General features: G+C 33.4%; 1 protein-coding gene and 1 non-coding gene across 2 annotated transcripts; one reads left to right on the forward strand and one right to left on the reverse strand.

Annotated features, from left to right (window-relative positions):
* Positions 1 to 538: 538 nt before the first annotated feature.
* On the reverse strand, positions 539 to 63,406 carry LOC129218377 (phospholipase A-2-activating protein-like). Its single transcript, XM_054852618.1, has 9 exons — positions 63,164 to 63,406; positions 47,646 to 47,836; positions 42,328 to 42,549; positions 31,822 to 32,125; positions 24,370 to 24,497; positions 15,554 to 15,714; positions 14,221 to 14,383; positions 7,563 to 7,796; positions 539 to 2,103 (listed from the first exon to the last, which is right to left on the reverse strand). Exons 1-9 carry the CDS (start codon positions 63,322 to 63,324, stop codon positions 1,502 to 1,504), a joined length of 2,166 nt encoding a protein of 721 aa, XP_054708593.1. The 5' UTR covers positions 63,325 to 63,406; the 3' UTR covers positions 539 to 1,501.
* Positions 63,407 to 103,279: 39,873 nt separating this feature from the next.
* Trnag-ccc (transfer RNA glycine (anticodon CCC)) lies at positions 103,280 to 103,358 on the forward strand. The gene has a single exon. It is a non-coding gene; the product is annotated as a tRNA-Gly (tRNA).
* Positions 103,359 to 144,179: the final 40,821 nt, after the last annotated feature.

Below are 144,179 nucleotides of genomic sequence, written 5' to 3' on the forward strand. Positions count from 1 at the left end.
CAATACAAAAACAGATTTTAATTTTTTTTTTCCAGGTATCATGCCAATAACTGCATTATATTTTCTTGTTTAATGTTATGTAAAACTTTTTAAACCAAAAAAGAAAGAAAGAAATGCAAGAATTTTGGTCCTACTGAGTTGAATTAGACATAGCATTAGCCACAAATAAAAAATTCAGCATCTCTCTCTCTCAGTAACTGGTATAGCTCACCAGGTAAAGTACAGAACATAGACCAAAATGCAGTAGTGTACACATACATGCATTATCCAGTCTCTCTTTATAATTAACATCCCCATAATCCGAACACTTTTGTCCAGTCCCATGAGTGTTCCGAATATAGAGTCCACTATACTCAATAAACAGTAAATAATTTTTAAATAAATGTAAGGAAGTAAAATTTTACAAGATTTTAAAAAATTGAAAAAAAAATAAATAAAAAAATAGTTTAAACAATGTAGATATTTCATGAATATTCTAAAAATAAAGCTGCAAAATATAAAACACCAAGAAAAAAGAAAGCACATTATAATATAGTCAGAAAATTTTATTTGGTTCTTTCAAAAAATACAATTGCAGAATTAAACAGTCATTACAAAATTGAAGAACTTTCAAATATAATAGGTATATAATATAAAAGAGCACTTATACAGACACTCACAGGTGCAATATCACAGATGGCTGTTAACAATTGCTTTCATATACATTTTAAATTTCATAGTTTTTACACTGGCATCAAAAACTTACACATTTGCTGCTTTTATACAAAATTCCAATATATATATACTCAATATGCTCTATACTTGAATTTATTTATTTAGAAACCAAGCGGCCATAAACATTTGTTAAGAACAACTATACTGCAGATTTTTAATATTTTGCAACATGCCTGGAAAGTTTTTCAAGACATTTCAAAAATGGAAAATGATCATACTTAAAATTTATAATTTTAAAATAACAGCATGCTAAACCATAAGAAATCAATTACTTATAAAAATTTAAAATATATATCATTAACAATATTAAATTAATTTCTATATTGTTATGTACCATTAGGTTATGAACTCAGTTTAAAAGTTAAAAGAAGAAAAAAAAGCAAAACAACAGAGAAAATTTTTAATTGAACCAAATTTTTATTTTAAAAAAAGGCGAAATCTATACACATATTTTAACAGTTTAAAAAAATGTATTTAAAAGTTGGCATGAATTTAAAAATAGCTGTAAGTCTTAAATTTTGAATGGTTGTAAAATTCTTAATCGTATTTTTTTTTTTTTTTTTTTTGTTCGTAAGTAACATAAATGACTAGACTTTAGTAATTTAGAATGTATAAAACTTTTGAGAATGTATCAAATTTTATGCAGTCCAACTTTGTTCTTTTTATTTTACGGAATTGATGCATCGTTGCGTGTAGAAAGAAATACTTAAGATGCCATATCTAAAAAAAAAATGGTAAATACAGATGACTGCTAATGGTAAATACACTGAAAAGGTTAATAAAGCACTTATGTTGAAGATGTTGATGGCTTGTCATCGTCAGAATGGTCATCAAAATTCTCAATTCGCATTAATATCACTTTGAGAAGTTCCTGGGTCTTAGGAATTCTCAAGTCTTGGAAATTAAACAGTGCTCCAACGACTATTGGAGCTTCAAATATTTTTATGGTATCTTTATCATAATCCATCATACTTGCAATTACAATCAAAACTCGGTATATGGTTTCAAAATCACTTATTTTAGTTATAAATTCTACTACACTATCACAACATAATTTGACATTACAAGACATTCCAAATTCAGAAAGCAAAGTTGAAAAATTTAAAAACAAAGCAGACCCAGCTTTCTCAGTACGTGTATCACCTTTCTGAAGAACATTTCCAACAGATGACATAATTCTCTCATTAAATTTCTGAACAGTTAGTTTACCCTCACGATATCCAAACATGTTGCAAAATATCTTAATGATCAAATTGCGATTCATCCAAAATTTAGTTTCAGTTAGAACTTGCAAAAGGTGGTTTATAAAAGTAGGATTAGAAACCTTGCTGTACATTCCAGCACATTTTATTGCTACACGTAGTAAATCCAAGACTGGAAAGAGGAATTCTAAAAAATGAGAAAGATCACTTATATTAGTTACTAATTGATGTAAAACAAGGAAAAATAAATCAACAATATCATAAGCATTATAAGATTTAAGTGTAACAGCCCAATTTGTAATGTTCAGGTGAAATCAGGGGTGTTAGTGGATTCAAGTAAAATTTTCTAAAGAAAGTGAAATTTTCTGAAACTATGAGGAAGCTCCCCCCCCCCCTTCATAAAACTCTTCAAATATGCATGCAAAAATCATTGGAATCATTGATAAAAATCATTTTCAAAGGGGTTTTTTTCCAATAATTTTTCAGCTTTAAAATGTATTGTCAGCCCAAAATTTTTGGAAATGGCAACCCAAAATTTTCGGAGCTTGTAGAAATTTCGGATCACGAACATCCCTGGGTGAAATACAAGCATAAAGTTAAATTTCTGGAAAATAGAAACACAAAAGAGATGAAGTCAGCAATGGCTATACCGCACATAATTAAAATCTTAAAGGACTCTGTTGCTATTGTCAAAATAACACTTTATAAACAAGATATTTTCGTAACTATATTAACAATAATGTTACAATGTTTCATAATTCTATTGAATGAAACAATTTTATTAATTCAAGACCATGAACACAATATTGCATTGCAACTGTTTTTGACACCAGATATACATAGCTTTTCTTCCAATGAAATTTAAGTGAGGCAGTAATGAAAGAAAAATTAATAGCCCCAGTAAAAATATTGGGATGAAACCTGCAGAAGAGTATGAACAAATTATTTTTTTTTTTCCAGAATACATTAACAAAATTGCAGGTTAATCATAAAGGGAAGCCCCGACAGAAACCTCAGCTCACAGTGAAATAAGAGAATTTGATTACAATCTTTTCAAGAAGTGTTTTTGCGCAAACAAAATGGTCTTAAAAGAGGTGAGAACAAAATTCCCTAACCTATCTCAATTAGAGAGAAAATACCTTTCAGGACCAAGCACTCAAATGTAGTGAACACTTATGTTCAAAATCTGGTAAATTTTTATTTGAAAAAAAGGGAGAGGGACAGAGAAAGAGACCTAAAAAAAAATCTACAACAAACGCTGAGCCTTTTTTTTTTCTACATCATTATCTGTTTGTGCAGGGGAAAAAAAGAAGAAAAAAATCGCTCTATGATCTACACATCACAAAAAATATTTTGAAAATGTTATGTAAGAAATCCTAATATAAATGAATATTTTTGTAGCATAAATTGTCATATTTAATAAGAAAAATGAATAGATTGAAAAAATTAAGTAAATAAAAAGCATTTACATATTATTCAATTTTTACACACTTAGTTGCGAGAGAAAAAATATTTTCTTCATTGTATGATTAATTATGCTTGTATGTTATCTACTTCAATTCTTCATACATTAAACTTAGTTATATAAGATAAAATAACAATCAACCTTCTTAAAATGCGAGAAAAAGTATTTTGTTTTCCGCCCTTCTGAAAATTTTGTACAGATTCATTAGATGTGTTAGTAATAGTCAAGATTTGTTGTACAAACATTTTTAGTTGCCATTTATTAATGAATACCCTTAAAAATGGCAATGCACAACAAGATTTCATTTCAAACGTCTATTAAACATAAGCACAAATAAAAATGTAAAACTTTCAATTCATGAAAATAAAATACGTTTTTTGCACAGTATTTGGATGATGGGCCACAGAGATAGAATATTTGGCTTTGGTAGAATATTTGCTACATCAGGGTGGCGACAGGAACTGTGAAAAAAAGTTCCCTGACTTTTCCCTGATATCCCTGATTAAGTTCACCAAATTTCCCTGATTTATGTTACCAATGATAATGGTTTTCTTTCTTTGCTCTACTTGAAATCCATTGTATGTTTGTATTAAATGCAGTATTTTAAACGTTTTAAGTTGTGTAAAGTTGTTGAACTAAAGATATATTTTAAAAAGATGCTACTTTTTTAATAAAATGGTTATAAAAAAAAGACAATGTTTTTGGAAGGAAAGAAAAACCAACAAAACAGTATATTAAATTTTTATACATGGAAAGATTATAGAAAATTAAAAAAAAAAAACTTTATTTTCAGAAACCACTTAGCATAAGAAATTTAAGAAACTATTAAAATTACTCTTAAAAATATATGTGTATTTATGACAGAACTAAAAATAAATGAAATTATTTTGAACTAAGTTTTCAAACAGTATAATAATTGTTGCAAGAATAACAAGTAATAGTGAAAGAATAGAAGTAATGTAGTTATTCTTATCTAACTAATTGACATATTTATGCAAAATAGATGGATGAAACCATTTGACATCCATTCATAGGGAGCTTTTCTCTAATCAAGAATATAGGTTTTAATGAATGAATACAGCATTTTAACAATAAAAAAATAAAAATATTTACTTAAGTTCACAAGTTAACTCTATTTCAAATGATTTCAGTATGTAACGAAAAAAAATCTTAGATTGCTTTTGTAACAAACAACTTTGAATGCAAGAAAAAAAAAAGCAATTAGTTAATATCAAAATATATAAAAGAATACAACTTGGTTATAAAATTAAAAAATTACTTAAGTCTGAAGAAAAGAAAACCTTTATAATCTGCGGCGACAACAAATAGTATAACGGCAAAAAACAAAGTTTTTTTATTTGAAAGTTCTATTTTAGCAATTAAATTAAAAACCTAAAGAAGTAATAACTTTTAGGCTTTTATAGTATTAATTCAAAAACCACCAAAGATTTCTTCTTGAAATCGTGATTACAGTACTTAATTACTTCGAGACAATGGAATAAAGGCAACAAGCTAAGGCATTAATGAAGGCTTCCTCTTTGCCTGTATGGTTTTTTATTTTACGTAGCATTGAAAGTGTAAAAAGAAATTTCAAACTAGGTAAAATAAACAAACTAACAGACACAGAAGCAATCTTAGGAAGTTCATTCTGCGGTTAATAAATAAGATTCAATACTTTGACGTTGAGGAAAAAAGATTTAAAATTATGCGGCAGTGTATAATCAATGAATTTTTGTAATTTTCTCTTACGTAGTTTCATATTTCCTTCACTTGAATTCAAAATACAATTTCTTTATGTACCTGGGCTCAATTTACAGGTTTTTTTTGTTTCATCCGTACTTTTATTAACTAGGACAAAGTTGATCCTTACTATTCTGGATCAATGAGGTTTTATCATACTGTGGTACTTGCATATAGATAAGGGAAAATGGGGCTCTTGAATTAACTGCCATTGGTTTTAAAATATGTTCAATTTTAAAAATGAGTTTGTAAGTAAGATTTGGGCCATGCAAGAGCTGCCAACATTGAAGGCTGAAAATAAGGGAGACTTTGCATGAATGAATTCAACAAAAATCCAAATGCAAAAGGGGTTTTTAAAATATAAGTAGGGGATTTCTTAAATTAATCCTATATAGAACCTGAAATTCAAAAATTGAGATTACTATTATTACTTTTTAAACTCAAAAAACTTTAAGGTTTCAAAAAAAAGTTTTAAAATAGACAGTTTGTTTTCTCTTATAAGGGATAATAAATATTCCTTGCAGCAAGTAAAAATTTAGGTAAAAAAGTTCAGAGAAAAATCGAGAACATTGTAATGCAATATCTACAGATGAACTCTCTGGTATCTTATGATGAATTTTTGTTTAATTATCTTGTCAAATGGAAAAATTTTGCTACAATCATGGCAATTTCTTGAACAAAACTTACATACTAAAGACTTGCGCCCCTTTTACCCACAGGCCAAACTCTGCACTGCAGTCAAATTATAACTAACAGACAACATCCCCGAAAATCTCACATCAAATGTACAATATATGGTTAGGTGAAGAAATTCAGTAATAAAAGTTATAATAAACTCATCAGGTTTTCTACAATGACAAATGAATAAGAAACGTTCTACTATTTTTAAAGGTGGTGGCTCAAAATGATTATTAGTGTCTGGTCTGTAGCTGTCTGTACTGTCTGCTGTTGTAGAAATGCCGACAAGGAAAATGAAAATGCACGCCTAAGGTTCTCATCTGCTACTTTATTAGATTAAAAATATTGAATAAATCCCTCAAAATATTCAGAAAAACTATTCCCCACAGTCAAACTCTCCCAGCTATCCAAATACCCCATTTCAAGATATATAGCCGCTAGCACTAATGTCTAACTAGCAAAATACTCTTTAAATTCAACTTCGGTCAGGGTTGTCAAGTTTCTGCCAAGGTGGTTAAAACCACTGGTAGAAACCGGTTAAAACCGGCATGGCAAAAACCACTTTCTGCCACATTTGTGGCAGAAACTGGCAAAAACTCACAAAATAAAAAATTAATTCTTGATATACAACAGAAAATACATGGAAAAAATAATTAATTGTTAACCAAAGCACTGTAATTTTATTACAAAATTATCACAATTCAAAATCAAATGTTACATTGTTGGGACTCTGCAATTGCCTCTTCGAAAAGGTGGTTTTTAAAAATCTAAACAGGTTCTCAACTTAATATGCACAAATGAGAAACTTTAGGATATTCTTGAAACAGAAGAGCTAGCAGACAATGCATCAAGGAGCAAGCAGTGCTCGTGAAACTTTCATCTATTGTATAACTGGTCCACCATATAGTCACTGGGGTTGTGGTAAAAATTTGGCTAGAAAAATAAGTTTTGAGAAATGGGGCCAATTTGTTTTGCAAAGCTGTGACATTAGGTACAAAATTCTAGGCAAGTAAAATTCTGGCACTTTCTTTTTGAAGCATGTGACATGATAATTTCAATCACAAACAATTTAGATGGAGCATATAAGTGAGCAAATTACAATCAGTAACGCCCGTTTAATTCTGGGTGTCACTCCTCTTTCCTAAGCACCCCTGCATGATTTTTTATCCTTTGTTAAATTAATATAAATACTACGAGCCTCTGCAATTGAAAAGTTCCCTTTCTGAACTAAATCAAGGGCACTAGCATTGGATTTTATTTTTTAAAATGATGAAATGATGTTTAATTTTTTAGTTTACTTAAACAAATATCATTTACTAATTACTTGAGCTATTAAAGACACTTTTAAGTTTTTGCCAGTTTCTGCCGGTTTTTACCGGTTATAACCAATTTCTGCCACTGGCACGGCAAAAACTAGTTTCTGCCGGCAGAAAGCCAACCCTGACTTCGGTTCATTGCCACTGAAACATATTTGCAATATTTATAAGCTCTATGGAATTGAAAAGAAAAAACACTTTTATCAACATGAAACATAAAACTATCCTTACAAAGAAATTGACCAAGAATCTTTAAGTTTTTAAAACCTGCTACCAATTATTGTTAACAATTGATTTCAAAAGCTTATATCATCAGTATCTCAATATGCCAAGGTTACTTTAAAATAAATGAAAAAAAAGTAGCTTACAAAATGAGGGACTTAACACAAAAATACATCATTGGCAACAGCAAATCAAAAAACTAATTGAAGTAAAGAAATATTTTACCCTCTTCCCACATAAGAGCAGTTTCCAATGCAGACATTTGCTCCTCAGAAACTTTATTAGGCAAAGTCAATAAAACCAAGAGCTGCTTCAATTGTTCTTCTGAAAGTTGATGTACCTTTTTCACTTTTGAGTTAAATTCAGTCAGTTTTGCAGTAAGACCTTCAACATTTACAATGTCATAGGTAATAAATTTTTCATTTTGCACAATATCAAACTCACTAAATGCACCATCACCTAAAGAAAAATAAATTACAGTTATTTGACCAACTTACTGAGGTGTGACAGTGAACAGAGTTAAATAATATTAAAAATTTCAAAAGAAAAATAACATTGTTACACATATTACAGTGAAATTTTAAAAAGTTGAAGTTGCAGGGAAGGCAAAAAAAAAAATGAGTTATTGAAAATTCGGCTTATTGAAAATGAAAATAAAACTACAGAATAAAATTAAATACTACCACTGAACCTCATTCAATTTATAATACGAGTAAAAATTAATAGAAAAATGCATTAAGGGGAAAATGTATCTACTTGACATAATTCACATGTAATATAATTACAATAAAACTCCTGATTATCCGCGAGTCAATCAACAATCTGGTCCATGTATCTTTGAAGTAAAAAGTAAATGCCAATGGCTGTTTCATTTTTTTTCTTTTTGTCGAAAAATAGTATATTTAGACTAAGTTGCTTTTGTTTTATTTATTCATTTATTGTGCATTCTTCATTGTACATACACTTGTTCTTTATTGATATTCGTTTGTTCTGCAAAAATACAAAACATTTTTACTGTACTGTATATATTTTCACTGTTTGAAGAAAGTATTACGCATCAATAGAACTAAGTTTTTAAGGAAGGACAATTTTCACCTTATTTGTCTCTCATTTTATCATTTTACTGGTTTATTTGCGGCACTTGTGCCACCCAGTTCCGCGGATAATCGGGAGTTTACCGTACTGTATAAATTCAAGAGTTTGTATTAGTTGGAAACCATGCAAATGCGCTCTATGCTGAAATGAAACATTCACCTCATTTACCAAAAAAACCTGCTAATAAAAATGGTTTCAGTTGAGCCATTTTTATTAGCTTTATAAAATTTTAATTTTTGATTTACATTCTGGTTCAAGTATCCCCAAGAGAGAGAAGCATGAACCACGGTGAAGGGATATTTGAGACAACACTGAACAATTCCTACAAAAACTTTTTTTTATTGTTACAGACAATCCTACAAAATGAATTGTGAAAATATACCTAGTAACACACTTTTATTTTTTTATTTCATTTTATTTTTGATTTCATTGGTGGTTGAAGTATAATTGCAACTTATAATAGCAACATTTACAGTCAGCTGTCAAAACACCAATCTTTCGAGCAGTTTCTGTTTTCACGGGAAAAAGTGTTGTTCTAATCATTGGTACAAAGTAAGTAAATTGGAGCTGTGATTTTTGTAGTTTTTTACATTTTTTTGCTGTGTTTCTAGCTCTTCAATTTCGTTTTTCTGGGGTAGAGGTCAAAATAATTGGTCTAACTTTGTTCCAAACTTTTTTCATACATGAGGCGAGGCTATATGATAAGGTCATACAATTTTTGGAGAACTAATGGTTTGACTAGTCGGAAAACAATCATCATACACAAGCGAAAGACTAAGGTAGGTATTCTTCAAAGCAAAAATTGTGAGTGAGAAAAAGAGCTCAAAGTGATAATAGTTTTAGTTGAAAGTCTGCTGTACTCTCTTTACTGTCAAGTTATTTTGATGATTTGGGTACATGAATTTTCAATGTTTTTTTAAGTGCAAAAATTAAATGTTTAGTTCAAAATAAAATATACTTCATCATTAAAATTAATATTTTGATTATCATGCATAAAAATTTTATGTTTTTGTAGCCACTGCATGTTTGCTCAAGGTGGCTGCTACTCAGCGTGACAGTGGGAAAGTTTGCTTCTAGTGGAAAATTGTTTTATAAAAGTTAAAATAAAAACATTATTTTCTAAAAACATAAATAAATAGGAAAATAAAATGCTACACAAGTTGAACATAAATCTCCATCCTTTAAAACCTTCAGTAAATTGTTGCCGTCTATATTGCAAATTAACACTTCCCGGAATAAATAAGGATTTGGCAATCGGGAAGCCGAAATTAATTTCTGTTGATAATAATTCAGGTATAAGAATACAGTGAACTCATAATAATAATAATAATAATAATAATACCTAGAGTAATACTTGGCACGGGTGCAGAATATGTCCGATCCGGCGATCTAGGATCGGGGGAAATTTGAACCATCCGGGGAAAATTTTGCAAATTCGATTTAAAAAAAAGAAAAATCCAATTTTTTTCTGCAAGTGTCTTTTGAATGCATTTTCTTTTGCATCACCACTCTTTATATTTTATCAACTATTTGTTGGATAATAATTTACATTTAAAATAAATGTAGATATGATATTTTAATTAAAACTTACATGCATTTACTTAATTTACTTTTTAGATACCGAGTTCTAAGGTTACTAGTTCATTCTATTAGTTTTAAAGATGCAATTGCTTTTTTTCCCCCAAAAACTATCTCTACCTATAGTAATAGGAATGAATTTTTATCTGAAACATATAGCATATTGTAAAATTTTGGGGAAACTTTCGTACAGATTGGGGGAAATGTTGGTGTTAAAAACATTTTCTGCACCCCTGATACTTGGTAGTGAAATTTTAGAAAACCAGTGCTGTGCTCCAGTTTTTCAGGCACAATAGTTAAAAGGTTAAATTTTCAAACATTCTTTAAACACAACAAAATTTTTAAACGAAACATTGATTTAAAAAAAAAAAAAAAAACACATAATAACATTGACCAGAATGTGTACTTCAGATAAGAAAACCCATCAAGTACTGGTCTTAAAACTTTCGAAATGGGACCAAGAAATGATTTCTTTTGCACATAAATTTGTTGCCAATATTACCAAGAAAAATTAACCTACTGTAGAGAAAATGGGAGTGGCTCAAGTATCCTGCATGATCAAGTATCTTCATTCTCTTCTACTCTAATATAGGCACAGACTGCATCATTGGAAATTTTTAAGGAAGGAGGCATAGCACTTGAGGGCAGGGCCGCCGAGAGCCAAGGAGGGCACCCTTCAGTTTGGTCGTTAGAGTCTCTCCTTCCATAAAATTTATACCACAACAATCCCTCGTTTCCGACTAGGCTGACATGGTCTCTTGTTGGGCCTGCTTGAGGGGGTGTACCATCAGACCCTTCTCTCAAATGGTGATGTGAAGTGTTATCAATTTTATTAAGTACAAATGAAAGACACTTGATGACAACACAGGGTGACAACAGGTAGAGCAAAATATCTTTCCCTGACTTTCTTTTGTCTAGCTATTCATTTTCCCTGATTTTTCTTATGGCCTAATTTCTCGTTCTCTTGTATATCTATCAGTGGCAAGGCCTCAAGCCATCTATGGATGTGGCAATGGCTACAAAAAAAAGCAAGTTTGTTGACCTCTAGCAAAATTTTAATTTATAGCGTTCCCCCCCCCCCCCCCCCCCCCCCGACCTCCACACCAAATAGCATAAAAAGCAATCACTTTTCTAATTCAAGTGCTGCTATCTTTTGAGTAAGAAGAGGCACGTTACAGAAATGCAAAAATTTTGGCGAATCCATTCTTTGTCTCCTCGCCAGCAATCTCACTGGTCCCTGGCAAGTTTTCAGAGCTTTCAGCCAATCAGATTCTTTAACTACTTGTTCATAAAATCCTTGTACTCATGGGCTGAAAGAGCGTCTTGCTGTTCACGATTACGTGATTTTACCCCCTACGAGCAAGGGTGCACCCCCTAAATATCACAAAGCCCTCCAAAATGAGAAAAATAAACTTCAAACCCCCCTTAAAAATTTCAACAGTGCAGCGCTGCCCTCCCCCCCCCCCAGGTGGGCACACCAGAAAAACCATTTTTAAAACTTCAGATTTTAAAAACTGAGGAGTTCAGGGAGAGCTCCTCCTGAAAACCTTCTCCTAAGTTCAACAAAGTTGTCCTAAAATACTGTTTTTAATACTCCAGCCTCAAACGCAGAGGGGAGAATCCCGGAACCCTTTGCTCTAGCTTTGCCAAAGATGGCCTACAAATTTTTAGACTTCAAAATTTGATGATGACCATTCTCAAATTCAAATTCTCTCATTTCAATCAAATGAGAGGAAGACCCCAAACGCCTTCTCTCTAAGTCACCTAAACAGTCTATAGTAGCATTTGTCAAATTCCTTTGAAACATTCTTGGGGGAGAAATCAGTAACTCTTTTCTTTAGGTTCACCAAAGATGGCGTAAATTAGAGACTTTAAGACTACTGTTTCGGAAATTTGTGCATGAAGAGCCCCCATTCACCAACCCACCATTTCATTACTAAAAGAGGGCCAAAAATGTTTTAGATTTCTGTTTCAAAAACATTTTGGGGGGTGGTCTCAAAGTTCCCTTCTTCCTAAAATCCCAAAATGGCTTAAAATAGCGTATTTAATAAATCAGCTTGAAATAAAGTTAATAAAGTTCAGGGTGAAAAACCTAAGTTCACCAAAGACGTCTAAATATGCTTTTTTTTAAAGACTGAAATACCTTCCTTCACATTCTACATCATCAAAGACAGCCTAAAAGTTTTAAAATTTGAGCTTAAAAAGAATTTTTGGGATAGAACACCCAACTTCCCTTTAAGTTACTTAAAGGTAATCTAAGGTAGCATTTTCAATATTTTAGTTTTAAAAATTTTTGTTGGAGAGCCCCCGAGTCCCTTCTTACGTTCACCAAAGATGGCCTAAACTAGAATTTTTATGTATTTTAGTTGAGAAGGGAAGTAATAATTTGAAATGTTACATACATTATAAGAAACCTGAAAAAATGCTCAAATTCTACCAGAAATTCAGCATTTAACATTTTTACTCTCTTAAAAAGCAAGGATATTCATTTAAAACTTTTCAATTTTATGATTTTAATAAAAAACATTAATTTATTTTATTTGTTTGCCTCTAAATAAAACGTAGTAAGATCATCAAAATTACAAAAAAATCAGATTCTCGTAGCAGTTGTAAAGATATCACAATCGGGTGTCCCAAAAAAAACCCAAGTCGATGTTTTAAGTCGTAAACCTTCTAATATTTTTCCTTTTAATAAATGCAAAAAAAGTTTCATATAATTTGAAGAACCGCAACGCCCCTGCCGACTTGTGCCCGAAAGTGTAAACCAGCTGTGTTTACTAGGCCGAATAAAAAAAAATTTTTTGGAAGTTCGAAATTTTTTTTTGATAAAAGGTTGTCCCTATAGCCCCACATATACCATAAAAATGTTTCAAAGTTCTCAATTTTAAAAATATTTAGGTGTCCATCAAGCTAAAAATTTATTCAAAAAATGGATTTTTTTTATTTATCCCCCTTTTGAAAGAATTACATATATATTTTAATAAAATATCAAGTTCAAAAATCATTAGCGAACCCATTTTCAAATCAACATTTGCAAATGAATAAAAAAAAAATAGTATATTTAAAATGAAAAACTTAACTTAAACTTGAAAAAAATCCATATTTTGAGTACTATGTAGGAGACAATTGCAATTAAATATTGCAAGAGAGCAAAAATTTCTATTTAGTGCTAATCACCCCAGTTTACTGTTTATATTTTCCTTCTCAAAATATGTTTCACATTTTTATAAAAATGCATAGAAAAAAATCAATTTTTTGAAGAAAATTACAATTTCTAGGTCTGCTGCTGGACAACTAAATATTTTTTAATTTGGATAGATATTTTTGTGGCACACGTGGGGCTATGGGGTCAACATTTTATAAACATGAAATTTTTTAAACTTAGGAAAGAAAATTGATTTGGTGTAGCACACACACACTTTCAGGCACAAGTTGGCACGGGTTGCCATTATTCAAAATAAATGAAACTTTTTTTACAATTGTTTTGACCTTAAAGAAAAAATATAAAAGGGTGTGTGACTCAAAACAACGACTCTTTTTTTTTTTTTTTGAGGGGGGGACACCCTAATTTTGGAATTTTTAAAATGAAGGCAACAAAAGCATAATAATGGCATATAATATGATTTATTTTAAGTAAAATATGTTGGACATGCATTTTAAAGGTTTAATATAAAGATACTGATAAACTGTAACCAGCCATTGAACACTTAACTTTTTGACATTTTAACACTGCATAGGAAACACATAACTCCGAATTAATTTTTTAATTCATTAGTTTGCCTTCTAACAAATGTACCAAAGCATAAAAAAATGAGGAAAATTCAATTCTCAAATTGGATGCAAAGATAATGCATTTTTCAAAATGACAGCATCAAAACTACAAAAAGGACAAAGAAAAAAATTTATTAAAGTAAAATAATTTTTGAATTGAATTTTGACTTTGCAACAAAACAGGTATTATCAGTATTACCAACACAAATGTAGAAAATTAGAGTGAAGAAAATAATTCTAAGATGGGAAAATCCAATGAAAACAGCGAGGGATTTTCCAATTATTTTTGGAATTCCCTGATTTTTCCTGAATCATTCAAATCCCTGAAAATTCCTGGTTTTCTTATCTGTGGCCACCCTACCACAGTAAACATTTTTAAAATACAAGATTTCCAATACAGATTCTTAAAAGAAAAACTGTAAAAATGTATTAGTATTACCAGTGTTATCTAAGATGAAAGATGCAACCGTTTGAACATGATCTATAGGTAAATTGTGCTCAGCCACAAATCTTTGAGCAACTTCCCAAGGTTCTTCACCCATTTTATATACGATCTGATGCATAACACCTTCAACATCAACATTAAAACTCATGGTCTTCACCTAAAATTACAAACATGAAAAAATAACACTCAGTCCACAAAAGGCATACTGTTTTACTTACAGCAAACTAAAAAAAAAAAAAAACTATGTATCTTAGACCAATGGTGCTCAACCTTTTTCTCCCCAATGGCCGGACCTCATATTAAAATCATTCTAGTGGGACAGAATGCATATGAACTTTCAATTCTAAATGACATGGGAAAAAAATGGTAAAAGAAAGAAAATTACAAACCAATAACTGTTGCCATCAATTGCTTGATGCTTATTTTGTTAAATGCATGCTTTACGGAACCAATTCCTAAATGTTTGGCTTTGAATTTGTGACATTGGCACTAATTTTGCTTTTGTCACTAATTATGCTTTTTGATTCGCAACATAGAACAAAACAACGGGCCACACGGACCAGCTTTGGGGACCATAGGCTGAGCACCACTGTCATAAACAATAACATCAATGCATGCAAATATTAAATCAGCAGAACATAACAATGTAGCTAAGTAAAAACTGTATTTAAAAACTGCAAATAAACTAGCCTATATAAACAAGCCGATTGGCACATTTTAGGGGATTGCGCCAAAAGTTACAGTGAAAAACAAAATGTCCCCATATACGTTGTGTGTGACCAGCCTAATGTATATGATATCAAATAAACTTTACTAAAAGGAAAAGAGAAGGAGTAACTGAGTAGTATGAAATACAATAACTTCTGCACCACCTAACCATACTTATCGCATACGATCAACTTCCTGCAAGTTAGATTTACTAAACTTAAGAATCAATCTTTTAACAGTCATTGGAAAAATTATATCTTTATTATCAGTTTGACGAAGACATTCATCAACAAATCAGCAGACGTTTTTGAAAGTACAGTTGGCTCTCTGTTTAACAACTTTCAAGGGACCACAAAAAAACGTCCTTAAGTAGAAAGCGTCCTTAAATAGACTGTGATTTTAAACACTATAGTGGACCATCAGGGACAGTGAAAAGCCATCGTTAAATAGAGAAAGACATTAAAAAGAGCATCCTTAAACAGAGAGCCAACTGTTATATGACCTCTAGTCTTTAAACTTCCTTTGTATCCCTTCTTATAAATTTAAGTGAAAAACTGAAAACACAGCATATCTAAAGCAAACAACATGCTCTAGTTGAATAAAAAATGTTGAAACATACCCTGTCTGTGTTACTTTCGGGCAATTTACCAATGTCTCCAATCATTCCTTCCGACGCAAAATCCTTCTTTTCCCACTGCTTTGACTGTGCATCCCATGTATACACGACCATACAATTATTACCTTGTTCGAACACAAACCTTGTCTCTCCATCATGCTCACCTTAAAGGATAACAAGGTATGAAGAACAAAAGGTACACAAACATATACTTACATCAATTGATATGTTTTTTATCTAGAGTCCAAAAGATAATCATACAGTCTATTAAGTGCTGAGGTGCTACATGCACACAAAGCCAGACACTGGTGGATGCATGACATATCACATACTTATTACACAAAGATTATTTTAAACAGCATTTTAGTTTTTAAGGAAGAATTAAAGCTGTTGTTGAAATTTGCAGCATACAGCTCTCATATATGCATAGCAGAGAAAACGCAGCAATTTGTGAAATCTTGTCACAGTGAATCATTAGTACGGCGGTCGGTGGGTTGTCGTTGCGACAAGTGTATGACAGCTGAAGGCTGTAAATTTCAACAACTGCCTCATGCCTTTCTTAAAAATTCATATGTTGCATAAAATTGAGATATGTCATTCTGTCCATACTTTCTAATCACCCTGTATTTATATATACAATCGGGTGTACATGGCTGCCAATGAGAACTAACATAGGCCTGAAAAATTTGAGTAATGAAAAGGTGTTTGTATTATAAATAATGTTTTCTTTTCGCATTCGCGTAAGGATTTTACAAAAAGATGGGTTTAATATTTGAGCAAGAATGCCTATTTTACCGTACTCTGAGAAAAGAGTCTTATCAAAACACTTGAAAGTGTTCGACTTACAAAATAATTAATACAAGGAATAATTCAAAACAATTTAGTGATTATACAATAAATTTATGATAATTAGAAATTATATTAATTTGAAGATACCATTATTTATATCTTGGAGTATGTGGTTTTCACCACCTACAGTCTGCCATCAAATTGATGCTCCACCTACCTAGATATCCACACTGCATCTTCTTTTCATATTTCCATAAAACATTTCTATCTGTTCATTACTAACTATTTTCAAGATTTTAGGCACAGTAGTCCAAATAGAATTTAAAAATGCATTTACATACTCATTGAACAACCTAAATCTTTGAAATTCATTTACATATTTACCATGAAAGATTTAACGTTGGTGTTCTGTATGTTCTCACGGAATTTTATGACATCTTCCTTTGAAGGGACTAATATCCTTCTCTAGGTTTGTTAGTTGTTCTCTAGGATAAAAGCATTTTACCTTCCAACACTGCTTCCTCAAAAACTTTCCAAAAAAGTATACATACAAATACAGGGACGTGCCAGTTGAAACCAACTTTTGGAGCAATCTCAGCCGCAGGAAAATACCGACTTTGGAGCAGCTTGGCTCAGGAAAATAGTGAACTAGGAGCAGTTTGGCTTACCAAAAAGTTAGTTTTGTAGAAACTAGGAGCACGAAAATAGTGTAAATAGAGTGGCAAAAAGTATGTTTTGAAGTAAGGAACTACTAGACACACATTATATCGGGGATGTGCCGACCAAAATTCACTGCTGGAGCAATCTTGGGAGCAGGAAAATGGTGAGTTTGGAGCAACTTGGAGCAATAAAACGGCAAATTTGGAGCAGCCTGGAGCAGTAAAACTCAAATTTGGAACAGCTTGCAGCAGCAAAAATTTTAATTTTGCATCAATTTGGAGCAACTATGTACATTTCAGGGCTAGAAAAATCTTTGAAATTTGACATGCCCTGCTGAGCATGTTTGTCTAAAAAATACATACCCGAATAAAATTTTTACATGCTCAGTTTTTTTATTGTAGTATAACAAAAATATTTAAATTTGTCATATAGCATTAATTGGACAAAAAACTAATTTGAAAGTTTAAAATTTGAATCAAGAATTATTTCAATATAAAACATAAAAAAAGTTTAAATAGTACATAATAAGTCATCATTAAAATTACTAATACTTAATTAAAAATTTAATAATTGCATGCCCAGTCAGGCATGTAAGGGTAAAAGATTCATTACTGATCGGAATTTTTACATGCCCCGGGCACGTCGGACAATATAATTTTCGACCTATATATTTCACACACAGAACCATCTGTGACTTATACATCACTACTTTAGTGCACATTTAATGCATAGTGCTTTGATACCTATTATAAAAATTTGTTTGCTTTTATGTTCATAAATACATGTGAATGACATAAGATGTATTTATATATACATGTAACTAATGTATATACATGCAACTCAAAAACATATGCAAAAAGATTTTTTTTTTTTTTTAAAGCAAAAAAGAATGGTTAAATTTAAAAACTTTACTTTAAATAGTTACAAGCGAGTTCAAAGAAATATTAATTAATCTTTTTCTTTCTTTTGATATGTGTAAGTTATTTACTTATGTTTGACCTTATTATTGTTATTATTATTATTATTGGCATATATGTTTATATACTAAACTACTTGATTAACAAATTTGAAGATCAAGCAAAGGCAACATTAATACTTTTTAGTTTTAACTGTTTGATATTTAACCACAAAATTAATAATAAAATTACGATGAAAAAAAATGATTTTGAGAAATAATGTAATAAGAAAAGGAATTTTAAAATACACGTGGAATAAATATGAAAAACCTGAGAAAAGAAAAAAAGAAAACAAATAAAAATTTTAAGACCGACTAAGAATACGAAGAAAGTGCCTGAATTTGAGAAACTTTAAATGTTTGCATATTCATTACCAGAGCATTAGAATTCCCAATTTATGCTATCTTAAGTGTCGCCAACCAAAATTAAAGATCAATTTTCTTTCAACAGAAAGAAACCCAAGATTAAAAACTGGTGAACAATATTAATTTTTACAATTGGCTTTCACTTAAATCAATGGATTGATATTTTCGAGTGAGCGTAACAAGAAGACGAACTTACAAGTCCTTATATTATGAAAACAAAAGATAAGAAAGTTAGAAAATACTGATCAACACATAATTTTTCAAGTCAAAGAAACATAATCACATAAGAAATTAAAACGACCGAGTTTTTCAAAAGCGAATGCAATCGGATTTTGAAATGCACAAAAAATCGGGATCAAGTCAAAAAAATCGTAAAAACAAGCTCTAAATGCAGATGCTTGATGGTAATTTCCAAAAACTGCCAAATATACCAAAGAACTGCAACATTTAATGCAAAATTGAACTTTTGGCGCAAGTTTGTCCAATTTTGGCACAGAAAAGTCCATTTGGAGGTCTTTTGGAGCAGTTTATCTCAGGATTGGCGATTGGCGCAGTTTGGTGCAGCATTCACATCCCTGTAAATACATCTTACTTTATTTGTTGTTCTGTCAGTACTAGATGCTCGTTACCTAGGTATTTAAATAGGACTCGACCGATGCATCGGTCGCGAAACGGATAAAGATGAAGCCAACATTGTTGAGGTGAAAATTCCGACAAGTTTCAAGGACGCTATAGAATACGAAAATGCTCAAGATTGGATCGAATCCATGAACGAGTTAAATATAATGAAAGAAAGAAAAGTTTTTGAGTTAGTTGAGAGACCGCCGAACAAAACTGTACTAGGAAATAAATGGGTGTACAGCATTAAAAAGGATGTAAATAATTAAATTTCAAGATTCAAATCTAGGTTGGTAATTTTAGGTTGTCAACAAAGGAAAGAAGATTTTGACACTATTTTTTGCCCAGTAGTCAATTTTTCAATTATTAGACTATTTTTTTGTAATTTGGTTTGTTTTTACAGTTGGAAAAATAAGACATCAAAAACATCATGTAGACATCAAAAACGCTTATTTATATGCCGAATTAAAAGAAATTATTTACATACACCAACCCGTAGGTTTTTGTAAAGATAAAAGTAAAGTTTGTCTACTGAAAAAGTCAATCTACGGATCACATCAAAGCGGAAAAAACTGGTATATAGAAATCGAGAAAGCACTAAAAAATATTAATTTCATTATAGTAGAATGGTGTAATTGCCTTTTTTAAAGGACGAAATACCATTCTATTACTCTATATAGATGATATCGTAATATTCGGAAAAGAAAATCAGTATATAGATGAGATTATAAAAAGTTCGAAAAATTTTCGATCTGAAAGTCGTCGGAGAAACGAGAAAATTGTTAGGGATCGAATTTAGTCAAGATCATAAAAATTTGTATTTGCATCAACAAAGTTACATAGAAGAAATTTGTGAAAAATTTAAAGAATATAAAATCCCGATAACTTCTTTACCCATAGTAAAAGGAACTGTTATTTCAAAATTAGATTGCCCAATTTCGAAATGTAAAATGGAAGAAATGGAAAGAATTCTCCATCCAAGTTTGCTCGGGAGTTTAGCATTTTTAGCAAACCGCACTCGCCCCAACATAACCTACGCGGTAAATATTTTATCGCAAGTGCAGGAAAATCCCGGAATTAAACACTGGGAAATACTTTACTCAAGCTTCTGGGTTACGTTAGGTCTACCAAAGAATATAAGCTTAACTTGTCCAAGTGCGAAAAATCGAGATGAAAAGTTTTCCAGATGCTGACTACGCTGCAAGTAGGGATGACAGAGTTTCATTGGGAGGAATGATAAATTTTATCGACGAAATTCCTATTGTGTGGAAAACAACAAAGCGAAAATGTGTGAGTCTGTCCTCGATGGAATCCGAATATATCGCACTAGCTGACGCGGGGAAAGAGTCTGTGTGGCTGAAAAATGTACTAGCAGATGAAAATTTGAACTTCAATCTTGGAGATTGTACTTTATTTTGCGACAACAAATCGGCAATTGATTTCACGAAATCAAGTGCAAAAACTGCGCGAACGAAACATATAGACGCTAGGTACCACTTCATTTGCAATTTAGTAAATGATGAAATTTTCAATTTGAAATTTGTTTCTGGGAAAGAAAATGTTGCAGATTTGTTTACGAAGCCACCTACTAGATTGGAGTTAAAGAAATTTTGTGATAAAGTGTTTGTTTGAATGTGTTTTCTCTTGGAAAGAATGACTTTTCTGGACTTTAAGTTTTGACCAGCGAGATGCTGTGTGATTTCGAGTCGCATGCACTGACTTTGAACTTTTTGACTTTATTTCAAAGTGAACTTTTTGAACTTTAGTTATGCTAAACTTTTTGCTTATTAGATTTTCTTCAAATTTCAATTTTTTGATTTAGAACTTGTGATATTTATGTATTGTGTTTTTGAAATGTTAGTTACATTTGCAATAGATGTTGTGAAAGTGATAGTATGTTTGAAGAGTGATTTGCACGGGAAGGGGGCCGATGTTGGCTATTGAAAGAAAAGTTATGATTCCCATGCAAATTCGTTCTTGCACATCGGCTGGGTGCGGGCTGACGCGATTGAGGTCATCGCCAATCGGCACGTGCCGAGTCGATGTGCATTGAAAAGGATTGAGGTGGTGTTTGGAATGAGTGTGGATGACTATCAGATTGATAGATGTGATCGTTTTTGTTTTTAGGGGATTCTGTTTTTATTTTATTATCCTGCAAATAGTTATGATTGTTTGAGTGTTCAAATAAAGGACGAGCTTTTTTTAATTAGATTTTTCTTTCAAAACAACTGTTACATGGGTTTAGAACGTTGGGAAAGTTCAGGAAAGGAATTATTTTTCCAACAATATGTGACGCTGGGACGTCAGGGTTGTTCAGAGAGCGTAGCACGGAAGTGCCGCTGGGCTGATAAAAGAGGAATCGTTGCATAGCGTCCGTGTGACGCAGGGTGTGAACGGGCTATTGGTTTCTAAAGTTTTTTTTTTTCAGGTCTGTGTAATGGAATCATGAGTCATGACCAATTTTGTGTGAAAGGGGAGCTCTTTTACATGGAAGCAATACTAGAACAGCATTCCAGCACCAAATTACACGTTATTTTTTCAGCTAAAACCTTGTTATTGCAACAATTGGATGCACTTCTAATGTCACTTCCTTTTTCAAAGTACTGAATTAGTGGCAAATAATCTTAATTGGTCCTGGATTTCCCGACAGTATTTAATTGTCCAACTCTGGTTACCATGACAACTTTGGCAGTTCAAATATTTTTTTGGGCAATGTTTTTTGGAAGTTGAAGACTATTTTAGGCTATCTTGAGTGACGGGGAGGGGGAGGCTTCTGATATTCTCCTGCGTAAATGTTTTGGAATTGTAGTTTTTAAAATGCCATTTTAGTATACTTTTGTCGTAATTTAGGAAACAGAGAGGAGTTTCCAGGGTGTGTTGCATAATTAAAAAAAAAAAAAAAAGGAGTTTGGACTGTCTCTGGTAAAAAACTCTTCCTGTAAAAAAATCGTAAACTGATGTCTTAAAAACGCAAATTAAAACCATCTTTAGCATACTTAGAGCAAGGGGTTTGGGGTTCTCTCCCAGAAATTTTGCTAAGTTTAAAACATTTTTTAAACGTCTTTTAAAAGGTTATTTCAGGCATCTCTTTTATTGACATAAGGAGGAATGAAAGAGTTTGGAGACTCTTCCAGAATTTTTTTTTCTTTTGCAGGCTCAGCACAGTTTTTGAAAAAAAAAAAAAATAGGAAAATTAGGAGCAAAAATTTCAAAAATAGGAAAATTATGCTTTAAAAAATAGGAAAAAAAAGGAAAATAATGTTCTAAAAAAGGAAGAAAAATGCAACTAAAGTATCTTGATTACAAATGTAACTATGAAAAAAGAGCTACAAAGCTGTTCCACGTTTATGAAACATTTTTTTCAATTAATGTTAAGAATTAGAAATTTTATTCAAGACAAACATAATGGGAAATTGTTTTGCTTAAGAAAATGCTTTATTTATATATTTCAACTAGCTATTAGCAGAAAGCTTGGCTGTTGAAATAGGACGCAGATGATATTTCTTTGGTGCGTTCTCCCAACCTCTTCTCATACCCATCAAAAATGACAATAGCTTACCCATATTTGAATAAATTATTTCAGAAAGGGCATAAGGCACATTTTTTTCAAAATTAAGTTAGCTGTGGTTTTACGATATTTGTATGTAGAGAAATCGATTTGTGTAGCACGGAAGTCAATCCTTGTACAAAAAAGTAATCTACTCAGGGGTGACATTTTTCGTTTAGTTCAAAAAGGGCACAAGTCCCAGACTTTGCACTAAATGCGAATGAAGGAATTGTAATATGCAATGTGAAAAAAAATATATGGCAAGATCATAGAAGAATTAAAATTTTTTAGCGTAATGAAATAAAAACAAATAATTCCTTTGATCTAGCATTATTACGGTAATGGTAGGTTTGTCAGTCAGGAGGGTTGTAGGGGAGGATTCGAAATCACGACCTGGGTAGAGACAAGGCAGAAAAGTATCGGAATGAAATTCGCTAATTTCTCAGGGATTTTATTAACATCACTCTAGGAACTGTGAAAAAAAACTGTATGCTTTCAGTGAGATATACGCTGGTCAAAATAAGACTGCAGGAGACTTTCTAGAAATAACACACTGAAGAAATTTAACAAGATTGATGATGACTTTCCTCTGAGAGGACATTTGTTTGTTCTTTGCGACCAGGATTTTGGGACAGTAAAACAAATGTTAAACAGATCTGACAGATTATTAATTACCATATGAAATATAATCTCTTATAAGTGAAATTCTGTTTTTTTGTTCATTGCTCTCATCAAAACTTGTTCTATTGTTGGGTCACTTCAGGTTCTGAACCACCAAAATTTGTCACTGATTTTTTTATTGCAAAATGTACTCAAAAGTTTTGCAAGTATATGTGCGCATATTTCGCATAATTCACATAACCATCTGCGTAAGAGAGGCAGCTTGGTGTTAGCAAACAACAACCCCCACCGAGATAGAGGGGGAAGAACTGCAGCATTTCTTGTCTCACTAGTGGTGATTTTGGTTTATCCCCCCTTAAGGTGATGACAAAAGGTTGGAAAAATTGGAGTAAATTAATTTAGAAGGACAAAGGAAATTTCAGTGAATTAGGACCTTTATGGGGGCTTCCCAGGGATTTAGTTTTTGATATCATTCCAGCACTCTAAACCTACTACAATAATTAGCTCCTTACGGAATGAATTTCTCGGAAAAAAGGTAAATAGTTGGCAGAAACAGGGTAAAACGATAAAAACATACCCATTTAAAATTGCTTGCAGCAGAGAGAGAATATAAGCTTATAAAACAAGCCCTCTTACGGAAAAACAATAGTTCACCTGGAGTTACCCAATTCTAACTTGTAAACTTCAGTTAATACAGAGAACATACAAAAAAAAAAAAAAAAAAAAAAAATTGGGGCATTTTCTCAAGATTTTTTTTTTTTTTTTTTTTTGAACACCAAGTTCCCATGTTTTGTGGAATTGCCCATATATGTATGTACCACATTGATAAGGCTTATAAACATCTGGCGAATGGCAATGCAACTTCATATGCGTCTTCATGTTAAATTTATGGTTGAAACATTTACAACATATTTTTCAGCAATCGTGTTTTTCTCCACTGTGAGATCACAAATAAGAATTTTCATGTTTTCCTTTCTCATTAAAACATTTCCCACGTGTAGCATATTTAAACGGCTTGTTTCAGACTTCCCCCTCTCTCACTCTAATTTTCAAGTCCTTTTTACAGAAATCTTATTCTCACATAACCATCAGAACATATGTAATTTTTTCTTTAACTTTTTAATTTTAAACACTTTTGTAAAACATTATTTACAAATCTGAAGCAGAGTGATTTATATTAATTTTTAATAAATTTCTTTGTAGTATCCTAAATGTACCTGAATTTATATTAGATAACAATTGAAATTGAAAGGAAAAAAATACCTTCTTTACTTAAGATGCTCTCAGCATCGTCAAACTCATCCGTAATTTCATGTATTGGCCTCTCATAAATTTCTTCGGGAACCTCTTCATCCATAGGTACTTCTCCCAGAATAAACAAAGTTCCATCGCTAAAAAAGACACATCACAAAAAAATGATAAAAATGAATTTAACTTACATATTAAAGTGCAATGCTTTCTTGTGAATTTTTGTAATTCAAAAAACACTAAAAATGAAAATTTTATTCAAAAATATAGCACCTAAAACGCTAAAACATATTGTCTAAAACATGAACAAAATAAGAAAACTAGATAACTTGGCCTGAATTTTATCCCTATGGCAATAATTTAATGTAATGAATGTATGAAAAAGAAGACTGCAAAAAAAAAAAGTATCTAAATTAACCACATCATTATTCAATCTCACCATTATTATTCAAAATTAACACCTATATTTGCCATACTTATTGTATATAGGTGCCTTTTTTTAGAAATTTACTAGTATATTTAGTACTTAATGGGCCTAGTTTAGTAGCAATATATATTCTTCACGAACTTGGGGGTTTGCACACCAAAGAAGGTTAGGAACTGCTGCTCTAGATTCTCTCCAGTTGTTTTTAAGTTCTAGGAGGTAGAACAAAATCAGAGCTGTATACAAGGGGGGGGGGTCTTAGGGTTCAGCTCCATCCTCCCGAGAAGTTCAGTTTGATATTTAAATGTTCGTTTAGATTTTAAAATTTCCAAAAAGTATTGTTCCAAAACTCAAATATCTTTCATATCTATATTAATTGCATAAAACGCTTTCATAATACGAGGCTTGTTTTTAAAGAAAGGTCCGTTTAGAAATAAAAAAGAACGAGTATAGATAGAGCAAAGACATTTATTGCACAAAAATCTACCACCCTTACGCTATATTTTGACATTGCTCCAGTGATTTTCCAAGCATTTGTCATAGCGTGGTACAGGTTTTTGTATACCTATTCGTACAAATTTTCCGCCTGTGTAGACGACCATGAGAACGAACCATGGACGTTTTTGAACATCCTCTGGTCTGCCCCCACCTCGCTTTTTAAAGTAAGTATCGTTTTGAAATTTAAAAAAAGAACAAGTACAGATAGAGCAAAGAAATTTATTGGACAAAAATCTACCACACTTATGCTATTTTTCGACATTGCTCTTGGATTTTCCAAGCCTTTGTCAAAGCGTGGTACAGGTTTTTGCATACCCTATTCGTAGAAAATTGCTGCCTGTGAAGACAACCAAGTTTTTGAACATCCTCCGGAACTGCCCGACCTCGCTCGCAGCAACTTTCATTTGTTTTGGCATGTAAAGTCTTTCCTAGGTGAGCTGTGGCACTACAGCAATAATGAGCTCAGAGAACGTGTTACCCCATGGTTGACTACACAGGCGGCAATTTTCTACGAATAGGTATACAAAAACCTGTACCATGCTATGACAAATGCTCTGAAAACCACGGGAGCAGTCTCGAAATGTAGCTTAAGGGTGGTAGATTTTTTTTGCAATAAATGTCTTTGCTTTATCTGTTCTCGTTCTTTTTTTATTTCAAAACGGACCTTACTTTAAAAACGTCCCTCGTAGATAATCCAATGTCTTGAACATTAGCTATTTTCTGGTTACGGCCCTGAACAAAATGTGGGTTAATATTTAACTAACCTCTCTTCATCGTTTTTTTGTGTTGAAAAACAGAGGCAAAAGTTTTGGAATCAATATACTGGTGAAATATATGAAGTTGCTGTAAGAACACAAAACTGAATATGCTATAAAATCAATTTTATAAAAAGATTTGAATTTTATTTTGCACAAAGGTACCAATATTAAAAACATAAACATAATAAACACTGGCTTTTTTTCTGAAACAAGCAGGTCTTTCCTGATAAAAGGGTCTCATTTTTTACTTTTCCAGTACCAGCTTTTTTGCAGCTTTGCTAACTCAAGTGGATGCAAAATTCAAGTTCACAGCAGCAACTTTAAAAAATTTGAATTAAGTTGTTGATGGCAAGCCTTGTCTATATTAGAATTCTGTATTGAAAGAAGTTGCTCATAGGAGAGCAAGCCTTCAACAGAATGAAAGCAAAATAAGTATCATTCATTTCATTAAAACAGAAGCAAAAGTACCCCTGACTTGACAAAACATTTAAAAGAATTCGCTGACAGAGACCTTCTAGGGGAATATCTAAAAGGAGCTAAAAAATCACCTAAACAGATCAAAATAAAAACTAACATATAGTTCAACATCAATCTTATTTTCTATATAATCCAATAACTCATACTAGTTACTAAAATGTGCTAAGTTTTTGACTAAGAAATAGTTCATCTTCATTGACTTGGCAGTCCACAGCCTAGGCCTTCTTTCCTTCTATTTAACTCGCCTTTAACCCTTAAAACTCCCATTAATCTGGGTCCACCTCTAATATGGATGCCAATTGGCTTGAAATAAACAACTTTGGTTGTTAGGAAGAAGGAATCCAATCCATATGGGTCATTCTTAAAAAAGTGTAACTATTTTATACATGCCTTTTACAGTAAAAACTTTAAGGAACAATTAAGTTAACAATGTTTTTTTTTTAATTTCATCAAAAATATATCTAGTGAAACCTGTGTATAACGATACTGTCTATAACAATTGGAGATGTAAAATTTCCGGAAATTTTGAAGTGGTGGGAAAAAACCCGTTTTGTACCGGGTTTTTTCCGGAAAAATTGGAAAAAATGGAAAAATTGATTTTTTATGAATGAAAATAGGATTTAATAGCTCTGTGTTCCTTGAAACATATAAAAGGTTAAGCATTAAAAACTATATGCAATCTACACATCTTTTTCTGCTTGCAGAAATACACATAAAGGTAAGTTTAATTAGAAAAAAAAAAAACTTTTTGTTTTATAACTGACAGCTTTCTTGGTCAGAAACCGAAAATAAGTCAAGTCGTCGTTCAACCAATAATATTGGAACTAACTTTAACTTGAAATAATAATGGTTGTAATTTTTGACTTTCAAACATAATTGATATTGTTTGAAAGAAAAATAAGTATAATTTCCCTTCTTTCTAATGTGACATCTCTGCAATATCTCTGCTTAAGCTCAACTGCATATCCCACTTTTGTGCTTTGCATGGCAGTATACAAGGCACAGCAAAAAAAAAAAAAAAACGCGGACAAAGATTGCATCATTGAATGGAAGTAAAGTAATTTCATTTTAATGAATGTCTTATTTATTTTTGTTTCTCACTTTATTAGAAAATAATTTACAATATAGCTTCTAGTTTGTGTATTGTTTTTCGGTTTTCTTACAATTTTAAGCAAAAGACCTGCTATTTTAAAACTGTTTAACCAAGTAGAACAACAGTTCAATTGCTTGTTGTGCCTCGGCAAACAGTATTTGATGCGGTATGCAGCTTTAAGTGGCTTGGAAATGATATTTAATGTCCAGAAAGTGTACAAAATTTAACAGTGAACATTTCAGTTAATCCTCAGGTCCTCCAAAAGTGAGTTCTATGAAATCCTTGGGTTTCTACGAGCAGGGTTCATTCTTAATTTGGAAAAAAAATGCCATGACTTTTCCAAGACTTTTTCATGATTTCATAAAAATTTTCATGACCTTGTTATACGAAGACAATAGTACTATTTAATGTCAAACTTGCCAATTTTTTCGGAAATAGGCATTAGAAAAACTTTTACATGAGTGCCGTTACCTCATTGGAGCACTTACTTGTGACTAAAAAAAATATCAGTGCATACTGCTGAAAGTAATATTGTCTTCATCACATAAATTCAAGTAAAATAAAAATATAATAAATGCAATACACTGATGTTTAAATGTCTAATAAATATTTGATAAATAGGACAGAATAGTAATGAATGGGATAAAAATTGAACAAGTTTAAAATAATAAATTTACTTCATAAAATCATTGCCCTTTGATGTCAATAGTTCATCTAATCACTCATGTAACTGGATAGCATATTCGTTCATTAAAGTAAAGCCACTTTTTACAGTAAAATCATTTTTCAAAACCTAAAAGGATCAGTTTTGTGAGCTATATGTTGGGCACTACTGTTTTAGAGTATTAATTTTCCCTATTTCTATGTCTAAATGGAGATATGCCCGACTAAAATCTTCATTTTAAAACCTTCATCATATTTAAGATTAACTCTGAAAAATTTAATAATGAACTTTTTACAAGTAGTTGAAACAAACTCGGATGCAATTGAATTACACTTTTTGAGGGGGCGTGGCAAAATCAAGAAAGTGCGAGTCCACTACTACTGAATATAAAATATAAGAAGTACTGAAAATAATGGTGGGATCAAAATTAGTAATGCCCCAGTAGTAAAATCACATCACAAAAAAAGTTGAGCGGTTGTTACAGAAGCGGATGAAATTGGATTCCAAAACTCGAATTTGTTTTTGAGATCATTCAATTTATATGCAATATTACTAAATCACTCAATATTTCTAGCGCTCTTTTAGCAATTGTTGCTTTCTTACTGCCCAAGACATTTTTCCATGACTTGGAATAAATTTCCATGACTTTTATGAAAATATTAATTTTCCATGAATTTTCCAGATCTGAAATTTGTTTATTTTTTTCCATGACTTTCCAGGATTTCCATGACCCGTACGAACCCTGTACGAGAGAAGTCGTTCGTAAGAGAGGGGGGGGGGATTAGTGACCGATAAACGCGACTAACGGCAAAAACAGATCAAACAGAAATATTTCGAGTTCCAAAAAGTTCAGGCATTCGCATGACTCCAAAGATGCCAAAAACATTTGAGACGGGCCACAAGTCCACACTGGAAGAGATACTTTTCACTGATTTAACCATTCAACCAGCTCATAACCCCCAGAACAATAGGATTCGGTCTGCAGACACTCCAAGCACCTTAGAAAATGTAAAATCTCGCTAAATCATTACCAAAATCCAAACTCAGACTTTGTCTGTGATGGAATTAGCACAAGTGACAAAAAATCTCTGGTTTTTTGTGGATGAGGGCCATGAAATGAATCAAAAAGTGTACCAGAAGGACATTTTAGAAGCTGATGTACTTCTGTGGACCTAATAGCACTTCAGCATAGCAATGCAGACTGGAAATTTAAATTTGACTCCACACCAATTCATACGACCAAAAAGACAAGAGTGGTGTAAAGGCGCATTGTTTTTGACATGATATCATCAGTGCAATGGACGTTCTACTTGCTAGACCTCAATCCCATTTATTACACCATATGACCTACTTTAGTGTCAAAGGTCAACCCTAAACTACACATAAGTTTGGACTCTCTGAAACAATTGCTTTATAGGGAATAGGATTGATTAAAGAACTTGTGGCCCTTGAATGAAAATTTCATTATTTACCTCTGTATTACTTCAAAAGGCGGCCAGTTTGAAACCAATTAATTTATTGGTTACTAAAAGTATTCTCATGATATTGTTTTTGTGTTTTGTTAATTTATTTATTTTTAATGAAGTTCCATGGAAAATTGCTTGCCCCCCCCCCCTTTTTTTTTTCTTTTTATTGCCGCTCCCTGCACATTTGAATCGCACAGTCAGCAGAAACATATTTATGTGATTAAATTTATGCTTGTTTGTTTTATGAAGAAGGAAAATAAATTCTTCTTTAAGTATATTGGTTTAATTTTTTTTTTTGCAGAAAGTATTAAATTTTTTTTTATCTATGTGCAAATTATATTACCATATGACAACTTGCATTATCAAAGTTAGACAGTATTTTAACATACAAGGGGGGGTGGGGGGAGGAAACTGCATCAGAATTTAAGTATGAGAAATTTCTAATCACTTTTTGCTGAAAATTTCAATTAAAACTTGATGAAAAGTTGAAAAAATTCATTTTTCAATTTTTCCGGAGTGGAAATTTACCCCTTCGGAAAAAAAACCGGGTTTTTTCCGTTTTTTTTTCCGAATTTTTCCGGTTTTTTGTCGACTGTTTTCATCTCTAATAATAATAAACCTGTCTATAACGATATTTTCCTTGGTCCCAGCAAAATGTCAGCATGAATAATCACACTGTTTATAACGATAACCTGTCTATAACAATATTTATGTTTAGGCCCCAACAGTATCATTGTAGACAGGTTTTACTATATCTAAATCTGCCAACATTTTTTTAATAATCATTTTTATTTCAATATCTCTTTATTTCACAGCATGGGAATTCTCACCTCCGTGGCATGTCACATACCTAATGTGAATGTTAATGTTGCTTAATAGCTAGTTTAATAATATATATTGATTCATTTATTATTTCTTTTACAAGTGTCCAAAATAATAATTGTTTAAGTACATTAAATTTTTTAATATGGTGTTTTAGTTTGTTTGAGTAAGATAATTGATTACGTACACAATAAATTTTCACCACCATTACCCAAACACAAAATGCCATTTCTCATTAACAGATGGCAGTAATGGCGTTTTATTTTATTTACCATGATACAAGTGAGCCCTTTTGTATATTTTCAGCCATAAAGATGTTGTGAGATTTTCGTTGAAAGATAAGAAGATAGATTTTGTTTTAAAAACCAAGAGTGGTTATTGGGATTTATCATCTCCAAGAACTGGAACTTTAGGTACCTAAATTTATATAAAAAAAGAAGTGTACATTTTTTTCATTTGTTAAACATGTGCAGACAGTAGAAACAAAGAAAAGTTCCTTTTCCTGAAAAATGTATCCATTAGGTCTATATTAACGGAAAATTCCTCACCTCCATGATAAAACTTATCAGTGTCATAATTTCTGAGTTGACTTTAAATAATAGAGGCGAAACTTTTAGACAGCTTACCAAAAATATTAAAATACCAGTATCTTCTCAAATTGAATAATTTGGAAATATATTAATACTAGACAATTTTTTAAGACAAATTTGAACTAGTTTTAATTACGAAAGCTCAATATTAGATTCACACTGATTATAAAAATAGCTTATTGTTTGCACAATTAACAAAATTACTTTGATATAAGGCAATATCAATTAGCCTCTTGTTTTCAAACACTAAAAGTGTTTTCTTTTTTTTTCGTGAACAGGGTATTTTTTAATATTTTTTTTATTTTGTGTAAAATAATTGGAATTTAGCTGTGCCATTGTTTATAATTGCTTCCAGTTGGTAACACTTTCATATAAGAGTAGGAAAAAAAAAGAAAAAAGAAGGCTTTGATTTTGAAAAATATTTTCATTCAAAAGTTACACGTTCTGGAGAATGACCCATATGTGTATTGGCAAATTTGATGCTTAATACAGTTGATTATATCTGACTTACTATATTACTTGTACAGTGCATAATTGAATAACTTCATCATTAAGGTTAATGCATATTATATAAAATAAATAAATATAAGTTTGAGAAAAGAAACTAGGTGCAACAATATTTAAAAAGACATTTAAATGTAACATAATTTATGCTAATTTTGGTTTGAAACTTACCTACATCCAACAGCTAAATTTCCATTTGCTGTGCAAGCTATTGACCACAATGTTTTACCGGTAAAGTACAACGTTTGAATACAATCTCCATCTCTCCAAATTTTTACTTTACTATCTTCACCACATGTTGCAAAATCAGCTCCTGATCGCAAAAGAGTTATTGAATATATGTAAGCGGTATGACTCTCATAAGTTGCTAACAAATCACCAGCTGTGGACCACAATCTTACTGTGCAGTCGTTGCTGCATGACAAAAAATGATCGCGACGTAGAATAGCCAAACCTCTTACACAATCAGTATGACCTAAAAACCAAAGAAAAAAAGTTACATGTTTCAAAATGATAATATTAAAAACTCAAAGCACAAAAGAAAGATTAATATTTTTTAAATATCTTTCTTTAGATATTGGAGTGAAAAAAATCTTTTACTTTTAATTTTAAATTTACATTGGACATTTTTTTCTTTTCAAAAAATGGTTTAAATCAAATTTAGAATGCACTACTATCTAACCTTAACTTAATAAATCATCATAACTAATTTCAAGTAATACTAATAATAATATTCTCATTGTAATTTCATTGCGACTTATTTTATATTTTTATAAATTAATTAATAATTTTAATTAAAAATTTTTTTTGAAGCCTTCTCAATTAAAAAAGGGGGTTCCAAAGCAGCAGATAGAATAAATTATTGCACTCGACAAGCAATGAATTATTTCTATTTTGCCCTTTATTCAACATATTCCTGCACAAAAGTAAAATACATCTAACACTCAACTGCTGTAAACTTTTCTATAAGAGACATAAATTTCCAGAAAAAGGTTCAGTAGTCACAGAAAATTTTTATCAATGCAGCTAAAAATTCATACTTATATTTGTGATTAGCAACTTAATTGCAGATTCTTTTGATTTCATTTTATTTATTTATTTATTTTATTTATTTATTTATTTTTTTATTTATTTATTTATTTTTATTTTTTTTTTTTGGCATATAGGCTAAATCTTGATTGTTTAATTGAAGACTGAACAGAAATGCTGGATTATGAGCAGAAATCAAGACTTGCCCACAAGTTTAGCGCTTTTTATTAAACTACGAATCTTATTAATATCATATTTTTAAAATTTACACAACACAAGAGCAATGCAAATAGGGTAAACATTGCTTCGGGGGGTCATAGGTTTAATAGGATAATAGCATGGTACAACGGGAGCTCAATTGCCCATTGCACTACTGGCTTCATATCCATTGTGTGTGAAATGGCAAATATTCACAAAGCAGTTTGCAAATTTAAGAAGATAGCAATTTCATTTCAGAGGAAGAACTCAGAAGGGAAAAAAATCACAGATGCTGTTCAACTTCATTTCAGCTATTTTTTTAAAAAAAGAGTATACTAGTTGTATCAATTCTTGTGCATATATTTGAGAAACTAACAAAAAAATAAATAAATATTAGTTTTCATAATTGAGATCATTTAGTTTTCCTAGAAGCATGGGCGACCACAAAGGGGGCACTCATGCACCCTCTAGATATTGGCACTGTTAATTTTTAAGAAAAATTGTATACATAAATATCAAAATATTTAAATGAAAGCTTTTCGTGATTAACGGTTATAAAAAAAATCCTTTACTTGAAAATTTTAATATAATTTTATTCCAAACTTGAATCACTTTCAGAATAATAACCATGTATTTTTGATAACAGATTTGTCTTCTAATGAATCAATATAATATGATACGTACTTCTTTACATTGGGGCTGAAATCACACTGCTCTTAAGGCCGCTAATTATTGTAAAACATGTCCAACATCATAAAAAAGACAATAGTTGCCCAAAATTTTCATTAAAATAAGGACAACATTAACTAAAGATACTCATTATAATGAGGGCAACAGATCCCAAAAAATCTTCATTGGATTCAGGTAAGAAAGAAGTAAGAAGTTAGTAGAAAAATGGTTAAAAGCGGGAAAAAAAGATAAAGAAAAAAACCCCTTAAATTAAAGATTTAAACTCTGAAAAATACATTAGCCCACCTCTAAAATTATGCATATGGGCGTCCATACTTCCAATTTCCATTACTCTTTATTTCTTGTATTTGTTGTGTACCTTGCCATAGGATTTTCTTTTAATACAGGGTTCATACATTTGTGGTCAAAAAAAAAATTCCCTGACTTTTCCAGGTTTTCCAGGTTGTTTTTAATAACATTTCAGGTTCATTTAAAATTAAGCTCAAAATACAATATCTTAAAAATGTAATAAAAATTGTTAAAAGTAATGAAATAAAAAACTTCATTTAATCTAAAATACATTTTTAAAACTACACAGAATGAGAGGAAATAAAACAAACAAAATGGTGAATAATAAATGATTATTACTGACCTCATTAATAAACATACAAGATTTCTTCTGACTCAAAAGCTATTACCTAGAGTTTATACTTTGCATACATTGAGTTAATTTAAGTTTATAAATTAACCTTCAAATTAATTTGTTATGCAATAAAAATAGTAATGAATAACTGCTAAATTCAGTTTTCAAAGCAGTTTTGAATATTTTCTTTAATGGCTAGAAATATACATTACAAGTAATTTTATCAATTTTACAATCCTTCCTTACAATTTATGAAGGGTCTTTTTTCTTAAGAGTAAAAGTCAAACTAAGCTGATCAGCACTCGATGATTAATAATAAACTACTATTTAAATACTTTTGATGATACTACTATTTTTCTTCAGTACTTACTTTTTCATAAACTAAACAAACATTCTCTGTTCATAAATGAGCTGGTATTTGTTTGAAATAACAACTTAATTCATTTAGGCTTTTAAAAGCCAGTTTTTGATTGATTCATCTCAAACTTCAAAATGAATTTAGAGAACAAAAGGCTTCAAAACTGCAATTTTTCGACTGCATGCTTAAAATAAAATATTGCACAACACAATTTATGCTTTTCTTTGAGTCAGTTCAAAAAACCCGCAAAATTCCAAAATCCGGAAAAAGTCATTGTCCGAATTTGGGGGTACAAGTTGTAAAGTAAAATATCTCTATGCTGAAAAAAGTCACCAAAAGGTTTTCTACGGTAGTACATTTCAAATAGAACAAATTGCTTCCATTTTAAAAGCAATTTTTCGGGCAGGCGGGGGGGGGGGGGGGGGGGGGTGCTAAAAAGCAAGGGATGCCAAAGATAGCTTTGAATTATAGCTCAATAGGCATTGCACTGAGTACAATTCAGGAAATTATCAGAAAAAGAACAAGCCAGAAGCAGATGCTAAAAGATTGCTGCTCAATCAGCCGAAACTCGCTGAAATTGCTTAAGTTTTTTCTCTCACGTGCATACGATATACTGCACAGAACAATGGTGGCATTGGATCTTCTATTTGGTCGAGAAGCTATGGTAGTGTCCTTCAATCAGGATTAGACGATTTTCCTTTTACAAATGAAAATCACGTTAAATTACGATAGAATGATGATAAAATACAAAAATCTGAAGAAAAACGAGAAAAATTGAGATTTAACAACAAGAAAAATGGGCAAAAAACGGGAGTCTCCTGTGTTGGCAGGTTTGGCATACTATTAAAAATCAACTTCCGCCGATCATGAGCAGATGCCAAAGATCTACTTTTTTTTTTTCTAGCATAGATTCTTTCATTAAGATTAAATAGGAAAATAAGAAATTCGGCGCAAACGATAGTGAAATTTCGAACAACGTTCCAAATATTGCACAAGAAATACAATATCCCATACTGTGTATGTATGAGTACTAATGTCCTTTCTTTTTGTTTGGTTAACGGCAATAACGTTAAAAATAAATCATTAAGTAGTACATTATTTGTAAAACAACATTCGTTTATTTCATTTTTAAAACCGAGTTGGGACACAGAATTTTATTTTAGTGCAAAGAAATTGCATAAAACAAAGATTCCATGCATTTTTTAAAACAAATTTAGTATTTTTCTGCAATTAGGACAATTAATTAAAAATACTTCATTAATACTTTCAAAAAACCAATGTATTTAAAGTTATATTAAAATATGCAAAAAGCAAACGTACATTTTAAATTTTCAATAAAATGTATAATATTCCGTATTTTTGAGCAAAAGTTCAGCGGCAAGATTAATTCAGAAAAAGAGAAAAATAAAAATTGTTATCGTAAAAAGGAACCTTTGATTAAAAACATGAAATTGCGAAAACGAAACTATTCAATCTCTCCAATCATAATAGCAGTAAAAATTCAGCTACTTAGCCAATTAGTTTTTTATTTTATGAAGCCTGAATTTCCCTTTTATGCGATGTAGCGTAAAATTATTACTTATTATTACTTCTTCACGGATTTAATTTAGCAGCTAAAATTTTATGATGATCAATATTAACTACGTTTCTTGCATTATACGCGGATTTATACGATTTTTTTTTCTTTTTTCAGAGCGATTTTAGGACTTGCGGATTATAATATGCCACCGAGGATAATATGAAAGAAATTAAATCTGTAATCCGTCAGTAATCTGTTTTATCATTCAAGAGCATGAATACAATTGTTCTTAGTTAATGAATCTATATGCATTTAAATATGGGGGGGGGGGGAATAATGAACAAGACTTTCATTTTTCTATAGCGCTTTACAGTAAGATTGAAAATTTATATTGTTAATCGCGACAAGATTTTAAAAAAAAATCTTTTTCAAAGTTATAAATTCCGGAAACCACGAAGCTGTAGAAGTTTCTGGGATCCAGCATCCAAATCGTCTTAAACACTTTTGATTCCAATTTGGCGCGATTTGTTGGTGAGTGAAAGCTTCTCATAACGAACAGAATGTTGTGGCAACCCATCTAAAACTTTAGGCAGTAGAAAGAAATGCGTTCCCCTCACTGACTCCATGCAAGAAAATCTTCGCTCTTTTGGCGCATTTTTCGTTGTGAAAAAAACGTTCATTTTTCGATTGCAGTTTTTAAGTGCCAGCGTTGGTTTAGATAAAAATTTACAATTTTTTTTGTGAAATCACAATAAAAACGAAGACTAGATCTCATGGTACTAAATTCCTTGGGGAAAAAATGGAAAAAAAATTTTTGGAGGACAAAATTTGAAAACCCCCCGACTTTTCCCTGACATTTTTGACAGTGTTATTTTCCCGGTTTTCCCGGAATTTCCGGAACGTACGAACCCTGTAATATCACTGAATCCTGTTAGATACTAATGAAAAAATAATTCAAGTTACATTTAACAATGATGTCATTTCATGAAAGTACTGTCATTAACCCTCCCCCCCCCCCAAACCCACGACAATATTTAAATGTTTGCTTGAAAAAATAAAAACCTCGAACGAAACCATAAAAAAGGTAAATTTTTTTTCAATTAAATTTTTTTGGGCATTTCATGAAAGGGTTTACACAAAGAGGGAGGAGGGTCCTGAGGATAATGAGTTCCCCCCTCCCAATCTGCAACAATACATTGTAATCTGTTACAAAGTTTTTGTATTTGAGTCCAGAAAATGACTGCTTGAAAAAAGAAACATATGATAGCTAGAAAGAGTTTTTTGACATATTTATATTTCTGATTTTTTGAATGAAAATATTATGTCAAAAATCACAGATAAGTAGAGAAAAAAAAATAAAAATTCATGGGTCGCAAATAGCTTCTAACAAAAGAAAAGGAAAGAAAGTGAGCGATTTAAAGGCTTGTAATGAAAAGTCACACCAGTACACCATTATTTAAATGTTCACAGGTAAAAATGGAAGTAAAACAAAACTTTAACAAAAGAATTTTTGTGTTTCAACAAATAAAAAAAAATAAGAGAAATCTAAAATGTTACTATTGGATTACTTTTAAATGTTTTTGGAAAAAGAGAACTTTAGGAATTTTTTTCTACAAAATTTTTCTTTAAAATAAATAAAAATAGGGACGTAGCCAAAAATGAAGCGTTCCTTGAAAACGCTATTGTAGGTCATCAACCAACGCCGGCCTGCAATCGCGCTTTCAAGATTTCGAAAAAATACTGGAGCAATTCTCCATAGCCCTCTCAACACTTTCGAAAACTGTCTAAAATTGTGTTTTGGGGATTTTAATTTCTAAAACCTGGCATTGGAGAGTCTCTGCACTCCAATTTTATGCCTAATGCCTACCAGAAGATGGTCTACAATCTCCTTAATAAGATTTCAATTCAAAAAGGATTCCGGGGAACTGCTCCTCTCAACAGCATTAAAGTTCTTCTAAAATTATTTTAGGAGTTCAATCTTGTAAAATTACTGGTGGAGTCCCCCCCCCCCCTTTTAACATCTTTGGATACCATCCATGGTCGGTCACGTCATGCTGCTCCTCTAGCGAAAACCGTCTCCAGGTTGCGTCACTTTCTTGTCTACACTTACACATACACATGCATACATACAGACACCTACACATACACACAACTACCCACACATAAACATACCCCCCACACAAAAACACACAACTACCCATACACACACAAACACACATGCCTACATACACATACCCATCCCCCACACACACACACGAACACTCACGCCTACATACACACGCACACACACGCTCGTGATTGCGAAAAACAATTCAAGATGTTAAACTTCAAATTATTTTTTTCTTTTTGGTTTAAATTTTGTAACATTTCTGGGGATGAGCCTTGAACCTCCACTTCCTCTACGCCTAACATTACTAAAGATCATCTAAAAGAGCGTTTTTAATAGAACTATTTCAGAAAATTTCCTATGTTCAGAAAATCTCCCTATTTCTGAGTAAATATTCCACTTATGTAATTTGGTTAATATTGCTTGTACTTATATCTAGAAATGACTTCCTTCTCCTCCGAAAATAGAAGCTGAAAACACTTTCTAAGTCTCTGCACTTATGCATGCATTTGACAAAATTAAAGAGTTACTGAGCCACCCCCCCCCCCCCCCATACCCATGTATTCCCCAACTTTTTGCTCGATGGCTTTGCCTGAAATAGTCCCAAGTAAAGTTTAACTTTTTACACTTGTTTCAATTTTCAAATCATAATAGAATCTTTGAAATGTAAAAACATTTTCCTTTTTCTTTATTTTTTTTTAATGTGTAAATTATGTTTCTTTTTCCACACATTCTTCTAGTGTTTCTCAACAATAATTTTAAAAATAATTCGCTTTTGAAGAAAAAAATATGTTGCTATAAATAGAACTGAAAAATGTTCCCTATCTTTGTTTCAAAAATGAACACTATTAATATGTCATAATGAATTGATAATACCGGGTGATTATAAAAAAACTTTGCCAACATCTGCACTTCTAGCGTCCGTTCTATTTAACCGATCAAGATGATATTTCAAATATAGTTCTTTTGAGATATGCGCTCGAGATTCTGTGAATGGCAACACAGTGGCCCTCGCGTGTTGGATATAACTTGAGGTTAATAGCCTACAGCTAAGCTGAAAATTAGGCAACTCATTTCCAACTGAAAATTTGAGGGAGTGGTCTGCCCGAAGAAAATAAAACATGAATCATTCTTTACACTGAAAAACATTTATTTAACATATATTAAGAAAATGATTACAATACAATGATTTGGTTCTCCGAAGAAAAATTAAAAAAAGAGATCTTACAATAAGTCCATGCAGGTATCAAAAGTCCTGTCGATGTTCCATAGTGACACCTCACAGGTAGATGGACGGCATAGCAATTTCCACCAGAATTGCAGGCTGGTCAGTTCATACCTTGTGAGCAAAGTTCACCACATCAGGAAAAAAAAATATCGAAGATGGACACGATCCTCTTTCCTCGGAGACCAAACGTCCCACATAGATTCAATTATAACTTTTCACTTTTATAGACGTCATAGCAGCACGCGCTTTCCAAACTGAAGACATCAGCAGTGAATTATTCAGAAAAGATCAGACCTCACCTGAGAGGCCAGTAGAAAAAAAAACTTATGATAACATAGACGAACACATTTACAAACACCAACAACACAAGACGAGGAGACGAGTAAAAGAAAAGTAGCAGTGCAGTAGCGATCGAGCTACGGCCGGTCTGCATATTTATAGCCAGATTCAACCTTGCTCGAAACAATGTGACGTTACATTATTTGCATATTGCAAGAACAACACAACTCGGAAACACTCAGCTTGCATGTTGCACAATTCTTATTTAATTTGACATTCAGCACTTAACACCTCAACATGGTTTCCTCATGTGATCGACATGTGCTCTGTCGGAAGTTTACCAACGTCTGCCGAATGACGGCAACCAATCATAGCGTGCCACATATTTTTCCGAACACTTCCGATTCAAACTCGGACATTTGAGTGTCGGTGGCAGGTGGATGGGATTTCCCGCGCAAGGTTTTTCTCCGGAATGGCAAAAGGTAAGTCACAAAATGTTTTTTTTTTAAACAATATTGGTGAAATCCTTCAAGAAACAAAAATAAAGGCATTTAGCCCAACATCGCGGTTACAGTTAGTGACAGAAACTCGAAGTTTTCGAATGGCAACGCCTACTTTTTACCATCTCAAAATGTTCAGCACATGCAAAAACCCTAAATAGCGTTGAAACGGTACCGATATGTCCGAAAACCGACGTGTTATACACATACAAACAGTTCTTCAAGGCGCACGGAGGAATAATGCATACGACAGAGACAAGACACTGCTCAATGATGAGAACACATAGAGAAAAAAAAATCTTTATTAATTTTAAACATTTTCCACATGAGTGCCATCACAGCCAATTACGTATTGCATGCGGGAGACGGTGGACAATGTCGCTGCACGCAACATGGTATGAGGGATGTTTCCAATCTCACGCCGTATAGAATCCTTTAAGTCCGACAATGTTTGAGGATTGCACAGATAAACTCTGGATTTGAGATAGCCCCAAAACCAGAAATCCATAGGTGTCAGATCTGGGGATCGCGCAGGCCACGCAAAAGGATAATGGCGTGAGATGATGTGATCACCAAAATGCTGATCCAGGAGCCTTTTAACTGACGTCGCTATATGTGGAGGTGCGCCATCTTGCATCCAAACAATGTCATTGAGTGCATTCAGCCGACGCAACTCCGGTAAGACATAATTTTCCAGCATGGCTGCATACCGACGGCCCATTACAGAACATGTTGCAAGGTCAGTCGGGGTCGTTTCTTTAAAGAAGAACGGGCCCAGAACAAATGTAGCTATAATGCCGCACCACGCAGTCACTTTGGCGTCATATAATGGTACTGGCGCCACAGCATGAGGATTCGTCTCTCCCCAGTGCACACAATTCTTTGTGTTAATGCTGCCATTTAAGGTGAAATGTGCCTCGTCCGTCCATAGTATGCGAAGTGGCCAATCGTTATCCGCATCATATCGTAACAAAAATTCATTTGCAAAGTTCAGACGTTGCTGTGGGTCACCCGGCTCCAACATCTGGATGCGCTGGAACCGATAGGAAACATGTGAAGTACCGAGCGCAAGAGCTTGCGGACCGTTGAGTTCGGAATATCCAACACACGCGCTATGCCTCTTGCGGTGTCTGTGTGTCCTGTAGTCACTGTATGGTGTACTTCCATGACAACGTTCTCAGAAACAGTTGGCCGTCCGGAGCGCTGTTTGTCACAGGTGAAGCCTGTATCTTCGAATTTCCGCACTAAATCACGCAGAGCTTGCAGAGTACATGGGCCGCGTCGTTGTCGATGATTGCGGCGATACACACGCAAGGCTTCCGCAGCGTTCATCCCATTTTGGTAATAGAGTTTGATCAATTCACCGCGAACTTTCCTCGGAAGACTCATATCGTCAGCATGTGCGAGTTCCCGAATGACGACTTCGCATACCCGCTTGGTATTTTATAGGTTTCCTACGCTGAACATCTGGCGACCGGCGTTCTGTGATTGGTTTCTTGACTCTGTCACATGCAAATTTATTGCGTGCGCCCAGATCGTGTTTTATTGGCCGGTTTTCAGAACTCTTTTTTGTGTTTGCAGAACACGTCCGTTTTTAGACATATTGGTACCGTTTCAACGCTATTTAGGGTTTTCGCATGCGCTGAACATTTTGCGATGGTAAAAAGTAGGCGTTGCCATTTGAAAACTTCGAGTTTCTGTCACTGTAACTGCGAGGGCCACTGTGTTGCCATTCACAGAATCTCGAGCGCATATCTCAAAAGAACTATATTTGAAATATCATCTTGATCGGTTAAATAGAACGGACGATAGAAGTGCAGATGTTGGCAAAGTTTTTTCATAATCACCCGGTATTATTGACCTTATCGAATTTCTATGAAAAGGGGGGGGGGACACTTCAGGTTTGCCAGGGGAGCAAGACACTAAAGGTATGCTACTGGTCACACCTTATATACACATTTACAGAAATCGTCAAAGAGAAAAAAATATCCCAAAGTAGAAAATTTTTTTTCAAATAAAAGAGTTTATTGAAAATGTAGTTCGGAAAATCAGTATGCATGTTCACAAAAATCTTCCTCACAAGTCTGCTTTGTTTCAATTGTTTATTGTAAACATTTTACAATATAAGAAGAGAAAAAATACAATACCTTTATAAACTTTTTCGCATTTTCCTGAGCGCCACAAACGAATATCAAAGTCTGCTGAAGCAGTAAGTACAAGATTTGGTTCAGGTAGAAATTCAGCTGCCCAAACTGATTCCATATGGCCAGTCAAAACTATATGACACTGCTGGCCAGACCATACTCTTGCTGTTTTATCCCATGATCCACTTACAAAAGTCCCAAAAGGTCCAGCAGACAAGCAACAAACTAATGGAAATGAAATGTGTAAACAACATAAAAATCAGTAAATTTTTTAATTAAATAATTTTAATGACATTAACAATGACATGCTGAAAAATTATTTAACAAAAGTTAAACATCATATCAATCAAGTTAATTAAAATTAAATCAATAAAATTAATTAAAATAAGTTTATAAATAATGAATCTGTTGTGTTGTAAAAATAAGCTGTGGATATTAAAACTGTTAAATCCAAATTTTTAAGTAGTTCTGTTAAATATTTTTTATAACTTAAACAATTAGATACAAGTTCAAGTATTTTATCAATCCCAGTTGATCAATCTAAAAATCCTTCTATGTCAGGATTTATGTATCTTTGTTTCTTTTGAGTGAAAGTAAAACTAAGTTGATCAGTACAGGACTGAATGTTAAGTTATAAGTTATCAAAATATATTTGACACAGGGATGCAAATGGACTCAATTAAAATATTCTGAAGACAGTGTGGAATTTTCGGAAGCTGGATCCCCCTCCCCCTCCCCCCCCCCCCCCCGCAAAAGCTCTTCAAATCTATTCTATGCATACAAAATCTAATTCTATGCATACAAAAATCATTGAAAACAACCATTTTAAAGACGTTTTATGTCTTTTTTTTAAATATAATATTTCAGTTTTAGAATGTTGCCTGATCAAAATTTTCAGATACAGAAAACCCAAAATTTTCGGAAATATCGGAAATTTTGGATCACAAACACCTGATTTGACAACACTGTTTTTTTTCTCTTGAAACTAACATTTTTGTGTAACCTAGTATAACTATTCCTTCTTTAAAAATAAGCTAATACCGTATTTTCATATGCATTATCCGCGGGCGACCTATAATCCGCTGGTCCTAAAATTGGCCTGAAGAAAAAAAAACTTTGTATAATCCGTGGATAATACAATGTAAAAAAATCAAGTTTGAATTTAATATACCATTTGAGCAACTAAACTAAAAACGTGAAGAAGTAATTACTTTGAAGGCAAAATCAAAATTAATCTGAAATCTAATCTAAAATATAATGATTTCTTCTTCAAATCTTGATTATAGAATGCTAATTACTTGAAAAACAAAGAGTCAAGACAAAGGAGCAAACAGTTTAAACTTGTGCAAATTGCTACCTATATCACTGTAATCTTGCTTATTTTACATGACCTGAATCGCCAAGAGGAAAATTCAAGCAACGTAAAATAACCAACATACAGGCAGGCAGCGAGGAAGAACAAGCATGCTTAGTAAAATAAATAACATTCAGTTGGCATGCGGTCTCGATCTGTGAATCCTACTGTAAAAATATTGAAGTTCAATGCGTTGGTGTTAATGGGAAAAAAAATCAGATAATCCACGGCTGCGTATAATCCGCACCTCATAAACTTCGCCTTTTTCAGCAGATAATCCGCGGATTATACGCAGGAAAATACGGTATTTGCTTGAAACGACCAAATTCATTTAAGTTTCTAATGGCAAATGTATTTGGGCACCAATATATAGTTTATTTATTTCAGCATCAATTGAGAGGATTTTTTCCAGTTTCGGATTGATCCTTTTCAAATTTAAAAATGAACTTGGTGTACAAAAGTTTTAAATCTGGTATTTTGTTACTGCATATACTTGAGGGGGAAAAGATGTAAAATGGGACTAAATATAAAACATAAATGCTAAAGATGTCTGTTTTATTTATTTACTTTCTAAATATTTTGCTACTTATATCAATAGCCATTTTATTCTACAGACTTTATATTTTTTATTCTACACACAAGCAACTAGTCGATTCAAAATAATGTTTGGGGTCTTTTATAGCACTTCATGTCAAAAAAGGATTTTTTACATGATGGTAAAAACCGTGGTTAAACCTGATAAAACCACCAACTATCAAAAGGTTGCCAACCCTGGATCCTCAGAAGTAGAGACGTACCGAGTCACACTTTGGCTGAGTAGCCAAGTACCGAGTACACAGCCTCTCACTACTCGGCCGAGTACTGAGTTTCAATTATGTTTTAAGAAGAACCAACGACACATACATGACGAATTTTGAACTCATTGGAGTAATAGAATAGACCTCCATATCACAATAATAGTTTTTAAAACAAAATTCCAGCTGAAATTTAATCACGCATTATTTAAAAAATTTTGTTTGTGTCAATAATTTTACAAATAAGTTATTTTTTCAATTAAAAATAAACAAATAAATAAAAAGTAGGATTAATCAAGTTGGAATAATATAAAACAAATTATATCAATCTATATACTTCTAGTTCGTAAAAGGTAAATAATTTTTGAAGCAAATGAAGCAACATTAAAAGCAGAAATGTGCAGGAGCACTGCAGACACCTGTTTCTGCATTACAAGGAATGACTTTTTCAGTGCATAAAATGTGAGCTAATGAAAGCAAAAAAAAATTCGACTTTAATGTCTTTAAATCTGTCTTTAAATCCATAAGCTCATATTTTGTGCATTGGAAAAAGCATTCCTTGTAATGCCAAAACATGTGTCTGCAGTGTTCCTGCACATTTGTGCTTTTAATGTTGCTTTATTTTTTAAGAAAAGATATTTTTATGCTTCGAACAAAAACAATATAAAAATTTCATATTTTCTGTACTTTCCTTTTTTGCCCCATTTTTAATAAATAAGTTTCATTAACTTTGGGGCATTAAAATAAAAGATTTACTCCATTGAAGCATAACAAACTTCATTATTCTAAAAATTTAAATTCGACTTGTAAAATTGAATTGTAAATGATTGCAGTATATTACACTTCCTTGCACTTTCTTATTAATTGTAAATTCTGCTTTGAACAGTATTCAATCTTTTATAACTACTCGGTATTGGCCGAGTACCGAGTACTCGGCAAATTGGCCAAGTAGGCTGAGTACCGAGTAGTTACCGAATACTCACGTCTCTACTGAGAAGTGAAAAGGTTGAGAACCACTACTCTAACCAATTGAACCAATGGACCACCATTTCTGGGTGCTATACAATAGAGAAATGTGTATATGATACAAAAGATAAGAGATTCTTTGACAAAACAGCAAAAATGTGAATTTTCTGTTCATTTTTTGCTGAAAGTTGTGAAAAAAATTCCTTAAAATGGTACTTTAATTATGAAAATCAAAATTATTAAGAAAATTATGGCATTCCAACTAGAAAAAAAAAAAAAAAAACATTTGAGAAATAATACACATAATAATATTAGCTGTGTCAACTTCAAATCAGTAGGACTCAAAATGTGTTTTAAAATCTTGTTGAAATGCAAGAGCAATATAACAAAACAGTTAAACTATACATTTCAGTTAGAAATAATAATAGCAAACTTGAAAAATAAATAAACGAAAAAATACCCCTAGAAAAAATTCCTTTCTTTATGATCCAAAAATTTTCTTTGCTTTATACTGTCCACTTTTTTACAGCCATTTTGGAAATAAAATGAACAATTATATTAAATCTAGCAATATTTTAAAGTATTCTAAGTAGTAAAAAACAAGTTTTTTACTACTTAGTACTTTAGTAGTACTTAGTACTTTAGTTTCTTTTTTCGCCAAAACTTAATTTCAACAGTTGAGTGTCCACTGCAGTGACTTTTGTATTATTGTCTTTTTAAAGGGTATTTCTTCTTGAAATTGCAGACAGAATAAGTTTTAGAATAATAATATTTTTAGTTTGTTCTGTAATTATAACTTTCCTTTGTAATCAGAGTGTTTGAAATTCCTTAACAAGCAAACTAAACAGGTAAGCACAAAATAAAATTTTTTTATAATGGGCACCTTGCTATGGCTAAAAAGCAAACATACAGTAGCCCCTCGTTATATCGCGGCTCGTTATATCGCTCATTCGGATATATCGCTCTTTTCTTCTGTCTCCCGAAATATTAAAGCCTAAAACAAGAAAAAACTTTGCTTTAAGTTTGAGACCATTTCTGAAAACATATGGTATTGCACAGAGAAGGTCTCTTCCTTCTCTATTTTGTCGATGAACAAAAGGCAGCAATTCTTCTGAATTCGCTGGAAAAGCAGCAGCAATTCCTGTCATCCAAATGTACATACCCGCACAGTATATTTCAGTTTAAGATGGTCTGTAAACTACTTGACATCTTCTTTTGTATTGATACATTGCCTTTACAAGGAGTGAGAGACATCAAGCAAGTGTCATAGTAGCCCATGTAGAAGAGAACATACGCCCTTCTTTTAGTACAGAAAAGATTTGTACTTGGTTGCACAAACCAGGATTTGCATCAAAGAAAGGAATAATGATCTGGACGGATGGAAATAGTTTCCTAGAAACAATCTGGTTTCTTTTACTTTTCACATCCTTTCTACAGCAAGTAAAATGGATAAGAAAACCTACTCGGAATAAGAGGGTATTGCAATGCTCATTCTTATCTCGCGGTAGCTCAGAAAGATCGTCTTCATTCGCCATTTGATGATTTTAACTTTCTGACGGTGAAAATTTACTTAAATTTCAATAGGTGTGATAGTACCCACATCGAAACCATTAGAAACTAATGTCAAAAAGAACGAATGCCAATTTACTTGTGTATTAGACATAACTATTTTTAATGCCCTCCGTTATATCGCGCTTTCGGATATATCGCTCTTTTTCTTTGTCCCCCGAAAAGCGCGATATAAAGAGGGGTTACTGTATATAAATGAGACGAACATTTAACAATGAACAAATGAAGACTAAAAATCTGCAGAAATCAACCATGTCTAGTGTTGTGCTTCATTTTTATTTTTAAATATATATCCCATTACCATTAAATGTCCCACCAAAACTTCAGATATGAAATCCCTCAAGAGTCAAATTAACTGGGTAGCTTTTCGTTATTTTTAAATTCAACCGAAATATAATTTTATGAAGGGATATAATCTTTTAAGGTAATATAAATTTTATATATTTACCTTTAAAAGATATCAGTAAAAGTAACATTATTTAAGATGCATTAGAGCCATGATTTATAAAATCCAGTACAAAAAAAACCCCTCTTCCTTTAGTTAAAGATAACTCTCATATACGCATAATCTAAAGATTAAACATTAACATAAAGTCGTTATATTGACTACCTTTGAGAAAAACCTTAACAAAACTCACCATTATCGGAATGAGCCAGCAATTTCATTACAGGTTCTGAATGATTGACTGCAAATCCATAAATAGCACAGTCACTACTTCCAGCTAAAATTAAACCTTCAGGATATTCATGGCTAGCTGGCAATACACACAAGCAAGATACATATTTAGTTGCTCCACAGAATACATTTGCTTCCTCATAAACACCTTCACTGAAATTTTAATAAAAGAAAAAAAGATCATACATAGAAGAAATTGATGCTTTATTACAAATCTATTGGTAAATTTTGAAGTGTTAGAAAAACTAGCGTTCCATGGCAGTAAAAACATTTTCCTACGTTGACAACAGGATGAAATTAAGCTTATATATGGGGCATTCCAAGGTATTTTTGACATTTATGTAGAGTCCGTAACGTGACCTTTTTTGCCATAACTTTTAAATTTACTGTTTGATTAGCATATTATTTTATTTTTATCTTTTCCTACCAACACACCAGCTCAAAATAAAATAATTTGCAAATCAAACGGTAAATTAAAAAGTTATGGCAAAAAAAGGTCACGTTACGGACTCTACATAATGTCAAAAATACCGTGGAATGCCCCATATAGAAGTAGAGTCAGTATAACTATATTTCTGAGATACAGAAGTACAGTAACAAAATCTGGTGCAACTTCCAAGTAAAATAATTGTTTATGATTTTGTGACTTAAAAGTGTAATACTGCCATGCACAAATGTGGTATAGGCAGTGGAGTTAAAAATGAGAAATTCATGATCGAAATTTCAAAACTCATTTTGAACTGTGGCTTAACATATTGTTCAACTCACTGCAGTCATTTGATCTAACCTATGCAAGTGCCTATTTTTGTAAAAGTTTTTAGTATAAATTAATGAATGTAGTTACACGACAAATTGTCTCATCAACAATGTTATCTTATACTAGGTTAATTTCACTGTCAGTGGCTATTACTAGTCAGTATCTGCACAGATACAACTAAAATAGCTCAGTAAAATATGCTTTATATATTATTAAATAATTCTGAAAACCTTTTCCAAGTATTTGGACTAAGAGACTAAGCTATTGCATTAGTTTGTTGATACAAATCTAACAGCAACTGCCTTCCGAATAATCTTCAAAATTTCACATTTAGAACTGTGTAAATCATAATAATTTTCTGCTCTCTATTCATTAACTAAGCATATTGGTTAGTTTTGACAGTAGACGATACTTAATAATTTTAAAACAAACATGGATAAATAGAAGTTGAATTTATATGATTATATATATTAGACAATAATTTATTTTATGGATTTATTTACTGAAGTAAATTTTGACAGCAGACAATACTTGAATGAAAATATAATTGGCTGTTTGGTTTAAACCAGGTGGTTTTTGTTTTAAAAACTATGTGTTTCTTTTTAACAGTTTTTTTGAAAAACTAAATCATTTTCTCCCAAATGTTTCCATAAATTTTACATATGATTGGAAGATGTAAAATCCAATTAATGCAAAATAACCAGCAAAGCTTTAGAGATAAATTACAGATTAATAAATTCGTAAACTTTTTTTTTAATGTAACACAAACTTGATAAATAGCTTTTCTTTTTTCTTAAATCAATGCAACTTTTCTTATTAGGTACTTGAATATATGGCAGACCAACTATGTTTGTCTAAAATTAGATAGAGAAAAGGTCCAAGTAGTTTGTTGTCTTTATCTATTCATTATGTTTCTTTCTTTTCTCTTTTACATTTCAAAATAGCCCAAAAAGCAGATTTCAGTCAAAACTTCATTTTACTTCCTAATTTGCTGAATTACTTAAGATTCACAGAGGTAAATCATGTATCATTTAAGCAATTTGTAGTACCATATAAATCTAAATGCTATAAAATATTTCAATGACAAGAGGGTGAAAAAACTTTGCTCACTTTTTGGCATCCATGATAGACAACACAATCAGAGCAAGAAAAAAAAAGATGTATAAAATTTTGAGAACAGAAAATATCTGTGTAACTGTGAGCTCTTATAAAAAGTTCAATGTCAAATTTTCATCTTTTAAAGAACTTTTTTAATCCCAATTTAATAAAAGAATGATGTTTGAAGTATTGATGTAATAGTAGAAGAATAAAAAAAAAATGTTGATTTTCAATATTACAATGTCTTTAATATTGAGATGGTTAAAAGAATAGTTTCATTATTTGGATTTTTATTGCAAAAAAATAAGGAATACATTAGGATTGGAAAAAAAAAACCTCAGAACTTGTCTTCTTATTTGAGACTTTTAATTAACAAGATTTTTTTAAAAAAGAAGTTGTACTTCTAAATGCATTAAACCAGGAGAAATTATGTCTACAATGAAAAACATAATGGTTTTCTTAAAGCCCATTTGAGGCAGTGAGAAGCGAAGGGATGTACTAAGTCGCAAAATCAAAAATTTGGAGATAACCAGTATAAATGGTAGGTGATCTCCTCTTCTGTCTTAGGGCAAGAGCAGCGTGATGTGGGAAAAAAAATCAATGAAAGCCTGCCTACCTAGGACCTTATCTTTAAACACGTTTTACTCAAAACTTGAAAATGTCCATCCCTTTGCTTTTCTCACTGCCTCATTTGTTCTATTTGTATAAGTCTTTGCAATGATGCATTACATAAATTATTAGATGATCAGTTTTTTTTTAAATCTTAAAACTAGAGACGTACCGAGTAGAACATTGGCCGAGTACCGAGTAATCGGCCTTTCACTACTTGGCCGAGTACCGAGTTACCGAGTACTCAGCCTTTCACTACTCAACCGAGTTACCAAGTACCAATTATGTTTTAAAAAGAACCATCGACACACATGTGATGAATTTTGAACTTATTGGAATAGTAGTATAGTTCTCCTTGTCCATATAATAGTTTTTAAAACAAAATTCCATCTGAAATTTAATTATGATTATTATTTAAAAGATTTTGTTTGTGTCTAAAATTTTACAAAAAAATTATTTTTAAAATTAAAAATAAATAAAAGGTATGATTAATCAAGTTGGAATTAAAACAAATTACAGTAAAATCCCTCTAATGCGGACACTAACAGGACAGTTTTTTTTTGTTCGCAATAGAGAGGTGTCCGCAGGACAGGGGCTTAAGAATGTTATTTGCATTGGAACTGGGGAATTAAAAATTGTCCGCATAAGAGGGGTGTCTGCCTTTGACGGGTATACGTTGGGAGGGTTTTCACTGTATATACCAATCAATTATAGTTCTAGTCCGCCAAATATAAATAATTTTTAAAAGCAGATAAAACAAATGTGCAGGAACACTGCAGACACGTGTTTCTGCCCCCCCCCCCCATTAGAAGGAACGTCTTTTTCTGTGTATACCACGTGAGCTAAAGAATGTAAAGACATGCGACAAAAAAATTCGAGTTTTGTCGATAAATCCACGAGCTCCCATTCTGTGCATTGAAAAAAGAATTCCTTGTAATGCCAAAACATGTGCCTGCAGTATTCCTGCACAGTACTTTAAACGTTGTTTTATTTCCTTTTATTTTTTAAGCAAAGATAATTTTATATTTTTATAACTAATTCTTGGTTGAAGCAAAAATCCATTTTTTCTATAAAAATTCCATGTTTTCTATACTTACCTTTTCTGCATAATTTTTAATAAATAAGTTTTATTAACTTTAATATATTAAAATAAAGATTTATTCCATTGAAGCATTACAAACTTCATTATTCTTAAAATTTAAATTTGACTTATACATTTTACTTGTAAATGATTGCAGAATATAATGCTTGCTCTTTTTTTATAAATTTTAGTATCTGTCTTGGACAATATTCAATTTTTTGCAACTACTCAGAGTAGGCCGAGTACCGAGTAGTTACCGAGTACTCGGTATGTCTCTATTTAAAACAAAACAAAATATGTGTAACTTAGTAAGCAGACTTAGGATTTAGATTATGATACTATAAGTAATAAGCTTTATAGCTTGGAGCAAAGGAGAGTCTGAGGGGACATGATTCAGTTGTTTAAATTTATCAAAATGAAAGATGTTATTGGATTAAATTTTTGCCCGGAAAGCAGGACGAGGAATCATTGTTTTAAGCTATTTAAATCTCAGGCTAACCTGAAAATCAGGAACAACTACTACCCTAGTAGGATCGTGGAGACTTGGAACAGCTTACCGGAAGAGGCGGTAATGAGCAAGGGGGTGAATAACTTTAAGAGGGCCATTGATCTCCATTGGGGACTAATAATTGACTAGGGCCAGCCTTTGAAACATTGATAAAAATTAAGATAGTAAATTTTCTAGAGACTAATAATCTATTGACTAGTTTTCAGTACGGTTTCAGGAAAGGCAAATCTTTTGCAACTAATTTATTACATTTCTATGACAAAGTTACTATGGCTTTGGACAATAAGAAGTCTGTAGATGTTGTTTACATTGATTTTCAAAAAGCTTTCGATAAGGTACCGCATGTTGCTTTACTTAGCAAATTAGCTGATATAGGAATAGGAGGGAAAACTTTCATTTGGGTAAAAAACTGGCTGATCGGAAGGAAACAAAGGGTAGTTGTAAGGGGAAATTACTCTAATTGGAGTGAGGTTTTAAGCGGGGTTCCTCAAGGATCAGTGTTAGGGCCTGTTTTGTTCATTGTTTTTATAAATGATATTCACAAAAATATTTCTGGGAACATGAATTGTTTTGCTGATGATGTAAAAGTTATAGGGACTGTAGATAATGAAGAACAAGCAAAACAGCTGCAAGAGGATCTAGATCATATTACGGAGTGGGCTGATAAATGGGGTATGGCTGTTAATGTTGGGAAATGTCAAGTGTTACATTTAGGGCATGGAAATAAGCGTACAAGTTATTATTTGCAAGGTTCAGTCATTAGTCAGGCAGACAAAGTTACTGATCTGGGGTTCTTAATAAGTCAGGATTTAAAGTTTAGCCAACAGTGCAGCATTGCTAGTAACAAGGCCAATAAGATGCTTGGGTTTATCAATAGATCTATTTCAAACAAATCTAAAGAAGTTCTTCTGCCCTTATATAGAAGTTTGGTAAGACCTCATTTGGAGTATGAGGTTCAGTTTTGGTCTCCTTATCTTAAGAAAGACATTAATGTATTGGAAAGAGTTCAAAGGCGAGCTACAAGCTAATAAATGGACTCTCTCACTTAGGCTATGATTCCAGGCTTAGAAGGTTAAAAATGTACAGTCTTGAGCAAAGAAGAGACCGAGGGGACATGATTCAGTTGTTTAAATTTATTAAAATGAAAGATGTTACGGGGCTGAAGTTTAGCACTGAAAACAGGACAAGGGGTCATTGTTTTAAGCTATTTAAATCTCAGGCTAACATGGATATTATGAAAAATTAATATTATAGCAGGGTAGTGGAACCTTGGAACAGTTTACCGGAAGAGGTGGTAATGAGCAAGGGAGATAGTTTTAAGAGGGCCATTGATCTTCACTGGGGATTGTAAATTGACTAGGACCAGTCTAGCTGGGCCCAGAGCCTGTTGCTGGTCGTCACTTTTGTATTTGTATTTGTAATTAGTCAATGAATTTAGAAGTTGTGGGAACATAGGCGGATTTAGGACTAAGTTCCTGGGGGGGCATGATTTTTTTTTTTTTTTTTTTTTTTGAGCAACATTTTTATTGCCCCTCCCCCTACTCCCATGTTTTTGTCTGTTTCCTGTGATACATGTCCATGCTTAACTTTTTCATGTGTTGTTTTCATTAATGTGTGTTTTCATGCTATCCTTTTTGAATTGACCTTAAGAGAGGGAGCTGGTATCAAGAGAGTGGTGCAAGGCTCCCTTTTAAGTGGGAAATAGAATATCTCCAATTTTAGGGGACCGGGGGTTTCTCCCTTAGAGGAAATTTTGTAAAATGGATATAAAATTCTACATTTTGAAGCCTTATAAAGGTTAATTGGATAGACATAGAAATTGATAACTAGATTATATAGTTGTACAATATTGTTAAAACTTTGTAAGAAACAGTCATTTTAAGTTTGAAAGAAAACATAAACTATCGATTTCTCATTACAACAACCTTTTTTTTAATTAAAAGTAATGCAGAAAACGAAAAGGAATAGAGGTAGTGTATCATTTTTTTTCCTGGGTAAGCAGATTAACAATATGCAGTAGAAGTAATTAGAGCCCACTTTGCTTAGGATTTTCAAAGACTTATCTAATTATTTTCAAGGACTCTAGAATAAATAAAATTATTTAACACACTTCATTTGTACATTCCAGTCTCTGATATTTTAGTACTTGATTGTAAATTTTTACAGTCCTGTTCTAATCTTTGTAAGAAATAGCTATTTTAAATTTAAAAGAAAAAAGAAACCATAGATTTCTCTTGACAACAACTTTTCTTCAGTTGCAAGTGGGGCAGAAAACGAAAAGAAATAGAAGTAGTGTGTATTTTTTTCCGTGCTAAACAGATAGACAATATGCAGAAGTAAGATAAAAGCAATCAATACAAAAGTATTTCCAAAATAATGCATTCGGGATTGAATAAATAGCAATATATGAAACATGTGAGTCACAAAAATTTATTTCAAATAATATGTTACAAATGTGAGAACCATGATTTTTACATTTTTAATACAGGATGTGGCAAGGAGCCGAATTTGACATACTTTCGCATTCTCCCCCTCTACCATTTGTTAGAAATTTTAAAATTTAAGGTTTGTAGCCACACGTTTCCAAATGTTCAAGGTTTTCAAGCACTTAAAAATTAAATTGGTTTTTTCAAGCAATTTCCATTTTTTAAGGAACGAATCATGATTTTTTTTTTTTTTTTGGAGCTAGGAACCCACTTCAAAGCAGGGGGCCCTAAGCAATAGCTTGTTCATATTACAGGAAAATTCGGCCCTGGTTGTAATTCAGATTTTTGATTGATTTTTTGTAATTTTTGCGAAAATTCGTCAGTTTTTACGATTAAAGGATTTTTACGATTTTACCAATCTTTGTTAGGTTTCTATAAACTTTTATAAAATTTCAGCAAATTTTTCCAAAACTTTTGATGACTCAATTATTTAGATTTCAATAATGACAAGGACTAACTCACTTAGACTTAGATGATTATGACTTACCTTACTTTTTAAACAGTATTTATAAAGTAAGTAAAATTGTACTCTCCCTCTAAGTAAAAAGATTCATTTAATCAGGACATTCAGATAATTGAAATTTATTCAATTTGCGATAGTATTTATTTTCTTTCTCTCTCTCTCTTAAAAAAAAATTAAAAAAGAGAGAGAGAGAAGGTAAAAAAACTATCTTTTTTTAGAATTTCTCAAAAGACCAATTAATCTACTAAGAACATAAATATTATGCACAAATAATACTTTAAATGTGGACACAAATCATAACGAGTAGATTGTTTTATTAGCGCGAATGGGGAGGGGGAGTTTTTTCCCCCTTTGCTTTAGGTTCTAATTTGTTAAATTAATCGTCAATTATTATAAGTGTTGCAGCTTAATGTATAGCTTGTTTAGCCTATATTTTCATTTAGAAACTTGCCCAAATGGTTTTCTGTCCAAAATAGTGAATTTAGACACATTAACAGCAACCCAGTGACAGCTGTACTATTTGTATTTAATGTTCGTTTTTTTTCCTTTTCTTTTCTCCCATCAGAAAAAGACATTTGCTTTTCACTTCATTTTCATTGAACTATTCAAAAAAGAAAAAAATCATGATTTTTTTTATTTAAGATTTTGGAAGATGTGTTGTTACTATATAAAGTCCTCCCAAAACTGGGGGGCCTTGCCCCCTATGCCCCCCCTATAAATCCACCCATGCCCTTCTGAACTATTCAAAAAAGAAAAGAATTTTTTTTTTTAATTTTTGGAAGATGTGTTGTTACTATATAAAGTCCTCCCAAAACTCGGGGGGGGGGGGCATTGCCCCCCCTCTGTCCCCCCATAAATCCGCCCATGTGTGGGAAAAGGATTCCTTGAATAATTTGCAGAAAAGAAATTAATGCATATTTAGCAAAAACATTGTTAAAGTAGGGACTCTTGTTTTCATTCGAAAAGAAAATTTGCCGTCAAGAAAATGGACTGTTAATAGGATAATTGAGACTAATAATGATTGTGATAATTGAGTACAGGTCCGGATCTGCTTACCAGCAGACCTTGCAGTGCATGTGAAAAAAGCTAGCACTAAGATTTATATTAACATTGCAAATATACACTGCAGGACTCAGGGGAGGGCCATACAGATTTTGTTGCATGGGGGGCCCAAAACTTATTGATCCGGGTTCGATAAAGTCTTAGCAAAATTATGGTTGTCAAGTGGAACCACATAAATAAGAAATGTAAGGGGTATTTGTATTCTTTCAACAGAAGGAACAATTAAAATGTTAGTTTTTGTAACTAAAAATAGTGTGAAATTATTGTACTTCAGCAAGTACTTAATTTGTTTCTACATCAAATGTAATTTTTAACACAAATATATTGTTTTGAATGTTGTATTGTATTGATATTGTATAATTTGAATTGCGGGGGAGTATTTAATCCTCTGCCTTAATTAAAGCAGAGGATGCATTGGCAGTGTGCATGAAGAAAGAAATTAACATCTGCCTCAATGTTATAAAAACTGTTCTTGATCACTTTTAACCAGTTAGTTAAATGTTTCAGTTGATCGTTTGTTGAGCTGAAATGATTTTCGTTAATTTTTTATTTTAGACTTTGTGAGGAACAAGTGTTAAAATAGCTAACACATTTTAAACCCATCAGTTACATATACTGCAGAAGAAAGAACTTTCAGCGGTTTCAGTTAGATTCACAAAAAAAAAAATTTTTTTAAAAATCTGACTGAGTGGCTAAGCTAAAATATCTATACTACAATAAGAAGTAGCTACATTACAAAAGGAATAAAAACTAGAAATGAATGAAAGAGACATTACACAAAAAAATTTAGAAATTATTTATAAGTGAAGAATTTTTTAGCGTAAAAATAGATAACTTGTGCATTGTGCAATTCAGGTGACAGCTCAAAATCAAAGCTCAACTCTGAAATGTTTGAATATATCCATAGTTTTCTCTTAAAGTAAGCTAAAACTCGTAATGTGTATTTTTTATTACTTTTAGAAAAATACATTTTAAGTCAAGATGCAATCTTCCTGGCCTTTACTTTATTTGCATTTTTAAATGTTGATTTAAAAATTTTTTAAACTGGATTGTTTCTGCAATGGTTTTAAGGATTTTTGAAATAGCACCGCAATTCCCCCTTTAATTCTTGCAATCATTGATTCTGTGTGGTGTCCACTATCAATTATCTCCTTTCCCTATTTAAAAGCAAAACTTAACATTATTTCCTTTTGAACTGATCATAACTGCTCTTATTTTTAAAGTCAGCAATTAAATTAATACTACAAAAGGCATGGGCTTGTGCAAAAAGAAGAAATTAAATTAAGTAATCTTATTTGAACATCTACTTGTTAGAACATGATGGTGTTATTCTGTTTGAAGGCGACATTTCTGAAGATAGAAAACTCCAGAATGGTTTCTTCCTTAACAAAACCTGAAAGAACAACTACTCCAGCAAAACGCTGCCCAGCAGATGATGTGAATTAAAATTCAAAGAAACATCAAGGTTTAGAAAAGATACTGTCAAATAGTCTGGATGATAAGTAGCAACCAGTGAAAGGCTTGTATATGTCACATGCAAGAAGACAAAAATTACAATATCATTGAATGTAAAAGACCGAAAGTGTAAACCTATGACATGAATGCTGTAATCAAACTTCTGCAGGCTTTTTTTTTTGACATTATTACATAATATGACAACCCCGAAATGCTTATCATTTTAATGTATGTATAAGAAATAGGTTTTTTACAATGTTTCTTACCTAACCAGCCTAATTTCATGCTGATTAAAAATATGAGTCAAAAACAGGGAGTTAATTTTTACTCCATTTTCTTCACAATGAACGTAATTTTAATCACTGCTAGCAACCCCAAAATTTTGATCAAATTATACGAAACTTTTATGTGTGTGTTTTTACATTTAATGAGGCAATTGAAGGGGTGCCCAACAAGAAATTCAATTTAAAAAAAAAAAGGGCATTATAAGATGCAGCCTAATAATACAGTGAAGCACCGTTTATATGTTTTTGAAGGGACTGAATGAAAAAAGCGTACAAATGAAAAAACGCATAATAGATATGGGTTCATGTGTATTAGACTATATTTAAAAAACGTGTAATTCATAAAAACGTATAAAAGAGAAACGTATAAACGGTGCTCCACTGTTTGTACTATAGCTCAGGAATAATGTTGTGATAGTTGTAATTCTTAAAAATTGCAGGAAATTTAATGAATAGAGCGGGGCTCTCCAACGTACGGCACGCGGGCCAAATATGGCTCGCAAGCTGATTTTTCCTGGCCTGCATGAAGCTTACAACTGAAAAATAAAAGTTTTTTTTCTTTAATTTGATAACATAATTTCTTTTAAGCATTTAAAAAGAAAACTAAGCCCAGCAAATCCAAAAATCAATTACTGAGCATGGGTGTAGGCATGGGGAGAAAAAGAAGAGCAACTACCTCTGAGATTTTCATTTTCCTCCTTATGATTACCAAAGAGTTTAAAACTGTATTTCTGGGTCTTTGATAAAAAAAAATAAAATTCTGAAGGAGAGCCACTTAGAGCCCCCCCCCCCCCCCCCCCCCCCCCCAATTGACTAGAAAAATCATATAATTGTGCTTCGGGAATTTTAATTTCCTGAGGAGAGCCATCATTCTCTTCCCGAACGTCTTGATTACCTTAAAATTGTATTTTTGAAAACTTAACTATAAAAAAACTTGTAGAATAGCTTCTGAATTCTGCATTACACAAATCATCAAATGTAATTTTACGACTTTATTCCCAAAATGTTTCCGAAGAGAGCATTAGAAACATCTTCATTTCCTTAACATCACAAATAATCAATGATAGTCTGGAATGGTGTTTTCAAAACTAATTTGTGAGAGGAAAAGCCTTTGACCGTCACCTAAGATAACTTAAAATTAACTTCATTTTTGAAAAATATCCCCTTTTTTCTCTTAATTTTACTTAGATTGCTTAAAAAGGCTAATTTTGAAAATTTCTCTGGATATGAACTCTGAAACTTGTCACTCAACCATCTCTAACACCACCAAATATTGACTAAAACTTAATTTGGAATTCTTTCCGAGGAATATCACTCAATCCCCCCACGTCCTGTTTCCGATTCAGAAACAGCCTAAAACTTTTATAGTCTAATAACTTTTAGCATCTATCTCCTCCTCAAAGCAATCAACTGCACATTTTATAGAATCTCACTTTTTTTATAAATTAAATTTCAATGTAGGAAATTGAAGCAAGATCGTTTATGGTGTCAGAGTCAGGTTTTTTCCATGCCTTGAAATAACGGAGATATGGCCGGGGAGGGGGGGGGGCAGTAGCAGCTAACAACCGCTGACTTTTTGTGCTTTGGTTCGCTGTGTTGTATTCATTGTTGTAGGTGTATAGGAATAGGGGGGAGCTCTAATGAAATTATCAAAATTGAAATACTGCTGAATTGTTGGCCCGCCTCGCTATCAAAAATTTACAATGTGTCCCTGGAATAGGCAAAAAACTTAAAACCTTTTTGTATATTCCACATGCAGCTATGTATAGAAAAATTAATCAGAACAAACGAAACAGATCAAAAAATTTATTAAAATACTATTGTTGTTTAGAAAATGGAATTTTTACCCGACTGCGCTTGCGCAACGCAAAGGAGGGTAATGTGTTTATCAGTCTATGCATGTACGTCCATTTCTATGTGGCGTTCTTCAAGCTAAACGCCTTGGCCAATTTTGGTAATTCTTACATCAATTGATTTGTCTCAACCTTGTTAGTGTCACTAAACACATGACAGTAATCAAAAGTACCATTTCAAAAACCAGTTGCCATTTTATCAGTTTGGATCGGCACACGCTGGGTGTCGCACGCTACCTGCGTGCTACAAATGCAAGTAGTTTTTGCTGCCTGAATTTTTACCCGACTGTGCGTGCGCAATGCAAAGGAGGGTAATGTGTTTATAAGTCTATGTATGTATGTTTGTTCCTATGTGGTGTTCTGCAGGCTAAACGGCCTGGCCAATTTTGGTAATTCTTACGTCAATCGATTTGTCTTAACCTTGAGAGTGTTACTAAACACATGACAGTAATCAAAATTCACCATATCAACAACCAGTTGCCATATTTTGTCAGTTTGGGATCGGTGCACGTTGGGTGCTGCACACTGTGTTGCACGCAGGTAGAGTGCGACACAGGTAGTTTTTGCTGCCTGAAATTTTTTGTTTACTAAGTCTACTAATTAGGGTCTCATTGGCCGAATGGTCTAAGCGACTGCTTCTCCCACTTGAAGCGGTGGGTCAAGACACCCTCGCTCCGGATGTACTTTCCCCTCTTTCTGATGTAAATTCTTTCATGTGTTCTTTATATGTATTCTGTACTGTAATAAAAAAATATATTATGCATAACGAAGGCAAGACACTCAGATTGTAGTCCTCATCAAAATAAACCCGTACAATAAGCACCAAAAGAAAGAGAGTCGACTCATTCGATTTTCATTTCTCATATGTTGCATTTGTTTTTGCCTTGATTTGAGTGACTGAGTTTCCCGACATGTACTTTGAGAGGCTTTTTTAGTTTTGCGAGAAAGACTTGACTGACGACGTTTCCGATTTCACGTCATCTTACAGGCTGTTAACATAGCTGTGCTGTGGTTGACTCAAGTTCGTGCACCAAAACTCTCCCAATGAAATGACAAGGTTGCGAAATGTACCGTCTTACAATAATAATAAGTCAATGAAAATTAAATAAAAAATGTAAAATAAAAAAATTATTAAATAAAAACAAAAAACCCGACTGCATAAAAGCCAAAAAAAAAACTAAAAAGAAAAATGTATAAATCGAGCAGTTTAGACTGGTATTAAGTACTACTGAATAACCACACCGTTGAAATAGTTTTATAACCGTACATAGATAAGACAAATCATAAATTCAAAAGCGGAATAGAAGGGTCAACAGTCGGGGACCATTCAAATTTTACGGGGTTCTTTGAATCAGAAAGGAATGGGCCTCGACTGTTGATCTTTCTATTCTGCTTTTGAATTTATGATTTGCCTTATCTGTGTACGGTTATAAAACTATTTCAACGGTGTAGTCATTCAGAAGTACGTAATAACATTCTAAACTACTGGATTTATACATTTTTCTTTTTAGTTTTTTTTATTTTTACGCAGTCGGGTTTTTTGTTTTTGTTTAATAATTTTTTATTTAGTAAATATCCACCAGTTAATTATCATAGTTAATTCAAATAAAAATTGGTCAAATTAATATTTTCAACAGGGTTCAATTTATTTTCCTGCATTTTATATTTAGCTATGAGCTTAAAGAATGGTCAGAACAAGCGGTGCCCCCCCCCCCCCTAAGAGCAAGGGCACACCCCCTCAATACTGTATGCCCCCCTCTTAAATGAGAAAAACATCCCTCAAAACAACCACCCTACACACTTTAATGGCGCAACCTTTGCCATGAACCCCCTAGGTGGGTATCCCTATTCAAAACAAAACCAAACTTATCCCTACAATATATACTATTACCAGTAACATTTTTTTGATAGCTTATACTTTCATAAATTACAGGAGGTTTAATAAATTCAGGATGAAATTAAAATTTAAATACATTTTGTAGATTATCTTTTTGTAGCTAGGTATAGAAAATTTAGGCAGAACAAAACCAAACTGATCAATAAGTTATAAAAATAATAGTATTGTTTATTCAGTAAATTACGGCCCATTAGCCAGGGTAGTAGTATTGTTGTTTTGAAAATGGAATTATTTAGGCAATTAATATCTAACAGTTGATCTGCATGATAATTTCTCCAAATAAGATTGGCCAGAGAATGAAACCAAACTGAGCCATACAATATGTGCTATTGATCACTAATGATGTCTAAAGTTGACAATAATGATAGGTTTAATACCAATTGAGAATAAAATAATCAAATAGAACCAATTTATTTTCTTGCATTTCATAGTCATGAGCTTAAAAGAATGGTCAGAACAAAACCAAACTAATCCACATGTATTATAGTTCAGGAACAATGTTTTGATTTAATTCTAATAAATTGCAGGGAATTTAATGAATAGAGCATAAAATTGAAAACTTAAAACCTTTTTGTATATTCTATGTGTAGCTATGTATAGAAAAATTAGGCAGAATGAAACTAAACTGATCAAAAGTATAAAAATGGTATTACTATTTAGAAAATGGCACTTTTTAAGACAGCAAATATCTATCAGTTGATCATCATAATAAATACAAATAAAAATTGGTCAAAATAATATTTTTAACAGGATTGAATTTATTTTCCTACTTTCCATATTCAGTTATGAGCTTAAAGATTGGTCAGAACAAAAAAAAATATTTTTACAATATGTACTATTGTCGGTGTACTTTTTTTTTTTTTTTTTTGATAGCTTAAATTTTTTTATAAATTGTAGGCGGTTAGATGAATACATAATAAAATTGAAAACTAAATACATTTTGTGTATTCCATGTTTGTACCTATGAATAGAAATATTAGGCTGAACAAAACCCAAACTGATCCATATGTTATTGGGCTATTAATCACTTTTTTTTTTCTTTTTTAATAGGTTTACTCCCAATAAATTGCAGAAAGATTTAATGGAAAAAAATGCATAAAATGGGCAAAATTTATACATATCATTTGCAGTTATGTACAGAAAAGTTAGTCAGAACAAAACCAAACTGTTCTACATGATATGTGCAATTGGTCACTATTGTCTTAAGATAAATAAATACCTTTGTGCTGAACAGTAAAGTAAGACCAAACAACGTTAGAAGAAGCACAAATTTGTAAATTACAGCAATTGCTGTAATTTACAAATTTGTGCTTCTTCTAACGTTGTTTTGTCTTACTTTACTATTGTCTTAATTTGACAGCTTTAGTTTTAATAAATTGCAGAGAAGTCGACTTAAAAATGAATTAAGCAGTACAAAACTTTCACGATTAGTTGTTCTTTCATCTATAAACTTCGCCATTTGAAAATTTTTCTCGCCACATATTGGTATGTGTCGGAACCAAAGGGCTCAAAAGACGAGGGAGCAATCACTTAAGCCACACAGGCTGAAGTAATTAAAACTGACTGATATTAATACAAAATTTTCTAACTTTACTACTTCTGCCACATATTGGCATGTGTCAGAACAAAACATGGTAAGAACATCAGTAAGCAATCACTTAGCCATACTGGCCGATTTTATCAAAAATAACTAATATTACCCAGCAAAATAGCTAATTTCTTCTTAATATTACTTGTCAACACTGTAGAAATCGATTACGAAAGCAGACACTTACTCAAATTTATTTTACATCACTTTCGGTTTTGGAAACCATGAATACTTCATCACTATTTCTTTCGATAATAATAGAAATCATAGCATGCAGTTAAATAGTCTTACATATGAAAACTGACATAAAGAAATTACATTTTGCATAAAATTACTTACGTGTTTGGAGCCCAAAGCTTAACTAGTGTATCTCGAGAACCAGTTACTATGTAATTTTCTGGATGTTGAATAGCCGCTACAGCTCTAACATCACCAGTATGAGCTGGAATACTGTATTTAATGGCATACTTCACTTTCTGGCCGATCTGATCTACATCCATCGTGATTTAATAAAAGATGGGAAAATGCCGCACGGTAAGAACAGATCGAAACTTTTCAGAACAAAGAGATCTACACAACAAACCTTTCAACTTGACTCGCAAATCGTCACTGATTCCCGAAGATCTCCGAAGCGAACGTAACCGAATGTTAACCTCCCATTTTCCATTTACTGTCCTATGATTGGATAGTTAGGAAGAGAATCTGGTTAGGGTTGCCTAAAAGTAGCATTTAGCGCTCGTTTGAAGAAACGTGAAATAAGTTGAGTTGTACTACTTTTCGAATATTTAATTTTATGGTTATTTTAAATTAGAAAACAATAGGAGAACACATAGATTTATTACATAACCATTGAGAATATAGCTTTGGTTGAATAATGCTATTAAACATTTACTTTTCGCTTCGGACCAAATTATCGAAGCGGTTTGCTCTCCCTGCGAGAAGCTACTTCTACTACTTCTGCCTTCCGCTATTCCGTCTGCTACATTTCCATTGACATACAAATAATTTCTGCTCCAGTACAGAAAAGTTTGATTTTCTTTAATCTAGTGTAATTTTTTTTCTAACAAATAGCCAATTTGCTCTACCTCCGATTGCAATATGAGAGAAAAATGTATTGTCTAAAATAGAAAAGTTTTCAACAGATCCCGTTCGTGGAGCTGGGAGCAAAAGTAGTTTATTCTTCAACAAAAATTTCAAGGGAGGTAGTTATCGGCTCAAAACATTCACGAGATGTTATTAGCCTTGTGTTTGTTGTGTATGTGCACAAGATTTTTAGTCGAATTAGTCCACAAAATTTCTAACATCTCTATAATAACTTCATGTTGCAATGAAACTTTGTTAACTCGACCACCCTTTAAACTGGCCATTTATTTTTCTTATGGTTGGTCCGATGCTAATTTCAATGGTAGAAATCTCTCACTTGACACACATTTGCATGAACCCTAGGGTGATTCAGAAATACATGTAGAAAAAAAGTTTCTTCAAGAAAACAGGACACCCCTCAATATTTTTATACATATGGGTAGTAATATACTGGAAGAATTTTAGCTTCCTATTTTAACTGAAAGAGGGTGCTCAACCCCCTCCCCCAAACTTTATTAGTATGGGGAGGGGAGTGAAAAAAATCCTTTGAACTGAAGAAACAATGCTACATATTATAATATACACTAATAATATGCATATACATTGCAATAAAGTAATTATTTACAAAAAAAAAAAACAGCTTGGAAAATTAAATTTTCCTAAATTTATGACATTTTCTATGGTATGGCTAATATGTTAAATTAAGGAGTCATTGAGCACCATCTTAAAATTTGCTATAGAAGCTAAAACTTTTACAGTGCAATACTATTAGTAAATCTAAAAAAATAGGGAGTGTCCTTGACTCTAGCTGAAAAAAAATTTATTGAACCCCTATAGGTAGGTTTGCCAGACGCCCCGGTTTTCAGACAAAATCCCGGCCTGTTTACTTCACAACCCAGTAAAAGATAAATTTGATCAAAGGTGACCAAAGAATTCTAAAAATAATTAATTGTGAAAGATTATTTAAAATATTAACTTTGTCATTTGGGGAACCTCAGAGCCAGACTGACTTAAGTTCAAAAATTGAAATTTTCTGTTTATTACTGTAGAATCCTAGTCCACATCGAGCCATTCAAAGGTCAATTTAAAAATAAAAAAATCCTCTGAAATAAATTACCAGTGTTAAAAGAGCGAAAGCCGTGGTAGTCTGATTAGCAAGACATTATTGGACTTGTGACCGGAGGGTCACAGGCTTGATCCCAGTCGGTCGAAGATCCACCGTCTTCATTAATGGTGACTGGGGGACATGGAATATGCTTGTGGTCCCAAAGTCCTCCATGTGAAACAATGCCTCTAAGGGAGCTCGATCAAAAAAATCAGAGCTGTCCTCAGGGTTTCATCGAACTGGTTAAGTGACACATAGTGGCAGGCAGTGGCCCACACAGGAATTTTGCAAGGGGAGGGTCCGAGATCAAAAGCCTCATTTTCATATTATACCCCAATACGTCGCACAGTGGTTCAAGGGCGGAAAAAATAGCCATTTTTAAGTTTTAAGATAAAAAATATTTCATGCCGTAATTACTTAGCCCTTGAGTTCTAGTACCTTACTCCATAAGAGTATTTTGAAAAAAAAATTCCTTTTTCACAAAAATAAGCCAAGATTGTTGACCAATTATGTTTTTACTTTTTTCGGACGTACTCCTTATACTTCAGTTTTAATTCATTCGTTCAATAAGGGGGACTAAAATTTAATAAAAGTCATTTCTGATTGGTTTTTCACACTTATAGGATGCATATTACATCGTAGTTAAAAATTAAAAATTCATGAAAATTGAAAACTACCTGAAATAAAAAAAACATTATTTTCTAAAAAATATAATGAAAAATATTGTGGAATATACTTTTATCGGCGGCTTCCGGTGGGCTAAAATTTACATATATCAATAGTTTAATCCTTCCTGTAAATAAACAACAATATTTTAGTTGCGACCACCTGCGACTGCAGTCGTGGCAGATGTTTTGTTTGATTTTCGCTATTTACAAACACCAATATAGTAAGCTAGAAAATTACCCGTAACGTTATGACGGGGCTAAATTGCTTTTTTTATTAAAGAAATTGGTCATCAAACTTGACATGCTCCAGACTAACGTATGTCAATTTCATTACTTTGCAGGAGAGCCTAAAAACGTTTGTTTACTGTTTCTGAAAGTTGAGGCTCTTGAAACATTCATCAATAAATATAGAGGATTTTTTTAAACAGATTTAAGTTGTTATAGCTTAATGCGGAGCATTATTCTACATGCAATGCAAAAGTAACCTAAAAATAACGATTTACGGACCCGTTTCGTATGGCTTTAAAGAAGATACATATGAGAAAGAAATTTTTTAAACTCATACAGAATTCTATATAAAAAGTTGAATAACCATTCTGTTCATAAAACAGTGAAATTAGAAAATCATCAAACGTTTGAAATTTCTGCTGTTGTTGTTTAAGAAAATAAAAAATGTTTGAAATTATAAAGCTGTTCTCAGTTTGTCAACATTGCCAGAAAATATTGTTCGAGGGCATTAATTGCAATTAAATAAACCTTGCGTGTGGCATACAACTGATTTAATTTATATTTTTCTCTAAAAACAGAAATGAATTTGAACTATAGAGAAACCCTGATTTCACGTTTCTCAGTGGCCTGAATCAAACATAAAATATGGGAAAACGTCAGTTCAAATTATAAAAAAGAAAAAAAAAAAAAACCCATAAAATATGGGAAAACGTAAAGTATGAGAAATGTATAGAAAGCAAAAACCAGATAAGGAAACAAAAATAATAATAAAAGCTGCTACGATGACGCTTATAAAAGGTAAAAACGCAATATTTTACGAAAAGAACTATTGTACATACCAATTTAGATCATTCTGACATATTAAGTTACGAATCCGGGCGTTTAGGTTGCGAATAGGTTGAAAGGTCGATAGGTTGCGAATAGGTTGAAAATAGTAATAATGAGTCATTGAATTTATCCAGGATTGAAATACTTTGCAAAGTTTTTTCCTGGTCTTTATAATAAAGAAAATAGTTTTTCACTTTTAGTAAGCTCTTAAATGCAGTATTGAAAGGAGAGACGAGTTGTGTTTCCTCTTCTAGTTCATTTTCATTGGCGGTCGAAGAGTCCACAAGGTTGGCTACGGATGGAGCCGTAGCATTTCTGTTTTCATGGATTAACTTTTAACAGAGTGGATTATGTTTTAAAATGCACAGAAGGAAACACGTTGCTTAATTTAAAACATTTTTTTTTCTTTTTTTTTTAACTGCCAAGGGAAAACGTGAAATGCGGGAAATTCATAACCAATAAACTTTCTATCCGGGTTAAATTAATATTATTAATACACGGAAAAACTGGGACCTGATGATAAAAATCGTAAAACGCGGGGGAAACGTTGATTCGGGGGACGTAAAATCGGGGTTTCGCAGTGAATGCGATCATCCAGCAGGAAGATAAACCATACAACAATTTTAACAATTTTCCATAGCATTTTTTGAGAATATTCAAAGTTATTGAATTTTTTCCGCTTTTTCGTCATTTTGAACCACTGTGCGTCGTCAAACATATTGACTTGATTTTGTCTATTCGCGTGAACGGAAAACAGTAAAAAATAAACTATTGAATAAAGAATCAGCATTTTGTAATGAAATATACTTAAACAAATTACCAGAAAGTAAAATAATTTTACGCTTTTACTTTTCTTATAGTTAAGAAATGGATGCAGAAAAGCAAAATTCATCGTTGTAGAAGCAGCAGAAGTTCATAAAATCTCACTTTAATCTATAAATACAAAACTAAAAACATCGTTATTATAGTGTGTTCATTTATAATCACCATTCTGCTTCTTTTAGGTCATTTGTTATACAAAAAGTGCATAACATTAAAAAAAATCTTTTAGCATAAGGATTTTATTTTTTCCATTTATTAAAACTGAAATTATTGTTCGCTTTGTTTGGAAATATTTTACGTACAAAATACATAGAATCGTAATCGATCGGGGAAAAACAACAAGACTTATGGGAGGGGTCCGGACCCCCTGGACCCCTCCCTTGTGTGCGCCACTGGTGGCAGGTACGGGGGACCCTGGAATGAAAAGAAAAGTTAAAAGGGCGTGCTTCCTATCTTTTGCATGCGCCAGACAAATGTTTTTCCTATTCTTATCAAGCAACAATTATGTGACTTACATTAGTCTGGCTCTAAGGTACAGATTTGTAACATTTACTTGTAAAATTAGTTTTGGATTAACCTTTGAGGATTTTTACAGAAAAATGACTTTCTACAAAAGTCCTAGCCAATGCAAAGGACATGTAAATATTGTTCAAATTTTTATTAATCATTCAAAGTTTTTCTTTTTACTAAAACAACTTTAAAATATAAACGTGTAGGAAAGAAAATGCTTAAATGTATCTGTGTGTGTGTGCTTGCGTCATGTATTATTTATTACCCCTGATTTAGGCTCATAATTAGTATTCATTTATTCATAGCATTGAGAATGAGCTACCCTTCTAAGACATTCTAAAAACCAATCAGACTCAAACAAAATGAAAAGAAAAACCATTCGAAATGAATTCTTTTAAATATAACTTTGGTATAAGAAACGCTTAACAAAGTATGATCATTCGTAACTACAATATCTAAGCCTTTAAATTTTCATAACATTTAAAAATATGGGGGGGGGGGGGCTGTCTTTCCGACGCATCGAAAGGTGTTTTGCATAGTAATCTAACCGCCCATGTCCTGGTTCTGCAGAAGTTAAAAAAAAAAGAACGGGAAGAAAATTAAGTGGGCGATTACGCGCCAATCTTGCACGCGCTTAGCCACAAAGCAACCCCTCTTGGTAAAGTCGCTCTTCGTATTGCGCGACTCTGAAGCGTAGCTTCTATATAGGGTCTCTAATTCAATCTAATCTATTTAAGACGAAACTGTTTGAAATTTAAAACATATTTACTTGCTACCTATCCTATTTTTGTTTGAATAAAAAAAAATTTCGCTTAAAGAGAGGATTGTGTACCATTATCTGCTCTAAAAGTTTTTGTGTTCGAATTTCAAATGCTAGTGAAACAGAAAAAAGCTTGCAAAAGTGCTTATAAACTAAATCACAGAATGCTCGAAAACCTGCATTATTTAAAAATTTTAAAATGGCTCATAAGTCATGAAATGTTTTGGACAAAACTTTAACTTTATGACATTTAGGGACTTTAGGGTGGGGGCACTGGGTTCCGAGCCTCCCCCTCCCGGGAATAATTTAACAATACCATTAACTATTTTTCAATATACTAGGGAGCTCTGCCCCCCGCTCGCTAACGCTGACCAAGCCCCGAAGGTTGCTTCGCAATCTTATTTGATTCGCAACGATTTAAAACGTCAATTATTAAAAAAAAAAAAAAAAAAAAAAAAAAAAAAAAAAAAAAAACAGGTTAAAAATGCATTATGAGCTCTCTTTGGAACAAAAAGCACCCCTTCCCCGGGCTTCAAAATAATTTGTACTAATTTGCAGAGCGATAAGGGTTAGGAGTAGTGATGTTCCACGTTCCAGATATCCAAGGGAAAGTAAAGATCTGTATCCCTATCCGCTACTTTTTGACGGATCTTAAACGAATCTTTTCTATTCTAAAAATTCTTAAATATTTGAATAAAAGACTCTTAAATTCCGTTAAAATTAGGTTTTATTCCCTTTTTAAATTATAAGGTACCATTTCAGAAGCCAATTTGTACCACCCGTTGCAAAACCGGACTTAACTTATTAATAAAAACCGACTTAATGTTTTTCAGAAATATGGTAGTAAAAACTTACCCGTACGTTAAAAATATTGGCCTCAAATTGAAAGAACTAAGTTTTTCTGCATTTGATATTTGTTTGAAACTTCCAAGTTATATACAGTAAAAGCTATAATCTTGTTATGGAAATTTTAAATGCAATTCAAAGCCTTTATACGCGTGATCGGTAGCTATTTCATAGTCGGTAAGGAGAAAAAGTTCAATGATTTAAAATTTCTATCCGCTGTCAGTTCATATTTGTTAACAATGTGTGTTTTGACCCGCAAAATCCATCTCAATATCGGGGGGTCGGCCCTCTAGGAAATGTTTTTTTTTTTTTTTTTTAATTTTTAGTTTAACATTAGTTTCTGTTATTGATTTGAATTTTCTGTTATTCTTCATTTTGGTTTTTCTCGGCATTCTTCAAAAAAAGTGAAACTAAATTCTCTATATGAAATACACCGCCAGCTCAGTCAACTCCAGCCGAGGACTGCAGTTTCGTGCTTATTAGCACTCATCAGCCCGGCATAGGAGTGACTGAGCTGGTGGTGGTTTGTTTGGCACTCTTGACTTTCTTAAGAGGTTTTCCACCTCCAGCTCAGTCACTCCTATGCCGGGCTGATGAGTGCTAATAAGCACGAAACTGCAGTCCTCGGCTGGAGTTGACTGAGCTGGCGGTGTATTTCATATATTTCTGCCTTAGCCCTGGCTATAGGGCGGTAACTTACTGAATATAAATTCTCTATTAACTGTTTGTAAAGGTTTTCTCGGCTCTGTTATTCTGTCGAGATCGGAGTAAGTTGGGTGGAATGGGTCAGTGCTGCATTTATGCTGAAATAAAATGGGAAAAATTATTTCTAGCCTGTCCAGTAGCAGCTTTACACTCTTGCTCCTCTATCCTACATTTACCGAGGAAGCTAGAAATAATTCTTCACATTCTATTTAGGCATTAATGCAGCGCTGACCCGTTCCTTCCAACTCTCCCTCAATTTTAACGGAGATTTCTTTAAAGAGTAAATCATAGTCTTGATTATATTTTCGCCGTTGATGACATTTTTTGAAGAAGCAGTGTTATTATTCTGACGAGAATACCTTCCGTAACAAATTAAGCACTTGGATAGTTGAATTAGGTAAAACAAATTGAGATCCGTATCCGTGGATCTTGACACTAATGATCCGGATCCGCGGATCAACTTTTTTAACGATCCGGCACTTCACTAGTTAGGAGGCTCCTGCGTACTGCAAAACTGCAGTTGTATACGTTTGAAAAATCGCGTTCATAATCATGATGTCTAGTAATATATTTCGCTCCTTAGCTCGGGGCTTGAATTGAGTTGAGTCTAAGATTTTCCGTTAAAATCACAACCTTAAAATTTGGGATTAAGAAAGAAGAAACAAACGAATCGAAAAGACGTAACTGTGGCAACGACAAATAAAGCATCAATAATTCGAATGGAAATGAGATTTTTCGAACTTGATAAAAACTGCTTGTAACTTTTTCTTCTTTGGTGCTAGAAGCTAAGTTTTTCGACCATAGGTCGAGTTATATCTGGAGTAAAAAAAGCCACTAATTCCAATGGTGTCCAAAAAAAAAAAAAAAAATCTGTGCGACAAGTCCTTCACTTTTTACTGATAAATTTAATGAAAAATGTAGTGCCTAAATTTTAGCTTAACCTAAACGAGCTAAAAATAATAACTAGCGCCGTAATTAAGTTAGAGCATTGAAACAAATTGCGTAGAACGCGGAACATTCTACCCTTTCCTACGATATATAATATTTATATATACAAGTAATTTTTTCACCCTTTTAATAGGCAATAATATTCGATTTACGCAAAATTTGAGCTAAAAAAATTAATTACAGAAAAACTAATTAGAATTTTAAAAAACAAAACCGTAGGAGCAAACCACCGGAGCGGGACTCTAAGTAATTTCGTACAAAATTTCAAGGCTGTAGGTGCTATAGGGTCTCCTTGACGCTGTCCCGCCAGACTTCCTTTCAAAATTTTCTTTGACCTTACTTTTTTTTTTTTTAATATAAAGAGATTTATTTCTTCATAACAGTATTCACAATTTTAAATTATTTCTTTTAAAACACACATACCAACGCAAGAAACAAATTTCAATAAAATTACGTTGGTTTGCTATGAGAGTAATATTGCAGTCGGCAGAGACTTACGAATTTCGAAGTCAAGGGTAGATAGTTTCACGATTTGTTTATTAATTCTTCATTAATTCTTTAGTTAATTGAAATAAAAAAGATTATTCTTTTTTATATACATAACCTCTTTTTTAAGCATTATGACAATGATTCTATGTATTACTGAGCATTTTATGTCAGTTAATAGTTAATCAGCTTAAATTGCTTTTAAAAATATTTTACCACTACATCCGAAATGAGTTAGTATGTAATTTTATGTACTTAAAAGTAGTTTAATTCGCTCTAAGAGATCTTTAAAAACATTTTAAAGGGTCCTCGCGGGAATAGACCGCGATCCCGCAACCTTTTCGTTATTCATTACGAACAAGCTAATTTTCCGTTTGTAGCTTCATTTTGTCGAGACGCCCAACATTAGCCAGTACAAAAATTTTGTAAGTGGTAGTTAATAGGGGTAATTAATTACATAGTTTGTTGATTTGGCGGTTATCAAATATTTATAACTAACTGGTTTTTTTTTATAATTCTCATAATAATTATCTAAATTAGCCGAAAAAAAATTGTAGTTAAAGTTAATGAATAACGAAAAAGGGCGAGGGATACCGGTCTAGAACTCTTTTTAATAAAAAAAGTTCCCATGAAAGGGGCACTTTTTATTTTTCGGGGCCCCTCCCAAAAACTGCCTGTATCCGCCCCTGCCTTTTAATTACTGTTTTATTTTAATTGTTACTGCTAATAATTAAAACGCGGAAGTGCTGTTTAACCGAAGCGCCAAACATCGAAGCATCGGCCAAGTGCTGACCGAAGCTTCGGCTGCTTCTTTTCTTGAGTTTTTAGCCATGAATACTTGAATTCATAATAAATACATGCAATATGATACTGTACTACAGATATTTTAATATGCATAGTGTCACAAAACATTTCCTGCTTACTGTCTTATTTTTAAACTAATTTCACTAATTGAAGTACCTTAGATCATTAACGTAACATAACATAATCTTAACATTATACTTAATTTGAAATTTTTGAAGTCAATTTAAAATTGTTCTAGTTATGTACATGTATTTTTTCTTACTTTACTTATCTTTCAGAAAAAATTCTTTTAGTAAGAGAGTTAACGCATTTATTTTGGAATTAGCCCCGCTTAATCGAATATCGTCGATTCCAAGAAATATTATTCGATAAAGCGGGTTATTTGAATATGCGAGAAAATTTTATTTACCTTTCTAATTTGACAACATTTGTCTTAAAACATAATACTAATAATAAATAGATCGCTGCATAAAGAAATGTTATTGCTAAAATGTTTTTTAAATAAGCTAAATTTAACAGCAAAATAGTTCAACAATTAGTACAATACATTACAAGTACGTATGGAAATTATAAAAAGTATCCTACAGCTTGAGTTATGAAATCTTTGTTTTGGCACCTTTTTTCAGTACGTTATTTTTTGAAAAATTCCATAAATTGCTTGTACTCAAGATCTTTTTGGGAACACTTTTCCGACTCCCTTTTTTCCCTTCTCGTCTACCGTATCTTACATTTAATATTTATCAATTCCTCATCATCGCCTAAAGTGCGTATATTTATTTGCGTTACTTAATTTCATTATCGACTGCTTTTTTTTTTTGTAATGACAAAGACAAAAGAAATTTTTAAATTTCTTTCACTGTTCTTTTAAAAACATTGAAAACGTTTTCATGGAATATGGATGTTGTTTTTCACGCCTTCAACGACAATCATTGTTCTTGCTTAATTTCTTTCTAATTTATTCAAGATTTTTCCCCACAAAATTATTTGCTGAAGCTGATTAATATTATTCGATTATCCGGGGAAATTGTTGCATTAAGCGAGGATATTTAACATTGCGTCTACGTGGAAATATTCGATTCCAGGAGATTTTGTTCGTAAACGCGGGGTATTTGCATATCCGCTACCGGATTAAGCGGAGCTGACGTATTTATTTTGAAAAAAAAAAAAGCAAGAAATCACAAATAACTATTTTCTTTAAAGTGATAAAACGAGGAGTCTCTTTCTTCATATTTTGCTTTATAAAATATAAATAATAAAATTCATTTTCGATTAACTTTTTTTGCTTAATTCGTAGGATGTTTTATAATCCAGGACTATTATTAATAATCTTGAACAATCTCTACGGGAAAATATTTAATGGAAGAAGCCGAAAAAAGTCCCCCCCCCCCCTCCCCATTTTTTTACTTAAAAGAAAAAATTCTCTTGAGACTCTTTTTAAAATGTTTTAAAAGATTATCCTTACCTCCCTTTATCCTTACAGCCAAATAATCTATTTTAAAATGAAGAAATGTTACGTACTTATTTACTTCGAATATAGAGGTTAAACTTATTTTTCTTCAAAAACGTTCAAGTTAAAAGAATATGCAATTAATTTCTGGACAATTTCTGGTTCCAAATGTTCAATACTTACAATCAATTTAATTAAATGTACTTATCTACTTTATTTCATTGTATGGAATAATTGCGTAAACTTAAAGGACACAATTTTATGTAATTACAATTGTAAAATGAAACTCACAACATAAATCTTTATTTATTTCAACATAAAATATCTGCTGAAGCGGCAGAATCACTTCTTATGATTCAGCCAGGACGATGCTGTGGTGAAATAGCCGAAACTTCCTACCATGTCTATTTATAGTAATAATTATTTTTTATTGTTTTTGCCAACCGGAATTAGTATGCGAGCATTATGACATAGAAAGTACGCTAAGAAATCGTCTTAAAGTTCTGTATCGGAAAATAATTTTAGCGAGAAAGACTATTGAAAGTTGGGAAAAACGATCACACATGAATGCACCCTATTATTTACGGCTAGCTTCACACTTACAAGACACCTTCCAAGAATTTTCCGGAGAACTGGACGCTTTTTCGAAAGGAGTGCAACAACTTGGCGTGTTATCTTTCCCTTGGCGAATGCTTTCCGCGGAGATTCCGCGGATTCGTGACCAGTAATGGCGGACATACGGATTTGTATTGAACCTACTTTTCAAGTTTCTTTCCTTGCACAAAGGAAGTTCCAGACAATAGTTACTCTGACAGCTCACCTGTCATCCTTATCAGCACGGGGAAGAATTTGGATGTAGCCGTGTTCCCCATTGACTTTCATAGCGAAAGTGCGATTTTTAAACAATCATTAAAGGGGAAGTTGAATTTGATTAACTTTTAAATCAAACCCTTATGCCAAATGCGATCAAACGCTTTTTCAATATCAAGGAAAATCGCGATAGTTCTTTGTTTTAAATGTAAGCCCTTCGTGATGTAATTAACAGTGCGGAGCAATTGGAGTTGATAAGAATGATTATGTCTAAACCCGTATTGCTGGTTTGGAATAATAGAGTTATGTTATCATATTTAATTTTTGAGAGAATTGTTTTCTCGAGAATTTTAGATAAGTTACAAAGGAGGGAAATAGGTCTGTAGTTATATGAGGAAACTTTGGATTAGAATTTGGTTTGTGAATCGGAACAATAATAGCGTGTTTCCATTGGCTGGGGAAATAACCAAGTTGAATGACTCTGTTAATAGTAATAATAAGTGATAGCCGCTCAGGGTTTGTTTTTAATTATATAAGACCAAAACAATATGAAACACAAACTGGTAGCGAATACAAACTATTGGTTTAAAAAAATAATAATAATAAATTACAGCCCATGTTACTCACTAAGAATGCACCTTTTATGCAGTGAAATAATTTTTTTCAAATAGTTGCAGTGTTTCCGGAGATTACCTCGAACATATAAACATACAAAAATCCACTCTTTCTCTTCATAATATTTGTAGCTGCGTTACCCGGCCTTGCCCGGTCTACCTCGAAAATAAACGTTATGCGAAGTGACGCAAGTTCAATAATCCAGCTTAGATAAAATAAAGTGTAACATTTCTCGTGAACAATAGGTGTAACATTGTACATACGCGCTGTTTAGAGGTAAAGCTTGACCACGGAGAGATGGCAGATGACCTTGAAGCAGAAAGTCGTTTGTATCGTTTGTAATTAGTAGAATCAGTTCCAAACTGCCGAGTAGTAAGAGGCGCGTTCTCGCTAATCCTATCCATTACAAAATAGTACCTATACAACCTATTACAAATGATGTTTTGCTTCAAGCACATTCGCCATCTCTCCGTAGTCAAGCTTTAACTATGGCTTGAAGACTTTGTATTGTGCAGGAAGAGATACTTTCTGTTGTATATATGAATGTTGATAATATTCAATGATTTAAAAACATTTTGTATAAACTGAGTGTCGTAGTCAATACACACACATTTATAGCTTTCGCTAAGTAGTTTGGTAGAGCATAGTTAAAAAATACTCGAGAACATTGCTTTAAGCTCCTAAAAAAAGGTGAAAACGGATAGGGGAACGGAGCCCCTATTCCCCAGTCCCCATCTTAAAATTCAAAGTTACATTCTTATGAAACAACATGGAGAAAATCCAATTATTTGGAATCTTTAGTTTATATTCTCTGGAAATAAATCTTAATTCAGTAAAAATTCATCTATCTATCGATTATGAATTTTTAACTCTGAAAAGTGAAGAGGGAAAACCTCTTCTCTTTTGGAAGTGACTGGGCAGTTACCCCTCGTCAAGGGTGCTCATCTAGGGGGGTCATGGCGCAGACTGCGCCGTTGAACTTTCTTTTTGAGGGGGGGGGGTTGTTTTGAGGGGTATTTTTCCCATTTTTTGCGGGGGGGGGGCTCTTGCTTTTCGGGGAGTGTTCGCGATATTTAGGGGGAATGCGCCCATGCCCCTCGAAACAGCCACATATGCTCCCTCCCCTCTCAAGACGTGTTCTCTTACATCCATGGTTCAAATGACAATTCCTCTTCTTCGTGCTTATTGCACAGTTTTGTTTTTTAATGAGGACTACAATCTAAGTGAGTTCTCCCTTACATATGATACATATTTTGTTCCATATTGTACAGAATACATATAAACAACGCATGAAAGAATTTACAGCACAAAGAAGGGAAATACCGTGCCTCTGGTCTGCCATCAATTGCGCAAAAGCCTCGACTTTTAGCAGCTTCTTCAAAGCAACATTTTTTTTTTCTTTTTTATTCTCAGACTTAATTTCTGTATCTCTCTCTTTTTATTTTTCCGAAAAGTAGTTCTGTAGTACTACATTTATGAAACGCCGCCATATTATATGAATTTTCCTCTAAAATTTCCGCTTCTGCACTCTAATTTGCCGAGAGACAGACTTTTTCTCTTCCTTAGATTACTAAAAAAAGAAAAAGATTATATGGAAGTAGATGGCAGAGAGACGCCCCCAGTTCCAAGGACACTCTTGTGGGTTGCATTTATCATGGAGTAACCTGTTGGCCTGATTACTTTATTCTCCCCTTCCGATTTTGGGGGCTCATATATTTAGTGCGTCCTTCTCCGCGTTACGGCGAACATCTCAAAAGGACGTCAGGTCATCAATCATTTTTTCTTTTTGATAGTTTCACCCGACTTCTGACAGAAAAGCGATACGTTTATTTTCCTGCCTAAGTCACAGCGTGGTTTTACCCCATTTGTCACGAATTCTATTCTTTTCCAAGAGCAGTTGAATTATACAGCAGGACTTTCTACATCCACCAAGCATCTAGCTAGAAATTTCTTGGGGGGGGGGGGGTTTCAAGGTTGCGCGAACTTCATCTGAGGAAAAATGCTAAATCAGAAGTATTAGCTGAATTGCAAAAATTAAGATTAATTCAAATGAAACTAATTATTAATATCCACCCCTCCCCCCAAGCAGGGGCGTGCACTGGGGTGGGGAGAAGGTACCAAGGGTGCCCATATGGGGGGGCAAGTGGGGGCTCAAGCCCCCCCCCCCCCCCTTAGAATTTAGAACTTTCTTGCTTTTAATACTTTTTTCTTTGCAAAAATGTAAAAATATTTCTCCTTCAGCCGTTAATAAATAAGTTATTAAAAATGTCAAATTTTAATTACTGATCTGCACTGAAATCAGTTTCCACGGGGAAAATATCCTGCTAAACCATGGTGAAAATATCTGAGCTGACTATACTACCATTATCCGTCCCAAACTTTTATATGCTATAGAAATTTCGGGCTATGCTGCAAAAACCCATATTAAAGCTCTTCAAATTTATCAAAACAAAATGCTACGGCTTATCACCAACAAGGCCGTATCCAGAATTTTTTTTCGGGAGGGGCCCGGATTAGCACATTGCCTTAACACGCACACACATATAGTATATATAGACACACCAAACGCATAAAAATGTTAACATAGAAGACTTTTTGTCTCGATTTTTAATGATTCCACTGTTTGAACTGTTGTTATTTTAATTTCTTATTATTTTTTTATTCACCTTGTAGTGGTAAGGGGGATCCGGACAAAACGTCCAAATCCAAAACGTCCACGGAGATTTTTCCCCCGAGAAATTTTTGAAAAAAAAAATCTGTATTTTGATTCTTTATATTAGGTAATTGAGACTACAAAAATATGAAGAAAAAAAAAGAGGCAAACAAAGTCTTTTAAAAGTTATACATATATTCATCGAATGGGGGTTAGATCATGGGATTTCAGGTCCCTTTATCTTGTCTCATTTATTTTGCAAATCAAGATCAAACAAAATAAAAATTGCTTGCTCGACAAATCATGGAACTTAATGGACAGAGAGGAAAAACGAGAGGAGAAAAGAGAAGCACCCCGCCCCATCTGCTCATATCGGCTTTTAGTGAAGTTTGTTTTTGATCACTCCCCCCTACCCCCATTTTTTTTTTTTTTTTTTTTTCATTAAATGCCCTACAGTATGAAACTTGTACAAAAGAGTTTAAAAGAAATGGTGTAGACATTCAGAAAATAAGAACGGAAGAGTAATATTCTGGCCCTTTGGACAATTCATACTTTATTTTCTTGATAAGATACAAAATTGAAGAACTTTTCAAGGAATTTCAAAAACTTAAATAATTTTCAAAGACTCTCTAACAGTTGAAATTATTTGAAGCTCTTTATTTTCATTTTCAGAAGTTGATTGCACGCAGTCTTACAAAATGACTATAACTTTGTAAGACACACCCGTTTTAAGTTAAAAATAAATGCAAGGAAATGTTTCTCGAAACGACTTTTTTTCAATCACAAGTAGTGCAAGAAATGAAAGAGAGTAGAGTAAGTGTTATTTTTTTCTCTTATACATAAGGTATTAACAGTATGCAGTAGAAGTTAGAAAAAAAAGCAAGCAATAACAAAAGAACTTCCATGATACTGAATTCGGCATTAAATAAATGCAAGACAAGAAACATATCAGTCACAAAAATGATCTTGAAAATTATGCTACAAAAACGCGAGAATCGTGATTTTTGCATTTTTTACTCAGGATGTATCAAGGAGCTGAATTTGGCACATCTTGGTAACAAGATACTAGCCTAATCGGAAACTAGGGGCCCAGCCTTTGGGGAGTCCCCGGCTCGAAATCAGTACAATGTGTTTTATAAGAGTTTTAGGGGGATGAGGGCAGGGTCGTGCACAGAGGGGAGAAGGGACACCTGTTGGCCCGGGCCCGAGCTTAAATGGGGCCCAATATTTTTAAACCTAGGGTTGAAAATATGGGTTAACATTATGGAGGGGGCCCAAAAAAAAAAAAAAAGCAGTTGTGGCAGAACCAAAATTTCTGTGCACGCCTCTGGAAGAGGAAGTGCACAGAAGTCAGTTTGGTAGACTTGAAAAGTCTACCGAACTGACAAAGGGCCTGCCTTGACCCTGGACTGCCCTGAATTGAATTGGGAAAGGGAGCAGGAAGTCCTAATTAAAGGTCTAAATTTCAAGTGTGCCTTGCAGCTAATGAGAACTAGAACTGATTTTTCTGTATTTCTTCAAAATATTATAAATTTTGAATAGTAGCAAAATTAAGAATTAAAAAAAAATTGTTATTTTCTTTTTCTGACAATAGGAATTTAAAAAAAGAAAAAAAAAAACCTTCTTCTGTTTTACGGTACAAAACATTTTGGGTTTCGGGGGGGGCGGGCCCCTCAGGCCCCCCCCCCCTCTGGATACGGCCTTGATCACCAATGTTCCGACTTATGTGAGAAATAGCACTCTACATAAAGACCTTGCTATAGAATCAATTACTAATTACATTAGAAACCACTCAACAAACTTTTTTACAAAGCTACACCCACATGAAAACAAAGAAATTGCTGATCAAATTCACTATATTTCTAATCTCATTGACTACAAAATCCATCAAACACTATGATTCTTGATTATGACACAGTTAAGTCCTTCCAAATAACAACCGCTAGGCGTGGTGGCGCTGCTCTCCCTTTTCAGCCTCATTGAACCAATCAGCACTCTCCTTCCTTCTCTGATCTCCTTGCGTTCTCTGAACGCTCCTCATACGTCGCGTCGATTCAAGTCACATGACTTAAATTCAGCACTGTTTTAAATTTTTATGAATTTTAAAATTGAAGCATGTTTTTTCTCTTCAAAGGCTAGTCTCTAGCGATTAAATCACATTTTGATTAATTTCAAGTTTTTTAACTTTTTAAATTAGTCAAATAATTCTCTCTCTCCTCATTGGATAACAAGATAAAGGGACCACAAAGTCCCAGATCTGATCCCCACATTCGAAGATCTTTTTTCAGTCAGAAGTACTACTTTTAGTCACTGAAATTGATACAATAAGCAAAAAAAAAAAAACATGGAGCGAGGGGGGGGGGAACTTTCATTTTCCCAACGCTTAATTTTTAATTAATTTCTTAAAATGTCCGATTTTGAAAATAAGGCGTGGTCTTTTTGACGTCACAAGTGATGTACTTTGGCACATCTCCACTGGCGTACTGAATGCTTACGCTTGCTGTCTACCGCGTTTCCAGCTTATGATAATTCAATAGCTAATGAAATATTGCGCTCTACGCTTGCTGTCAACCATATCGTTGCCCCTACATGTCAGTAAAGAAGCGAATTAAGTATTGCGCTCTGCGCTAATGGCATCAGTGAATGGCATTTTATCAGTTGTGATTTCATGTGAAGAAGCGTAAAAAAAATGTACCGTTTGAAATAATTGTTAAAAAACATTAAACTTTGTCAAATAATTTAAAAAAATGGTTTAATCTTGTGTTTAAAACATGCTCTTTCAGAAAAAAAATACTTTTAAAATTTCCTAACGAACCCGTTAGTAACCATTTATTCATAGCATTGAGAATAAACTGCTCTATAAAACGCTCGACAAATCAGCCAGGAGTGTGTGCCGACGCTGAAGGGGGGGGGGGGGCGGTATGGCATTCCTGTGTCCCAGTTGAACGTTTCAAAAATCTGGCAAGCCTAAACTTGGAGAACCTTGTGACTGTGACAGATCAGGCCCCCCATACACTGAGACATCTTCGACCCCTCAGTATCGATGCCACGACCCTAATATAAGTCCAGTGCCTAACCAATCAGGCAATCTTGCTCACTGCTTCCCACTCCCCCCATAAATATAGCTCTGTAATCCCCCCCCCCTTAAATCAGACCAGGAACCGAGCAATCCCTGATGCAGCACCCTGAAAGGTATTGATTCACTTGCAGGAAATTTGTGATTACGTACATATTTCCCATGCCTTCGTCACCATCAATGAATACGGAGGATCTTTGACCGCCTGGCATCGAACTCGGAACCCTCCCGTTACGAGTTCAACGCCTTACCGATCAAGCCGCCAAGGCCTGGGGGAAGTGTCTGCGATCCAAGGGGCTAAAGCCCGAGGTAGGTCTCAGAACATCGTCTCTAATAACGATAAGTCTCTAAAATTTACGAACGCAGCTTTAAGAATCGATAATAGAATTTAAATCAAATTTTGATTCTAATTATATACTTATGTTTGTGAAAATTGCACCATCATCAGGGAATTATGCCAATTAACAGAAACTGAAAATACAAAGCTAGGTAAGGACATGCAAATAGTTAGAAATACAGAGCGAGTTTATTTGTAATTGCAATATAACACTACAAGTAAAGGGCGATTCTCGAAAAAATGTCCCGTGAGTTACGCTAAGTTTTTTGTTTTACGCTGTATTTCAAGTAACTATTAAGTAAATATGGGATTAACTGTTGTGCTTTTATAGTATATTAAAGCATATATTATTCCCCAACAGCATTATTTTTTGAAGGCTAACCAATAGCTGGAAAAAATAAAAAACTTAGCGTTACGCACGGGACATTTTTTCGAGAATCGCCCTAAAGTTTCATTCATTTTTGAGAATTCCTGTGTTTTTTACCAACAGAAATATAAAATAGAAGCATATCAAATGATTATCAACTCTTAAATCCAGTGATAATAAAACATAGATATAGGAAGTGTGCACAGAAATTTCGGGGCCCGTCACAAATGACTTTTCCGGGGCCCCCTCCATATTGTTTACCCCAAAATTTCACCCCCTAGTTTTAAAAATATTGGGCCCCCTTCAGGCCCGGGCCAACAGGTGCCCCTTCCTCCCCCCCCCCGTACACGCTCCTGGATATGACACATAAAACTTGATTTGTGGACAATCTTCAACTTTACAATATTCAACTTTAAAGCTTCTCCCACTCCCATTTACCAAAAGTTAAAAGTTCTTTCTGTTGTGTTACTTATAAATAGGGATGCGCCGATTACATGGCAGTACCGATTAATCGGTCACTTTGCGGATTATTTATAATTGGCCAAATTTTGCCAATTGACCGGCGGAAATAATATTTTCCGAAATAAATTTTTTTTTGAGCATGCCTTCAACAAAAACTATGATAAACATGTTTATTAACAAACAAAAATAAAAAATTAATTTAATTTTCTGCAAACATTACTTTTACATATAGTATGAAAGTGTACAGAATAAAAATAAAACAAATAGTTTGGAAAGTGCATCAAATTGTAAGAAATGTTAAAGAACAACCCTCACAGCTGATGTTCACATAACACGGTTATGAATAATTGAATCCCAGGAAAATTTCAAAGACGGAGACAATAAACATGAGAAAAAAATCTCCCCCCCCCCCCTCTCCAACCACATATTTGCAATAAATAAAAAGAACTTTCAACTGCACTACAATCTCAACCTATATCCATATCAAGTCAATATTTATTCCACTCTAAGCCTCCCTGGGAACAGATTCGCTCGAAGTTCGGAGGGGAAAATGATTCTCCCTAGGAGTAGACTCGGCCGTCAATATGAGGGCAAATATATTGGTGGTTGAACAGCACATGCTTCGTTTCTCAGCGTTTTTCAGGTGGATGAAACTCAATCATGACGACTCACAGTGGTTCAAAACGACAAAAAAGCGGAAAAAATTCAATAACTTTGAATATTCTCAAAAAATGCTTTGGAAAATTGTTAAAATTGTGGCATGGTAATATTTATCTTCATGCTTGCTGATCGTATACACTGAGAAACCCCGATTTTACGTCCCTCGAATCTACGTTTTCCCCATATTTTACGTTTTTTATCACCAGGTCCCAGTTTTTCCGTACACTAATAATATTAATTTAACACGGATGGAAAGTTTGTTATTTATGAATTTCCCGCATTTTACGTTTTCCCTCAGTAGTTAAAAAAAAAGAGAAAAAATGTTTTAAAATCAAGAAAATTCCCTCTGTGCATTTTTAAACATAATCCACTCTGTTGAAAGTTAATCCATGAAAACAGAAACGCTTCGGCTCCGTCCGTATCTGACTTAATGGACTGAAGATGAACAACAAGAAGAGGAAACACAACTTGTCTCTTCTTTCAATACTGCATTTAAGAGCTTAATAAGGCAAGGCACTAGTATGCAGACCTCGACATAAATAGAGTTGTAGTCAGTTGTGACTCTTGAATAGAATAGAATAGAAGAGCTTAATAATAGTGAAAGACTATTTTCTTTATCATAAAGACCAGGAAAAAACTTTGCAAAATGTTCCAATCCTGGAAGATGCTGTATTTACTTTGGATTCAATGACTCATAATTACTGACTATTTTCAACCCAAACGCTCGGATTCGTTACTTAATGTGTTAGAATGATCTAAACTGGTGTGTACAAAAATGTTCTTTTCGTAAAAAAAATTATTTTTACATTTTATAAGTGTCATCGTGGCAACCTTTATTACTATTTTTGTTTCCTTATCTGATTTTTGCTTTTTACACATTTACTGTATTTAACGTTTTCCCATGTTTTATGTTTTTGGATTTGAATTGACGTTTTTCCACATTTTATGTATTTTATGTTTGATTCAGGCCTCTGAGAACGTGAAATCGGGGTTTCTCTGTAGTTCAAATTCATTTCTGTGTTTTTAGTGAAAAATATATATTAAATCAGTCGTATACCACATGCAAGGTTTATTTATTGCAATTGATACCCTCGAACCAGATTTTCTGGCAATGTTGACAAACTGAGAACAGCTTTATACTAGAATGATTTCGAAAAAGAAATCAGAAATTTCAAACGTTTAATGATTTTCTAATTTCATTGTTTTATGAACAGAATGGTTATTTAACTTTTTATATAGATTTCTGTATGAGTTTTAAAAATTTCTTTCTCATATGTATCTTCTTTAAAGCCTAACAGTTCCGAAAATTGTTATTTTCAGGTTACTACTGCATTGCATGTAGAATAATGCGCCGCATTAAGCCATAACAACGTAAATCTGTTTAAAAAAATCCTCTATATTTATAGATGAATGTTTCAAAAGCCCCAACTTTCGGAAACAGTAAACAAACGTTTTTAGGCTCTCCTGCAAAGTAGTGAAACTGTGACATACGTTAGTCTGGAGCATGTCAAATTTGATGACCAATTTCGTTGATAAAAAAGCAATTTACCTCCGTCATACCTTTACGGGTTATTTTCTAACTTACTATATTGGTATTCGTAAATAGCGTAGATCGAACAAAAACATCTGCCACGACTGCAGTCGCAGGTGGTCGCAGCTAAAATGTTGTTTTTTATTTGCAGGAAGGATTAAACTATTAATGTATGTAAATTTTAGCCCACCGGAAGCCGCCGATAAAAGTATATTCCACAATACTTTTCATTATACAGTAAAACCTGTAAAGTTGACCACCTTTGTAAGTTGACCACCTGTCTATGTTGACCACTTTTGTCAGGAACGGAATTATTCCTATCTCGTATAATGAAGGAAAACCTCTGTAACTTGACCACCTTTCTATCTTGACCACCTGTCTATCTTGACCACTAATGTACCCCAAATTTGGTTTGGAGTAATGTAAAAAACCCTTTGTAAGTTGACCACTTGGTTTATTTTTTAAAACTTAATTTAGCAAATTATTTTATTATTTTTTTATAGCTTTCCAAGAATATTTTTGATGCCAGACCAGCATTTTACCAACTAAATAAAACAGCAGCATAACTAAATCTCCTTGTAAGTTTAACCACATTGGAAAACTACTAAGAACCAGATTCTCCAAACTTGTTTTTCTTTTGTTGTTCTATTTGAGTTTACCTTTTGTACTCTCTGTTCAATGAAAACATATGTCAGTAGAAAAGTACAAAGTATTTTTTTCCAGTTGCAATATTTTTTGGCAACACTGGAATTGTGCTAGAGTAAAAGTTACTTGTATTGCAGTATTTCTGGTGCAAGGGATTATAGGACATTTTCATTTTCAACTGCCTTATAGAGATGAGAGTCCAGTTTGTTGCTCTTTGTGTTATAATTTTACATAAAATGGCTTCAAAAAGAAAATTAGTTGAACTTGAGATTGATAAAAAGTATGAAATATTTAAATTAATTGAAAAGGGAGAAATCCAGAGAAAATTCGCTGACACATTTCCAAAACTAGTGTCTAATAAGAGCGCCAAACTTCAATAAGGGTTATTTTGTTGAAAAGTAGATCATCATGGTTATAAATGTATTAAATGTATATGAGAAAAAAAATAATCAAAAAATTTGTTATTTTTGATTAGCTATGAATTTTTAGGAACTGTTAATATCAAATAACATTTTATAAACAATGATATTCTTTTTTTTTTTGATCAATTTACTGAAATTTTAAATTTATATGACACATTATACGTCATTCTGAGAAAATAACCTCTAAGAATATTTGAATAACATTTTAAATTATTGCTTCAAAGTAATGTTAAACAATGAAAGTGAGTTGAACGGAAAGAGTAAGTGTCAATTAGTCAAAAAATGAATACATGGTGCAAGAAATGACAAAAAAAGAAAAAATCATTACCCCCTTTATAAGTTGACCACCTGTCTAAGTTGACCACCAAAGTACTGCACCGCAAGTGGTCAACTTACACAGGTTTCACTGTATTTTTAAAAAAATAATGTTTTTTTTTATTTCAGGTAGTTTTTAATTTTGATGAATTTTTAATTTTTAACTACGATGTAATATGCATCCTATAAGTGTGAAAAACCAATCAGAAATGACTTTATTAAATTTTAGTCCTCCTTATTGAACGAATGAATTAAAACTGAAGTATACGTCGTACGTCCGAAAAAAGTAAAAACGCAATTGTTCAACAATCTCTGCTTTTTTTTGTAAAAACGAAAATTTTTTTTTCAAAAAACTCTTTTGGAGTAAGGTACTACAACTCAAGGGCTAAGTAATTACGGCATGAAATATTTTTTATCTTAAAACTTAATTAAAAAAATTTGAAAAAAAAAAAAAGAACCGCCTTTAAAATTGCCCTAAAAAGTGAAAAATAATTTTATTCTTTAAACACCATCGATAATGCTTTTAAACATAATTTTTGAAGTTGGCGCAAAAACAAAACGTAAAATCCAGTGTAACCATGCTTCGTTCATATTTTTTTTCAGAAAAGCATCCAAAGTTACGAACGAAACATTTATATCGTTATTCAAATATGCTGTTATCAATGCATAATGTATGTGATAGTGAAGAAACTGCGCCTGGTTAAATTTATAGTTGTATTTGAGTTATGGCTGCGAATGATTTTATCTATCGTTTTTGCGCCAACTTCAAAATTTTATGTTTAAAAGCATTATCGATGGTGTTTAAAGAATAAAATTATTTTTCACTTTTTAGAGCAATTTTGAAGGCGGTTCTATTTTTTTTTTTTCAAATTTTTTTATTTTATTCTTTTTAGTGTAAATGTAGGTATTTCAGAAATAGTAATAAGTTACCATCACGAAATTTCACATTTTTTTCTTAAAAATGCTCCATACTAAAAAAAAAAAAACTATTAGCACGCGTTAAACTTGAAGCGATTGGCACTAAAAACTTATCTTCGTTCCTCTCTGGAAATCATGCGTAGTTAATTTAATTATAACCATTTAAGTATTGCGTTTTTCCTAACTAATTTACATTCCACAGCATCTAAGTTGCTCATGATGCAATCCTGTATTTTCTTACTTAGCCCCGATCATCTGTTATCGGCAGAGATAATAACGATAAAAATACTACAGAGTAGTTGAGGCAAACCTAATGGTAGCATTGTGAAGGCTAAGCAGATCCTAATCACTACATCACCTCGCTTCCAGGTTAGGTTTACCCCTATTATGGAGCAATAGCACTGAAGAAAGGAAGATTTTGATAATTCACATAGGGTTACTATAAATCAGCAGGGTTACTAAAATAAAATTATTTACGCCAAAAATGAGCCGACAGCGCTATATTCCCCATTATCGAAATATCCCTTGAAGAAATTTGATGCTTGCTTCAGAGAAGCCTTCATTCAAAATTATCATGACAATTACTATTAATGTTACTGTTATATGGCACCAACCTTTTATAACAATGAGTTTCATATTGTCGCGTAGATGAAGATAGCGAAGACAATGTGAAAGCCAAATGAAGCGAATACTCGTTAGGCTCAACTCGAGATCTTTATTCAGAACCACGAATGAACGTTACATCTCCTTATATACAACTTGAGAAAGTGCTGGAACTTTCCAGACTTGGAAAGATACAGAAATTAATAGAACATTCGAGAAAATACGGGAACAGTAGAAACGAAATTTTAGTAAAATTCACCATCTCCTAGTCGGGATTTGAACCCGGGTCGCTCGTGTGGGAGGCGAGAATTCTACCACTGAGCCACCGTTATCCACGGATGAAAAGTGCGAACTTCGCTACAATATCATTTTAATCATTTAATAGGGAAATTGCATGAAATTTACTGTTTTTTGCCCGTAACTTTTTTTTCTAAAGAACAAATATGGTCAAACAAAGTAATGGGACCTAAGTTGAGCCATCCCCTATCCATTAAAAAAAGAATCATCAAAATCGGTTCACTAGGTGAGACGCTATGAGTGGACAAAAAAAAAAAAAAACATACATACGGTATGAACTGATAACCGCCTCCTTTTTGAAGTCGGTTAAAAATGACTATTTTTTCCGCCCTTGAACCACTGTGCGACTTCGTGAGCAGCATTTAAGAGCCATTGTCTGTAAAGATCAGGCAGGTTGTGATTGTTGACATTTTTAATTTTCTTTATTTTTGCAAATGTTGTTCCTTATCATGAATGTAATGTTTGTGCAAAATATGAGTTTTGTCTGCTTTACCATTTTTGGAAAATTAAATTTTTAAATTTAAGGGATACCATGTTTTCCCAAGCTTTAGTGCTACAAAATTACCAGATATCAATAAGAAATGACCGTCTTTCTGAAACTGGGTGATTTGTTTTTTTTTTATGTTTTCTTTGTTTTAGTCTACGTCATCCTCAAATTATGTTTCAGATTCTGAATGCTCGCTATATGATACATTATGTTCATCACTATTTAAGACATTATGTTATAAATAGTTGCATTTTTAATATAAATAACAGATAAAAAATTAGTATGGTTGAAAAAATATGAATATTAGTACGACTATTTTAGCCTATAATGCACATTACACAATACGTCCATCTGTACCTATATCGATTTACTGTGTTTCTAATGCTTTTTATAAAGCTTTTTTTATAACAAGAAGTTCTGTCTAGAACTAGACGAGCCTACTTTCCCGTATACCCATACTACTTTCTAGTACCTGATCAATATTCTCAAAAATAGCTAAAATCGCAAATTTTTTCAAACATATTTTTAAAATACTTTAAGCTGATTTTTAGGAATAAAATATTTTTCACTCACCAAAAAAAAAAAAAAAAAAAAACTTTTAAACAAAGCAGCTAATACGATTTTTCCATTAAAAAAATCTTTAACAGCTTTCAAAACGAAAAAATGATAGTTAAAATTAATAAGCTCATTAAAATAAATACATCATATCAAAAAAAAAAAAGTTTCTTTTTCCCCTGTTGCCAAAAACAATTTTTTAAATGAATTAATGCACTTACCAAAATAAATAAAAACAATAAAATGTCAACTTAAAAAAATGATTTTCATTGTCAAAAAAAAAAAAAAAAAAAAAAAAAATCGTCTGCGCATATCTTTATGTAGAAACATTAATAACTTCGAGTTTATTCGCCGAAAACTGAATACCTAAATTAAAACTTTAGCGTAAAAATAAAAACAAGTCAAATCAGCAATAATAATTTCACAGTCAAAACCATAGCTGCGAAGTCGGAGTCAATCTCATTTTAGGGTTAAGGAGTCGGAGTCGAATATCTAATGATCGGAGTCAGTCATTTGTCTTCCGTGTATAAATTTTTGCCAAAGTTACGAAGTCAGAGTCGAAGTCGAGGAGTCGGAGTCCGATTAATTGTCGGGCACATGAGTCGGAGTCGGAGTCAAGTGTTCCGAAATTCTCGGAGTCGAAGTCTGGAGTTTGGCGTCAAGAGCTATTTCCAACAAAATTTGTTTGAAGTAAATTCGCCTTCAAGTAGGGAATCTACATTGACTTTCAGTTTCCCCGTAGGCGCTAATGTTAAGGGATTTGAACTGTTCAAAATTGAACGGAAAATTGTTCAAATCAAAAAGATATTTTATATACAAGTTTTTCATCAGAAGCTTTTTCCTACAAAGTTTGTTTGAAGCAAATTCGCCTCACAGTTCGGAATTGCCTTGAATTTCCCCGTAGGGGCTTATGTTAAGTTTTTTTGAACTGTTCAAAATTGAACAAAAATAGTTCAAATCAAAAAGTGAAATATGGGAATGAGGTGTCCTCGACGAGATCTTTCGAACAAAAAAAGTTTGTTCGAATCGGACTATTCATTCAAAAGTTATTAGGAGGGGGGGACAGACAGATAGACCGACAGACAGACCGACAGACATTTTCCCCCTTCTCAATACCCTACTTTCCAATTTTTAATATTTCAATATTTATTTAATTATTTTATTTATTTTTGACTTTATTTTTGTTTTTTTGCGATATTTTTAAGATGCATTAAGCCTTTTCTTTCATGCTTTTTTCTCCTTTTTCTGACTTTTACTGGGAAAGTAGGCTAAAAAGCATTAGAAACATATTATTTTAGGTGTCACTACTGTAATTTTATATTAATGTTTAAAACAAACAGTGCAAAAAGCCATTCAAATTAAAAAAGTCTTTTTTTAAATAACTCCATAACATACTAATTTCCAATGATTATATTTCCGAAAGTAATAGGAGTGACACCGATTTTTTTAGTTCATATGTTAGACGAACATGTTGGTTATCAAACTTAATTAGTTTCAGATCTCTGCTTTGAGGGCGAGAGTAGTAGTTAGATTTTAAACATTTGCATTTTTGTGAAATTTATCACACAAAAGTTCCAATATCTTCTGGCGCCCTTATAGTGACACCAATTTTATTACATATTTTTGATGTATGCAAGTGTAGCTAGGAATTTATGTAAAAACGTTGGTGTCACCATGAAGGCGCTTTCAGAAAATTGGCATAGAATATAGCAAAAAAATTCATTTTTGGTCATTTTTAAACGAAGTTTGTGGCCTTCGCCCTCGTAGTGACACCGATTTGACAGCTGTAATAGTATCAAAGAAGACCATATAATAGAATAGAATTTAAAAATCCATGTCATTATAGGGGCACTTAAAGCAACAAAAACTTTAAAATCTGCAATTTTGAAAAACACGCAAAATTGTGCCACGCCCCCTAAATTAAAAAATTTAATTTCACAAAAACGGTAAGGCAGACAAAGCTTATATTTTGCACAAACATTACATTCATGATAAGGAACAAAATATGTGAAAATAAGAAAAATTAAAACTGTCAACAATCACAAATGCCGTAAACTGCCTGATTCTTACAGACAGTGGCTCTTAAGTGTACGAATAGAGCAAAGAAAGGAAGCAATGTATCTTTCTACAGATAAGAGTGAGTTTGTATTGTAGAAGCGTAGAATTTAGTTTGAGTTACTATAATGTTAAATAATCAACAGGAGTAAAAATATTGTAACGCATACTGCTCTATTTGATAGGAAAAATAAAGGAGGGTTGACGAAACCGACTAAGGATAGTGTTAAAATTTGCTCAGAAACAGAAAAGTGTAGACAGAACTAGAGTCGCTGTATTGCGGAGAGTGTTGTACCTTGGGACACTTTTCATATTTTACTTTTTAACGTCAATTATTGGAATCAAATTTAAAATCTAAAGTCAGATTAAAGTACCCCAACATACTTCTATGCAAGATATTTTTTTTTAAATTTAGACAGTTTGAAAATTGAATGTTGCCAGCCATTTAAAGTAAGAGTTCCAAGCTGTCCCAAGGTACAACATCCTATTGTACCTTGGGACACATCCTGTTGTGGGAAAGTCATCATGATTTAGGAAACAGCCATATTCTTAAACAAAATTTGCACCAAAAAAAAAAATATATATATATATATATATATATCGTTTTCATGGCAGTGAATCAAATCATGAATATTGAATAATGAATAATGAATTATTATCTAACGTTAAATGTGTTTAATAGACTACATAACGTTAGAACATTGTTCCATTTTCCTAAACATATCTTCATTATTAAGAACCATGCATATGTTGCACCTTGGAACGTGTCCTAAGCTAGAAAATGTTTGACTGTCCCAAGGTACAATCAACACGTGGTTTAAGAAAAACCAAAATAATGGGCAATCTAGAATCACTATCATTATTTTCTCATAAGCAAATTTTTTAAAGTACTTCTCTTTTACAACAAAATAAAATTCAGTTGATTAAATTTACAAATGCAAAAGACAGAAAATGAAATAAAAGTTGAGAATATATTTTCTTTGGAGTCATAAAATTTTCTTTCTCTCACAAAATCGTCAATTTTACTCATTTGACGCTGATTTTTTTACTATGGCACCATTTAGTGGTGAAGGTTACTATTAGAGATTACAAAAACATGGCTGCTAAAAATATTCTTAGAAATTAGCAGTGTTCCAAGGTACAAACGTCCAAAGGTGCAACACTATCCCCTATATAGGGGCCTTCGACAGAACTAAACCATTTAGACCCTCGTTACCAGTACTCCTCCTTAGCCTAGAGCGGCAGATTTCAAGGGCGGCAAATTTCGAAATTGAAAAAAAAAATTAAGTGTGAATATCTGTTTCAGCGTCATAAGGTTCAATACTAAAAAAAAATAATAATAAATAATTTAGAGTGCGTATCAGTGCAAGGATGCAGTTCGGAATTTAACTAGAAATTCAATTTAATTTTAGAGACGGCAAATTGCTAAAAGTCTTGTAAAAATTTTAACATCCATTTTCAGTGCCATAAGATTTACTATTTTAATGTTAAAAAAAGATAACTTTAAGTGTGGTATCAGTGCGTAAATGTGCAAAGCCCATTTTGGAATTTAACATTAAAATCACTTTAATTTTAAGCACTTTGCTATTATTTTTATTTTATTAATATATTATTATTATTATTATTATTCAATGGGGGGGGGGGGGGCGGGGATGGCACTTGTCAATATCGCCTAGGGCGGCAGAACTACTAGAGCCGGCCCTGATTTGATTGCCATAAATTACGATTTTTGACATCATTGATGTCAAAAATCGTAATTTATGGCAATATTTGGTAATGTTATAGGAGAGGAATTTGGCGTGCTTTCCCGAAACTTTGTTCAACATTGAAGCCACTTTTAAATTATTTTTCTTGATATTAGGGAGTCAATAGCTTCTTCCGAAACTTTTTCAAAATTGAAGATTTTAAAACCTAATTTTTTGTTATCTTTGGAGACATTAGCTGGAAAATAGGCGTTTTGGGATTGATCTCGAAAAAAATTCGAAGTTAAAACCTTAAAGGCACCATTTCATGCTATTTTTGATAATCAAAAATTTACATTATTTTAGTCGAGAAATAAAATTGTTCCCATAGTGGCTATCCCAGATGGTTAATAATGCTTAGATTAGATGCGAAAGTGACAGTAAATATATTTTTGAAAAGGTGTTATTTTTGTCGATTTTTTAAGTGACAAATTTGAAAGGTGTGAAAAGAAAATATACAAATTTCATGGAACCCCCTGAGAGAGCTCCGTGGAACCCTGGGGTTCCGCGGAACACAATTTAAGAAACGCTGCTCTACACACAAGCGACCTTTCAGTTCTTGCAATGTTGTAGGCAATGGTGGTGTATAAATACTATCTTTGACGAAACCCCCATAAAAAATTTTAAAAAAAACACACACACATTGGGTTAGGCTTGGAGATCTGGCCGACCAACGCATAAAGGGTATAAATCATCATCACCTGTACGGCCAATCCACTATTGCGGAACGACATTCGCGCAGCGAAGTGGGGGGCGAAGAATAACCCCCTAGAGGTTTTTGTTTCAACATTGTTGCCATAACTAATTCAGTAGTTAATACACGTGTAAGGACTGTTGTGACCAAAAAACCGCTTCCAAAAGGAATTTCTGGCTGCGCTAGTGCGGAACATGCACGTTTAAGTAGTTACGTACGTTCAAAAAAAACTTTGACAGTTTATCTTAATTTTTATGAATCATTTATAGTGGTAAGTGTAACAGTTTATGAAATATAAAGTTTTAAAACCTTGATACTCTTTATGCTAACCCTGTGTATTATATACACTGTAGGGTCGGGGGGTTGCATAGATGTTCGAACTGTCAAAAACAATATTATTTTTGGGTCACAACATTATCGTTACTGAGAGGTTTTATTCAGGGCTCCCCCCTCCCTCTCAAGAGCAAGAGCCCACGCCCCCCCCCCCTAAATATCGCAAAGATCCCCATAAAAGAGAAAAAATACCCCTCAAAACACTTCCCCTCCCCTAAAAATTGCGCCATGACCCCTCCTTCCACTCCCCAGGTGGGGCACCCCTGTTTTACTGTGTACGTTTCATCAAATCTGTGTCCTTCGCGGTCCGTTGCGGTTTAACCGGGACAGTCCCGGTTTTTAGACAAAATCCTGGTGTCCCGGCCGGTTTCGTCACGTTCCGGTAAAAGATAAATTTGATTACAGATGACCAAAAAAGTCTAAAAATAATTAACCGTGAAAGACTTTTTAAAATTATAACTTTGTCATATCTTTAACTCAGAGCCAGACTGACGTAAGTCCAGGAATTGCGATTTTCTGCTTATTGCATCATTTCATGTAGAATCTTAATCCACATTGAGCCATGCAAGCGTAATTCTGAAGAGAAAAAAAAAAAAAAAAACCTCTTATTATTTACCAGTGTTAAAAAGCGCGCGTCCTACTCTTGGCACATTTGCCAGACAAACGTTTTTCCTAACTTCTGTAAAGTAGCGATCATGTGACTTTCATTAGTCTGGCTCTTAGGTACAAATTTGTAACATGTACCTGTAAAATTAATATCGGATTATCTTGCGAGAATTTTTAGAACAAGATTAAAAACAAAAAAAACTTTCTGAAAAAGTCCTGATCAATGCATAGAACATGCATTTTTTTGTTCCAATTTTAATTCCTCATTCAGTTTTTCTTCTTACTTAAGTAACTTAAAAATAAAAACATGTGGAAACAAAATGTTTAAATGTATCTGTATAAATTATTAGGGGCCATTCATTAATTACGTAAGGGTCCCGAGGGGGAGGGGGGGTGGAAATACATACCCTTACTTTAGGGGGAGGGGTAACCCTTTCTTACGTAATATTTTCCAAGTCGATATTTTGTATGAGAAATCGCTCGGTAAAGTAGTTTGGCAGGAATTCTATTTCATTTGCGTCTGGAAGGTAAAACAGTATTAGGATGAGCTGTTTTTTATTTGTTCTACAAAGAATGAATAGTGTAAAATGTCATAAAAGAATCGCACTATTGTACTGGTATGTTTTATTTTTAATTAGTATCGCATCATATACAAAAAAATGTCGAAAAAACATTCAGTCGAGATTCCAACTTTTTGGTAAATATATCTTTACATAAAAAGGTTTAATTTTATTATAGTGAAGTGAATTTCGATTCCAGTGAGGTAAGAATCGTTATTTTATTATTTTGAAAAACGGAACGGAATCTTACATAAGAATAGAGGGGAGAGGTTTGAAAAATCTTACACACCCTTACATGGATGGGGGGGGGGATCAAAAATTGCTAAAATCATCCTTACGTAATTAATGAATGTCTCCTTACCCCTTATTATGGTTAAGCATTTCAGAAATCTGGCAAACCTGGAATAAAAGAAATGCGAGTAATCTTTTCTTTTTGCAAATCGAGCAAAAAGACTTTTGAAAAAAAAAATCACAATGTGTAGCCAGATGAATTTGGAGTGAGGTTCAAGCGTTCAAGGCCATTGTTGAATGATACCAATTTTTCTTTCTTGTAATAGCTAGAAGCCGGCCGGCGCCGCGGCTTGGTGTCGACAAATCTACAATCGAGAAAAACCCTTTCTACCAACAGAACAAAAAACAAATTGGGAATTCAAAGGATTCTTGAGGTGTAACTGCAGTCAAAACGAATTGTTTTCTTTTATTTCTTTCCGTAAAAATGAGCTTTTTCAAACTGAGGAGATATTTCTGAGGTATACTGTGAGCATCTGTTTTCTTTTTGTGTTATTTTTATCTGGTCATGTGATTTTGATTTCTTCATGATCCCATTTTTTTATTACTGAATTCGATTTCCACTTGAAATCGTTATGTCAAAATAACATTTGAAATATGTTTGGATATCTCATATTAAAGTTTTAACATTCAAAAGAAAAAAAGTAGGGTAGGAAGTGATAGGTGGGTCACTCCCCAAAACTGAAACATGCGTATGGTTTTTACACTGATCATTAGGGTGGATCGAAAAAAAAAAATTTTTTTTCGAAGTTGTCCACTGAGACTAAACAATTTCATGTGAAATTTCAAGTTGGTCAGAAAAAATCTTTATGCTCCGCAAGGCGTTCTAAAATCGCAAATTGAGCCCAAAAATGCATTTTTTCTTCTTTTCGAATAGATCAGTTTTTAATAACTTTTAAAATCGTCCATGGTGAAAGAAGGTTCCCAATGGGGTAAAATACTATGATGTAAAATAACATCACGGTCTTCATGCGACGCAAGGCGGCCGAAATTCGCACGTTGAATAAACAAATAGATTTTTTCGTCACGAAGGTCTTAATTTTTATAACTTTTAAAATCGAGCACGGGCAGAAAAGCTGCCAATAAATACGTTCTTTAAACTAAAACAAAAATGATTTTAAAAAACCTTGTTATTTTAGCATTTTTTTTTTCCTTTTTGGTAGACATAGGCAAAATTTTGAATGTAAGACAAATCACATTCTAAAATACAAGAAACATAACCGTTATAACATGTTATATTTTGATTTCAAATAAATACAAGTAGGGGAATCAAGGGAGATTTGACCCTTTTTTTTGTGTGTGTGTGTAGAATAGTTAGAAGGAAATAAAAAATATGCATAAATTGATTGCCATTATGCACATTATTATGGCTAAAAATAATAGCATAATTCTAAGTAGAAATGGTACACAAAATTTTATTCCTCAAGTCTGCGTATGCATAGGCGGATTTAGGACTGAGTTCCTGGGGGGGGGGGGGGGCAGGATTTTTTTTTTTTTTTTGTGCAACATTTTTATTGCCCCCCATTCTCATGTTTTTGTCTGTTTCCTGTGATGCATAAATCCGTGCTTTACTTTTTTGTGTGTCGATTTCATAAATGTGTGTTTTCATGCTGTCCTTTTTGAATTGACCTTAAGAGAGGGAGACAGGGAGATACAGGGGGGATATCGAGAGTGACGCAGGGCTCCCTTTTAAGTGGGAAATAGAATATCTCCAATTTTAGGGGGCCGGGGGTTTCTCCCCCGAAGGAAATTTTGTAAAATGGATACAAAATTCTGCATTTTGAAGCCTTATAAAAGTTAATTGGATAGACATAGAAATTAATAACTAGATTAACAGTTGTACAGTATTGTTCAAACTTTGTAAGAAACAGCCATTTTAAGTTTGAAAGAAAAATTAAACTATAGATTTCTCATTACAACCTTTTTTTAATTATAAGTAGTGCAGAAAATTAAAAGGAATAGAGGAAGTGTATCATTTTTTTTCCTGGCTAAACAGATTAACAATATGGTGTAGAAGTAATTGGAGCTCACTTTGCTTAGGATTTTCAAAGACTTATCTAATTATTTTCAAGGTCTCTAGAATAAATAAAATTATTCAACGCACTACATTTGTACTTTTCAGTATGATGTTTTAGTACTTGGTTGTAAATTTTTACAGTCCTGTTCTAACTTTGTAAGAAATAGCTATTTAAAATTTAAAAGAAACCATCGATTTCTCATGACAACAACTTTTCTTCAATTGCAAGTAGTGCAGAAAACGAAAAGAAATAGAAGTAGTGTGCATTTTTTTCCGTGCTAAACAGATAGGCAATATGCAGAAGTAAGATAAAAGCAATCAGTACAAAAAAATTTCTAAAATACTGCATTCGGGATTGAATAAATAGCAAAATATGAAACATGTGAGTCACAAAAATTTATTTCAAATAATATGTTACAAACGTGAGAACCATGATTTTTACATTTTTAATATAGGATGTGACAAGGAGCTTAATTTGACATATTTTGGCATTCCTCCCCCTCTACCATTTGTTAGAAAATTTAAAATTTAAGGTTTGTAGCCACACGTTTTCAAATATTCAAGGTTTTCAAGCACTTAAAAATTAAATTAGTTTTTTCAAGCAATTTCCATTTTTTAAGGAATGAATCATGAATTTTTTTTGGGAGTTAGGGACCCACTTCAAAGAAAGGGCCCTAAGCAATAGTTTGTTTATCTTATAGGCAAATTCGGCCCTGTTTGTAATTCACTCTTACCTGCAGATTTTTGCCTGATTTTTTGTAATTTTCACGAAAATTCGTCAGTTTTTACGGTTAAAGGATTTTTACGATTTTACAAATCTTTGTTAGGTATTTATAGACTTCTATAAAATTTCAGCAAATTTTTCCAAAACTTTTGATGACTCAATTATTTAGTTTTCAATAATGACAAGGACTTACTCAATTAGACTTAGATGATTATGACTTACCTTACTTTTTAAACAGTATTTATAAAGTAAGTAAAATTGTACTCTCCCTCTAATTAAAAAGATTCATTTAATCAGAACACTCAGATAACTGAAATTTATTCAGTTTGCGATCGTATTTATTTTCTCTTTCTCTCTCTTTAAAAAGAGAGAGAGAGAGAAGGAAAAAAAAAAAAACTATGTTTTTTAGAATTTCTCAAAAGGCCAATTAATCTACTAACATAAATATTATGCACAAATACTTTAAATGTGAACACAAATCATAACAAGTAGATCGTTCTGTTAGCGCGAATGAGGGGGAGGGAGATTTTTGCCCTTTGCTTTAAGTTCTAATTGGTTAAAATAATAGTCAATTATTATAAGTGTTGCAGCTTAATGTATAGCTCGTTTAGCCTATATTTTCATTCATATACTTGCCCAAATGGTTTTCAGTCCAAAATAGTGAATTTAGACACATTTTCAGCACCCCAGTGACAGCTGTGTTATTTGTATTTAATGTTCGTTTTTCCCCCCCTTTTCTTTCCTCCCATCAGAAAACGACATTCGCTTTTCTCTTCATTTTCATTAAACTATTCAAAAAAGAAAAAGTTATGATTTTTTTGTTTTAAGATTTTGGAAGATGTGTTGTTACTATATAAAGTCGTCCCAAAACTGGGGGAGCACTGCCCCCTATGCCCCCTCCCTATAAATCCACCCATGCCCTTCTGAACTATTTAAAAAAGAAAAAATAATAAAACTTTTTTTTTAATTCTTGGAAGATGTGTTGTTACTACAAAGTCTTCCCAAAACTGGGGGGGCATTGCGCCCCTCTGACCCCCCATAAATCCGCCCATGTGCGTATGAGTCAAATGTCCCTAGAGCTAGGGAGACTTACCTAGCACTTAGGGAGACATGACCCCATTTCATGAATGAATGTTAGAAAACTCATGGGTATTGAAATCAAAACGCAGGTTTTATGGTATTTTTTATTTAAATAAGTGATACTTGAAGTAAATATACAAAATGTTCCCTCTTTAGGTGAAATGTTACATTAAAAAAAAATTAATCTTACTCCGTATCAGCAGGAAGACTCATAGATACGGAAATAAAAAACGCAGGTTTGATGGTGTTTTTTGTTTTAAGTGATACTTGAAGTAAATATACAAAATGTTCACTCTTTAGTTGAAGTGTTACTAGAGATGTAAAATTTCCGTAAATTTTGAAGTGGTGAAAAAAAAAAACGTTTTTTTTTCTGGGGGGTTTTCTGGAAAAAAATGGAAAATTTGATTTTTTATGAATAAAAATATGGTTTCTTAATTTTTCTTGGAACATATTAAGGGTTAAGCATTTATAACATATGCAATCCAGGCATCTTCTTTTTCTGCTTGACAGAAATACAAAGAAAGGTAAGTTTCATTAGAAAAAAATAGCCTTTTTGTTTTATAACCGAGAGCTTTCTTGGTCAAACACGAGAAATAAGTCAAATCGTGATTCAACCAATAATATTGGGTAAGGTGTGTCTACTCATAACAATTAGGTTTTCTATTTTAGATTGCCTTTGAAACTTGAAATAATAATAGCAATCATTGACATTCAAACATGACTGATATCGTTTGAAAGAAAAATAAGTAATGATCCCTCCCTTGCAATGTAACTTTGCTGTCTAAAAAATAAAGCTTTTGAGGTTTGATTTTTTCCAATCCAGTCTAAGTCCAAATCAAAACTAAATTGGTTTTTCTTTATCTTTCCAGCAGAAACCCCAAACCAAAACTGCGTAATGGTTTCTAAAGCTGAACCAATACTCACGCTGGAGTTTCAGTTAACAATACGGTCGTGGTAAGCACAGTAGTAAAAGTAGTCATACCTGCACTTTTGAACAGAATTGAGTTATTGTTACCAAGTTGTTCTCTGTTTCGCATTTTGCTTAATAAATGAAGTGTTTTAGGGTCATTTTATCGGGAACTATTTTTAGAAAAATTCTGAAAAAAAAAAGGACATCTGAATCACACACACACACACACACACACACATACAAATATATGGAAGAACCAAACTTTAAAACGCACTATCTCAGTTTGAGCTCAACTGCAGATTCCACTTCTGTTCTTAGCACGGCAGAGCATGCAATTTTTTTTTTTTTTTTTTAAGTGGTGTTTAATTTACTGCTATGTGAATTTATAATAATTAAATTCTGTATTTTTTCAAAACTTTTTATTTTTAAGTTAAAGTTTTGTTCTGTGTTATGTAAAAGTTGGGTTTTGTTCAATGGAATGTAAAAGTTAATAATAAAATAGATATTAAGGTGTCCTTCCCCTCCCCCCCCCAAAAAAAAAAGAAGAAAGAAAGAAGAAACGAAAGTCGATTTTTCAAGTCGCACACCCTCTGATATTTTCCCTTTCAGGTTAAAAAAAAAGTAAAAAAAGTTCGTACAATTTGAACAATGGCAACCCGTGCCGACATGCGCCTGAAAGTGTGAACCAAAACTATGTTCTACACCAAATCGAAAAAATATTTTTTTGGAAGTTTGAAACTTCATGTTTATAAAACGTTGCCTCTAGCCGCACATGTACCACAAAACTATTTATCCAAATCAGAAAATATTTAGGTGTCGAGCAGGCCTAAAATGTATACTTTTTTTCAAAAAATTGATTTAACTTCTCTCTATATTTTTTTAAATGTAAAGTAAATTTTAAGAAGTTATCAAGATAAAAAATATAAACAATAGATTCGATAATAGCGTTAAATAGCAATTTTTGCTCTCTTCCGATATTTAAGTCTCCCAACTGGTACTCAAAATATGGATCTTTTCAATTTTAAGTTAAATTTTTCATTTTAAATACATTATTTTTTTTTTTTATTATTCATTTGCAAATGTTGATTTGAAAATGTGTTCGCTAATAATTTTTGAACTTGATATTTTATTTTTTAAATGTATGTGTAATTTTTTAAAAGGTAAATTTAAAAAAATCAATTTTTTGAAGAAAATTATAAATTTTAGGTCTCTTAAGGGACACCTAAATATTTTTTAATTTGGATAAATAATTTTGTGGTACATGTGGGGCTGTAGAGGCAGTTTTTATTTTATCGACATGAAATTTCGAACAAAAAAAAAACTTATTCAGCCTAGTACACATGGCTGGTTTACACTTTCAGGCGCTAGTCGGCACGGGTAGCCGTTGCTTAAATTATATGAACCTTTTTTTTTTTTTTTTTTTACAGTTGTTTTGATCTAAAAGGAAAAATATAAGAAGATGTGCGACTTGAAAAACCGACTTTCATTTTTTTAGGACACTCTAATAAATATATAAATAAATATATAATTGATATTTTTGAGATAATTTTGTGGAAAACATTTCATTTTTTGGGCAAAAAGCATTAAATGTTGTTTAATCCATATATGCATTTTTTTTTTTATCATGCAACAACTTGCATTATCAAAGTTACACTGAATTACACAAACAAGCATACCTATAGGACCTAGTGCCCCTGGCGAAGTTAAGAAATTGCGCCCCCCCACCCCCATCAAGGTCGCTCAGATGGGAAGTCACCGGAGGTCACTGTGACCTCCTTTTTTTTTTTTTTGTTGGCGGGTGGGACATTTTGACAGTCTGATTTGGCGAATTAGAATTCTGACTGATTGATTTGATAAATTATATTGTGTTCAAATGAGACTTTTTATGCTTATATTATTTTTATTCTCACGAAAACAAATACTTTTTCGCAAGAAAAACGTTTCGCGACAAAATGTCACATTTCTCCCCGGAGGGGGGGGGAAGAGGTATCATCCAGTATATAGAAAGCCCTCTGCCACCGCTCCCTCGTACATACAAATCGTGTTAGCTAACTCAGTGAATCGTGAATTTAACGCCACACGTAAAATTACCTCTTTTGTTTTTTGAGAATTAAGGCTTATTTAATTTTTCCCTCTAGCTTTTATACTTGCGAGTTTTTTTTTTTTTTTTGTCAAAGTATCTTTCTACATATGTGGCCATTTTTTTAAAAAAAATAATTAAAAAAATAATAATAATATTTTTTTTTTTTCAATCAAAATGCCGCTCCTCTTAATGCTGCGCCCCTGGTGACATCCACTCCTGCCAGCCTCTAGGTACGCCACTGGCCCAATATTTTTGCATCTGTGCCTGCAGAAACTATTTCTTCGCGAATTTCAAAGCAGATACTGATTTGTTTATAAAACCATGATACAGTTGAGGTGACATTTTGATTCTACGTGTCGTTAATATCATGGTTGAGCAAAAAAAATTTCTTTCATTTTGCATTTTTTATAAGTGGAAAAATAAATTTAATATTTATTCCTGGATCGAAATGACTCTTTTAAGCACGTCCACACATTTTTTTAAAAACTGTTAATTATTGATTCCATCAAAGGTGGGAATCATCAGGGTTCCATCATTAATGGACTAATTGCAATTACGTTCCCTTGTATTCAAAACGAGTTAGTTAAATGTATTTCGCAGCTGTGGCCACTGACTGACTGACTCCATTATTACTTCTTTAGCAAACAAAAACGCTTTTATTCAAAACTAGCCGCCTTCGGCGACCAGCTGGTTCGCCTTCTTACGCCATTCGCCTTTCTATGCAAGCAGATACCTACGGTGGCTGTTTGGCTAACTTGTCATTTACCTTTTTTCTTCAAGTTTGCCGCCTTCGGCGGCTGTTTAAATAAATTTGACAGCAGTATTAATCAATCCATCACTATCTTTTTTTGTGCCATTCACATTTTTAAGCCAAGATTGCCGCTTTCGGCGGCTATCTACTCTTATGATCTATCTCTTAATTTTCCATCTCTATTTATTTTAATCTCCCGCCCATTTCCTAATAAAAACAAAGATCACTCAAAAAATCGCTTTTTTTTATTTAAGCAGAGCAAAAAAAAAAAAAAAAAAAGTTATCTCCAAAATTCCCCGTCGTGTGCAAAAAGTAGCGTTTGACAAAGAAAAAAAAATCTCGCTGTTTTTTAAACCGACTTCAAAAAGGAGGCGGTTATCAGCTCATACCGTATGTATGTTTTTTTTTTTTTTTTTTTTGTCCACTCATAGCGTCTCACCTAGTGAACCGATTTTGATGATTCTTTTTTTAATGGATAGGGGATTTCTCAACTTAGGTCCCATTACTTTGTTTGACCATATTTGTTCTTTAGAAAAAAAGTTATGAGCAAAAAACTAAATTTTATGCAATTTCCCTATTAAATGATTAAAATGATATTGTAGCGAAGTTCGCACTTTGCGTCCGTGGATAATGGTGGCTCAGTGGTAGAGTTCTCGCCTCCCACACGAGCGACCCGGGTTCAAATCCCGACTAGGACATAGTGAAATTTACTAAAATTTCGTTTCTACTGTTTCCCGTGTTTTCACGAATGTTCTATTGATTTCTGTATCTTTCCAAGTCTGGAAAGTTCCAGCATTTTCTCAAGTTGTATATAAGGAAATGTAACGTTCATTCGTGGTTCTGAATAAAGATCTCGAGTTGAGACTAACGAGTATTCGCTTCATTTGGCTTTCACATTGTCTTCGCTACCTTCATCTACGCGACAATAATAAACTCATTGTTATAAAAGTTTGGTGCCATATAACAGTAACATTAAAAGTAATTGTAATGATAATTTTGAATAAAGGCTTTTCTAAAGCAATACAGTGATACAGAGCCGAACTTCTTACTAGGTAACTTCTTACTTTTACTGAAATATCTACATTTACACTAAAAAGAATGAAATAAAAAAAAATTTTGAAAAAAAAAAAAAAAAAAAAAATAGAACCGACTTCAAAATTGCTCTAAAAAGGGAAAAATAATTTTATTCTTTAAACACCATCGATAATACTTTTAAACATAATTTTTGAAGTTGGCGCAAAAACAAAAAGTAAAATCCATTGTATCCATGCTTCGTTTATATTTTTATCAAAAAATCATCCAAAGTTAGGAACGAAACATTTATATCATTACTCAAATATGCTGTCATCAATGCGTAATGCATGTGGTAGTGAAGAAACTGGGTCTGGTTAAATTTATAGTTTTAGTTGAATTATGGCTGTGAATGATTTTATCTATCGTTTTTGCGCCAAATTCAAAAATTATGTTTAAAAGTATTATCGATGGTGTTTAAAGAATAAAATTATTTTTCCCTTTTTAGAGCAATTTTGAAGTCGGTTCTATTTTTTTTTTTTTTCAAAAATTTTTTTATTCAAATAAATGCGCAAAAAACTATGAAATGTAACCTAATATAGTAACAGCAAAACGTCCAGCTTGGGCGGGGGGGGGGGGGGAGGGGGAATGGAAATGAAATAAATGCAATCCCTAAATAAAACAAACAAAAAAAAGGGGGGAAAGAAAAAAAGCAAGCGCTGCCGGAAAAACACGTGGTCATCACTTCATAAAATGTAGAAGTAAGCTATATAGGTAAAAAAAAAAAGATTAACATTTGTTTGCGATTAAGATTCCATCCTAAATATCGAATCGAAATCCAAATAGTGACGTCAGAGAAAAAAATGAAGAACGCTTTTCTTCGACCGATGCGTGGAAAGACATAATGTGTTCAGCATTAAAAAAATTGTAAAAAAAAAACTGTTGCGTATTTTTAAGAACTTTTTTCTTTTGAAGAGGGCGAAATGGTTTTACTATTACCAACTTAAATTTTAGAAATGGGGCTTTGATACTTCTCGCAGGATGATATTTAAAAAAAAACAAAACCCAGGAAAAATGCAAATTAAAGGTTTTTTGAAAAATTCATAAAAAATACAAAAATTGCTCTATCTTCAAAATTTTTTCATTCATCATATTTAAAATTAAATCTCCTACTTTATAGTGCAAAAAATATTTGTGTGGTACGATTGGTTCGGGGTCTGTGAGGTAAAAAGTGCAAAAAAAAACACATAAAACATTGAATAACTTTTTTTCTAATTAAAATATCAAAAATCGAAGCCCGAGGTGCACATCTTCAGCAAAAATTGCACCTGTATACCAAATTTCATCTTTCTAGGCCTTACCGTTTTCTCGGGATGCGCGCCACACACACACACACAAACATCTTATTTTATTACTAGCCGCCTTCGGCGACCAGCTGGTCTGCCTTTTTACGCAATTCGCCTTTTGCGTCAGGGTTGCCGCCTTCGGCGGCTGCTTACACAATTTAGCGAAGGTATTTATCAATGTTTTTCTCTATATATCAATATTATCATTCGCCTTTTTACGCCAAGGTTGATCGGCGGCTGCCTAAATAAATTTTGTGTTGAATAAAGTATTTTCTAGATCTACCTCCCGTTATGTCCTTTGGCATATTTTTAAGGGGGGAACGGGAGGCACAAAGGGCATCATACTCTTCATGCAAATTTTGTCGGAAAATAACAAAAAGCATTTCCACATTTATGTGAAACATTGTTTTTTCAAAGTCATTGTGTGTGTTTGTGTGTGGGTTGGGGGAGGTGGGTGTGGGGGGGGGGAGCTATTGATCCCCCGTTGAAGTTACTCTATTTCTTACTGTCCATCTACTGTATCCACCTCTATATTTGTCCACCTTTCGTTCTCTCTAATTATCTATCTATACGATCCATGCATATCTACCTCTGATAGTAATTAACAATCCTTTCTATGTAAAAAAAAAACATTTTTTTGCCCACTTAATATCATCTCTCTATCTATCAAACATAACCACCAATCCCTACAAAAATCATGCAAAAAACCGCGGGCTTTATTTATTTACTTAAAATTACACGCAAAAAAAAGGCTCTATGTTCCCTGTAGTGTGCAAAAAGCAGTGCTTGCAAAAGATAAAAAAAAACCACCGCTTTTATTGAATTAAAATGCGCAAAAATATTTGACCAAAAATAAATATAGCAAACAGTCCAGAAAAAAAAAGTTGGAAAAATAAAGATATGAAATACATGAAAAACACCTCCAGCTCAGTCATTTCCAGCCGAGGACTGCAATTTCGTGCTTATTAGCACTCATCAGCCCGGCATAGGAAAGTGACTGAGCTGGAGATGGAACACCTCTTAAGGAAGCCAAGAGTGCGAAACAAACTGGTAGCTAATATAGAATTAGCAGACCAGACGAGTGACCGAAGCAATGGTTAGGTTCAACTCGAAGATTGAACGCGAGGCAAGGTATATTCAGTAAATTACCGCCCATTAGCCAGGGCTAAAGCAGAGATACATGAAAAACACCTCCAGCTCAGTCATTTCCAGCCGAGGACTGCAATTTCGTGCTTATTAGCACTCATCAGCCCGGCATAGGAAAGTGACTGAGCTGGAGATGGAACACCTCTTAAGGAAGCCAAGAGTGCGAAACAAACTGGTAGCTAATATAGAATTAGCAGACCAGACGAGTGACCGAAGCAATGGTTAGGTTCAACTCGAAGATTGAACGCGAGGCAAGGTATATTCAGTAAATTACCGCCCATTAGCCAGGGCTAAAGCAGAGATACATGAAAAACACCTCCAGCTCAGTCATTTCCAGCCGAGGACTGCAGTTTCGTGCTTATTAGCACTCATCAGCCCGGCATAGGAAAGTGACTGAGCTGGAGATGGAACACCTCTTAAGGAAGCCAAGAGTGCGAAACAAACTGGTAGCTAATATAGAATTAGCAGACCAGACGAGTGACCGAAGCAATGGTTAGGTTCAACTCGAAGATTGAACGCGAGGCAAGGTATATTCAGTAAATTACCGCCCATTAGCCAGAGCTAAAGCAGAGATACATGAAAAACACCTCCAGCTCAGTCATTTCCAGCCGAGGATTTAGCCCTGGCTAATGGGCGGTAATTTACTGAATATACCTTGCCTCGCGTTCAATCTTCGAGTTGAACCTAACCATTGCTTCGGTCACTCGTCTGGTCTGCTAATTCTATATTAGCTACCAGTTTGTTTCGCACTCTTGGCTTCCTTAAGAGGTGTTCCATCTCCAGCTCAGTCACTTTCCTATGCCGGGCTGATGAGTGCTAATAAGCACGAAATTGCAGTCCTCGGCTGGAAATGACTGAGCTGGAGGTGTTTTTCATGTATCTCTGCTTTAGCCCTGGCTAATGGGCGGTAATTTACTGAATATAAAGATATGAAATCTCTGAACGTTAAAAAAAAAAAAAAAAAAAGTGAAGACAAAGCAAACGATTTCAGTTAGGTCACGTGATGAGGAAGTGCGGAACTCAGCCGGCAATGCTTACAGGTCGCGTTGTGTTCTGCATTTAAAAAATTGTAAAAAAAAAACTTTTGGGTATTTTTAAAAACTTTTTTCTTTTGAAGGGGCGAAATGTTTTTACTATTATCAACTAAAATTTTGGAATTGAGGACTCAATACTTTTTGGAGGATGGGTTTCGAAAAGAACTAAACCCAGAAAAAAATGCGAAATAAAGGTTTTTTCAAAAATTTATAAAAATTACAAAAATTGCTCTATCTTCAAAATTTTTTCATTCATCATATTTAAAATTAAATTTCCTACACTATAGTACAAAAAATATTTGTGTGGTGCGATTGGTTCGGGGTCTGTGAGGTAAAAAGTACTAAAAAGTGCAAAAAAACGCATAAAACATTAAATAACTTTTTTTCTATTAAAAATATCAAAATTCGAAGCCCGAGGTGCACAACTTCAGCAAAAACTGCACCTGTATACCAAATTTCATCTTTCTAGGCCTTACCGTTTTCCCGGGATGCGCGCCACACACACACACACACCACAAACATCTTATTTTATTATATGTACTAGCCGCCTGCGGCGACCAGCTGGTCCGCCTTTTTACGCCATTCGCCTTTTTGCGCCAGAGTTGCCGCCTTCGGCGGCAGCTTAGACATTTAGCGACGGTATTAATCAATGTTTTTCTCTTTTATCTCAATATTATCATTCGCCTCTTTACACCGATGTTGCCGCCTTCGGCGGCTGCTTAAACAAATTTCGTGGCGGTATCAATCAATCTATATCTATGTATATCATTAGTAGTTTGAATAAAATATTTTCTAGAGCTATCTCCAGTTCCGTCGTTTGGAATATTTTTAAAGGAGGGGGTACGACGTACTCTTCATGCAAATTTTGTCGAAAAATAACAAAAAGCACTTCCACTTTTATGTGAAAGCATTGTTTTTTCAAAGTCATTGTGTGTGTGGGGAGGGGGGCACTGACACCCCGTTGAAATTCCTTAAATGACGGACATGCCTCTTTCTTGCTGTCCATCTGCTATATCGAACTCTATATTTGTCTATCTATCTATACGATCTGCGCATATCTACCTCCTGACAGTACAATCTTTTTTTATTTATATAAGTATTAATTCGAAAACAAAAACATTTTTTGTCCACTCAACCTCTATCTATCTCTGTATCAACCTAACCTAACCGCCAATTCGTAACAGAAACGAAGATCATGCAAAAAATCGTGGACTTTATTTATTTAATCAAAATAGCCCTCAAAAATAAAAGCTCCTCGTAGTGTTCAAAAAGTAGCGCTTGCAAAAAAAAAAAAAAAAGAGGTGAAGAGAAGGCAAACGATTTCAGTTGGATCACGTGATGAGGTAAACTCGGAACTCAGCCGGCAAGCGAACAGCGCGCGTTGTATTCTGCCATTAAAAAAATTGTAAAAAAAAAAACTATTGCGTATTTTTCAAAACTTTTTTCTTCTGAAGGGGGCGGAATGTTTTTACTATTACCAACTAAAATTTTAGAATTGTGGGTTCAATAGTTGTCGCAGGATGGGTTTCGAAAAAAACTAAACCCAGAAAAAAATGTAAAATAAAGGTTTTTTCAAAAATCAATAAAAAATACAAAAATTGCTCTATCTTCAAAATTTTTTCAATCATCATATTTAAAACTAAATTTCCTACATTATAGTACAAAAAATATTTGTGTGGTGCGATTGGTTCGGGGTCTGTGAGGTAAAAAGTACTAAAAAGTGCAAAAAAACGCATAAAACATTAAATAACTTTTTTCTAATAAAAATATCAAAAATCGAAGCCCGAGGTGCACTTTTTCAGTAAAAACTGCACCTGTATACAAAATTTCATCTTTCTAGGCCTTACCGTTTTCCTGGGATGCGCGCCACAAACACACACACACACACACAAACATCTTATTTTATTATATGTATAGAAGATAGATAGATAGAAGATATGTATAGATTATTTTATTATATGTATAGATAGAAGATAGAAGATATGCTGTGTACGTTTTGTGTTCTTATTGATTAACTGTAAAAGAAAATTATGTTACGGAGAAGTCAATTAAAAATAATAAATGAAATAGGAAATTAATTTATCCTTTGGGGGGAGGGGGGCTTAAAACCCGCTACTGTTAAAAGTTGCGCCAGAAAGTCGGCTTGAGCGTTAAAAAATAAGTTCAACTGCATAATTTCGACGCGTAACGCGTCATAGCTGTTTGGTATATGGTTATATGGATCAGTTTAAATTTAAATCATCAGGAAAGATAAAAAAAAAAAAGCTGGGAAATTCTTTTTCAACGTTTGGCACGAATTTTGAAACATTCAAAATTCGTGCAAAATGAGCAATTGTACGAAGTAAGATCATACGATCGAATCAAAATTCGTAAATTGAATGGAAAAATTGAACAAGTTGTCAACATACAGCAGCTATGCGATGTATAATAAAGCGATGAGCGAAATACCACAGCCGGTATTCCTCCAATTAGCGTGAAGCGAACGGCTTTTTGAGGGGAAGGGGAAGGAGGGGCTTCTGCCGCAATTTTTCAGTGATGGGAAGGTTTTCAGTGATGATTCACGGGGGGGGGGGGGGGTGATCATGTGTAAACGTTTTGTATAAACACACAGAGATCGAAGGCGGAGCACATAAGGAAGGGGGGGGGGGAAGCAAAAAGTTAGGCGTCAATGAAGACTAGGTTTAAAATCGCGGTCGTCAGCTGAACGTTATACGGCTAACGACCATGGACCAAGGCGGGCCCCTGGTCAGTTTGGTCGCCCCCCCTCCCCCCATAAAATATATGTTAATGCGAGTTGGGGTAGTTGAGGTCAGTGCGTTCGCGGGCGGTAGCGTACCAAGGGCAGGAGTGGCTCTCATTTTCAAAAAAAAAAAAAAAATAATAATTAAATTTTTTAAAACTTGATCTAAACTCGCAAGAAAGGAGCTAGAGGGGAAAATTAAACAATCCTTAATTTTCAAAAAAAAAAAAAAGGGGGAGGGGGGATTTTACCCGTGGCGTGAAGTTCTATTCCGATTCATTCAAACTTACACAATGTGAATACCAGGGAGCGGTGGGGGAGGGCGTTCTACACCGGATGATTCCATTTTTTTTTCGGAGAGGGGGCGACATTTTGTCGTGTATAGTTTGAAGTGCATAGCTTTTGTTCAGCCTAAGAGTTCATTCTCTCTATAATAAATAATATTACAGAGCCGTGTCCAAGGGGAGGGTTTTAGGGGTTAAACCCCTCCCATTGGGAGAAAATAATTAAAAACCAAACGAAGAAATGTCCACATTTGACTTAAAATTAACTTGAATGTTGAAGTTTGTACACAGAATTTTTTTTAAACATTCCCTTTGAGGTTTCCCGGCAGTTTGGAAATGCCCTTTCTTTATCGGCTAAAATTATATTTTATAAAAACAGTGATGGAGGAACCGTTGAATAGGCTCCCAGTACAGCATTCACTGCATTTAACATTGCTTCTCATAGGTTTAGGGTCAAAATGTCACCACCGAAATGTCGCGGGACAAAATGTCGCTGCCAAAATGTCGCCGGCCTAAAATGTCGCCAGTTCAAAATGTCGCCGGTCCAAAATGTTGCCAGGCCAAAATGTCGCCGGCCCAAAATGTCGATTGCCCAAAATATCGCTTGCCCAAAATGTCTCTTGCCCAAAATGTCGCCAGGCCCAAATGTCGCCAGTCCAAAATGTCGTCGGGTCAAAATGTCGCCGGACCAAAATATCGCCAGTCCAAAATGTCGTCGGGCCAAAATGTCGCCAGTCCAAAATGTCGTCGTGCCAAAATGTCGCCAGTCCAAAAAGTCACTGGTTCAAAATGTCGCCAGTCTAGGAGGTCGCCGGTTCAAAATTCGCTCATTCAGTCGGTAAGAAAAATAAATGTATAACAATGCTGTTAAACATCAAATTTGCGAATAAATGGTAACTGCCTTAAATGAATGTCTCCATTAAAAATGGAACTGAGAGAAATAAGTTTCTTGATAAATTCTAGAAACTTTCTGCCGTTTTGTTTCGTAACTATTGGCTGTTTTTCAGCAAATAAATATGAACTACAAGTAAACGCACTTTTCATTTTTTACGTTATCTTATTTCTTGTGACTCGCTATCTACCAACTGTAAAAAGTTCTGACGGGGATCAGTTCAGACGTTCGCTGCATTTTTTTGAACTTTTCTTTAAGAATAGTACGTGTGTATGTTTCTGATTTTTTGCTGCCATTCTACCTAAAAAAGTGTAGTAAGAATTCGAACGATGCTCGCGAGTACCCATGATTTAGGGCTGAGTGGTTTTTTGCGCCAATTGGTTCAAGATAGTGGAGCAACTGAACGTTTTCATCAATACGTCTGACTGCCATTTCTCAAGAATGATGCCCGGAATCAAATAAAATGTTAAGATGCAGCAGGTGGACATATGTCGGAGCCAATAACACCAGAGGGTGGTGCAATAGAATGTTTTTTCGCTTTCTTTTTTATTATTTGTGACTGATATATCTCAAGAAGTGATACAAGGATTCAGACAAAATTTGGTCTACAGGTATATCTTAAATGGCGAGTTGCTTATTTATTTTTGGCTTCAATCATCCCAAAAGGATGGCGCACAGAATAATTTTCCGCGTTTTATGTGACTGCTATATCTCAAGAAGTAATGCAAGGATTCATTAAAAAAAAAAAAAAAAAAAAAAGGTGGTATGCAAGTGAAACTAAACAAAAACAGGCATTGTTTCCGTTCTAAGTTGATTTTCGTTATCGTTTGCGTGAGTAAGAGTAGTTAAATAAACGATGAAAAATAAACTAAATTTATATATATCACTCAAGAGAGAGAGAGAGAGAGAAGGGGGTTGAAAGAGAGAGAGAGAGAGAGAGAGAAAGAGAAGGGGCGTTGAAAGAGAGAGAGAGGATTATTTTATATATCAGTGCTACAGGGTCGGAGGGAAAATGGCTGACTCTTGCCCTGGGAGTTTTGGAGCCTTCGATTCCAACTCCTTTACCCCAAAATCAGATTGACATCTTTTCTAACACTGTAAAAAAAATTCAGACGCGCTGCTAGAAAATAATGAGCTACTAATGTGTCCAACATCTGCAAGTAACATATCTTGCAAATAACAGGCATGTTTTTCGCTAAAACTCAGTAACCTTCCTGAAAATATTCTGGCATCTTTCTGAAGAGTTCAGTAATTTCCCCGGTCAAAGCCATTCGTGTCTTTGGAACCTTAAGAGAAAACTTTAGTAAGTTTAATATAATAGCTTGACACCTTCCTGCTTTTCCAGAAGATTGCCTAAAGCATTATTGAAAACATGACCAAAGCTAAGACAGAATTACAGACAAGTACCACGAATCTAACTCGAAAGCAGTTCTTGCAAAGCTACTGAATCCAGATACTTATTCACTTTTATTGGGAGCTTTGTCAATCTGGACGGGCCGTAATTGAACTAAAGCCAATAAAATTATTAAATACGCTCAGTTAACCTTTAAACTGGTAGCTTTAAGTATTTTTCACAACAGTGAGTAGTCTGCACTTGTGCAACTTGTAACAATTCAGGAAACCTTTTGACAAATATACTTGATTTTCTCAGGAAGTGGATAAAAACCTGTGAAATCCTGAAGCATTCCACGGAAATAATCAGTAACGTTTCGGAATTTTTTTTACAGTGAGCTGCGCTAGCACTGGCACACCTGCGCCCTTTGAAGAAAAATGACCAACTCTGACTCTTGGAATTTCAAATCTTTGACTCCCGACTCCGACTCCGGTGGTTTTACTTCAAACTTCTGACTTCGAGCGCGCAGCCTTTTTCCATAAAATTGTTCTTGTTTTACCAGGGGTTTTAAAGAGTTGTTGTCTGAATTTTGTAAAAAATACTTACTGCTAAAATTTTGTTTAAGGTTTCAAACTTAAATAATCCTAATATCAGGTTTCTATATTTTCATTTCACGTGCATTATTATTGTTTTTTCTTTATCACGTTTGTCGTAAATGACAAAAACAAAGGGTACCCAACATTCGATGCTTCTACCCCACAATTGAAAATTCCTTTAAAAGCTTTGTATACATGCTGAAATCAATTACAAATACTTTATTTGTTGAAAATACGACTCGAAAATGGCAAGAGATGCAAATTTGAATTTGTTGTGATTTTTCCGATCACCAGCCAACAATGAAATCGCAACAAACGTGAAAAAGAATTAGACTTCATATTAAAATGGGCTTGAAAAAGGTTATTATTCCAGCTCTATATATGGTTTGGTATTTCAAAAAGAACAATATATTAATGATGATAATCCTTATATAAATAATAGCCAATGATTGAGTAACCCGCGTGTTTCAACAGTGAAACTCGCACCACGGCATGATAATTTGATATAATGTTTCCGTAATGTTTAACATTCAGGGAAAGGCTGAACTCGATCCGGCAACGTAACAGTTTTAGTGGTAAGACTGTGTCTTTTCAGGGGAATGAAGAAACGAAAAAAGGGTCAACAATGAACGCTACCTACTGGAGTTTAGGGTTAATCTACTGGAGTTAAGTTAACCATTTTAACTATCAAAATATCACCAAACAGGCAATGGCTTCATTCAAATGTAATTTCACCCGTCCTACCTTGACGGGCGACTTTCTAGTAATAATGAAATGAATAAATTGTTCTTGAAAGGAATCGATCTTTCGAGTAGCTAATTTTTGCTGCAAAAATTGTGACAGAATGCTAATTCAGTTTTTAATATCCCCGGTAATTAAAATTCTACAGAAAAAGAGGAAAATTTGACTAATTTATTTATTTATTTTTTGATATCTTGCTCAATCGCCCTCTTTCTCTCTTGCCTGATCTTGAGACGATCTAAAGGAAATATTTAAATTTAATGTTTACTTAAGTACGCTAACTATGACTCGCGCAATTAATTAAAAAAAATGATTTTAAAACAGAAATAATAGTTCCTGTTTCCGTTTAGTTTTACTCCCATAGCAATTTTTTTGTCTGAATCCTTGCCTTACGTCTTGAAATATAGCAGTCATAAATAAGAAAGAGAATTCCGTTGCACCGTCCTCACGTACGTTTACGTATGCAATAATTTGCAGAAAAACGTATGTTTTCCTGTATACTATTGATTTTCTAGAATATGTCTGACGTTTACGAATTAAGACAGAAAACAATTTTTGAAAATTTTCAAGGAACTTACTTTGAAAGGAAATTAGCATTCTTTCGCAACTTTTATGCTGAAAACAATCGACGTACATTTAAATTTTTTGTATCACTTGAACGAGGGAATTTGGCCGGTGACATTTTGGAATGGCGACATTTTGAACAGGCGACATTTTGAACAGGCGACATTTTGGACAGACGACATTTTGAACAGGCGACATTTTGGGCCGGCGACCTTTAGGACCAGCGACATTTTGGACTGGCGACATTTTTGCCCGACGACATTTTAGCCCGGCGACATTTTGGACTGGCGACATTTTTGCCCGACGACATTTTAGCCCGGCGACATTTTAGCCCGGCGACATTTTGGACTGGCGACATTTTAGCCCGGCGACATTTTGGCCCAGCGACATAGGTGTTGTCACAATGAAGATGCATAGCAATAATTGTGTTTGGTAATGTAATTTTCATCCGCAAACGAACCTCTTCCTATTTAATTTGCCAAGCATTATCTTAGAACATAAAAGCAGAAACGTATGTCGTAAGAGAATTTGAAATTTTTTTAGTACTTGTTGCAATAAACCGCACAGTAAAAATGATAGGATTTGAATCTAAATAAGTTGTAAAAATAATAAATACTGAGGCTACTAGCGCAGCCGGAATTTGCTTTCTGGGAGGTGAGGTTCACAACGGTCCTTCTTAATGTACAGTAGAACCTCGTTTATCCGGACAAACTTAGACCAAATACAATCCGAATAAACGAAAATCTCAGTAGTAAACAAAAACATTCTTAAATTCTTCATTACAATGCTCTCTAACAAAACTACATAGTAACCGTTTCTTGCTAATACTTTATAATTTATAGTTGAGCTGCAGTCGTGGTGTCGGCTTGACGTTCCTAAGTGCGCCATATTTTCTGTTAAATTAGTTCGATACTTTAATGTAGTTCTATGCAGGAAATGTATGCTTAATCAAAACAAAAACCGAATATTTGGCGTATTTTTAGTTTCGTTCTTGCACTCATAATTTAAAATTATTTTTTAGATAATATGGGGTTGTTTCCGTCTGTCAAAACTACTACTCTTAGTATTTGAAGTTAATAGAATGAGCAAAAAAAATAAATAAATAAATAAAATAATAATAAAAGAATAAAATAAAATAATAATAATATGAAAAGCTTTTATTTTCAAAACGCTTTATTTTTAATTATTTTTTTTTAAATGTCCGATTTTTCAAACAAGGCGTGGTCTTTATGACGTCACAAGTGATGAGCTTTGGCGCGTACTGCCCTGGCACGCTGAATGCTGACGCTTGCTGTCTACCTCGTTTCTAGCTTATGATAATTCAGAAGTGAATAAAATATTGCATGCACTCTACTACGCTTGCGATCAACCCTATCGTTGCCAGTATGTGAGTGGACCCAGCACGGGGACCTTCCCCGGCGCAATAAGCACCAAGACCGTCCGTAGCCGTGACCGATGTCATCCAGCTTATCAGAGAACTTGGCGAACAATTTTAGGTGAAAATTAAATGTGAAAATTTTCATTTAACTCTGCAGAAACTTTAACAGCACTCAAATGTGTATCTTTCATAAATTTTTCAACTGTAAATCTCCGATCACGCTTTGTCAACTATTAGCCGGTTGACCTTTTCCTGCCTTGTTTTCGGTACGATTCTTTTCTTTAAAGCATTTTATCAAGCACTCTACTATAAAATGGAATAAATTAACTAATTTAGAGACATTTCAAACCAATTTACCGCTACTGTGAGGAAAAAATTTAACTTTCGAATGATGTTTGTGGTTTTTTGCGAATACCAGCCATTTTAAAGTAATAAGCACAATATTAAGGAATAAATACACAAATGATTAAAGCCAAATGACTTTTAAGGGTCAACACAATGCAAAAATAATTAAAAAACGACATATGATAATTTTAATCATGAATTTATTCGAAAATATTTGAGTGTACGGCAAGGCCGTAGCCAGGATATATTTTCAGAGGAGGACATGGTCGGAGACAAAGATGGTTCCAGACTTGTAATCAAGGGGGAAAATAGCGTTTAAAAATTATGTTTATTATGTTGTTTGCAAAAATATAACAAACTTGTAATTAAAAAAAGTATCAAATAATTGTTTTAACTAATTAATTAGTTCATTAATTAATCATTTGATACTTAGTTTATATTACACCAGAATTATTCGTTATGGAGTAATGATACTTTTTTATACGATCTACATCACTATCTGATGACTATCCGACTCAGCAAAATAAGAGGACTGCGTACACTTAAACGGTCTATAATACATCATACAATGTTTATTACATGTTTACAACTACAAGTGCATGCGACGGGGGCTTTTAGAATTACTTTCGCGCAAATAAGTGAAAATAGTCACAATTGAAAAATAATCTAAAATGGCCACCTCAAAAAACAAATTAATGTTCTTAAAGTCAACAAATGCATTAATCCACATTAATTTGTTAAAATCCACCAAAATAAGCATTTAATCAAAAGTATGATTGGATTAAAAATGGTATATTTTTGAACACGTGAATCTCTTACAGTCTCTTGTTGAAGTGTATATCAAAGAATGTTTTTAAAATATTATTCGTAATAAGAGCCATTAACATTCCATGATGGACCAAGATGTAAAAAAGTTACGATTTTTTGATTTTTTTTTTTTTTTTTTTTTTTTAATATGTATGTGGGTGTGGAGCGGCGAGGAGGAGAAGGGGTCTGAGTCTGTCTGAAGGAAGATTTGTATAACAAGGTCAAGTGAAGCAGGAGTAAAGGGAAGATTTTTAATTAGATAGTCTTCGTTTCTTTATTTTTTGAAGAAAGGTTAAAATTTCGGGGGAGGATTTGTCCCGACGGTCCCCACCCTGTCTACGGCCCTGGTGTACGATGACTTCTGTGGCGCATTATTTCTCTGCAAGATGTGAAAAAATATTGGACTTCATATTCGAATCAGGGGCGGACTGGCCCTAAACTTTTAATGTGGAAAAAAAAATTCATGCCGGCCCCATCCAAAAACGTTTGGCTGTAGTTTTCCAAACCTAAAAAGTTTCTAGTGTGTTTAAAAAAAAAAAAACGGTTCCTCCCCCCCCCCAGCAGCCCTCACCTCTCTCCCCCCGCTGAAATACCTAGATTTTTTTTTTTTTTTTTTTTCAGAAATCCTTATTTAACTTTTCATTTCAAGCAAACTAGTGGGCAAATTGATTTAAACTAAGCATACAGCAAACGCCCATAATATACAGATGATATTTCAAGGATCTAACTTTCTCAAAAATATTTGCAAGCTTAAATTGCTCTACGCAATAAAAAAAACCACTGTGAAAACTGTGTGGCTTCTTTGAAAAGCCGCATTTAAGAGTATTTCGTTTATGTAAAAGTGAATAAAAATCTTATTTAAAACAAAACGTAATCTATTTGAGGCAGTGAGAAGCAAAGGGGTGTAAGCAGGCATTTTCAAGTTTTGAGTAAAATTCGTATAAAGATTACATCCTAGGTAGGCTTTCATTGAATTTTTTTCTAAATCATGCTGTACAGCGGAACCTACCAGGGCTGCTGGTACTATCTCTTGCCCCAAGACAGAGGAGGGGTCCACCTACCATTTGTACTGGTTATCTCCAAATTTTCAAATTTTTCTCTTGCATCCCTTGCTTCTCACTACCTCATATGGCCATCAGCGGTACTATTTACCCTTCAGAAAAAAATTCTTTTTTTTTTTTTTTTTTAAAGTCTTTTCTTAAAATTGTATTGTAAGTATTCAAACTAATGAAAATTTTCATGTAAACCAAACGTAATATATCCGTTCAGAATGAATACATCACAGATCATGAGACAGTGAGAACTGATCGGAAATATCGGATAAGCCCGAATTAATCTACAAAAAAAAAAAAAAAAAAAAGAATTTCATCCGAAAAAGTCGCCATTTGTGTCAGTGAGAAAACTGATTTTCAAAGGTATCTCTCAAAATGTTATCTAGTGAGTGAAATTTATTTGTCAGGTTCTAAGAACTAAAGTGAAAATCATGGGATATACACTTGGGGTGGGGGGATTGCGGTCTCCTCCCAAGGCCCTTGGTTTTAACGTAGATTTATATTGCCAATAATTTTAATACGGTAGTTTATATGCATGTAAAGATGGCTATGACCAAACTCCCCTCCCCTCTCCACAGAAAGCAAGTTCTGGCAGTGCTTGTGTTTTATGGTATATGTGTGGCCTATGCTACATATTAACTTGCCTTTAATAATAATATTCCACTGACACAACGTTTTCAAGTAAGAACAATTTATTTATCAGCTTCCAAGATTTAAAGTGAAAACGAAGAAATGTATTGGGAAAAGCAATAAGATGTGCGTATTCTTTTTCGTAAGTAAATATGTTCAACTAGAGTTTAACCTACGAAGATGTTCAACAAAGTGAAACTCAACCGCTTAAACCAAAAATATAACAATTTATACTTCTATTGTACGAGTTTACATGCTTGCTGAAAATAAATAATAATCAAGTAACAAAAGAAAGCACAACACAGAAATGGTCCGACTTAAACCTTTTTAATGACATAAATTAAACGAAATTAATGAAAACGAAATAATATTTGAAAGAAGTTACTCAAGAGTAATAAACTAAAAATGACAAAATTAATATTACACTTCAAGAATCAGTGAAAATGTTTTCATGCAAGGCCCTAATTTCGTCAAACTGAAAAATCTAATAACTTTGTAAATTTCAAATTAGTGCTAAATCTTATCATTTTATCCGGAAAAATTTTATCCGAAATTTGAAAGTATGCTATTTAACGAATTTCAACATTGCATTTATCAATTTGACACTGAATAATAACATTAAAATTGAAAAGTATATGATGATAAGATTTTTAAAAATGTACTTTTCGTACTAGTTGCAATATGGTAGTGCTACTAATAAATTAAAAACTAATAGTTTCTGGGAATACTGCATTTTAGATTCGGAAATTTTAGATTTGCTTTTAAGATTGTAACATTAAAAATATAAGTAAAAATAGATACATTATTTATGATTAAAATGGGCAAAAACACTTAAAGCAATTACACTTATCAATCTAGCTAAGAAAGAAAAATCTATAAACAAGCATTACAAATCAGTTAACAGGGAAAAAAACTTCAAAAATAAAGATTATTTGATGAAATATTATTAAATACTTAAAATATGGTTAAAGAACCTAATTTTTTTTTCTTCTATAACTCAGTGTATCCCTTTAAAAGATAGGGAAACAAAATTTTACAGTATTTAAGACATAATAATTACTTAAATTTTTCAACATTCCATTTTAATTTTATCAAAAAATTTCTTTCAAAGCATGTAACTTATATTTTTTTCCTTAAAAGTAATAGATTATGAATATCCGTTAAAGACTACTTGGTACTAAAGATAAAAATAAAAGAAATCGCGAGAAAAAAACACATTTCTACAACATTAATCTTTCTTACAAAAAAAAGTCTACTTTGTTGAGCAACAGCATCAATGGTATCCTCTGAATCTATTTGATTTAAAATGTCCTTCTCTAAAGACATCAACATGAGATCTTCTAAATTTTCTTGAGAAAGGGTTAAACAAAAAATCATGAGTGTAAAAAAGAAATGAATTAAGTTCAGGAGGGCCATGCACATCCTCATATCTTGGACAAGCATACGAATTGTACTCAGGGCAGGTTCTGGATACCGGAACAAACCCTTCTCTTTCTCTCTCTTTTTTTTCTTCAAGTTTAAACTGCCACAAGTTTATTATTCTTCCAAATCCTAAATTTCATACCAAAAAAAAAGGGGGTGGGGAGAGAGAAAAATGTTCTGCTGTCTTTGAGAAGTATATTAATAATCTTAGTTTATTATCTCCCTTCAAAAATTAATTACTCTTGAAAAAAAGACATAAAAAATGTGTGTAACAATAATTGGATAAAATTGGTACAGTATTTAGGCTTTAAATTAAAATTAAGTACAGTAAAACCTGTAGAGTTGACCACCCTTGTAAGTTGACCACCTGTCTATGTTGACCTCTTTTGTCAGGAACGGAATTAGTCCTATCTTATATAATGAAGGAAAACTTCTGTAACTTGACCACCTGTCTATCTTGACTACTAATGTACGCCAAATTTGGTTTGGAGCATTGTAAAAAAAACCTTTGTAAGTTTATCACTTGGTTTTTTTTTAACTTTCTTCAGTAAATTATTTTATTTTATTATTCATTAATTTATTATTATTGTATAATTATTTGATAGCTTTCTAAGAATGTTTTTAATGCTTTGATGACGGACTAGCAATTTACTAACTAAACAGCAGCATAAAGCTTATGCTGCTCTTTATTCTCCAAACTTGTTTTCATTTGTTGTTCTATTTGAGATAGTTTTTTGTACTTTGTTCAATAAAAATAGGTGTCAGTAGAAAAGTACAAAGTGTTTTCTTTCAGTTGCAATAGGTTGTGGCAATTCTGGAATTGCGCAAAGGCCCGGATCTGTACATTTTGGGCCCTCTGCAACAAAATGGGTAGGGCATCTCCCTAGAGGCCCAGTGTCTATTTGTAAAGTTAATAAGTCTCAATGCTAGTTTTTTTCCTTCAATTTCTAGGGCCGTCAGCCCCCTAGAGGAAGTGAGCCCCCCCCCCCCCCCCCGCACTGCGGGTACGCAGATATGGGCTTGCTAAAGAGCCCTTCTGGCTTATTTCGAGTGTAAGGGATTAAGATATAGGATATTTTAATTTTGCCTTTATGAACTGAGAGAGTCGAGCTTGTTGCTCTTTGGGCTGTAAGTGTTACATAAAAAGGCTTCAAAAAGAAAGTTTTGAATTTGAAATTAATACGAAGTATGAAATATTAAAATGAATTCAAAAAGGAGAAAGCCAGAGAAAATTAGCTGGCACATATGGAATTTCTAAAACTACGGCGTCTAATATAGTTTAAAACAAGGAAAAAATAATAAAACTATTTGAATAGTACAGTAAAACCTGTGAAGTTGACCACCTGTCTAAGTTGAACGCTTTTTTGGGCACGGAATGAGCCCTTTTTATATAAATCAACCTCTGTAAGTTGACCACCTGTTTAAGTTGCCCACTAAAGTAGTGCACCGCGAGTGGTCAACTTACACAGGTTTCACTGTATTTTTAATTATGGTTTCACTTTCAATAATGTTAAACAATGAAAGTTAGTTGAACAGAAAGAGTGATAAGGGTGAATTCCTCGAAAAATGAATACACGGTGCTAGAAATGACAAAAAATATTTCAAAAAATCATTACTGCCCTTTATAAGTTGACCACCAAAGTACTGCACCGCGAGTGGTCAACTTACACAGGTTTCACTGTATGCAAAAAATACCTAATATCGATTTTACGTTCCTCTAAAATTTGCTTTTTTCAAGGAAAAAGGTAAGGGAGCGACGGATAAAAAAATGTTGGAAATCACTGTTTTGAATATTTATACTGTTTGTTCTTTTATAAATTTTATCTTTGCTAAACGAAAATAGATGAATTGGACGGTGTTATACAAAAATGAGTTATCCAACAAAAATTTTCAAAAAAATAATGAGTTATTCACATAGCTTGGCAGATAAACTGATACACTACGGGGATACAAAGACGATTTCTATTAATATGCCATCTATGAAGATCAGTTTAGAACTCAATTTACTCAAAAGTACTGCTTGGTGGGTTGACCCATTTTTGTGTAACACCGTCAATTTGTTATAATTATAACTGACAGTTCAAGTTCTTATTATTTAAAGTGCTGATGACAAAAAAAATTAAAAAACACATGATGATTAAAAATATTAAACTTACCTAAAAAAAATTCTTGTCACCCTTGAATTTAAAACACATGCAATCCCATTGAGCAGTCAACACGGTGTATAACAAATGACTCGTTTTTTTCCTCGGAGACAAAATTGTGGAGTTCTCAAAATTATCTAATTGGTTGAGAAAGTCGTGGATCTATCTATTGTTCTATTGCAAAGTGCTGGGAAACAGAAGAAAAAAAAAACGAAGGATGAAAAGGAAAAAAAAAAAGCTTTTTAGCAGACGTTTTGCTCCTATTCATTCTATTCTTAGGATGGCGCCTTTCTCTTATTTCATTTGAAAAAGGCTCAATGTAATCTTTTCCCAGACAGTCTCGGATCAGATCGTCTCAGATGGCCACAAAAAAAGATCCCCACCCCCAATAAAACTCCTTACCAGAATTCCAGGAAACATCAATCCCGAACAGATACGAGAGACACCCATGGACCCTGAAGGCTTCGCTTCGGACGAAGACCACCCAACAAAGACATTGTCCCCTACGTAACAAGATACGGTAATAGTTAGGCAGGAACAGAGTAACGTCCTGAGAGTGACCGTTGGAAAAGGAGCGGCCGTTCTCCTCTCCCTCCGCCCCCCCCCCCACCCAAAAAAGAGCTGTTCTGGCTGCAGCCCTCGACACAAGAACGGCCGGCCTAGCTGAAAACTTTTTTTTTAAAATAAAATTGAGAAAAACGGCACGTACACATTGAATGCACAGAAAACGGCCCGAGTTAAGGACGGCCCATGTGGAATTTTCCACATCTCACACGTGGCCAGTCCGCCCCTGATTCGAATTCAGTTTTGCGTTATTTTGGTTTTACTAAAAAGCTTCAAAGTGTACGAACACTTTTGGGAGCCACTGTATATATATTAGGGTAGTCCTTATTTATATGGGAAATTTTTTTTTCGGAATTCAACAAGTGACGCTCCCTAGTTTTGTGACACTATAATAAAAAGTAACTTGTGCGAAATTTGAACTCGATCGGTCAATAATAACACGTGCCCCCTAAGTCGCCGAACTTTAACACTTTTGATAATTTTCCCACAAATCTTCCGAGTTTTTACTTCAGACCCAGTACATCGTTTTTCCTAGGTTTGCAGAATATTTTTACAGTGAGGTAGCACTAAAATTAATCTTTTTAATTACTTTATATCATCTAAGGATTTTACGTTGAGTAAGTATGAAATAATGCTTTAGAAACTTTCCTTAATCGTACGCTTTTCTCAATGTATCTCGATAGTGCGTATTTTTTCCCGATAGTCTTGGACAGTCTGTAAAATAAATTGCTTTGTGACTCATATTTGGTAAATTAGTTGCGAAATTCTTCGATTAATATTGTGCTTCTCTTTCAGTTGTATAATTCACTATTTTCAGTATTTTAACGATCTCTCTTCCCTTTAAATAGCTTCCTTCATTTTGCCATAAATCAGGATCGAATAGGAAAAAACCTTTTAGTATTTAACTTATCAAACAGTTTTATTGACTCGTAATTGATTCTATAAAGAGGAAGATCTTTACTAAGAAAGTATTCCAAATCATCTACTGTTATCTGAAATTTGTTAAACAGTCATCAGACACGTCTTCTTTATCACAAGCATTTTTTGGACTAGTCTTTTCCTATCTTCAAAGTTAATTCCTTCATCTTATAGGGACAAAGCTACTAGTTTACCCCCTAAATACCATAAGTGATTTATGAATTTTCCAATCAATGCTTCTGCTGCATGTTTGTAGTCTAGTTTTTCAGACGTATTATACTATTCAAAGGAGCCTCGATTGGGTTGCTGCGAAAAACCATATCTTCATACAACATTTAATTGTAAAACAGCTTTGTAAAACATCATTGAAGGGCTTTCTTTTCATGTAAGGTCAATTTAAATTGTTTCCTAAATATAAAAATTTTCAAATAAAAATTCCTTTTGCCACCCATGTGTCTCAGTAATAAGCTCCAGGTTGCCGAAAACATATCCTTGTAGGAGGAAATTCACCAGGAAATATTATTACAAGTTATGAGAATTCTCTGTAATCTTTCTCAATTCCGCTTTTTACGAAAAATAATATGTCATCAACTTCGTCTTTTAGAATTTAAGTGGTAGTGAACTTGATTGAAATGTTATAAGTTCTGAATGATGGAGATCTTCCCACAAAATTTTGAAGCGCTTAAATAATTGAATATCTGATCTAGAACTAAGAAAGGCAAGAACTTCTTTAAGGACACACTCTGCAGTACGATTTCAAGTGCATGATGATGGCAATCCAAATGTAATATATCATCGTTCAGTTTTTGCTCTAAAAAATTGCATGCACAATTTATACGGTTGGTATTGCAAGTCGTTGTATAAACACTACAGCTAGAACAGTTAGCATTAAAGAGCTATCATCAAAGATATCATATACAACTGAAGAAATATCTAAGGCATTCCGAGTAGCTGTTCAGTGTTAGGACCTGAAGCTATCACGGTAATCCTGTCGGCGTTCTTTTTCCAGTTACAGCTGGATGTAGCTTCGTATCCCAGTGAATAACTACAAAATCTAAATTTAAATTCATGAAATTTAATTTTACCTCTCGAAGATTTTCTTCTGCTCTCTTAAGGAATGTACGATTGATCACTAGGTCATTTGGATTTAAATTTACTGCATCTACATAGGCTGTAAATAAATGAACAACATCTTCAGTGATGAAAGGCGAGCAGATATTAATAGTTGCCAAGCTTTTTTGCATTGTGGTAGATCAGCTGTAGAAAACAAAAGTTCAACAGGTTAGGATAGATACCCATTTCTGTTTCTAAATCTTGTGAATCGCAAAAATTTGATGATAATAAAGGACTGTGTACTGAAATAGAAGAAAATTAATTTAAAGTATAAGATTTCTACATTGTTCCGATCTGGATATTTTTTTTAATTTATATTTTTTTAAATTTATATTTATTATACGGAAAATACAATTTATTTTTATGTTAGGAGTTATCGAGGATTTTTCGAAATTTATATTTTAAAAATTAAAAATTGCATAAGCATTTAGGTATGTTTATAACTAAAGAACAGCGAATTAAAATATAATTGCAGTTACTTATATTTATAGCATTGAAACCTTGCGACTCTATTTGCCACACCCATTACATACACAGGGAATTTTGTAAATCAACAACCCCAAAGCTTGGAGGAGGCAATTTGTTGTTGTCAAAGATCGTTCATTAATGGCCTAGGCCATTCATTAATGGCCTATAGAATCCCTTGTGTCCATCTTGATGGGAAGAAACGTTCCCCTGTCGCTTGGTTGGAACAAGCGCAGAAGAGCGGTACGCTTGACCCAAGGTCATTGGTGTCCATTTTATTCTCTGTAACATGTTAAATTTTACAGAATGAAAGTGAGAGAATGTTCGGTCTGGAAGTAGCAGCACCTATTGAGGTTCAAAATTACTTTAAATATAAAACGTTAGAATAGTTTTACATAAAAATCAGAAAACCCGCAATTTTTTCTTCGAAACTCAAAGAAGGGGGCCCTAGGGGCACGTGTTAATATTCATGGATTGAATTTAAATTTTGCAAGGATCATTTATTTGTACAAAGGTACAAATTGAGGGGGCGTCGCGTAAAATATCTGCAACTTCAAAAATAAGGGCCACCCTAATATATATATATATATATATATATATATATATATATATATATATATATATATATATATATATATATATATATATTATATGAGCTTGAGGGCTGAATATAATTTTATTTGCATCTTTATGGAATTGCAACAGTGGCGCACAGAACAGAGGGATCCAGTGGGTCCGGTCCCATCCCATAGGTCTTGCTTTTTAACCCAATTGATTATGATTCTATGAATTTTGTGCATAGATTAATTTCAAACAAAGGTAACAATTACTTAAGATCTGATAAGATAAAAATAAAATTATCAGGTTAAAAGATTTTTAAAAAATACTGTGCACTTTTCCAATAACAAATTGCCTATAAGAATCAGAATGGTGATTATAAATGAATACACTGTAGTAATCATGTTTTTAGTTTTGTAATTACAGATTAAAAGGAGATTCTATGATAATGAATCCTTCTTTCAATTATTAGAAAAGTATAAGATATAATTATGTTGCTTTCTCGTGTTTTATTTCGTTCTGAGGAATCGATAAAATCAAGTCAATATGCTTGATAAAGTATTGAAGTATAATATGAGAATACGGCTTTCAATTTGGACCCTCCCCTTGCAAAATTCCTCTGTGCGCCACTGAGTTGTAACATTCCTTTTATTTTCCCATAATGTTCTGCTAAACTTATAACTTCATGTCGTTACATACTTTTATTTCTGTTTGTAGAAAATAATCAGAACTGTTTCGTTAAATATACTTAGAGATTAAAAATACTTATCAACTGATACAGAAAATCCTTCAAAATTTACTTCTGCTACAAATTAAAATGTATTTCATTCAAACAGTTAAAAACTCTATGTGAGTAATAGTTTTATGTCCACATTTCGCATGTTTTGGACAGGTAAAATTAGCATTCTGAAAGGCAAAAATGTTCAACATAAAAAACTATAAACAACTGAATTTTGATTTTTTAAAAATTGCGTGCAAATGTCTTATATGAGACAATTTTTTGATGAATATTCAATCAGATCGCATTGACCTTGTTTCTAGTTTTAGTGCATGCCAGCACATTTTTATCAAAAGATCATCATGAAAAATGATGTTATACAGAGCTTCAAATGCAATCAGAATTTAACATCAATTTCAAAATATTTTAAGATTTATTTCAAGATTTTACAGCATTTCTTTTATTTTGTGTACGCGCATCACACGTTCACCCATTTAAGAGGTTTTTTTTTAAAATTTGGCAAGTAATTCCTCCCGTCCAGCATGCTTTTTTTCTTTGTTCTCATCTTTCCAGAAACAATGAGCCCGAGAAGAAATGCATTTTTAAAAAACTGACCACCAAACCTTGAGGGTGATGGATCTGGATTAAAGTCTAGATTCACGTCAATTTGCACTTGACAGCCCAAGTAAAGAAAGCAGTTAGATTGCATAGGCCCTAATTTGGCTGCAACTCTTAGTGTATTTCATTGGAAAAACGGCCGAAGTAGTCTTCGAATAAAACGAAAATGTAAGTATATTTACTAATAAAATGAAAATTTCGGAGAGAAATACATTTTTAATAATATTTTTTGATAAAATGATATTTAATTACAAATATTAAATTCTTCATTAGATCATTTAAAATTAACGTTTTTGTTGCAAATTGTATGCCTAAAACACAAAGCCGAAATTTCACCCAAAAGTTGACTGAGATCGCTTTAACACTGGATATTTCTAACTTCAAATAAATAAATAAATAAATAAAATAAATAATAAAGAAAATGGATATGTGCATTGCTGCATGCATTTTCTACAAGAGAAAAAAGTTGAATGTTTTACGAATAGTGCTGTCACCTAATAATCAAAGAAGGAACTAAACGCTTCTATCCATGTAAATTTGGAAATTGTTTCAAGTAGACAAAAAAAAAAAAAAAAAAAAAAATTTGAATTCTGACATTTTGAATTCAAATTATGTATTTAGCAATCACGAGTTGCGATATGGCCCTACTCATTGGAGTTATTGTTTCTAGAAACGGCTCCTGTCCCCCAAGCTTGCCCCTCTTCCTGGGGCGGTTACGTGTGCAGGGGCGTAGCTAAGGGGGGGGGTTTTTGGGGACAACCCCCCCCCCCCCCCGAAACGTTTGTCTCAAAAAAAGAAAAAGAAGAAAAAGAAAAAAATCAAAACGACTTTTTTCTGAGTAACAATGGTCAAAAACTCACTTTGCTCCCCCCCCCCCCCAATGCCATTGAAAATCTGCTCCATGAGTGACTCTCAAGCATAAAGACACCTCCCTCTGCTGCAACAATTTTTTTGATAATTGAATGAAATTTGACACTTAGCTTTAGAAATGAGATTGATTTGTTACATCCACGTATATGTAGCCTTTCTTTGTCATAGATTCTGCAAATCGTTAAATTTGTTTAATTTTATGAGCGGCACAGTGGGAATATTGCATACAGTCGAATCTGTATATTTCGAATTTCAGAGGAAAGAAAAAAAAATCGAGAAAAAGAGGTTTGGAGATACGGGGTCTTTAAGAAACTTTATAGAAATTTGGAATATGATGATGAAAATTTGAAATCGATACTAAAGACAATATGGGCTTTTGATATAAAATTCCTCTGTATTAGTTTTGTTAGGTATTTATTCCTTTATTACATTATTAAGTGCTTTATTGCGAGTTTAAGGAATCATTTTGACAGTAAAAGAAACTTTAAGCATATCTTTTTCAAGAAAAAGTCTTTTATTGATTTTTGGTCCCTGATTTTTTTTTTGGATTCATTATTTATCCTCTTGAGGTTAGCAATTGCTGCAAATCTAACTTGGCCAATATTCTACGATTTTCCTTTTTTCATCACTTGAAAAAAATCTTATACTTTCTTGTCACTCCTATCATTTCGTTTTTCTTAGGAATCACAATTTTAAGAAAGAGAGCAACAAAAGAACAGTACTAATCCAGATAACAGAGCGAAATGACTTTTAACTTGAATGACGTTTAACCATGAAATTGAAAAGTTTTACATGTCAAACCTCTGAATTTCACCCCTTAACTCTTCTTCCAAGAAAGTGCGCGAAACGACTGTCCTTTTGTTAATCTTCCTCGCATTTCTCCCCTTTTTCCACTGCTCCTCAGCTATCTGCTCTTGAAGACAATTCCTCTGTTTCTGAGTTGAAGAAAATGTTTTTGTTTGCTGCTTTAAAGATCACAGGGCTTCGAATCCGAAAATGATAGCATAACCGGAATGCGAGACGATAGAAGTTTTTGTTGATCTGGTCTCGTGTGTGTCAAAGGTCATAGTCAAAACTGCCTTTACTAACCAGAGTATCCATTGCAATCCACCAAGATTGACAGCTTTGAGCAAGTGACTTTCTAACATCTATATTTCTTCCTTAATTTTTTTTAATTCAAGTTTTATTAACTGCTTTAGAATTAGCCCAAATGTAAATACATAAAAAGCAACATATAAATATAGCGATATGAAAAGCAATTTCATTTTTTGCGGTTTATAATTCAAGAAGTATTTTTTTTTATTTTATTTCATACTTTTAGTGCAAACGAAGTTAGTAAAAATAGTCTTTTTATAGTCTGATCACCGATGAGATTGAAAGCCAAACATCCAGTTTAAAGGCGGAAATGGAAGTATCTAGTATTAGCTTTCAAGGAGGCCAGCTTTTGTAGATGTGTGTTACCCTCTAAATTAATCAGTCACACTGAAATGAACGGAACACGCTCGTCAGATATTTGATTTCCCCCTGATTTGGATAGACTGTTTTTGACAAGATCCCCGTTGCCAGAAAATTTCAATTTAAATCAAAGGTAGGGAAAAGAAAAAAAAGTTAAATTTTCCACAACATTAAATACAAAAAAAAAAAAAAAAAAAATCTTTGCTTTTGTTTTGTTTGACACAAGCATCGGACTTGGGGCACCCCATTCCAAATATGTAAGATTCACCTCCCTCTTATTTCTTTTAATACTAAAAAAAAGTTTACACACACACACACATACATACATACATACATACATACATACACACATATATATATATATATATATATATATATATATATATATATATATATATATATATAAAGTAACCCCCCCCCCGAAAGTCGGGTCTAGCTACGCCTCTGTACGTGTGTATAGTTGTGTATGTGTGCGTAGGCACGCGTGCATGCATGTGTAGGCTTGTGTGTGTGTGTGCACGTGGGCGTGTGCATATGTGAGTGTGTATGTGTTTGAGCATGTGTGTGTACAGGACATGGACGCCTCCGACCAGGAAAAGGGGATTCCGATGCGCTTGCGGAGGACGGTGGGCGGTGGTGCTGCAGATGCCCCTGGTCCAAGCTGAAAAAGGAACCACAACGCCAAGGACGGTCAAGTGAGAACAATAAGCAATCGTGATTGCTCAAAAAAAAAAAAAAAAAATATATATATATATATCGATTGAATTTTTCGCCCCTATTTTTAAAATCCCAAAGCAATGGATCTAATTTTTGTTGAGAAATTTTGCGAATGCATTTTACGCAAGAGTTTCACACAAGTGCCACACCTCCCCCCTCTATTTAAATAATAATAATAAAAATAATGTTAAATAATAATATATTAACAGAATAAACATAATTGTAAAGCGCTCAAAATTAAAGTGAGTTTCTAGCTAAATTCCAAACTGGGTTTTGCATATTCAAGCACTGGTACACACTTTAAATTATCTATTTTAACATTAAAGTAGTGCATCTTATGGCACTGAAACAGATATTAATATTTTCAAAAGACTTAAATCACGCACAATTTGCCTCCTCGTAATTTAAATTGACTTCTTGTTGAATTCCGAACTATGTTTTGCATATCCAAGCCAGTAGCGTACCTAGGGGGTCTGGTGCCTCTGCCTTCCCCCCTCTCACAGCGTCGTGCCAATGGGAAGTCACCGGAGGTCACTGTGATCTCCCAAAAAAAATTTTTTGGGGAAATTTGACTAACTGATTCGACAAATTAGGAGACAATATTGTAACCTTAATATCCTTATTTTCTATTTTTAAGTTGTAATGATGCCCAATTTTCCTTCACAGTAGATGTTATGTATGTATATGTGTGCAAACTCGAATTTTATCATTCAGTAACATTGGGATTTTATTTGGCATATTCAGAATTCTCCCCTTCTCAAAAATTTTTGTTCTCCCCCCATTTTGCATAAATTCAATAAAACCAATAATATTTGCAATTCATTAATAAATATAAATAATGCGTTAACCAAATGAGAATAAACTTTTTTCAGTTCCGTTTATAGCAATGTATTTTCCCCTGTAGCTCTTTTTCTTGCAAGACTTTTTTATTTTTATTTATAAAAGCATTTTTCTACTCATATAATCTTTTTTATCTTTTCTTTTTTAAATTTTTTATTTTTAAATCAATCGAAATACCGCCTTCCTAGCTGCTGCGCCCCTGGTGAGAGCCACTCCTGCCAAACCCTTGTTACGCTACAGATCCAAGCACTCTGGTACACACTAGGGATGCACCGATGAGCAAATTGGCCGATTACCGACTGATCGGCTCCAGCCGATTAATGATCATGATGATTATTTTCGATTCTTCCAATTTCATCCGTCACTTTTCTTTTTTCTTTTTTTTGACTTTAGTAACATTTAGCTTATTTTCGAGAGACGATTTTTCTCCTCTTTTCCAATTTTCCACAAATAATTTCGAAATTTCATGCAATTTCTTTCAGCCAATTTTCATATTAATGTTAATAAAATCACATAATGTTAAGTAAGCGTGAAAATGAAAAAATATTGGGGACGGCCTGTGGTTTGCAGACAAATTTAGGAGCATTTTTTGCTTTAAATTTATTTTTAAATTATTAGTAGCCACTTCATCCAAGTTTTTATTCATTAATTTAATAATAAAAAAAAAAGGTTATCTAAAAGCACTATTCTACAAGGGAAATGTATTGACTCACGAAACGTGATGCAACATGTTTATATGTGCATATTATTTCAAAAAAAAAAAAAAAACCTTCAACCATTAGTTTGTAAAAAAAAATTTAAAAAGTAAAGTATGTTTTTTTTTTTACATCAAATAATATTTAAAAAAAAAATCATTTTTCAAGAATTAATATGTAAGTAGTAAGGTGTATGATATAGTTACGAGGAACAAAATAACTGCAAAAATAATCAAGATGTGTAACCAAAAGTAGGGGTTAGGATATCATCGTAAACTTTAGGAAATTATCCGGTTTTTCTTTAAGAAAATGAAACAAAAGAGTTAAAGGGGGGAAAGAAAGTTAAGGGGAGGTTCCAGTGGGATTAAGTACAAATTTGTTTATTTATGTTACATTTCTGTCCTTCAAAAGATAAATAGAAACAACATTAATAACATAAAAATAAAAAGTAGCTGCAAGGCAGGTGATATGATAAGTGCAAGGGAAGGGGGGTTAGGGGGGGGGGCTAAATATTTTTTGCATTCTAATTTAAATGTCCTGTAACTTAATTATTCTTCGTAGCGTCATGCGAGTTTCAGCTGTGAGAATTATTCTTTAATACATAGGGGTATCAAAAAGGAAGGTAACAAGAGCTCTGACGGGTGTGCAAATTATCCGTATGAATAAAAATCCCTCTGAAGGTAACGGAAACAATCACAGCATTCAAACGGTGTCGGTAGATGGAGCTGGTAGGCCGGTAACATGACGCAATTTGAGTTAGAAGATGGCCGCCTTGATGGAAGCATGGTCCACAATTGAAGAAGTGTGATACGGTTTTTGCGTTTAAAGAAAAATTTTCCAGCTGAAATTCATCGCCAGTTGGTGGAAGTGTACGGTACCAATGTTATGTCCGCAATGCCCGACCGCATACGGCCACAACTACGCGCGATTTGTTAGAGCGTTTTTGATGGCAGATCTTGGACCAATCTCCCAATAGTCCCGACCTCGCACCAAGTGATTTCCATCTCTTTGAATCGTGAAAGAAACACTTGAGAGATCTGCATTTCAGAACTGTTGCTGAGGTTCAGCAAGCCGTCTTGATGTGGTTGCACAACCTTGACGCTGATGTCTTCCGTGCTGGTTCCGATGGTTTGGTGTACCGATGGAACAAATGCTTCGATAAGCATGGTGACTATGTAGAAAAGTAATATGTACCTATGCCTTCCTACATTGTATATATGTTTTTAATTCCTTAATAAACGTTTTCTCTGATTGGGCTTGTTACCTTACTTTTTGATATCCCCTCTCGTATTTCGTTCAGTTTTACGCACTTTCTAAACTGTATGTTTTTACTCTGTACACTTTCATACTGCAGTTCTAAAATAATGTTTTCAGAAAATTATGTTTATTTATTGTTCATAAATGTATTCATCACAGTTTCTTGTTAAAAGTATATGCTTAAATTTTTTTTTTCCTTGAAATATATTTTTTTCGCCGATTAATCGGCAAAATTTGGCAGATTATAAACAATCGGCAAAGTGGCCGATTAATTGGTGCACCCCTACTATACACTCTAAATTATTATTATTTTTTTTTAGCATTGAAGCAGTGAATCTTATAGCACTGAAGCAGATATTCATACTCTCAAAAAAAAAAAAAAAAAATCAATTTCAAAATTTCCGCCCCTAAAATCTGCCACTCTAGGCGGCCGCCTAGGTCGGCTACCCCAGGAGCCGGGCCTGTGTGCTTGACAAATGCTTCGACTTATTGTGTTGAATGAATTTAACCTGGTTTTTCTGTTGTGTGACCACGGCAATCGGGCCAAAGCTTACAAGTCACGTTTTGAGTTTGATCCGTCGCAGGTATAATATAAAAATTATTTATACTTAAATTTATTATATTTTGTTGCATGCAAAATTCCTTTCAAATTTTGAACAGAATGCTTTCGAGATCAAAATTTGCGATAAAACGATTCCTTGAGAAAAGAGGCGAAACCGTTCTATATCTTTCTTTTTTAACCTTTGTTGAGAATCAGCTCTTGTTTTAAAAACAATCTCTTCGATTTGTAAAAAAATAAAAAATAAGTCAGTTTACCCGATTTTTCCATAACACAAAATAGAGCCCACGAGCAAAATCTAGTCTGCCCAACGTTTCTATTCGATCATTCACATGCAGACATATTTAATAATTAATTCTTAATTAATCTGGATGCTTAAGAAATCCCACACAAAATTACGGAGAATTTTTTTGTTACCTTGGCTTTCGAAACGATATGTTAAAAACTTGGAGAAGAGAACTTAACTCCTATCTTGATAATAAATACCACGATTTGTAAAAAAAAAAAAAAAAAAAAAAAAAAAAGAAAAAAGAAAAAGAAAAGAAAAGAAAAAAATACATCCTGTCTTTCAATAGCATAACTATTGCTTGCGACCCATTGTTCATGCAAAAGCTCATATAGAAATTGCAGAGACTATTTTCGATGCCGAAACTTTTTGGCGAATGCGTTTTATAAATCTTTAGATTTTTGTTGAGGAGGATTAACACTCATTTTAATGAAAAATGCTTCGATTTGTAAGTAATAAAGACACCAACTCCGATTTCGTATTATGAAAAGAACGTCCGAAGGCAAAAGCTGTCCAGTTGCATTTTTCTATTCGACCACGCATCGCAAGACTAAATAATATATATATTTTTTAATTTAAATCATTCAGTTTTAGTGAAAATTGTAGAAATTATTTTCCAATACCGAGATTTTGAAAACAATGATTCGTTGGGAAATTTGATAAATTCATTTTGTACAAGAGATTTGTATTTTTGTTGAAAATTCCTTTCATGATCATAAACGCTTCGACTAATCTCTACTTCGCTTTTAGATACACTTTATAAATCGCTATTGACGTAAAACACTGTCATAAAAAAAATAAAGTCATATTTTAGTAAATTTCTATACGGTCTGTAATTTTGGGGGCCCTTGCAGTTAGGGGCCCCCTAAGCCGGTCTTCATGGCCCTATAGGTAAATTAAGCCCTGCTTATGGGCAATTACATGTTGCTCCCTCTTGATCAGGAAAAGAGGTGAATTAATTTGTTTTAAATTCTCATAAAAACGAAACAAAAAATTTTGTTGTCTATCACGATGTTTTAATACCTGCATAATTTTTCTTTATATTTAGGATAGATAATTTTTCAGCCCGAACAATTTCGGGGCGGGCCGCTAGTAAACAATAATGGCATTAAAATCGAGCTATCGATAGTATGACCCGCTTGCACCTCTAATTTTTTTTTTTAATTCAACCCACATCAGATGTGTATAAAAAACGTTATTCCTTATTTAAATCTTTCAGTTTAGATACAGGGAAAACCTCATAGAAAAATATAGAGAATATTTTCAATGCCAAAACATTCGATACATTGATTTGTTAAGAAATTTGAACTTCACGATTTATACAAGTTTCATATTTCTATTGAGCGTTAACTTTGATCCTTAATAGAAAAGCTGCGATTTAAGTCAAATAAAGACATCAAACCTGCTCTTTCATTAGTATAACAACGACAAGCAGGCCAAAGTTGTTTCATCTGATTTTTTCTATGCGGCCATGGTAGAAATTATTAAATATATAATTATTTCGACCAATAATTAAAAAAAAAGAAGTCATTCATTATTTGAATCATTTAATCTGGGTGCATGTCTGCCCATCCCCCAGGAGCGATGGCGCTCCTTTAAATACTGCGAAACACTACTCTAAAAGCAAGAAATCCTGAAAAAATAGAAAAAATCCATAAAACCAACTTAAATTTTCAATGGCGCATTCTGAAAAATCTCTCCTTGTCTTTTGTGCCCCCGCTCCCCGTATACACAATGAGAGGTAGAAACTTTTTCCCTGATTTTTTTTTTCTTATTTCCAGAAAACTTAATGCATCAAAAAAGTCAGGGTTCCTAAGAGGATTCGTGTGAGAGGCATAAGTTAAAAAGAGCAATTCAAAATGCTTATTAATTTTGAATAAAATTCTTAAATGTTTCTGCGTTATTCTTTTTTTTTCCTACAGAAAGTCCCTAAACAGACAGTTGAGGTGGGGGGGAGGGGGGGGAGGGAATCAAACTGCTTTCTCTCCGCTTTTTGCCCTCTATCACATCTCTCTCTTTTTTAAAAATTTTGAAACCAATTTTTTCATTTCTTTTATTCAAATTGCTTCTTAAAAAATGATGAAGGTCAGAACGTTATGTGTACAACCAACGTTGTCGGTGAGCGGTACCAAGACATAATTACTAACTTCCTCGAGCCTCGATTGAGAGGAATAAATGTTATGTGGTTTCATCAGGGCTGCACCATATGCCACACAGCACGCGAGGCAATTAATTTACTGAAAGTAACATTTGAGTATAATATCCCGAAATGGGACCTGTTTACTTGCCACCTCGTTCTCTACAAAAGGAATTTTCTACCCCCCCCCCTCCAAGAGCAAGATCGCACCCAGCAAATACCATAAAGATTCCTCCCAGAACGTAAGCACCCTCCCCCCCCCCAAAAAAAGAAAAATATCCCTTTAAATTTTAATGGCGAGCTGTCCTCATCAAGGCTACTCTTATCTTTCAATTTTTTGGGTGGGATCTTTGCCAAATTTGGCACAGAGGTCCTTTGATGCTCCCCATAGGCGGATTTCCGGGGGTGCTAGGGGGTGCGCCGCACCACCCAAAATTTTTGGTTGCGTTTTGAAAATAATTAATTTAGTACATTTCACTTAGAAACGCAGAGGGCGAAAAAAAAAAAAATCGTAGCTGCTATACTAGAAAATTTACTTGAAACAAATCCAGTGTATCACCGCTAGTGCGAGAAAAATATAGCTGTGTTCATGTTAAGAATTGAAGTATTTGAAAAGAAAAAACGTAAAAAAAATGTCATGCAAATAAAGAAATTTCTCAAACAATTTATTGTTTAGTGCTGTGCTCTATACAATGTATAGAATAATTGTATGTTCTGTAATTCGGTATTTATTCGTGTATCAATACATTTCTTCTATTTTGAACCAACAATGGCTAATCAAGCAAAAAAAAAAAACATGATTCTTGCATCTAACTTTATCAATAAAATCTACTCCGAAATCAACTAAAAACCAACATTTTTAAGGTAAATTTTCGGAAGTTTTTGTAGGAGGACTCCCGGACTTCTTGCTGCAGTGGTGCATTCAGGGGGGAGGGGGCACAATACTAGTGACCCTCCCCACAAAATATCGAGTTGATGTTTTTTTAAAAAAATGTTCTTTATTTATTGAAAGGAAGAAAAGATCTCATTTTGGGAAAACGCAATTATTTTAAGAAAAAAATAATGTTGGGAAAAAAACCTTAATTTTTTTTTCAAAAAGAAATTTTGACAGTTAAATTTTTCAACAACTTCAGATTATCGGCTGCGAATTGTGTGCTTCCCCCCCCCCTCCTTGCACAATCCTCTTTCTTTCATATCCGCTCTCCCCCTTTCCTTTTCATTTTTTCTATTAGTCCTCAAAATTTTTCTTCTCCAAAGTTCTCTCTCCAGCCAAAATTATTACAGAGTACCTCAAATTTCGTTTTTTGGGCTTCACTTTCACCAAATTTCCAAGATTCTCTACTCGCCTATAAACATCGAAATTCGTTTAAAATTGCGTTTTTGGAGCTTCAGTTTTGAAAAACTGCAGTGTCTCTAACGTTACCAAATATGGTCTTACTCCCATGTGTTTAAGACTAATTTTGGAAAATATTCGAACAAGGGCCTCCCACCCGCTTTCTCTTATATCATCAAAGATTGCTAATATTTTGGTTTTGAAAAGTATTATTTCGTAACATTTAAGTGTGGGGAATCTTTTGGGACAGCAGCCTTTGAAATTCTCCTTATAATACCATGGAGTATTGCATAAGAACTTCATTTTTAGGACTTCAATTTCGAAAATTTTCCAGGAGAGAGCTCTAGAACACCCCGTCCGGTAACAGTATCAAAAATTGTCCACCATAGCGTTTTTGGAACTTCAATTATGAAAAGTTAGAGGTAGTGGGGGGGGGGGGGAGGGGTACATATTTCTATCTGTTTTTCAAAAAATCAATTGGGGACTGTCCATGAGTCTCATTCCTAACCCAAACTGTAAATATGGACTATAATCACATTTATAAGACTTAAATTTCTAAAAATAGCCTTGGAGCCCCACGTAACTTTCTTTCCCCTAAAATATCACCAAGAACAGTAAAACTGCGTTTTCAAAACTACTATTGCAATTTTTTTTTGGGGCGTCAATCCCCTTCCAAACCAGAAGCTTTATTCACCCTGGGCTTCTAACAACATCAACTTTTGTTTAAGACATTTTCTACAGTTTGAAATATTAAGAATTGCCGATCCCCTAATGTTCTTAAGTATGGTTTACATCACGTTTTTAGACACAAAAGTGCGCCCCGCCGTAAAATATTTTCTGATTTCGCCACTGCTTTGTTGTTCCGGGAATACACTCCCCCCCCATCCTTGTTATTGTTGCACCCCCAAATTTTTCAGCCTAAATCCGCCTATGATGCTCCCGTCGTAGGGAGTTTTCACAAAGGTCTTTTGATGCTCAGGATTCCCGTAGGGGATTTTCGCTCCCTCTAAAGAGCAGTGATGTTCCCATTAATTTTTCTGAGGGTATACTCCCATTAATCAGTTATGCACAGTATGTGTATGCGATCATATACATAATATGTCATAATATGAAAATTTTTGAAGCTTGAGGGTATACGCTATATGTCTAAAAAATGTTTGAGAGTATACGGCGTATATGGAGTATACCCTATGGGAACACCACAGCTAAAGAGGGGAGGGCGATACCCCTCATCGCTAGAAATTTATTATAACAATGATCGAACTTTGGGAATTTAAAATTAAAAAAAAAAAAAGAAATCAAAAGAGGTCAAAATTTAAATTTTGAGTCATAGCAGTCTTTGAGTCCTTTTCTTGACGGGAAATTTTATCTTTTTCTTTAAGGTAAGCTTTGTTTTTGAACATGCGTCACTTGACACAACTTTTATTTTCGAGGTAGACTATGCATCGCCGGGCAACGAAATAGATAACTAGTTCGGTAGATCGCCTGTTACACTATTCCAATATTGGTGCCTATTTTTAGTAACTGCACAGCACTGTTTAGTGTCAAACTGACTAAGTGCATAACCTTTTAGAAATATAAAGACAACAATTGAAATCATACTGATAAATCCAAAGTGTTAAAAATTAAACAAATTTACGTAACTGAAACTGATAAATAATACGCTACAGTTACACCAAAGAAAGCTAAAGTAAATCAAATGAACAAATGAGTCCAGGACTGCTGGCTGTTGGATGTCTGAACTGGCCAAGGGAAAAAAGTAAAGACAAATGGGGGGGGGGGGGGGGAATGAATAAATTAATTTGAATTTTGACCTCTTGAATTCAAATTATGTTTTTCGAAATCACGAGTGTGTGTGTGTGTGTAGGCATATGTGTTTATGTCTGTGTGCAGGTATGAGTGTGAGGGTAGTTGTGTGTATGAGTATTTGTGTGTGTGTGTGTGGGGGGGGGGGAATGTGTATGTGTGTGTAGGCATATGTGTTTGTGTCTGTGTGCAGGCATGAGTGTGTGGGTAGTGGTGTGTAGGTGTGTGTATGTGTAGGTGTCTGTATGTACGCGTGTGTATATGTGTTTGTGTGTGTGCGTATGTGTTTATGTATGTGTGTGTAGGCGAATGTATGTGTGCGTATGTGTTTGTGTATGTATGTATGTGTTTGTGTGTGTATGTAAGTGTTGGATATTGACGCAACCTGGAGACGGTTTTCGCTAGAGGAGCAGCATTGTGAGGCGGCCGGTCGACGGTGATGCTGCAGAGGGTGCTGGCGGGAAAAGAAAATGATAGGACCTCAAAACAGTCAAATGAAAGCAATAAGCAATTGTGATTGCTCAAAAAAGATTCTTCGCCTCTTCTTATTTTTAATTAGGGGGAAAAGTTTGCTATTTCTTTTAATTCGATAAAAAATATTACAACATTTGATGCGGAAACTTTTTTTTTCTTTTTAGAATGTTCATTGGTAAAAAAATAAGTAAGCCATCGTTAAAAAATTCTTAAATTTTAAATACTGTTTACGTTTCTTGTTGGCACATCGTTTTTTTTTCTTTTTTTTTTTTGGAAAAAGGTTAATTATAAGACCTTCACTAAGATTGGTATTTTAGTGAAGGTTTATTTTCCCCTTTTAAACTTTTAGGTTCCGATGTGATTTTTTACTACCCTATATTTTGCGTATCTATCCCCCCCCCCTCAACACTCATATGAAATTATAAATGTCAGTTTTTTTAAAAAATATTTTTACAACTAATATTGCTGGCTGACTGGCTGTAGTTTTCGTAGTTCGAAAACATGTTTTCCTTCTCAAACGTTGGCAGCCTTTAAATCTACTGGGTCTATTTTAAGTGTTTTTGCTTTCTACAAAATGTGTTTACAATTTGCTTTCTCTTTAAAAAATAATTTTAAATTCGCATTTTGGTGCTTCCTTGTGAAATAATTTTATCAGTAGTTAATATTCACCAATTTTTGTAAATGAAATTTTTAAATTTCTGATATTCCTGAAATTTTACAAAAATATCACCTACGTGTATTAAAATAAATAAATAAATAAATAATAATAGTAATAAAAAATCTATTTCAAGCACCGTTTTGGGTCTCTCTAGGGTGTGTTCCCCGCCTCCTACGCCGTGGGGTCTGCGGGTTCTTCTTTGGTTGAGTTGGATCGCAGAAGCCGTCAGCATCCTCTGAAATATTTGGTTTTTATTGTTAAAATAATAATAACGTGGTGTAAATTGGTTCCACCCCCCCCAAGTTTAATGGCACAAATTTACTCCAAAATTTTTTTCTTCCGTCTTTCCCTTTTTTTTAGCTCTCTTTTTTATTTTATTATTTTTTTTGAAAATATTTTTTATTTAATTTATTTTTAAAAAATATTTATTTATTTATATCTTTTTATGCTATTATTTTTTTTCTGTGCTAAGCCAATGACATACACACGAACGCACGAAAACTAAATAAATAAATGAAAGAAATTAAACAAAATAAAATATAAAATAATTTAAATTAAAAATAAATCAATAAATAAATTTTAGCAAATACCCCCTCCCTAAATTTTGATGGCAAAACTTGCGCCATAATCCTCCCCTCCCCCCCCTGTGGGCGTGGGCACACCTGGTAGATTGTAGATCCGGGCCTGATTCAAAATATTTTACTTTCATTTTGCAACTTTATAGAAAGAATTTGTAGTTTTCTTGTAAACCTACTACTAGATGTCAGCACAAGTAATGAACGTAGAAGAAATTTGCAATCCTGATGGGCGGCTTTTAACCTAACACTTCTTTGACGAATGATGAGTGGTTATGACGTCACATAGAAGGAGACCTGGCTGCATTTAACCGTTTGTAAAATGAAATGTTTAGCATCTTCTGCTCCTGCAGTATCTGATGGATGATTCAAGATGGCAGTGATCGTAAAGCATGAACCAATAAGTTTGGAAATACGCACGAAATCAATTGAAAAAACTCTTATACCATTAGTTACCCAAGTATGTTATGTATTTTGTTTGAGATTATTATGCATGTCTTATCACTTTTTTGCTTACGTTTTATATATGCATGGATTGCCTAACGTTAACTATTGAAATAAATGTTTCCACGATATTGTCAATATATCTGCAATATATCATGTTTTATCAGTCAAAAATTTTGTTGAAAATACTTTTCCTTTTTGACGAGTAATGATCAGTTTTAGTAAAAACTATGTTGGGGTAATAACATGTTTCATTCAGTGTATAGGTGTAAACATTATTTTTCTTGTTAGAATTAAATTCATGTTTTAAAAATCACGATGTCTTCTCTCATGTGACAAAATTTTGTAAATATTCTTTTGATTGGTGAGGGAGGGAAGCATTCTACGGCGACACAAACCAATAGGATTCGTTTATCACTGAGTTGCTTTTTTCCTACTGATTTTTGTTCTATGATGGAAATTTCGTTTTTGCTTTTGATGGTTTGGAGGCTCCTAAAAATGAATCCTAATGTCATGGTTCATTTTACACATTTTCTGTGAACTGTCATTTTCAGTTTTGAAAATGCGTGTACAGTTTAGTGTGTGTAGTTAGAGAGAAGATGTTGAAATTTGTAATAAAAAAATTTCTATAACTTTTTTGAAGGAGCTTTCATGAGGTACATAAATTATTTTCTTTGTCTGTGGCATAGCTGTCGTAGGTGGGCTCTGGCCTTCTCAAGATTTTTCTTCCAGGCCTCTCTTTTCTTGGTCAGGGTCTTCCGTTATTCATTAGACAAAATCATTCATAGAGGTTAGGTTGATCCCAGAGGCGTAGGAACTTTGTAGAAGTAGGGGGAGCTGGGATACAGTATAAGAAGTGTCTGGCATCTAAGGGGCAGAAGCAGAGGCGCAACCAGAAAATAATTTTTTTTTTGGGGGGGGGGGGTGGCGGGGGGAGGGAGGCTTTTAAACATTTTTCCCCATAAAAAATTGGCTTTGAATCTTTAATCTCTTATTGAATATTGTATATATACAATTGTTTATGGAGAGAATGAGGTGATTAAACTTCTGGTTTTGAAAAGGAGTTGGTTAGTCCTCGAAGATGAGCACGTGGAAATAGAAGTGTTTCGGGGTCTCTCCCGGAAAATTTTCAAAATTCTTGTTCTGAAATCGAACTTATAGGTGATCTTTGATAATGTTAAGGCTAGAAAAGGTTCGAATACCCTCCCTGAAAAATTTTCGAAATTAATGTCTTAAAACGCGATTATATACCATATTTGTTGCCTTTAGTGAAAATATGACTCGAAGGATTGTCCTCGATCGATTTTTCGAATGATTTACATCTCCGTCCCAATATTTCAAATTGGAAGTCCTAAAAACGTAATTGTAGACAACCTTCAATGATGGCAGGGGAAAAGGCTGTACTAGGGCTCCACTGTGGAAAATTTTCAAAATTGAAGTCCTAATAGAGAGCGTTTTTCAATGATGTAATCAGAAAAGGTTCAGAGGTTTCTTCTTCTTAATTTTTTCGAAATTGTAGTTGCTGAAAAACGAGACTGTGGATCATATTTGTTGGCGTTAGGGGTCCAGCAATTTTTTTGAAATTGAAGTCCCAAAAACGGAATATTACATAATCTCCCATGTTGTTGGAGGGCAAGGCATTCAAAGGACTCTCTTCCGGAAATTTTCAGGGAATTGAGCCTTGAAAACAAAATTTGAGGCGCTCTGTAATAATTTTGGAGGAAAGGGGAGGCTTTGACAGCGTAGCATTTAGAAGACTTTCTTATTTTCTGAGAACTAGAAAAAGGGGAATAGATGAAACAGGAGGGCAGAAAAACAGAACGTTGGATATGTGTTAAAATGAATTGTTCACTATATATTATATTGTTCAGATAAATTTTTAGTTTAAAGTCTTTGAGTCTTTGATAGAAACTATAAAATATTGTTGGCTTTTTTTTCTGCAATAATAGATGAAAGGTAACAATTTTGGCATAAAAATATATCTGTAAGTGATGAAAAAATCGTAATTTTGAGAAAGCAAAAAAAAAAAAAAAAAAAATTAATTTGAATTTTGACATCTGGAATTCAAATTATGTTTTTCGCAATCATGAGTGTGTGTGTGTGTGTATGTAGGCGTGTGTGTTTGTGTCTGTGTGCAGGTATGAGTGTGTAGGTAGTTGTGTGTATGAGTGTTTGTGGTAGGGGGGGGAATGTGTATGTGTGTGTAGGAATATATGTTTGTGTCTGTGTGCAGGCATGAGTGTGTGGGTAGTTGTGTGTAGGTGTGTGTGTATATGTCCCTATGTATGCGTGTGTTTGTGTATGTGTGTAGGTGTATGTATGTATGTGTTTGATTGTAGGTGCGTGTATGTATCCGTGTAAGTGTAGGATATTGACGCTACCTGGAGATGGTTTTCGCTAGAGGAGCAGCATCCTGAGGCCAGTCGACTGTGCAGAGGGTGCTGGCGGGAAAATAAAATGATAGCACATCAAAACAGTCAAATGAAAGCAATAAGCAATCGTGATTTCTCAATAGAGACGTACCGAGTACTCGGTAACTACTCGGTACTCGGCCTACTCGGCCAATTTGCCGAGTACTCGGTACTCGGCCAAATTCTGATCAGATACTCGGCCAATACCGAGTAGTTGCAAAAAATTGAATATTGTCCAAGACAGATACTAAAATGTCTAAAAAAAGAGCAAGCATTATATTCTGCAATCATTTACAATTAAAATTTATAAGTCAAATTTAAATTTTGAGAGTAATGCAGTTTGTAATGCTTCAATAGAATAAATCTTTATTTTAATGTCCCCAAAGTAAATAAAACTTATTATTAGAAATTATGCAAAAAAGGTAAGTATAGAAAGTATGGAATTTTTATATTAAAAATGGATTTTTTCTACAAACAAAATTAGTTATAAAAAATACAAAAATACCTTTGCTTGAAAAATAAAAGGAAACAAAACAACGTTAAAAGCACAGTACAGGAACACTGCAGACACGTGTTTTGGTGT

This window comes from Uloborus diversus, chromosome 3, assembly GCF_026930045.1.
Source record: "Uloborus diversus isolate 005 chromosome 3, Udiv.v.3.1, whole genome shotgun sequence".
NCBI lineage: Eukaryota > Metazoa > Arthropoda > Arachnida > Araneae > Uloboridae > Uloborus > Uloborus diversus.

Bases quoted from the DNA above. Each gene is read 5' to 3' on its own strand.
- LOC129218377 (XM_054852618.1), bottom strand. From the start codon at position 63,324: ATGGATGTAGATCAGATCGGCCAGAAAGTGAAGTATGCCATTAAATAC. The intron at 24,498-31,821 runs GTAAGTTTCAAA...TGTCTTTTTTAG, and splicing joins AATTTAGCTGTTGGATGTAG to CGATGGAACTTTGTTTATTC. The intron at 7,797-14,220 runs GTAATACTAATA...ATTTTTCTTTAG, and splicing joins TTTCATCTTAGATAACACTG to GTGATGGTGCATTTAGTGAG.